Here is a 144,179-nt window from a genome sequence, read left to right as displayed (position 1 = left end):
CTGCGCACGAGATGGCAGGAAGCATTCGTCGAGCTTGCTTTTCGAACGAACGTCCTGCCTATCCTCTGGCCACTCAATAGAAAGTCTGTCAACTGCTCTAGTGATTACATCGAGCAGTTCCTCAAACGCGTGAGACTGAGGTGGCGAATCCTCAGACTCAGCGTCAATACTCACAACATCCAACTCCTCAGAGCTGGATAGTTGCAGTACTGGTGCCTCCATCGGGGGGGAAGAAACCGCAGCGCGTGCTTCCACACCCTGATGAGAGGCACTGGATCTGTCAGAAAGAGGCTGAGATAAGGCAGAGCCCGTCTCAACATCCACTGACAGATCCATTTGCGAACCCCAGGTCTGAGATCGCCGCCGAGCCTCAGCCGCGGCGGGACCCGAGCCCTGGGGAACGTGGTCGGGATTGAACCGAGCCAAGCGGGATCGGAGCGAACGCAATGGAAGCGCACAGCAATGCACACAGTCACCACCCTCGAGTGCTGACCGGGCATGCTCCTCTCCCAAACAAACAACACAAAGAGTGTGAGTATCACCTCCCGTTAAATAACGCGGGCAGGGATGGACACACACTCTAAACTGCTGCTTGCTCGCCATACTGAATATATATATATAGACAGACAACACCAAATAACACGGACAGATTTCAACACAGAGCGCAACTGAAGACTCAGAAAGCTTTTGTTTTCTGTTTCGGGCCGGCTTTTATAGCTTCCTGGTATGTGACGTCACCCGCCTCTGACGTTCCGCCACACCATTGGACTGATTTTACATGTGCTTCAAGACGTCATCACGCAAAGCGTTCCCATAGCGTCAAACTCGACGCAACGCGAGTTCCCTTTAAAGGGAACTAGAACCCACCCCTGGTAGACTTCAAGAAAATAAAATACAAACATAGAATGTAGACCCCCCTACAGGGCTTAGCATAAAGGCTTGAGCATAAAGTCTAAAATTAGGGAAAGACAGACCTCCATGTAATCTGCCACGCTGTAAGGTAGTCAGCTTGATTCGAGGACGTTTCCCATCCCATATATAATGAGAAACGCATGCATCGAGTAAATTCCAGAAGCCAGCAGGTGGAGAAAGAGGGATCATAGATGAAAAGAAATTAATACATGCAAGAACATTAATTTTAATTACAGATATACGAGCATGAAAATAAGTAGGGAGACGAAACCAATTTTTTAAGTCTGAGGATATTTTTGCTAAAATACTATTCAGGTTTTTCGAGATAATTTCCTGCAGGGATGGAAAGATATCTATCCCCAAGCACTTAAAAGATTGAACCACTGGAATAGATATGGATAGGGGTGTGGAGTCAATTTAAAAGTTGAGGGGGAGTAAACATGACTTGCTCCAATTAATTTTAAACCCAGAGAGGGATCCAAAATTGTCAAATAAATTCAACACCTGAGGGATAGAATGTGACGGTTTCTCCAAAAACAATAAGATGTCATCAGCAAACAATGAAATATGATGGTGTGTGTTCCTTATAATTATTATCCATCAGCAAACAACAACCCTGATGAGTACCTCGCTGTATAAAGAATGGATTTGAACAAACTGAACCTGTAAGAACAGCAGCTGCTGGATTGGTATACAGAATTTTAATCATGTTTATAAAACTTGATCCTAAACCCAGATGTTGTAGAACCAACCACAAATAGTTCCATTCTAGCTGGTCGAAAGCTTTCATCGCATCCAGAGATAATACTGCGCAAGGAGAAGTCAACATACTCGCTGAATTAACAATATGACATAGCCTGCGCAAGTTATCCGAGGCGGAACGAAATTTAATAAACCTTGTCTGGTCATAATAAACTAATCTATTCATAGATCTCTCTAAACGTAGGGCCATCACTTTAGCATACAATTTAACATCCGTCCCTATCAAAGAAAGTGGCCGATAGCTAGAACAGGAAGTCGGATCTTTGTCTTTTTTTAAAAGGAGAGAAATAAAAGCTATATTAATCGATGAGTGAAATGAACCTTGAGAAACTGAAAAATGTATCATATCCAACATCAAAGGACCTAAGTCAGACCAAAAAGTTGTATATAATTCGATTGGAATACCATCTGTGCCAGGGGATTTACCCTTGTTTCTAGATTTAGCTGCTAACTCCAGCTCCTCAAGAGTAATCGGTTCAGCCAGATATTCAGAATCTGAATCCGACAGCCGAGGTAAATCAAGATTGGATAGAAAGGATGCAGAAGAATCAGGGTCACCACTAAGAGGTATAAAGGTTAGAATAAAAAGAGCGAAAAGTGGTATTAAAATCTTTAGGATCTGTCATAATGTCCCCAGATTGGGATTTCACCGCAGGAATATTAGCATACTTTTCACTGTTGTGTAATCTCAAAGATAAAAGGTGACTTGGTCTTCTCCCCTGAAAACAGTAATTCTGCCTGGATCTTTGAATCAAAAATTCTGCCCTGGATCTCTGTAATGAGTTGAGTTCAGTCCTAACCGCCATTATTTTGCTGAGTGTATTGTCCGGAAAAAATCGTTGATTATCTCTTGTCAAGTTCTGAAGCTACAATTCCAGTTCAATTATCTTTTTATGTCGATTTTTCTGGAGGAAAGAGGCATATGAAATTGAGTTATTTCTTATAAAGCCTTTAACCGCATTCCAAAGTGTTCGCGGATCGTCCACCGAGCCTCGGTTAATTTCAATAAACTCAGCAAACCTTTTTCTGAACTGACTGCAAAAGTTTCCGTCCTGTAACAGCTTAGAGTTAAATCGCCATCTAGGGGCCCGAGATGGCCAAGGAACCAAAGATAAACTGCACAAATTACCATCATGATCAGACAGAGATAGGGAGCAAATATCTGCATTTTGAGCAGCTGAAGATAAAGAAGTAGAAATAAAAATATAGTTGATTCGTGAAGAGGTTTTATGAGGGCCAGAGAAGAAAGTGAATGACCTAGCAGAAGGGTTTAGTAATCGCCAAATATCCACCAGTGAGGATGGGGTTGCACATTGGCGTAATTTATCAGAACAAAGAGCTTGAGAGTGTGATTCCTTTGACCCAGATCTATCTAAAGTATGGGACATTACAGAATTCATATCTGCACCCATTACCATTTCAAAGTCAGAGAATTTCAAGAGATAAACTGAGAGTAAAGAGAAGAAAGCAGAGTCAGGAGTACATGGAGCGTAAACTGAAAGAAATACAATATTCCTATTCTCCACAGCTGTTTTTATGTGCATTACTCTACCATCCAAGTCACAGCCTTTATCCAAAATAGTGATATTTAAAGTCCTCCGCACCAAAATTAGGACACCTTTAGTTTTAGTATCCATAGATGAATGAGATACCACTTCATAAAACTTACTATTGCACCTGTGTACATATTCCTCTTTCAAATGGGATTCCTGAACTAACGCTATATCAATCTTTCTTCTTCGCAAAAAATCTAAAAAACTTTAGAGCCATTTAGGCCATTTATATTGCAACTCAGAATATTAAGCTCAGTCATAAGTATCCAATTGAAATGCTGCTTGATAAAACAAAGTACAACTTAGAAAATGAAACCATTTGAGTCTACCATCAAACCACCCCCCACCCTTCCCATCACGATTTGGAGAAACATAACCATATTCCCATAAACTATGGCGGATCAAACCAAGAACAAACCTTGATTCGCCAACCCCCCTTAATATGATCTGTGGCGTCAACAGAAACCTGCACATTACTGAAGCACCAATACTGGCCCAGTGCTAACATAATGGCTAGCAAGTACATAAAATAAAAAAATAAAAAAATATACATATAATAAAATAATAATAATAATTGTATATATATATATATATATATATACATGTATAATATATATACATTTAGCTACACGTAAAAAAAAAAAAAAAAAAAAACACCTTGACACACAACCCGATAAAAAATACAATATATTGAGAGCTCAGCCTTTCAATAAATATGGTGTACAAAATAAAGTGAGGTGAACTCTATAAAATAACAGGGGGGGTTAGTGGCTAACTGGCAACCGAGAAAGTGTCTTGCTTCCTCTGGGGAATACAGCATTTTTGGCTCGCCTTGATTGAGAATGACCTTCAGTGTTGCAGGATAAAGGAGGAAATTCTGGATGCCAGCTTCCTTCATTTCCCTCTGAATTGGTGAAAACGCACTTCTTCTTTTTGCAGTCATAGGAGAAAAGTCTGGAAAGAAGGACAGCGCTGCTCCGTCGCTTGTTTTCACCGGGGCATGCAGTCTAGCAGCCCGCAGAATGAGCTCCCTGTCCGTGTACCACAGAAGTTTAAAGAGAAAGACCTGTGGTTTAGTGCAATCTGAGGTAGCCTTTGTATACACGCGATGTGCTCGTTCCACTTCAATCTCTCTTCCCGCCAGAGAAGGCAACCACGTCGACAGCGATCTTTTCAAAAAGCCCATGGGGTCGTCTTTTTCGGATCCTTCAGGCAATCCAACCACATGCAGATTGCTGCGCCTATTGCGGTCTTGTAAATCCACCACCTGTTGTTCAAGCGCGGCTAATCGCACATCATGATCTGCAACTACTTTCTTTTGTTCATGCATCTCGCCTGTGAGAAGATTAGAGCATAGCGACTGGACAACTGACATGTGAGAGGCAAATTCACTCCGCATCGCTGTCAACTCGGTTTTTAAAATGTCCTTAAAGCGTGCAACAGTGTTAGCCATTTTGTCAACCGTATCACTCGTGGTCGGTGCCTTAGATCTCTTTTTAATTGGAGAAGATGACGGCAACAAATCTTGCTGTTTTCAGCTGTTTTTTTTCTTACATCGGAATGTGATCACGTGTGTGGGCGTGTTCAAGGAATTTGGCTGCTGAAAATACTAAATTTTAATTAAACTCGGACCTTTTAAGTTTAACTTAAATTACTAAATTTGCTGAATGCTGATCCGATCTTGTAGCACTCAAAGATATTTGTATACATTTAATACATATAATCAATGTTATAACCACCAATATATTACCCAACTCTAGAAATAATGCTTGTAATGTATTTTTTTTATATATATATTTGCATTTGAAGAGTGAATTGTTCAGTTTCTATTTGTGTTTCTAATATGTTATATTTGTGTGCTTATCTAGAGTTATACATTTATTTTGCAGGATCAGTTCATATTTGTTATTGGAGATACAGTGCAAGCTGTGTGGAATCACAGACCCGTATTGATGAGGTGATGTCACAAGATTTGTCATGAATTGTTGCACAGACTGCTGTTACGGGTTGAGGTAATGGTTGAAGTGAGGACTCAAGGATGCAGAGGAATATGGGCTTTTATTAATATAAAAGTAAAAAAAAAAAACTACCCCGTGGGGGAAAACACTAAAGGCTAGACTTGACTAGGCAGAAAACATACACGACAGGAATCATCAGACAGGCATGGTAACAACAGCATGCAACAACGATCTGGCAGAGGACATCAAATAACAAGATGGGCAGGGTCAGACAATAGACAAGAGAGCACATGGAGCAGGGAAGCAAAATGAGACAAGCCATGTGCTCACATCAAACATAATTCACACACAAGCACATGACCAGCAATAACCAATCGCTAGCCATGAGCTAACACAGACCGAGACATGGACACACAGCTACGAGGGATTCTCATAAGCCAAGTGTTCACACAGAACAAGATAACATGAACACACACAGCCAGTGAGAAACACTAGCTGCATGTGACGCTTCACAAGACAGAAACACAACAGTAAAGCACGTGGCCGTGGAAACACGCACCGTGTACAGAACAGAACACTACAAGACACAAACAAAGACAGGAGAAAACGGGAGTGTCAGGGCTCTGTCACAAAACCAAGAAACACACTAGACCAAGGTGATAGAACCCTGACACTATTCCCCCTAAAAAGGGACGCCCCAGGTGCAAAACACAAGACAGGAGAACAAAACAGACAAAAGCAGGGAGGATGGGGAGCCAAGTCAACACAGAAAAAGAATATATATAAAAAGAATCAAGTCTCTAGAAGGGACCAGAGAGGGGCGGGTGGGTGAAGCCAGGAAGGCTCAGGCAGGTCAGAAGTCCTGACAAAGGACCAGGGAGGATTAGACGGGTCTGGATACCTGGCTGAAGGCCAGGGGGGTCAGGATGCTTGACTGGGGGCGGCAGCCTGAGTGGGAACTTGAGTGGGCTGGTAACCTGCCTTGTTTGCTGTCCTGTTTATTCCCCTTGCTGTCCTGTGCCAGATCGTTCTCGCACATTGTTACATGCTGTTGTTACCCTGCCTGTCTGATGATTCCTGTCGTGTATGTTTCCTGCCTAGTCAACTCTAGCCTGTAGTGTTTTCCCCCACGGGGTAGTTTCTGTTTGTGTTTTACTTTTATATTAATAAAGTCCATATTCTTCTGCATCCTTGAGTCCTCACTTCAACCCATAACATAGCGATCTGGCCACAAGAGGACTCAGCGGACAATGGGCACCTTCCTCTTCCCGTCTCCTGCCTATTTGAGCTCTGTTAAACAACAGATGCTTAATTTATGCTGCTGCTTTTTGAAGATTGAAGATTACTTTTCTCAATTTGCATGCGTCTTTGGTTATTTATCTGTATTTCTGTAATTGATAAAGTTATGTTTAATTCCCTGTAAAGTAGGAATACAAATGTTCTCTTTTTTAAAGCCCAGTGTCAGTGAAGATGTGGTCAAAGGAATCCTGGTGTTTGAGGAAAATGTGAAGGAACCTTTCCCAGCATTCTACTATGATGTGGCCCTGATGACTGAGGTAATTCATCACTTTGGGGTGATGCAGTAGCAGTCAAAAGTTTACGTACACCTTGCAGAATAAACTGCTTCATCAGGGCAGTACTGCACATGCACATTTTTGTGATCCCTATTATTGCTAAAATTATTAACATTAAATGTATTATAAATTATTAAATCAAATGTAATTTGTGATGCATGTTGTGAAAGGAAACGAACGAAAAGAGACATTGTAAAAAAAAAGTTTAATTAGTAAATGTTGTTTAGAACAGCTTTGGGTTTGAGCGAGATAGAGACCACAGAACTGAGAGTGTGTTAATTAATTCCTGTCCTGTCTTTAATGAACTGCAGACTGCAGACGTGGTTCCCCGAAGAGCCTGGTGTCGGTGGTTTATTTGTGGTGCTGGGTGAAATCCACTACATAAGTACATTTTAGAGCACTTTTTTTCACAAGGGTAGGCTTATAGAGATCTTAACAGAGAAATTTGAATGCTTCTCACTAGATCTCGCAGAGAATTTATTACTTATGTGGCGAATTCAAATTATTTCTTTACTGGATCTCTTAGCACTGTGTAGTAACAGTGTCACTTGATCAAGATCTGCTTGCGCTGCACTGATATTGGTCAAAACTGAAAGCACAAATGAGAAGCGCAGTTTCGTTCCGCTTTCATTACGTTTGCCATTTGATGTAATACGGACTGAACCAAAAGCCTCGTAGCGAACGGTTTAATACGAATACGTGTATCGTTACACCCCTAATGTCTGTGTGTGTGTGTGTGTGTGTGTGTGTGTGTGTATGTATATATATATGAACGGGGATACCGTTCAGAGATGGCAGAGACACAGGCTCGCCGCAGGAAGCTGTACCGTGGAAGAATACACAAATGGGATCACCGTAGGGATCACAACATATGGGACCCAGCCTAAGACAGGTTCCACCAATGCATACGAGTGTTAGGCCTGGCGTCCGACTGCCAGAGGGTGTGGAAGAACTCAAGAGGGTTCGCTTAGATGAGGAACGCACCTGGAGTAGAAATGGTGCATGTATCCAGCCCATTGGAGGGGAATGACATAACCTTCTTTTTTTTTACCTAGTGGACTGGGCTCGCAACCTGAGGGGGCATGGTGCATCTTGGGTTTGGTACGCCAAGACTAAGGCATCCACTATCCAGTGGGCCAAACTCTGCTTAGAGACAGCCGTTCCCTTCTGCTGGCCTCCGTAACAGATGAAGAGCTGATCTGGGGTCCTGAGGCTTTTTGTTCTGTCCACGTATAGGCGCATAGCACTAACGGGACAGAGAAAAACCAGGTCTTGGTCTGCCTCCTCCAGGGGCAGCACTTGCAAGTTTTACTACCTAGTCCCGGAAGGGAGTGGTAGGAACCTTGGGCACATATCTGGGCACCTTACGATGCAGCAATCGACATCTGGTCGGCAGGAGGAGCTCCAAATGAAATGACTGGCCGGTCATGAGAGTGCCCAGCATGATCAAACGGAAGCTCCATGGCTTGCGGTGTTAGAGAGGAGTGAGGACCAAACAGGGATTGGTTACCAGGCAGGGAAGCCCTCACTATAATCCTCAGATCACCCTGGCTAGTTGTCGAAGTAGCTCTCTTCTGGTTTTGGCCAGAAGAGACACTAGATCAAGGCATAGGTAAGGGGACTCCACCTCGTTGAAGGTATGAGAGTCTCAATTTTAATGGAGAGATGGTCATGTTCCCGCAATGAGAACATGAGTCATCCACAAAAGCTGCTTCAGCATGCTGCATGCCCAGACACATGATGCAGCGATTGTGACCGTCAGCTGGTGCCAGGTAACGACTGCATCCAGAAATGCATGGGTGGAATGACATCTTGAAAAAGAAACAGTCACACCCGCGTTCACTCTTTCAGGAATTAGCTCTCTGTGCTGAAGCACACAGGGGAAATGGCCACAGCGACACTGGCAGTTATTAAAGAAGACGCCCTTGAACCAACCGATGCTGTGAAAACAGCAGTTGAGAGCTGTGAGCTCTCAACCACCGCTGCATATGCCGTAACACCAACACTGCTATAGAGGCTTCTTCCTCAAGAACACTCGACATAGTGGTTGACTGTATTTATACCACTCTCAGAGACAGCATACAGAATGATCTGTTCGACTCCGAAGTGAAAGACAACTGGTGCTTGCATCTGCTTCCTATTTATACCCGCGCTTCGGGGTGAGCGCGAGATGCAAATCTTGCCTGCCAATATGCATTGGCTCGTTCTGTTTACACTCGAAGATAATTGGGGCTCTCTGACGCGATCCCAATACATCAGCACGTAGACGTATGTTTAACATGACCAACTAAAAGGGAAAGCAGCAATTGCATCCCATGTGTTCAAGAGAACAAAATTGTCACTTCCTGGGATACTGGCACAAAATATTAGTACAAAAAATTTAAGTTTCTTCAATCAGCTCTTTTTCCCTCTATCATAAATGAGTTGTGTCTCAGAGTGTCAGATGAAACCCAATAAACGCTGTCATATTCTCTTATGAACGCAACCGTGTGAGACGGTTCTGAGGGAATTAAACCAAATCATTCTGGTGACAGACTTGTCACAGACAGACTGGTGACTCAGACGTTTCAGAGGTCCACCAAACCAACATTTGTGATGCTGCAATGCCATTGGTCTGCAATTGCCATTATCCAATCACAGTCTCTGCTGAACCAAAGTCACCAGGGGCCAGTTGTTCAAAAGTAATCTGACCAGATCGGATTGGATCAAATCTTAACCCCCTGGGGTCGGCGCTATCGCCGGCGATACCAGCTCGCTTTTTTTTTATCAGTGTAAAAGAGACTCAAAAATACTCTGTTGACTTTGATTTTCCATAGGAGTTTCATACATCAATCGATCCTGTTAAGTGTGTATTATTTTTGTGTATACTCACAATAAAAACAAAGTGTTGTGCTTTTTGCCAAATAAAGAAAAATAAACATGAAGCGAGTTCTGCCTTCTCTCTGTCAGTTAAGTCCATTCTGAAACGCGTCCGAAAATGAACCATAACTCAGCGAATACTCAGTCAAACAGTCACACAGGCATGAAGCTTGAATTCTCTTCTTTTAAATGAAGTAATTTTTATAAAAAACAAATATTCTCAGTTTATGCAATCTGTATGAAAAGAGCGAGATGTCAGTCGTTCTCATCTCAGCTCATTATTTTTAATGTGACCCCGCCCACGGAGAGCGCGCGCTATTCAAACGCAAATGACTGAGGCAATCCATGTAAACTGTGAACGCCCCCATATCAGCTCGAGAAAACACATCAAGCTTATTCAGATCATTGTACTTGTTTACACAGTCTCGCAGCGCTGTGAGGAATAATACTATAATGGAAAATATACCTCAGAAGTGCTGATATTTCGAGGAGCAACAGATCCTGAGCTATGGAATACTGTAGTAAGTTTTTTTCATTCTCAAGTGAATCGCGTTTCTGTGTGTGAATGAATGAACGTCAGAGATGCGCGCTGTTTACCACAGCTGGCAAAAGACGGTTTAAATTTGAATCGCGTTTCTGTGTGTGAATGAATGTTTCGCTTTTAGCAAACTGTATTGCTATACTGAGTAAAAATCGACTGAAATATGTAGAAATAAAATGTATTTGTATAAGCAACGTATTAAACTGCAAATTAACATTTATATTTCTTATAATAAAAACGAAAGACCTATGTTACAGACATATGAAAGACAACATTTCGTTGATTAGTTTTGGATAGATTATACATTTTTACTGTAAAATATCTGCCACCTCAAATAAGCTTTTGTTTGCCAATTTTTGCTCATATGTTAAATATAGTATGTTTTGTCAAAAATAATCAAATAATATGTTATAGTGTTTATTCCAATGTAGCCTAGGCTATATTCAAGTAATGAATCCTTAACTTTGAAATATGTATGATAAAATGTATACTTTAGTTTTTACAAAGAAAGATTACACTTGAATTGTTGTTGTAATTGTAACCTTTTTAATAAAAAAATAAATATTTACAAGGTAGATGTAAACAAACTATTAAAAGGTAAATATAAGCCTTTTCTTTAAATAATTTTTATTGTGTTTTATTAGTGACAAATTTGGGGAGAGGATAAATATTCCAAAACTGAAAATACTGTATGAGAATTAACTGCACAATTACTAGACATGTTTTCCTTGGATATTAAAGGCCAATTTGCAAGCACAATTTGTGAAAAAAATTATAATAAATTGAGCTGCTTCCAACTTTTGCTCTTGCATTCTTTCTTGTGACACACCTGAATGAATGGCTCATTAAGTATGCGGGCCCCATTGTCTCCTTAGGTGCGAACCACTAAATATGCATGATGGTGTTGGACCCCAAAAACACCTTAGACCCCAGAGGGTTAAAGATGGGTTGTTCTTTTCTAAAAGATAATGCAAAACCATCCAACCATATTTTTTTCATCACCATGTCCCTATGTAGAGATTCAGATTTGGTCATCTGAAAAAGTGTGTATCTGGATAATGGTGATCCAATCCAATTTTGCTTTGAAAAACCGGCCCAAAAATAAGATGGTTGACCTGATCCTGGAAAGCAGAACATGGGATTTTCAAATCCAGATCATTCTGATCCAGATTAAACTTTTTGAACAACTGGCCCGAGTTTATTGTTGCACATCGATGGATTTATTCTGTAAAAGTGTTTCCATTGCAGTTTTAGTCACATATGTTCTTTTCAGATAAAACAATTGTTTGCCTAAATTGAGCGCATGTTTTTTATGTGCATTTGTAAAAATGTTAAAATGTATGCACATTTCCATCCAGCGTTTTTTTAATGCCAAATCCCAAAATTTGCATATAATTAGGTGGATGGAAAAAATGCCACTACACACAGTTAACATGTTTAATGTATCTGTCCACAAAGATGTAGAAGCAAATGACACTTCAGTTCATAGAATTTCCCACTACTGACTTCTGCCCACTATGACAACTTTTGGCGACATTTCCTTCGATGAGACAGCAGAGCGCTGGATGTGACGAAACTCCTTCCACACGGCGGGCAGCGGTGCGGCTTCTCTCCGGTATGAACTCGCTCATGTATTTTCAGGTTCCCTGACTGACTGAAGCTCTTGGCACAATGTGAGCACTTGTAGGGTTTCTCTCCCGTATGGACCTTTCGATGCTCTTTCAGATATTTGGCTCTAGAGAAGCTATTCCCACACACTGAGCACATGTGAGCTTTCTCGCCGGTGTGTATTTTCTGGTGCTCTTTCAGGTAGCCCAGCTGCGAGAACATCTTTCCACAGAAAGAGCACAAGAAAACCTTCTGGTGAATTTTCTGGTGTATCTTCAGGTGCTTGGCTGAAATGAAACTCTTCCCGCACTGGCCGCAGCCGAACGGTCTCTCTCCCGAGTGCGAGTGCTGGTGGTTTTTGAGGATGGTGGCCTGCGTGAAGCTCTTCCCACACTCGTGGCACGTGAACGGTCTCTCTCCGGAGTGAACGCGCATGTGGTTCTTGAAGTGTCCTTTGCGTATGAAGCTCTTGGCACACAGCAGGCAGGTGAAAGGCTTCTCTCCGGTGTGGATTCGGATGTGATTCTCCAGGCTCTCTTTGCGTGTGAAGCTCTTCCCGCAGTGGGGGCAGCTGAACGGCTTCTCCCCGCTGTGCGTTTGCAGGTGCCTCTTCAGATCTGCATTTTTGAAGAAGCTCCTGCCGCACTGTGGGCATCTGAAATCACGCTCTCCGGTGTGGATTTTGATGTGGCTTTTAAGATTCACTTTGAGTGTGAAACACTTCCCACACTGAGGGCAGATGAATGGTGGTTTATTGGCTCCTGTTCTTTTCTGGGAGAAATCGCTTTCGGTCTGTAAACGACTCAATGATTTTTCTCCTGTTATGACCTTCTGAGGTCTCTGATACTGATGATCCTCCTCCACTTCATTCAGTTCTTCACACTCCACCTTCACTTCCGTCAGGTCTAAAATCAGTTCAGACAAATAAAAAACACAAGTGACTCACAGTTTCATGGCAGAAAGCAAGAGGTCAAACAACAGGGCTCCAGATGAACACATAAATTAGTCCAGTGAAAATTACAATAGTCATATTATTATTGTACTGCACCAATACAATCAGTTCAGTCACTAATAATGTTTACTAGGGATGCTTCGCTAATCGATTATCGGCAGATCGGTATATGCCTATAATAAAATTCTATGACTAGATCGATTGTCACTAAATTTTGTCAATCTCACAAACTGTTTACAATTTTTAATGACGTAAAACCATAAAAAGTCGCCGCTAACGCACATGTAAACTGTATACAGATAAGGCTTTTGCTCCATGGTATGATTTGTAACTTCACAAAGCATTAGAAGTAACTCCATAGTAAATCACACATCTTTATTTAGCGCAGGTTGTCTCTGTTCAAACAAGCCACACACAACATGATGATGAGATCTTGAAAAAATCGTCATAGTTTGACATTGACATGCTGATTAGCTAAAGCTATAGGACTTCCGGGATCACGTCACGGCGCGGCGTTTTCCAACATCATTTAAAAGTTCAACCAATGTAAACTTGATCATGGGCACTGTTTTACAGCTGGAGCGCCAGTTTTTCTCAGCAGTGTTGTAACATAAGAGCCTCCAAACATGATCAAAGTTTAAAAAGGTCTTCAACCAAATGAGTCCATGCACTTAACGATACCTTTTTTTTTTTTTTTTTTTGTGCTATAAGTAGGACTGTGAATCTTTGGGTAGACAGAGAATCGATTTGATTCATGATTGATAGGTTTAGGGCTGCAACAACGAATCGATTAAATTCGATTATTAAAAGCATAGATTACGAATTTCATCATCGTTTCGTTGTGTCGCGTGACTACAATAAGCCGCAGAGATTTTTGAGTTTTGATTTTTGAGTGAAAAGAAGTTGAGTTGAGCGCGGAGCGTAGCAGAGCTATGAGGCGCCGGACTGGACAAAAGCGAAGCAAACTCCGCGAGCGACACTGTGCGAGAGAGACCGAGTGTGTCCGAGAGTCCGCGAGCGACAGTACGCGAGAGAAACCGAGTGTGTCAAGAAACAGAGGGGTCCAGAGACGAAAGCAGGTACAGTCTTTTAATGAGAAAATTAGGCAACGCCGCTCAGGCTGATAAACAGAAAATCTCTTCACCAACGGTAACCAAGGGGTACTTCGCTGCTTTTTCTAAAAACAGTAAATGATGATATCAGCCGTAGATCCGGGCGGCTCTTGAGCAGCGAGGACTGGACAACAGGTGAGATGAGGAGCCCTCTGCTACACTCCACGGAGGTAACTGGATACAGCACAGAAGTGGTAAAACACAGCAGCAGATAACGGTAGCTCAAATAGACAATCAGGACTAGACAGGACAGGACAGGACAAAACAGGACAGGACAAAACAGGACAAGACAAGACAGGGAAAAAAACTTCTGAGAAGTCACGGTAGCAGTCTTCAACGTGCATCAAGGTCGAACAATAATCCGACAACACAGACACGAAAGAGAGAGCTAGATATAGCGTAGACAAAAGAGGAAGATAGAGAACAGGTGTGATGAGAAGAGAATGAGAGCCAGCTGATGGTAATGAGAGGAAGAGATAATGGGTGTGTGCGTAAGTGTGTAAGAAAAGAGAAGGTAGGACGTAAAACAACCAGCAGAGGGAGGCAAAGAAAAGAAAAAGAGAAAGAAAGAACCAGGATCATGACAGAGTGTATCTGCGCGCGAGAGAGACTGAGTGTGTCTGAGCATTAGTAAATTGGTACATAGTAATATATAATTACTATATAAGAGGCATGGAAGTTCCATAAGTGGACAACAATATAAATAAAAACAACAATTAAATTCTTACCACTGAATTAGCAGACTGTGATTTGAATCAGATAGACAGAAGATGAAAACACTTTCTTGTCTGTCCCAAGTACCACTACAAAGGGAATATTTTTTCCACAATTTGCAGCACTGAATTTTTCCGTCTTTACTCTAAATGACTCAGAGAAACTTCACTATATGCTCGGAAAGGATGAGCTGCAAAATACCTTACACACCATACCAGGGGCCTGTACCATGAAGGTAGCTGTACAAACTCGGGGTTACAGGATTAGTTTTGAGTTGACAAAACCAAACCGATGCAATCAGGCTTTATTGGTACCATGATGCAGCTCATCGACTTTCTCTGTCAACTCAGGCTTTGATCTTTAAGCTATGATTACTCCACGCGCGCGTGCACATAAAAGAGTGACGTCGACACTGAACAACCAATCGCGGGTAGAGCGAGAGCGATATATTTTTCCGCGGAGGAGCAAGAGATAATCATTCAGAATTACGATGAATTTAAATATGTATTTCAAGCTCGAAACAATACGGTCTCTGCTGCCAAAGCAAGAGAAGACTGTTGAAGAAAGATTGCTGATTGTTAATGTGTAAGTTAAACAAATACGTTCTATATTTATGTAAAATTATGTATATATGTATGTGTAGCCTATACGTGTAATATAGCCTATAGCCTATTTTTATAATATATAAAAATGTGCATGTACTAAGAAAGATTAATATTCATTGATTTTTAGATGCAACCCCAACTCCAAATGTTCTTGGCAGCAGATAAAGACAAAATATAAAAATATAATTCAAAGTGGTGAGTATTTACCACAACCTTTTATTATTTTTGTGAACATTTTATCACAAACACTTGTTTGCAGCAAACAGAAATAAAGAGTTAAATTCAGAAAACCAGAATACACTGGCGGAGGAGTTGGCTCTGAGTAGGCAATAAGGGACGGCCGATTATGGATGGGATTACAGGTGCTGTACAATCTGACCCTGGTGCTGGCTCCTCTAAGCAAGTAACACTGGGTACGTGTGCAATACATTACTACTTTTTTAAGTTTTAAATATGGCCAGGCTGACTGTATGTTCTGCAGTAGAGGGAAATACAATGTCCCTGTTGAAGCCAGCACACATACACACAGTCTCCCACACAGAGGTCAGTATGCAGCAGACAGAACACCAAATATAACCTGCTTTACATTGGCCTATTTTTATTTATTAGGGTGGAGGAAATGAAGACACTCTGTCTGTGTGTTCTCAGACAGTTGCTGATGTGAATGCATTGGGCTTTTTATTATGGCAAATATTTGAATGTGTGGCATAAAAAAGGGACTGGCCCTTACACATCTCTTTTATTGTAGGATTTTTCACAACCTGCCCCAGAAACTGAGGCCTCTGCCTCAATGGCCTTCAGAAGAAATGTGTAAGGATTTAAAACCCTTGACATAAATTACAGTCAGTCCTGTGTTTGTAGGAAGTCCAGGGACTTTTTGTGATTTGATGAGCCTCCAGAAAACTTGTAATGATCATGTTTGTGGTGGAATTATGTTTCAGGTGGAAACAGACTCAGTCAGGGCCCTGTACAAAAGGAGTCTTGAACTAGACTGCACAATAAAGGAGACTTGAACTAGACTGCACAATAAAGGAGTCTTGAACTAGACTGTTCACTAAAGGAGCTGGACTGAGCTGAGGAGGCTAAAAAAAAAAAAAAAAAAAAAAAAAAAAAAAAAAGGAGATCAAACAGCTGGATAAAACTGATCTCAGTATGTGAACTTATTTAACCAAGTACAGATGGTGGACAACCAGAATGAGACTTTTACCGCCGCCGTTCCCGCGGCGGCAAAATTGGGATGTGTATTTGCTGCCTTTTACCGCTGAGTGGCGCTGTAATCACAGACTTTGAAAAGTGTCAGTTTATTCTCTTTATGCCGTAATCTGCCGCGGCAGTAATCTGAGTTGAGGTCACAGATAAATTCAAGATAAATATTGTAGTTAAACGAATTAAAAGTCATTAAATTTAAACAAAGCAGACACACATTAACATTGTGTGCCCAGTTTTTCTATAATTTAGAAAGGGTATGTCAATAGGTTAGGCTACTTTCGTGTTATTTTAATTTGTAGATTTATTAACTGAAACATAACAGTGAAATAAATTAAAATAATTTACCGTAAAATTAAAACATTTTCAGGACTTGCAGTTACTAACCGATGTTAGTCGGTTTAAGCATTCTTTGTTATATTCAGAATTAAATAGGCTTACATGTTGTTATGATTATCAATTGAATTCTTTAATAAATAATCAACCACAATGCCTATTAGGCCTACTGCCGCAGCAAAAATAAACCAGTCGAATTTCAAAGTCGTTCGCGAAATGACTAGGCTATACCGGGTGGCGCAAGTGACAGGGCAAAACAGCAGCAACTGCGGCATTTTAAAAGGTAAGTTTCCTATCTGTTTATTTAAAAAATAATAATAATAAATAAAAAAAACGTGGCGCAAAAAACTTTTTTCATTATTTGAACAAAAATGAGACTGATTGAATATGTAAAAATATAAACAAACAAAGCAGAGAATAAAACAAACTTTTAGGGAAAAAATATAGGCCTATTATGCTACTACAGAATTGGTTAACATTAACGAAAGCAGAACATGTAAAAATCCATTTCAAACAAAATAAAACAAAACAAATTCGTGACCGAGTGGTAGGCTATAACTATTCAACTATTCTATTCAGACGATAGCTCTGTGGTCAATGCATTAACAATAGCCTTTCGGAGCTTCAAACGATCTGAGATCGAATCTCAGTGTAGCCGAGAGTGTTTATGTTTTTCCGTTCTTGACGCTTAAATATGCATCTGTTTATTACATTTACATTTACATTTCATTTAGCTGACGCTTTAATCCAAAGCGACTTACAATTGCTATATATGTCAGAGGTCGCACGCCTCTGGAGCAACTAGGGGTTAAGTGTCTTGCTCAGGGACACATTGGTGTCTCACAGTGGATTCGAACCCGGGTCTCTCACACCAAAGGCATGTGTCTTATCCATTGCGCCACACCACCACCATTATTAAAGTCAATCATCTTGTTTAATTATCAATTGTACATTACAACATAAATTTGCTACATTCCAATTGAGCCGCTTTTTTGTGTGTGTGTGAATCATTCACGAGATTGAGATGACTGACAGTGATACCCGGCCATAGCAACGGTAGACATTTTTCAAAACAGATCGAACAAATCAGAAAAATACTTTCAATACAGTATTGCTTTCAATTAAAAAATAAACAATGAAAATGTAAAAGAAAAAGAAAATTAATTAAGTTTGAAAACCCATCGCACATTTCAAGGTACGAATAAAGTGTCAGTTTATTTATTTAAACAGGGTTGCATCGATAGAGTTTATTCCCATTGTGATGCAAAATAAGAAACACAGAATCTTATTCTTGCAACATTTTAAATTTCTATTGTCAAAGAAATTGCAGCTAAATAAAAAAATTAAAACGGTACAAAACGAAAAAAGTGCAAAGCAACATAAATTAAGAACAGGCATTTTCCTTTGCCCCTCTCGCGCTGGATATTTTTTTAGTAAGTTTGGTCTCCCTCACTGAGCGCGGCGGGTCTTTCTCGAAATTAAGCATTTCAGCGTAAAAAAACACCATACAGCTGATAATACTGTATATGTCGCTGTGTGTCATCCACACAAATCACAAAAGAAAAAAATGTAACAAATAGCTTTTGTTCCTTCAAAGATAAAGCATGCCTTGCTGAATTCACCTTACAATAAAACGAGGTGGGTCGCGAATTAAAGAGCTCTGTATCTGCTAAATTGAAATTGTGTGTGGAAAACCTTTAAATACAATCAATAAAACTACAATATTTATAATTTAATAAGATATAGGGCCTACATATGGACTTTTGGAGATTTTGAGATTAATCCTTAGAAGAATTTAGCCTTTGCCTGCTCATCAGGCTGGCTCCGACACTCTCCATATGAAAGACGGAACATTAACACCTCTGTCCTGCACCCCCACGATAAAGCAACTATTGCCTTCTCCAACCCCCCCCCACAGGCTAGCTGAGTTTGCAAAACAAAACAAAGAGTTTGCCACTCGTCGTGGTGTGCCAAAACACTTAATTATAAACTTAAATATTTCAAAACAATCTCAAAACGCTTTGTGACATTTTGAAAAGCCGTGGATGCATTACTGCCACTGGAACCAACGGCACTTGGTGTTTTAAGCCCCCAACGGCGCCTTCCAGGCAGCGAGGGGATGGGTAGGTTTTAGGTTGGGGGTAGGGTTAGTTGCCTCTAAGGAGCCATTGGGGGCTTAAAACACCATCGAGCCCCATGAACGCAACAGAATACTGGGTCTGATTTTATTGTTTGTCGTTTAAACGTCATATATATATACAAATTTTAACAGAACTGCTTTTGAAATTACGATTGGAATTATTATAGGCTACAGAAGTAAAGTCATTGCATAATATTTGTTCCTTAGTGTAAAATGGAAATGCATGGTGATTTTATTTTGTAAATAGCTATAAGCAAAAAACTATGTTTTAGAACTAGACAAATCTCTCTGCATCAACAATAGACTATAAAATGCATTAATAGGCTAATATAAAAATATCAATAGTCTAAGTTAGTTCGGGATTCGAACCCGTGTCATCTAAATGATCGTAACGTAAGTTCAACCACTCGGCCACGATTCACTCGTTGCGACCTGGCCTAATGTTCCAGTGTCTGTTCGCTCACACGAGCGAGAAGCGCTCTTCATTCAAATGAACGCGCCGCCGCGTTTGTCGAACACTAATTCAACATGCCAGAATAAAACCTGGCTTTAGAACAATGCATAGCGCCACTCGTCGTGGTGTGCCAAAAAATTTACAATAATTTAGTTTAATTTATTTCAGTGTTAATGTTTGAGTTAAAAAAAATTCTCTACAAATTATATTAACACAAAGTCGGCTATAAGAGTCCTTTATAGGCTACGTAAAAAAGCAAAGGGCTTACAGTCTTAACATTTAGGCTACTTTGCTTAAATTCGATACATTTATTTTCAGTAGGGCCTAATAAATTTGTAGGGATGTAATTTCAGTAGGCTATGCTTTACCAACGCTATGTATTCAATTAAAGTTCCAAGAGGTCTGGTCTCTATATTTCCTTCCCAGCTGACACTAATATGCAAGTGCACAGCAAAAATCACAACTTGTGCTTGCTGCGAACGCAAGTTTTTTAAGGTGTCTCAACAGTCTACCCTACAGTGTGAATTCGTTACAAGGTTTCATTTAATTAAATTAATGTGCAGCAATTTGTACAAATAGAGTCTATAGGCCTACTATACTGTTGTAGCCATTAAATAATCTCATTTAGTATCATATTTGTTAAAATATTTAATATTTAATAAGTAAGAGAAGCAAATATAACAGACACTAATCATGGAGGCGCCCGCGCGGTCACTTGCATTGCACGTCAGCTGGAGCGCATCTCATCCTCCTAACTTAACGAAACTCAGCGTATGCCTCACACAGACATGATAAATACATAAAATACACAGAGCTTGAAATGTCTTCAAACGAAATAATTCAAAACGAAAAGAAAAAGGCTACTCTCTGATTATGTCTTTATGTGCATTTCTCTCTAGGTGCGTTCACTACAAATATGGCGATCGTCAACTTCATCTTTGCAGTCGACACTGTCAGAAAACACTTGATTATTGATAAAAATCAATGCACGCATCACCGGATTTACAAATACACATCTTGCTTGTTGCACGCACACATATTATGTCGAAAAAACGAAATATTATGTTGAAATAACATTATTATTAATAATACATCTTTTAGAATATTTGATTAAATGCTGATTGTTGCGCTTGTTCAATTTAATAAAATTAAAACTTTAATTGTGATAATTAAAATAATTGAAAATTAAATAGCCTATTTAGTGGCCAAGTTTTGCTAATTTATTATATAGGCTATTATATGCCTATTGCCTATATTAAGTAGGTCATATTAAGACAAGGCATATATTAAGTTATTTTAGCTGTTATGAGAAAAATAAATATAACGAAATCTAAATCTAATAAATCTAAAACAATATTCAAACGCCAGTTCAACATGCCAGAATAAAACCGGATTTTTGAACAATGCGTAACGCCACTCGGCCTGGTGTGCCAAAACACTACATTTTAAACTTCAATGTTTAATTCAAAACAATCTCAAAACGCGTTGTGACATTTTTTTAAAGCAGTAGCCTAGCCTATAAGGGCATTGAAACCAGGATCTTAACTAAAACGCGTTCCGCGTAATCTCTCAAAAATTATGCCACACTACTCCATGTATTTTTTTTTTTTTAAGGACTGCTTTTGAAATCACTATAAATTACAATGCAATTGTATCGCTCACCAGAGCTCTTCATTTATCTAATTCCTCAATAGAATAGTAAAAATATTCAGCGTCATTGCTCCTAATATCGTCTCTATTTTTAACTTTTGATTCTATTTTTTTCAGTTCTAAAATTGATTCTATCTTCGGTTCTATTCTGTTGTAGCCTTATAGGCCTATTTATATATATGAAAAATATGCCTATTAGGCTTAAGGTTTTATATTTAACCCACTTACATTTTAAAATACGGCAGTTGCTGCTGTTTTGCACAATGTCCCTTTGCGCCACCTGGCGGTCATTTTGGGAACGACTTTGAAATGCGGCTGGTTTATTTTCGTCGCGGTGATTTCGCCGCGGCAGCTGGCGCGGCGGTATTAGGCATTCTGGTTGTCCACCATCTGTAACACTTTAGAATGAATATTTATTAATGCAAATTTGTCTTGCTCTCTTTCTCCTTCCCATCCCACAAAACCAATAAAACAGTTTGAGACCTATCTGCAGTTTCAATGTGCTTTTATTAAGTGTAATATTGTATGGTGATTGCATCTACATCTGCACCAGCTGGGTGGTCCGCTCTGGTGACTCTGAAGCGCCAAACACAGCTGAAATGTGCATTTAGGATGCCAAAGGTCATCTCTATCTTCACTCTGGTTTTACTGAGGGCCACACTGAAGCGGTGCTGTGGCCCTGTCTGAGGGTCATGATAGGGGGTTATTGTGTAGGTTTTTCTATCTCAGTTCAAATTAAGTGTTTTGTACTGTACCAAATTTAACTTGCTTTCCTCAATGCGCTGACACAAAGACTCATGGAAAATTCGTGAGTCAAGCACTGGAGCCAGGCCATTTGGCATCCAAACTTGTGATCATACGTTCATGACCACCACAAGTCGTCTGTAGATGAAATGTTTAGTAGATCATTGTTATATCTGTTAATGTTACTATTAATTTAAAGATTCATCTCACAGAAAATAATCATCTCACATATCCACATCATGTCTACCTGAACATTAAGGCTGTGATAGGATTTCCTATTAACATAATCTGCCTCATGTTCCCCTAGAGCAGTGGAGATTGGAGCAATAGACTGCATACATGTTGCAATGACTCTAGGGAATCATATCATAAGATTAGCAGAATAATAATAAAAAAGATTTAAAATAATTCTTAACATGTATTGTATAGTACATTTGTGAAATTTGCTTTTTGAAAAAAAAAAAAAAAAAAAATTTTGTCACCCTATCAATATATCTTACCGGCAATTTTATAGAAGCCCTCTTTTATGGACATGGTCGATAAATGTCCGGGGAACACTAATAATGAAACTATTCATGTACTCCTGCAGAGCGACCTTGCGAATGGTTCGACAAACCGTGTTTTCCCCTAGCTTCTGTGCGTCAGCCACCGTGCAAGTATGTACCACTTGCAAAAAAACGCAACGCAATATTTGCGGTACAGTAGTGCATGAATTCGATGTGTTAAATTCTTTATGTACGGCTCAAGAAGTTCGCAAAGATAAGACATTCCTTCCGCGGAAAATCTGTATCTTTCATACAAATAACTATCAGGAAAGGCAAGGGGATTTTGTCTGGCTAAAAACTCTTTCTTTACGAAGTGCTCGTCTAATAATTTGCACTGAGATGTCACAGGATTTGGAAGAAAAGGTGAAGTCATTGCAACAGACACTGGGAATAAGTTACGTCACCTATATGTTTCTTTGCTCTCAGCTGATTGGTCAAACTTCAGTCTGAGATCTCGAATCCAGAACATAACCTGCCCCGGAGCAGGTTAGCCGTGCAGCGTAAGATACCATGGCAACGAACACCGATTAAAGCCAAGCTACTTTCATAGTACCTAAAACCCAGGGTTGGCGGAAACTAAACTGAAACATAGCTGGCTAGCCACCTAAACCGGCTTCATGGTATAGGCCCCAGGTGGTCAATCCATTGTATTTGTTTTTATTGTTTTTATTTTATTTAATATTGTATTTATATTTTATATACATTGTATTTATAATTAATATTAGGATAGACCAGAGATATTATCTTCTGTTATAATTATTATTATTGCTATTATTATTACCTATTATCCGACTGCGCGAGACTTGTCTTTTGTGTGCATGTGCTTGTCAAATAATGTCAAACATTTTGTTAAAGATTATAACATCTTTAACAAAAAACAAAAAAACAAGTTTGTGAGTGTGTGCGTCTGTGAGTGTAGTGTAGAGAACAAGTTCTGACGTTCAAACAAATCCTGTTAAGTTTTCTGATTTGTATTTTTCTTAATTTTTTATGTTATTATTTATTGTTCTGACAGCTCAGGTCCCTGTAAACAAAATATACATCTTTTTGTGCACTTTATTTAAAAAAAAGCCTATATATTTGGCAGATGTAAAGCATGTGTTTGTTTGTTGTGTTTTTTTTATTACTTTAACAGCTCAGGGATGTTCAAGGAGCAACCTGTTTGTGCACTTTGCACTGTGAATCAGTTCTGTTTTTGAATAAAGGGTTGGAAATGATTTTTTTTATTTTTTTATTATCCGATTCATCGATTAATCGAAAAAATTATTGACAGATTAATCGATTATTAAAATAATCGTTAGTTGTAGCCCTACATAGGTTTTCGATTCGATTCAAGAATGATTTTTGCAAATTCAGACCGATTCTGCATTTTTATATATGCATTCATAGGATTATTGAAATGCTTCCCCCACTGTGTCTTTAGCCGCTTTCCGACCAAGTAGTTACAGGAACTTAGTTCTAGGAACTGTCCACTTCTAAACAGTTCTAAGAACTACTCTCCCCCAAACTCAGTTTTGCTGTTTGCGTTCGCACTGGCCAAGTGGCCATAGGAACTGGTAGGAGGGGTAAGGGCGTAACGCAAGCACGGCGACTTTTATTTTGACGGCGTGACGGACCTTTATTTTGGCGGCGCTGAGAACGCCAGAGCAAACAATGCTCACATTCTCTGTGTTTATTAGTTAGCGATCTGTCTAACAGTACTGTTTAATATGTTATTAGATAGAACTGTTATAGAAAGTAGACAGTATATGAAAAAAAGGTTATTAGCCTATGCCGTGTGGTTGATGTCCAGTGTTGCTAGCTGGGCAGATAAACATAATCATGTTTGGCTTGGTCCCCTCAAAGTTGTGTTGGATTTTCTCTTCAGCATAAAGGTTTAGAGACCCATCTATCACTGTTTTCCATGTTTGTATCTAGTTTCTGGAGTAAATATATAGGCTATAATCTGTGTGTTTACATATAGCTGTTTTAAAAATGGCAGGTGCTGGTGTTCCGCGTGCGTTCGGTCAATCAGCGTACACTAACGTCACGGGTAGTTCCTATAGTGCTGGTTTAGACCCTACTCTGAAGTAGGACCTAAATTAGTTCCTCCAAATGGAGTTCCTAGAACTAAAGTCGTTCCTAGTTCCTGCAGTGCGAACACGCCGACATCCGGGTACTTTAGCCAATAGTTCCAGGAACTGTGAAAAGGTTCCTCCGGTCGGAAAGCGGCTTTTGTCAGGGTGTGAATTACACAGCGGCCTTCAGGGGGGTCATAAAGTGGGGACAAAAACAAAAAATTGTCCATAGTTAATGTTAGTTCATGTTAGTTTTTAGTGATGCTATTATTATTAACTTTATTTTAATAGCCTATAAATTGGCATTTGTATAAATTTACATAAACCAAGATTTAATAAGGCTTTAAAAGTATTGTTAGTTGCTAACTATTGTGTAGGATATTGTTAAAGGATACACAACATTATTAAAGTGTTCCTGGTATTAAATATGCTTCCATGGAGAGACTACCTAAAAATATCATGCACTTTCCCAACTAAACCTAAACTATCTTTTCCTCATGGAATAGTAAGAAAAGCCCTCTTTGTTCTCTTTACACAGAACATTTCCTTATGATTCTGAAAGAAAACGCGCCGAGTGTCTACTTTTGCTATAGTAAGAACGCAACATTAATGTGCATAAGATAAACCACAGGCTCTTATTTCAGTGTTATGAATGTTGTAGTTATTTCAGCAGTTTCCTTTGTACATTCAGTTTAACGTCATTAAGTTCAATTTAATTTATCATTCATGATTCATCGGAACTGTGCGTATGCATTTTAGACACCTATTATTTGTCTGCTCTTTCCATGCAATAAATGCACTCCCTTGAATAAGTGGGGTTTTACTTCAGCTCTTCAGGGCGGGTAATGTCAATGGCATGACCCATTTCCGTAAAACTTCAGCATTTTATCTTAAAGAAAATAACGGTGACGTTTCCACGCAACGAAAGCATTTTATTTCATAGTGCCCACGCAATGACTTGGCAGCATTATCAATGGCTTGAGCGGTTTGATATTTATGCCGATTTATTGTCTGTTTTAGTGCTTTTTCATAAAAAAATGTTAATACAGTTAACACCTTTAAATATTAAAATGTATTAAATTCTGTAAATAACAATATACATACAGTATCTCACAAAAGTGAGTGCACCCCTCACATTTTAGCAAATATCTACTCAAGGGACAATACTATAGAAATGAAACTTTACTGTCCTCTGAAAATAACTGAGTACAATTCTCTCATACTGACCCCTGGATGTTCAACATGGCTCCTCATGGCAAAGAACTCTCTGAGGATTTGAGAATTAGAATAGTTGCTCTCCACAAAGATGGCCTAGGCTATAAGAAGATTGGTAACACCCTGAAACTGAGTTACAGTACAGGCCAGGGTCATACAGAGGTTTTCCAGGACGGGTTCCACTCAGAAGAGGCCTCGCAAGGGTCAATCAAAGAAGTCGAGTCCTCGTGCTGTGCGTCAGGTGCAGAAACTGGCTTCAAAAAAACAGACGCATGAGTGCTGCCAGCATTGCTTTAGAGGTTGCAGAAGCGGGAGGTCAGCTTGTCAGTGCTCAGACAAATACGCCGTACACTGCAAAAAGTCGGTTTGCATGGCCGTCGTCCCAGAAGGAAGCCTCTTCTACATTTACACTACATTTACACTACAGGCCAAAATTTTGGAAACATTACTATTTTTAATGTTTTTGAAAGAAGTTCCTTCTGCTCATCAAGCCTACATTTATTTGATCAAAAATACAGAAAAAAAATTTAATATTGTAATATATTATTACAATTTAAAATAATTGGTTTTCAATTTATTATACTTTAAATTATCATTTATTTCTGTGATGCAAAGCTGAATTTTCAGCATCATTACTCCAGTCTATCACATGATCCTTTAGAAATCATTCTAATATGAGGATTCATTATCAAAGTTGGAAACAGTTCTGCTGCTTAATATTTTTTCATAACCTGTGATACTTTTTTAGGATACTTTGATGAATAAAAAGTAAAAAAAGAAAAAAAAGAAGCAAATGTTTTAAAAATAGAAATCTTTTGTAACAACAATATTAGGGGTGTAACGCTATTCAAACCGAACCGGAAAACCGCGATACAACAGCCACGGTTCGAACCGCGATACTCTCATGTCGAACCGAACGCGCCCCGCCCCCTGCTGACCCGGCCCAACTCTACTTCACTTTGTCACAAATCTATTTTTTTCTTCCTTGACATTTGATTAAATAGTAATTAATGACTACACTTTTAACAACTAATAAGAGCTGTAGTTTTACTAAATAGTATTATAATATTATTATTTACTAAATAAAGTGCATGTCACGTGATTTGGGTGATCGATCACGCTCGGGAGTTTACATACGCACTTCAGGATGGCAACTCCGTGGCATATTGAGATTGAAGACCCTCCGGTCACATTTACGTCTCCTGTGTGGGCAAATTTTGGTTTTCCAGTGGACTACAATAATGGAAATCGTGTCATAGACAAAACGCGCGTCGTCTGTCGTAAGTGTTTCACAAAAGTTGCTCATACGACGGGAAACACTTCTAACATGCAAGCGCATCTCCGGAGACATCATCCCGACATTGATATCAGCAGCACACGTAAGAGACCTCAAAAACAGGAAACTCTTCCTACTGCCTTTAGAATTAAGCTACAGGCCGACTCAGACCGTGCTCAAGCAATTACCAAGGCAATTGGTGTTTTCATGGCGCTGGATATGTGCCCATTTTCAGTTGTTGAGAACGACGGATTCACGCATTTGCTACGTGTGTTAGAGCCCAGATATCAACTACCGAGCCGACCGCATTTTAGTCAGAATGTTTTGCCTCAACTTTACAACAAAGTGAAAGCCAAACTGGTGGAGGACCTGAGCAACGCAAAATTCATTGCTTTAACTACAGACGGGTGGACCTCCCGTGCAACTCAGTCCTTCATCACGATCACGGCGCACTATATTACCGACAACTGGGTAATTGCAAATCCCGTTTTCAGACACGCGCTGTCTATGAAAGCCATACAAGTGATCATCTGTCGGAAATACTACAGGGAGCTGTAGCTGAGTGGAAAATTGACAGCAAGCCTCTCACCTGAGAATGTGGACATGATGGTATTTTTGAAGAAGAATTTAACATTTTAATTTAACATTTTAGATGTATTATTAATTTTATTTTATTAGACCAGTTTATTTCTGACTCAGTGGAGGCATTTATTTCATTTTAGTTGACTCAGGTGTGCTAACTGCTCTAAAGAAAACGTGAAGCCAATGTATAAAGTTAAGTTAATAAAGATAAAGTTAATAAGTTAAATTATTGTTGTTGTTGTTTTTATTAAAGGGTTAGTTCACCCAAAAATGAAAATTCTGTCAGTAATTACTCACCCTCATGTTGTTCCAACCATGTAAGTCTTTCGTTCATCTTCGGAACACAAATTAAGATGCGCCAGGACGCATGCGCGAGAACTGAGCTTAAATACTCCCAAGGAGTGAGCAGTCAGTAACAAGTAGTAGTAGAAGAAGAACGCCGTAAGCTCAGTTCTCGCGCATGCGTCCTGGCGCTCCCGTGAACTCTCGTCAGAGGCCCACATTGAAGAACACTAATAGTTGGATAAAGTCGTTATTTTTGTTGTTTTTCCGCACAAAAAGTATTGTCGTCGCATGATAAACTTAATGTAGTGCCACTGTAGTTACTTGGACTATTTTAACGATGTTTTAATAACTATTCTGGGCCGGTGAGTTTCGGTCACACTGGAAGCCTATGGAGGAGTCAAAATTCTGTCAGATTTCATCAAAAATATCTTAATTTGTGTTCCGAAGATGAACGAAAGACTTACATGGTTGGAACAACATGAGGGTGAGTAATTACTGACAGAATTTTCATTTTTGGGTGAACTAACCCTTTAAGTTAAAAGTGAATCTAGTGTTATTATTGCTGGTGCCCTGCCATGAACCCTGCCCCCACAGCAAACCGAACCGAACCGAACCGTGGCTCCAAAACCGTGATATGTACCGAACCGTGGCATTGGTGTATCGTTACACCCCTAAACAATATACACTACTGGTCAGTAATTTGGGGTCAGTAATTTTTTTTCTTTCTTTTTTTTAAATAAATAAATAAATCAGAATATTATACTGATTTCTAAATGATCATGTGATAGACTGGAGTAATGATCCTGAAAATTCAGCTTTGCATCACAGACATAAATGATAATTTAAAGTATAATAAATTGAAACCAATTATTTTAAATTGTAATAATATATCACAATATTACTTCTTCTTTTTTCTGTATTTTTGATCAAATAAATTGATGAGCAGAAGAAACTTTCAAAAACATTAAAAATAGTAATGTTTCCAAACTTTTGGCCTGTACTGTACATTTAGTCATTTAGCAGACGCTTTTGTCCAAAGCGACTTACAAATTAGGACTAAATTAAAGGGATACTTCACCTCTGGAAAGATGAATGTGTATTTAAAATGGGTAATTTATGTAGAAGAAATGTGAAATTATTTTTGAATTTGGAGCTTTCTAGACTGAGAAAAGCCAGAAAAGGTATTTTTGGCTCATGTGGATGATGTCCGGGATGCCCAAAATGTCCGGGATTCGGCTTTAGCGTTCTACAGACGCCATTCATCATGTTTACTGTGGCGAGCAGGACGAGACTGAGGGGTCGCGGGAGAACGGGCCGGTGGCGTGATTACTGATGAGCGACACCTGTGAGACGCACCGGTCTTGTATCTCTCAGCGGGAATCTTCTTAGCAATGTTAAAACGCACATCAACCGATCACTTGTTTAGCGTTCATGTAAACACTACATTCAGATTCACCAATCGGAATGAATTCAGTTAGACTGAAACAAAAGGTGTGCATGTAAACGATGAATGGCGACTGCAGAAAGTAAAAGCCGAATCCCGGACATTCTGGATGATCTCGACGGCCAGACATGTCCGGGAAAAAGTGGATGGTAACCCCTACTACTCAGCTTTCTCCACAGAGCAAGAGCCTGCTAGCTTAGCTTCCAAAGAAAAGATGGCTGACACTGTGTGTACATTCGGTGAGTGAGATCCCTCTATGGGCGGGTTGAAGACATGCGGGATGAGCTCCTCCTACTGGCTGGAGTCTCTCGCCTCTGGCCAAAAAATCCTCTGATGACGCAAAATGACTTTTGCATCATCAGAGGATTTTTTCCAGGCAAAAAATACTTAAATCTCTCGTCTGGAAAGCACGGTAATTCGAAAATACTACAGGTTTCTACTAATACAAAGCTTAATGCTAAATCCTGAAGTATCCCTTTAAGCGAGTCATCGTGAAGAGGCAAGAAACAACGCAAGAAGTGCTCAAAATACGAAGTTCAGGCATTGTTCAGAGTAGCATAAGCCTGATAAGCGAGGATTTAAAGGAAAAAGGAGAATTTTTATTATTTTTTTTAGGTTAAGTGCTCACGGAAGAGATTAGTTTTCATCTGTCTTTTGAATGTTGTCAGGGATTCTGCATTCCGGATGAGGGTGGGGAGATCATTCCACCAGCATGGAACTGTGAATGAGAATGTTCTGGAAAGTCATTTTGTGGCTCTCTGTGATGGAACCACGAGTCGTCACTCATGGACTGATCGTAGGCGTCTGGTAGGGATGTAGACTCATAGGAGTGAGTGAAAGTAGGAGGGAGCTGAACCTGTGACAGATCTGTAAGCAAGCGTCAATGCCTGGAACTTGATGCGAGCAGCGAGAGGTAGCCAGTGCAGAGAGATTAACAGAGGAGTGACGTGGGCCCTCTTGGGCTCGTTGAAGACAAGACGAGCTGTAGCGTTCTGGATCATTTGTAGAGGTTTAGTTGCACATGATGGAAGTCCAGCCAGAAGAGCATTGCAGTAGTCAAGCCTAGAGATGACCAGGGCCTGGACGAGAAGTTGTGTTGCATGCTCAGTTAGGAAAGGCCTGATCTTCCTGATGTTGTGCAGTGCAAACCTGCATGATCGAGCTGTCTTTGAAATGTGATCTGTGAAGGTCAGCTGGTCATCCAGTATTACTCCAAGATTTCAAGGAGAAGCTGTCGTGCTGCCAGTTGTGCTCTCTAACCCTTATAGCGAGACTTAGGAGTCTCTGCTACCGTTTGCACTCATCTTGCAGATCAACACTGAGAAGCGGGATGGTTGCCTCTTTTTTTTTTTTTTTTAGCATGTAGGCCTATGTTTGCATTAAAAGTACCATTTTGGCAACGAGAACGTTTCTGAGCCAAATGAAGATAAAGATGTGTTCTGTTGATTGGCGTGTTTATTGAACCAATCAGATAAGAGTAAATCAAGAGTCAGCGAGAAGCTCATTTGATTGGCTACATTAAGAAGGTGGACCCGCTCTCCTCTTCGCACTTGCAAAACTCAGTGAGTGAGAGAATCGTGCCAAAACTGGAAGCGCAGGTTAAAGAAAGACGCAACTGTACAAATCGGGTTATTTCGGGATCTTTTTTGCCTCAGGCACAAAAGAAGTAATTTAGACATTTGCAACAGTTTCTTTTTTTACACAAAGTTTGATTTTACACAATTCATTTTTTTAAGTTTTGCAGTTCCTGACTCGCTTGCAAATTGCTGTTCACAGGCTTGCAATGCTTTTGGCCGTATTTGTGTGCAAAAAACGTGCCAAAAGTGTAAGTGCGGAAAAATACAAGTCAGAAGAATACAGATCCTATTTATTTTGCGTTAGCATGAAGCTGCAGTTTCACAATACATGAATTACACTTACGAATAACAGTAAAATGCTGCAAATATTTTTTTTCTTACACATGAAAGGCGATTTACACCTTTACAAATCTTCGGTTGCGCATGCAAATTTAATTTACGCTTGCAATCTTATGTACACTTTCACAAATCACGCATGCGATTCTTTATGACATTATATTACCTTCACACAAGTCTCTACTGCTCACCAAGGCTGCATTTATTTGATCCAAATTACAGCAAAAACAGTGATATTGTGAAATATTTGTACAATTTAAAATAAATGCTTTCCATTTATATATAATTTAAAATGCAGTTTATTCCTGTAATCAAAGCTGAATTTTCAGCATCATTACTCAAGTCTACAGTGTGACATGATCCTTCAGAAATCACTCTAATATGATGATTTGATGCTCAAGAAACATTTATGATTATTATCAATGTTAAAAACAGTTGTGTAAAAAAAAAAAAAAAATCAGGATTCTTTGATTAAAAGTTCAAAAGAACAACATTTATCTGAAATAGAAAGATTTCGTAACATTATAAATGTCTTCTTTACTGTCACTATTGATCAATATAAGTCATCCTCGTTGAATAAAGTATTAAAAAAAACAGTTCTTACTGAACCCAAACTTTTGAACGGTAGAGAATTATGTTACAATAGATTTCTATTTCAGATAAATGCTGTTGTTTTGAACTTTCTATTCATCAAAAAATCCTGAAAAAAATGGTAAAACTCAAAAAACTGTTATCAACATTCATAATAATAATGTTTTTTGAGCATCAAATGAGCATATTAGAATTATTTCTGAAGGATTATGTGAAACTGAAGACTGGAGTAATGATTTACATCAATAAATTGCATTTAAAAATATATATCCAAATAGAAGTCTGTAAATAGTCCAATGAATAAATAAAAACGTTCTCTTTAAGTTTTCCAAATTGGCAAAAAAAATTAAGTAACCTTCTTGTGTGCAGATAATGTACAATAATGTCTAAATCAAATGTGCGAGTGACGCTATACATCATTTCTGGGCTCGTTTTATAATGATCATCTGCTTTAAAATAAAGATATGCCATTTGTTTAAGCACCAGAACACAACAAGATGCAAAGAGATAATTCTGAAAGAGCGACACGAGATGCTAAAAAACATTGTATTCATTGTATTGAGGGTTTTTAAAGACAAACACTCACTATACATAAAGAGTGAAACAAATGTGATTATAAGTAATTGAAAGAAAAATGCTCCAGTGATTTTCATCAAACAGTCATTAATGAAGAGTGAAGAATGATCACCGACCTCTCTGTTCCTCAGTTTCTTCATCTTTCTCTCGGCATGTTTCTGCATCACTCGTGTCTTCACTCTCCTCTTTAATAAACTCCATCTTTACAATCGTGTCACTCGTTCTTCTTTTACACCTGGAAACTGTTGGAGCAGAAAGTCATTATTAGTATTTAGCGCTGAATTCATCATACGATGTTCACATGGCCCTCATGAACATTAAAAAGGTGTGTGACGTGAGAGGATATGAACCATAAACTCACAGCATGATTGTGTGAAATAACACTGAACCTCTCTGAAAACCTTTAGAAAGCTGTTCAAAGCACTGATGCCACTGTATTAAGACTTGCAGTGTTTCTATTATGACATGTGGTTACATATTCAGTATTGTTAGTTTTGTATATGAATGATAAAACTCTTTTTTTTTATACAATTTTTTAAGTTATACAAACATATCCAATAAAAAAAATCATCTACTATCACTGTAATGTCATGTTTCTCTCTTGATTTCCACTATTGTCAGCGTTACACATATGTGTCCTTGGAATTAATAATAACAAAGATCTATATATTACATTTACAGAACAAATACAATGACTGAATGAATTTTAAATGAAATCTTATTTCTAAACTCAGTATTGTACTCTCGTGTTTATGGACGACTTTATTTATGCTGAAAATAAACATTCCGATATCAGACAGCACGGTTCAGTATTTTGGCACTTTCTATATCTATATTCAGCACACATACTGCCGCCATAAAGAGATATTTTAGCGGAGAAACCACGACAATCAGATCAGGCTAGCACTCACTGGCTTTACCAGAGCTGTCATAACTACTGTCGGATCATTAGTATAGCAGAGTGTTTAAACTACTGTAAATCATACACAGTTACCGTTACTCCCGCTTTCCTCTCGCAGTCTATGATCATAATATCTGGAGAGTCTGAGCTCATTCATCAATGGCCGTTGCTCCGCTGGCGCGTGACACCCGGAAGTGCACAATCTGCTCACAGGCGCGCGCTTCTACTGTCAGCTTGATTTGAGCCAATCAGACAAACCCGCTTTGTTTAAGATGCACCAAGTGCTACTTGCTACTGCAAAAGGTTTTATTTTTTACATTAAAACAGTTAATCACATGGAATAACTCTATAGACACTTTAGTTTTATAGAAATAATTGTATTCTACATAAGTGCAGTCACATAGGCTATGACTAAACGAGTGACTGATGATGATGATAATAGCGATGTAGGAACAACACATACACTATCTTAAAAAAAAAAAAAAAGATTTGTACGCTCACGAGGCTGCATTTATATATTCAAAAAGCAGCAAAACCAGTAAATAGTCTTACATTATAAATAAAGGATTCTATTGTAATATATTGCAAACTGTAATTTAGTTATTCCTGTGATGAAAGCTGAGTTGTCAGCATCGTTACCCCAGTCTTTAGTGTCACTTGTATGACAGTTTGGCCAGAAATGATATCTGAGTTTTCCATGTGGAAATCGTGATGCTACATTCAAAAGTTTGGATTTATATTTTTAAATACTTTTCAGTAAGGAGGCATTAATAATCAAATGTGAAAGTAAAGACAGTGTTACAAAATATTTATATTTAAAGCTTAAATAATAACAGATAATAACTGAGCACCAAATCAGCGTATTAGAATGATTGGTAACACTTTACAATAAGGTTAATCAGTTAACATTAGTTAATGTGTTTACTAACATGAACTAACAATGCTATTATTCTTTTTTTATTATTATTATTCTGCTATATATCATTCTTATTATTCATCTAAAAAAAATGTGGTCCTATGTTTTTTTGACCACTTGACTCTCTCTGGCGTTTCTAAACTATACAAAGACAGTTGGTGAATCATTATAATATTAAAGGTTCAAATTAACTGATTTGTAGCCTTCTCACATTTAAATTACACATAAGGAAGTTACAATAATGTTATAATAATATTTTTTTTAATGACATAATTATGTTTTAATCACATAACAATGTAAAAATAAAAAAAGTCAAAAAAATGTAAATGAAAATGTAAAAAAATATATATATATAAACCTTAAAATGGTGTGTGGCGAGCAGGACGAGGCTGTGGGCCGTCAACATTCCGTTGTCAACATTAAGTCATTGAATCAACATCGAACTCTGATGTTGATTCTACATCATTTTGCACCCTGTTTTAATATTGAAACAACATTGAAATCCTGCCCATAGATCAACGGAATTTCAATGGTATTTCAATTATCAGGAATATTGAAACAATGTTAAAATTTCAACTGAACTAAGGATCAACGTGATTTCAATGGAATTTCAATCGTTATTAAAGGGTTAGTTCACCCAAAAATGAAAATTCTGTCAGTAATTACTCACCCTCATGTTGTCCCAACCCCGTCAGACCTTCGTTCATCTTCGGAACACAAATTAATATATTTTTGATTAAATCTGAGAGCTGGATCACTCCTCCATAGGCTTCTAAGGGAATGAAACTTGCTGGCCCAGAAAATGTATTAAAGACATCGTTAATATAGTCCAAGTGACTCCAGTGGCTCAATCTTAAGTTTATAAAGCGACGAGAATACTTTTTGTGCGCAAAAACAAACAAAAATAACGACTTTATTCCACTTTTCATTTCCTTCTCTCTGGGCCTCGAGTCTTTTCACGTAGTGTTTAAGCATAGCGCATCTGTGCACGCTAAAAAATTAAATTTTAATTTTTGGGTGAACTAACCCTTTAAAGGGCCCCTATTATGGATTTTTGAAAATGACCTTTCACATAGCTCTAAGTGAATGAAAACATCCTGCAAAGTTTTAAATCTGAAAGTGCACCGTATATAAAGATATTGTCTTCAAAAGTAAGAGTCGACTCTGAGTCAATGAAATGAATCGTTTTTCAAACGAGTCATAAGCCGCTTCGTCGTGACGTCAAGACGAAACATTAGCATATTGCCCGCCCACTTATTGCACTTATGCCCCAAGCATATATGCATGAAATCCTATGATAGCCTTAGAACATAACTGTACTAGCCTTTTAATGCCAGCCTGGCAGTGTCTGTAGAATCTGTAACAAGTATGAAAAGAGAAATTAAACCAACTGACTGGATATACTGCATTTGGTTTGACTTTTGACTGTTTGAATTGATATGAATTACTTCTTTTTGAAAACATACCTTCAGGAGATGGCCTCTGGAGTAGATGCATTGGAGAGAAGGCCAATTCATCTCCAGGTAACGACGCTGGGACATTGGGGTAAAACAGCTTGGAGGTGATGGTTGGTGTTTGGTGTTTTAAGCCCCCAACGGCGCCTTCCAGGCAGCGAGGGGATGGGTAGGTTTAAGGTTGAGGGTAGGGTTAGCTGCCTCTAAGGAGCCAATAGCCGCGTTTCCACTGACGGGCCAGGGCCGGGCCGTGCTAGTGCGTGCCAGGGCCAGTCGCGTTTCCACTGTCACTTCCGGGGCTTGATCGGGGCTTACTCGGGGCCAACGGCCAGGATTTCTGGCCCGTCGAATACCTTGGGCCAAAGCGGGCCAGCTCGGGCTAGAGGAGTGGTTACCAACAGAGGAGGAGTTTACCGTTGGGAGACGGCAGCGCCGGTTGATTCTGTCAGCATTTAAGACTTAAAAATAAAATAATTTAAATCGCGTTCATGTTTGAATGCCTTCTGTTTGTGATGCAAAAGACTATGCGCGCTAGCCGTTACCATAGTAAACATAGTAAACGCTTGAAGATACGCATAGTAAAAAAAAAAACATAGCGAACGCTTGAAGAAATCAGACCAATCTTAAAGGCTATCACAGTCATGTTTTTATTTTATCTGTCATAGCCTATGTCTCGTCTCTTTAAACCGGACTATCAAAAAATAAAGTAACTTTTTCGGGAGCTTCCTCTGTTTCTCTGACTGAAAATATCTTGTATGGGAGTCGAGAGAGTGCTAAAGCTCCTCAGGTCGTATGGCATATATTTGTAGAAATGATAATTTTTTCTAAATGTGATGTAAATATGTCCTGTAAGTTACCAGATAAAGAAACAGACGCGACTGAAAAAGTAAGTGTGTCCTCTTTCTTTTGTGAAATAGACCTAACGGTAATTTATTTCTGAGTGACTAATGTGCAATTTTTACATAAATTAATTCATTATGATCAATGTATCACTTTTTATTGTAAACCTGTGGTAAAACATCGATGCTTGGGTTTTAAATATTCAAGTAGGTGCTAAACAAACTAACAAAAAAAAGCTAGCAAATGGCTGCTTTTATCGTGTTTGTTTTCAACGCTGTTTCCAGTGATTTCTGATTAGTTTTCTGATAAAACTACCATTTGTTGGTGAAATGATGGGTTAGTGTGACGTTGTCCCAGAGAGGCGTGTTACGGGCGTGTTTTAGTGAAGCGCTGTGGAGCTTCTGGCCCGACAGTGGAAACGCATGCCCGGTGCTATTGGCCCGAGGCTATTAGCCCGGCACGGCCCGTTTAAAGCCCTGGCCCGGCCCTGGCCCGACAGTGGAAACGCGGCTATTGGGGGCTTAAAACACCATCGAGCGTGATGGTTGGCTGTCCTGACTGGCTTGTTGGGTTGCTGGTTTGTTTTAAGAAAAAAGGCGGGAAAGGTGGTTAGGGGCAGATGTGTGTAATGCGTAATTAGATTCTCTATTCTCTGCAAAAGCTTACTTTATGTACACACACACACACACACACACACACTGATTAGTGACCATTCCTAACTTGTTTTGTCCAAACCACATTGAACATCACCATTAAACAGTAATCATTCTTGTTTAGCAGCACTGCAGCATCTGGTCTAACTCCCCCTCATTGTTCACTGTGTGAAGTGTGATTCAGTGAACATTAAAGCATCTGCTGATGTGAAGCGTTAACAGCCTCGTTACGACAGACCCGGCGACTCCGTCCTGCTCAAGAGGAAACAGTCAGGTGTGTGGATTGTGTGACATTAACATCTAACCTATTGATCAAGCAGTACTGACCCGTGTAGAGGTGTGGACACACACACACACTGTTCTATAGACACTGAAAGAAAGAATCTGCACAGACACAACAGCCTTTTCTCCCAGAAAGTCAGGAAGAGACAGATGAAGGAAGGAAGATTTCAGCCTAGATCCCACAATAATGAACCTTGAGAGGCATCATTTCCATCCTGATTATCATCTGAGTCCTGAGAACATTTAGCATCCTGACTAACTTTTTAATGCATGTTTGATACTTCCAGTCAGGATAACAAACCAAACAAACACACAACACCACAGCCAACAGACAGGAGGAGCCGATGTGAGTCTGAAAACAGCTTCATTCAGCTTCATTACGATATACTATTTTATCAACGGTGCTTCATTTATCAACAGTGCTTCTTATTTGTTAAACTCTTGTTGTCATGTCTTTCCCTTTTTACTTATAATGCAGAGGACACTAAAGAAGAGTCAGAAATACCAATCCAGGAACAAAATAATGTGCGTCCTACTCCTAACTAACACTAACTACATGACTCCACCCATTGCTTATGTATTAAAGTAACAATCATTATTTTAGTCATACATAACACTCCTCCCCCCCAAAACAGATATCCACTTTGTTTCTTCTTCTTTTACAGGAACAAATGTCAACACAAAATAGTTCAGAAATTACTGAACTGAATTCAAATGAAGAACTAAAGGCCCTTTCACACCGGATGCATAACGAAAAAGCAAAACGAAAAAGCGAATAGTTTGTGTGCGAATCAGCCGCGACGCGAATTTGCGACGTCTGGGATGTTCAGAGCTTCAACATTCCAAAACCTTCGCGCCGACAGCTGAGAAAACATGGACACTTCATCATCATCATCATCCAGTGAAGACGAGCTTGTCATTTTCTTTAAAAGACAGAAAAGAAGGTGTTGGGTGCGCCCGATCTTAAAGAACAGAGAGTCTGAAGGGGAGTATGAGCTAATGTCCACTTTTAGTTTCCTTTTCCTCTCTCCTCTTCCTCACATAGGTGTCCCTGAGAGGTTTCCACAGTTTTTTTGCGTCTTCAACTAAACACAGTGCGTTTTGTAATGTCAATACACATTACATGTAACACACGAAGTAACAAGTTAAAATCATTCGACTAGAAACTGTAGATATCGCACAAAGAATGTATAGTATACTAAAAGCAGCCCTAAATAGTCTCACTACATTTTGTTACATGTTCAAAGTAAACACGGTCTCTGTCTCTATCTTTGACGATAATAGTGTTAGCTTTCTATCCCAGATGTAGTTTAGCCTGCTAGCCTACACAGCACAGGACTATACAACGACTAAAACAGAGATGCCCAAACTAGGGCCCGCGGGGGGTGATACCTTCGACACAGATCGTCATTTCTAATTTGACATTTGTTTTATTGTTGAACTACAACAGAGTAAACTGAAATTAAATGTTTAAATTAAATGTAAATTAGATTTTTTCCTGTAAATGCGCAATTCAAGGTGCAGCACCGCGTTCTTTGCGACACTTGACGTCAATTAACGTCAACAAATTAAACGCAATAATGGAGAAATCAAGGCAGTGGCACACAGACAAAGTTTGGCAAGATGAGTTTTTATTCACTGAAGTCAAATCAAAGGCAGTATGTCTAGTTTGCAAACAGTCTGTTGCTGTTTTAAAAGAGTACAATATCCGTCGTCATTATGAAACAAAACATTCTGCAGCTTTCTCAAAGTACAGCGGCGAGGCGCGAAAACAGAAGGCTAACGAGCTGCTTGCTGAACTTCGAGCTGCTACGTCCTTCATCAGCACAAGAAAGCGCCACACGGGCCAGTTATCAGATTTCCGCTCTAATTGCTAAAAGTGGAAGAGCCTTCGCTACTGGAGAGTTCGTCAAGGAATGTCTTGCAGTGGCTGCAGAAGCAGTTTGTCCTTCTCAGGTACGAATGTTCTCACAAATTAGCCTGTCAAGAAATACTGTTACCCGACGCATAGAGGACATGGCTCAAGACATCGGCGAGCAAATCAAGACAAAGGCAAGTGCGTTCTCTGCCTATTCAATAGCCTGCGACGAGAGCACCGACATATCCGATTCCGCACAGCTGTTGGTATTTTTGCGTGGAGTAAATGAAACTTTTTTGTATGTGACACAAGAGCTGGCTGGCATGGAGACCCTTTCTGGTACTACTAAAGGAGAATATCTCTTTTTTGCTGTTGAGAGAGTGTTGGAAAAAAAATGAATTAAAGTGGGAGAAGATGGCCGGCATTACAACTGACGGAGCACCGGCAATGGTAGGGAGGAAATCTGGCCTTGCTACATTTGTGTCTCAGAAAGTCAGTGAATGTGGAGGAAAAGTTGTGAAGTACCACTGCATTTTACATCAAGAACAACTATGTGCTAAATCTGTCGGGCTTGTGGATGTGATGCGTGACGTCATCAAAATTGTCAACAATACACGCTCCAAGGCGCTTTCTCACCGACAGTTCAAGACACTGATGGATGAGATGGATGCGCAATATGGTGATGTGTTGTACCACCAGGAGGTCAGATGGCTCAGCCGTGGAAAAGTTCTCAGGAGATTTCTTGATCTGCGTGATGAGATCAGAGTTTTTCAGGAAAGCAAGGATGGTAATATGCAAGTGCCCACTGATAAGAAATGGCTCTCTGACCTGGCTTTCCTTGTGGATGTAACAGAGATGCTCAATATTTTGAATGTTCAGCTCCAGGGAAAGGACCAGATTATCACCCAGCTTTTTTATCACGTCAGAGCCTTCAAACAAAAACTACTGCTGCTCAGAAGACATCTCTCAGCAGGTAACAGTAACATTTACAGTTATAATATTCAGGATATTTTGTGCAATTATAATTATATTATTATTAATTATATTTAGAATTATATGTGGAGTTTACATTTATATTCAGTCATGTCAGCATTTGTATTTTTGTTGTACATCAAGCTGATAAAATTAGCTAGTTTCTTAAATTGTCATGAAATAATCATTTCCTTCTTTTTTCTATTTTTTCTCCCTCTGTTTTACATGCCTGTCCCAGTCTCACACTGTTCTTTCTGTTTCTCATCCCACATGCAGGAAATTTAGCCCATTTCCCCTGTCTTGGAGAGGTAGGCATGGTGAAAGAGAAGGTCCATGAGTATGATGCTGTTCTCAGCAACCTTATCCAGGAGTTTGACAGTCGCTTTGAGGACTTCAGACACAACACTGCTGACTTTGAGTTGTTTGCTCAACCCTTCACCATCAGTGTGGATTCAGTCAGAGATGATCTTCAGATGGAACTAATTGAGCTTCAGTGTGATTCAGAACTGAAACACAAGTTCACATCCCTTCCCTTGACAGACTTCTACAAATGTGTCCCAGCAAACAGGTACCCAAAGATGTGTAAGCAGGCACAAGTGATGCTGTCTCTGTTTGGCAGTACCTACCTCTGCGAGCAGACTTTCAGTCTGATAAACTTGAACAAGAGTAAACTCAGAAGCAGAATAACTGACTCTCACCTACATAATATCTTGTCTTTGTCTGTAAGTCAGCTACAGCCCAATCTTGAAAAACGTCTGAAAAATAAGGACCAGCTTCATATCTCTCATTAGGTCACTGACATTGCAACCACATGTTTTTTTATTATTGCTTGTGTATTTGGCATTGAACTGTATTGTACATTGAACACTTGGGGATTGTTGGTTTTATTGTAATAAGTTCATTAAAATGCAAAACTTTACAAATAAAACTGCAATAGTTAATCAGATTAAAGTTGTTTTATATTTATTTTAAATATTATGAAATAAATAAACCCATAGCAACTTTAATGTAATACAGTTTGATTTATGATGCAAATTTTACTTTTGGCCCACGGCCCTCAATCAAGTTTGATTTTTGGCCCTTCATAGGAAAAAATTTGGGCACCCCTGGACTAAAACTATCACACAACACACTCACAGTCGAGATAACCGAGTTGGTTGGCAATGCTACGCCACACATTGTCTTTCAAATCGTTGTCCTTGTAGTATGTGAGTGGCTGAAGCCTTTTCTGTCGCCGCAAAAGTAAAAAAAATCGACATCGAAGCGGAAAAAATAAAAGTCGTTTTTTCGCCGCAGCACATCCGCGTTCGGTGTGGAAGCACAAAAAATAAAACCATCGCACGAATTATTCGTGCATCAAAATCGCGTCCAGTGTGAAAGGACATTAAAACGGTCAGATTTCGTATTTATACATTTCTTTCTTGTTTTTGTTTTTTTACTGCCTATAAATCAAGTCTTTTTGGTGGGTGTATTTCCCTAGTGGGATAACGGCGTTCTGTGTTTGACATGGACTCTGAAATGGAAGTGCTGGAGCCTGATTTAGTTTTTCTAGGTTTTGCAGCTGAGGAATGTTTTCAGTCTCTTGTGGTGCAGAACATTTTGTCCTGGATGGAACAGACAGCTTTTAGCCTTCATGTCTCTCCAGTGAACTTCTGTTGCTGACGAACGACCACCTCTTTGACAGCAGAAGGTCTCAGTAAGTCAAATCCCAACCCTTCAACATCAGAGAAACCACTGTTGTCCCATGGCTGGTGTTTTGGTATGACAACAGGAAATCTTTCAGGCGGACCGAACCAACAATCCCAGTCGCGTGCCGGCAGTGTCCTTATATTGGTGTCAGAAGTGGGACAACCAATGATGATCATACACAACATCACTGGACAACCTATCAGAAATCAGACAGAATGAGAAGGAACAGAGAGAGAAAGAGAACACAGAGATGCAAGAAACTCAGGCCGTAACATTGGCGTTTCCCCATAGGTGGCGAGAGCTAAATGATTACACGTCATTAATCACGGAGCTCGCACTGTCCTACAGTGGCAGTCACTTCTAACTGTTCTCCACCGAATGCTCTGTCAGCGATCCCAGTGGAATCAGTGCCCTTACTGGGGTGCCTGGACACCCATCTGCACAGTAGAGTTGTCCTCGGCTGTCGCAACATCTCCTGCACAGTGTGCAACAATATAATGTCCAAAGATCAATCCAGAAATCCTGTCATATCCAGATTTCAGAAGCTACGTCCCATGCCCTGCCATCACTTCAGGTAGTTCAGAGTAGCTCATTTATTTTTCAGGCCAACAGGTTTGTAAAATTTAAATGATGTAAAATTTACTAGGTAGCTTCATGTCTTTAATTACTGAGGCCGTGATTACACCCGCTCCATATGTCCTGTCTTGAAAGATGACAAAAATAAAGATTTTGAAAAACATCTTTCTACTCCTGTCAGTATTCCTTATCTTGCTGTGGAATTATCTAATCACTCTGACAACCACTTTACTAAATATTTGCTATCTGTATGGAAGTAAAATAATGCCAAATGTTTTTGAAACAAAAAAGCCTGTTGAATTGCACTACTTGAAAAAAAAAGAGGCATTGCATTAACCATGCTTGCATTTTAATGCATTGTATTTTTAGGGCTTACATTTTTATGGGCTGAAATTCAACATGGTTGAATATTTAAGCTGTGAATATTTCAATTCAAAACATTTCAAACACATTTTCATTATTAAAAATTCGATAATCCATATTCACTTTTCATATTTCACTTCCCAAATAGTCAAACTGTATAAAAATACAACCTATAATATTCATATATTTCGGTCCATTTTATTTCGCTTTGCAAATTCACTTCCACAAATTCAGTGGTTCAAATTCGACAGTAAATTCAACATTGACATCCAGGAACTGCAGGAAAAGCAGTAGATTGCCGAGCATACTCTCCATCTGCTGTTAGTCAACCTCACCAGCAGGGGGTGCAAAAGCACGTGTTGTTGACGAAGACCAGAGCAACAGTTAGAACAACATCTTTCATTCGATTAGGACATTGTTCATTCCAAAGCCGGTGATAAACAGCAAGCGTGCGTGCGACAGTAGGCGGCGAAATTATTTATAATATTTATTATAAAAGTTCCTTAGTGTTGCTTTAATAATCTAAATCCTGCTAACACAACACACTGTTTTTTTCAATTTGCATGTGTTTTCTTCAGTTGCTGCGCGTTGAGCTCTCTCAGCCACCGTAGTAATGAGACTTTAGACATTAATATGTTTATAAGTAACTGAAAAAAGCAAAAAATGTCAGAGCATGTCAAAAATTCTCCAGGGCCCAAAAACACCCTCAGACCCTAGATGGTTAATAAACTAAAAAAACACAATCTGTGTCATTAAACCATTTTAATAATCTAAATCCTGCTCACACCACACTCCAATTCATTGTCTATGCCAATATCTAGACTCCATTCAAATATTACAAGAACACACAAACTCATGAAATGGAGTTTATAATGCAGATTCGGGAGGAATATGTTCATTTAATTAAGCCACTCAGCATCAGAGGATATACATATCTCAATCCTGTGACAGTTTTCCAGCATCAGTACTTCGGGTTAAGTCTTAAGCTCAAGCGCTCCACCAAGGACAGCAAGCCAAATATGTTTATTAATGTAGTGGAGTGGGAAATCCCCCTATAACTCCCCCTGGTGGAGAACTGGAATTATCTGCCGATTCTGCCCAGTAGATTTAGCGGTGTCAGGTAACCGGCTGGTGACTAATTACCATGATTGCGCTCTAATGCATTCAGATGGTTGGGGATGTGTTACTCTTTGCATCCTGGTTGCCTGTTCTTAGTGGAGTCATGTGGTTCGGGGCATTTATTCTGTTCATTGATTGATCAGGTATGTGAATGAGTGGAACGTGATTTTATAATATAGTGTATAATTTCAAGCCTGTGTCCTGCAGTCACTACACAATTCGAGTGCAGCGAGAACCTGTACAGTCGTGTTAGAATCATTGTGAACGCAGTGAGTATGATCTCTTTTCTGGTGGACCGTTTCATGTTTATAAAAAACGTAAATTTCTCTGCTGTGTGTGTATGTGCAGGTCGGAGGGACGTGCATAACAGGCTTGCTTCCAGCTCTGAGCGGTGTAAGCTTATCTTTAATGGCTAGACGCACGGCCCCGGATTACGCTGCTGTTTTGTTTCTATTTTGAATAGTTTTATTTTCATTAATGTTCTTGTTTTGTGGTATTTTCTTTTATTAGTAATTGTTATAATCTGTGTGATTTGATTCTTTCTTTGTTTATATTTTGTAGACGAAGTGCTTCCCATTGATGACGTTTACTGAAGAACAAGCAACTGTTGATTTATAAAGTTTTCTTTTTTTCTGTTATTTGTAATGTAAGCGCTAGGGTCTCCTGTGGCCAATGGTAAAAAGGGTACTTTGCCCACCTCTCTTTTTGGGGTGTAGTGTTTAACACTTGAGTGTGAGTTTCTCATTCCCTTTCTAGTGTGCAACACCAGTGTGTGTGGTTGGTTGTAGTGAGTGATTACTGTTTGAGGTGGGGCAGGATTCTCTTTCGCTGTTAGTGTCTTTTGACAACCCAAGTGCTGCCCGTAGTGTTTAAATCTTTATTTTAAGTACACTTTTCTTAGTCACTGTCATATTAATTATATTTTAATAAAATAAAAACTGCTTTAATTGGCAGAACTGTCTCAGTCCTCTCTGGAAAGAATGAACCTGGGGTTTTGATTTTCGAGTACTAGTATATCCTGGGGTGAAAGTCCCTAGGTGGTGTAGTTGGCTACAGTTAAGACTTTGAGTATCTTCATGTGAGTTTTGCTTATCTTAATTATCATCTTGCTCTTCACCTTACCATCGTGCCACATTAACTAGCCTACTCCATTCAACGATTACTTGAACATGTTTAAATGACGTAAATACCTGCAGGATCCATCAATAGCGGCAGACATCCATGTTTCATTCATCCTGCTGTCTGTTATTTAACTATTAAAGTTGTTAAAATCAAGACACTAAGTCACCTTTATTTATATAGCGGTTTATACAGTACAGCTTGTTTCTAAGCAACTTTACAGTAATAAATGGGAAAATAATGATCAATGACGCAAACAGAACTCAATTGTGCTGTACAGCAGCTCTAAAAAGACAACAGTGTCATTGTTCAGCTAAAGTCAGTGTTGGTTCGGTTTGGTTCAAGAACTGTGTACATTATGAAGTGAGTTCAATTAATCTATAAAGCAGTTCTGCACAAAACCGCGACGTCATCGTCCAGTTCTCATCCGATAGTGCCAGTGCAGGAAAATCAATAATATTGCTGAATATAAAGCGTCCCCAATTAAGCAAGCCAAAAGAACACAACCCCCATCAGGTAACAGAAATGGAGAAACAACCTTGGGAGAATCCAGGCGGAACAGGAACCAAACGAACGGACACAGTGTGATTATGATTCAGGCTGCATCACATGTCAGATTGTGGATTGATATTAAGTTCATTTCATTCAGCTCCTTCTTCTTGAAGATTGGGATACATCAGGCTGACATATGGTGGGAGGAGTTGAAGCTGGTCATAGGGTGTCATAGGTTCCTCCTGTGCAGAAGATTTGTCTGGTTCTCGTGGCTTTCGCTGAGGATCTGTGCTGATGGCTGTTGAGTAGACATGGTCTTCACAGGCAGTCTGTCTCTAGGGCTCGTCTTGTCATGGTCTCTGCTGATATTCAGGGCTGTTGTGGTTATCTCAGTGTGCAGGTCCTTAATTTGGTCTGGATATGGACCGGATCCGTCTGACTACGGGAACCTCGGAATAAGAATTAGACAGACAGAATAATATAAACATAGATGCCATTCCACTTATGATGTATACAAGTGAATCGTGTGTTATATGGGAAGTATTCCTGGTTCAGGTTGACCTAATTTATGCAGCCTAACATTCCTTTGCGGGATTTACGGGAACTATAGAAATGTAATAGCGTGTTATGTGTATGCTAGGTTGGGTCTTTAATCTAGATTTAAACTGGCAGATTGTGTCAAAGTGCCTGGCAATGTTAGGAAGACTGTTCCAGAGTTTTGGTGCTAAATAGGAGAAGGATCTACCGCCAGCAGTGGATTTTGATATTCTAGGTATTATCAACTGGCCGGAATTTTGAGATCGCAACAGACGTGAAGGACTATAATGCGTTAAGAGCTCGCTCAAGTACTGCGGAGCTAAACCATTTAGTGCTTTGTAAGTAGGCAGCCAATGCAGTGTCGACAGAACCGGGCTAACATGGTCATACTTCCTGGTTCTGGTAAGAACTCGAGCTGCTGCGTTTTGGACCAGCTATAGTTTGTTTATTAAGCGTGCAGGGCCCTTTGTAGCTTCCGTGTATGCCGTCACACGCTACGTCATCACCGAACGCCAATAGGATTGGATAAGTTTCATTCATACTTCAGACACACTTCGCTGAGAGGCGTTCCCCATATTGTCGTTGATTGGTCATAGCACTTGCATATTGCTGCCCTATTGTTGGTTTGATTGCTTTCCTCATTTGTAAGTCGCTTTAGATAAAAGCGGCTGCTAAATGATCAGTGTTGCTTTCAATCAGAATTGCAGCTTCAGTTTCTACTATAAAGCAGATTATCAGTGTGTTCATATAATCTGACTTCAATGAACTGAACTGAAGAAATGAGCCAAAGAAAATGTTGATCACCTATTACATCATCACCACAGACTAACCCTTAAAAACTTTGCATGAGTAAACTCTTCTGAACTCAAGAAACTCCAAATGAACTTAGTTTGGCCTGATTTTGTTCAAAATTACGTCACACCAGTTTGTTCTTCGATTTCACCTGAAGTATATTAGTATTGCATATTTAATCAGATCATCTTGGCTTAAATTCAGAGTGGGAATGTTTATATTTTAAAAACTATTTGCAGGTAAATAAGGTTTTTTGTCCTGAATCTCAATAATCAGTGTTATCCAGATTATACAACAACAATAAACAATATAGAAATGACACTAAACATTCTCAGCCCAAAGTGTTTTTACAGAACAGTTCTGTGCAATCTGTACAATCTCTAACATTTTATTGAACCAAACTTTTGAGGAAATATACAGTATATTACATGTATATACAATAAAACAATAGTTTCAGAATAAATACAGCAGCACATTAAATATTCAGGGAGTCCATAAAGACGTTGTGTCTAATGTGAGGTAGACATCTGTTTTAAATACATAGTGAAATGAAATAAAACCATTAAAATTTAGCTTACATAATATAAACGGTCTTACAGGCTAAAACGGTTTACAGACTATATGCTTACAGTGTCCAACAAGATAATCCTGGATACTTGCTGTGCAAACATGGTTATAATGAATTAAACCACAGTGAACAAAGACTGAGGCAGAATTACAGACTTGTCATATGACCAACTTATAATACTAGCTAATATAAAACTAGTTAATAAATATTAAGACCATGTAAGAGCTATACATAAGAATAAATAGGTGTTGATATGGTATGGAAGGAAACATAAGTTAAGGGTATGGTCCTCTAGTGAAGGCTTCAGTGCATGAGCTCCTGATGACACTGGGAATCAGCCGCTAAACCATCAGTGCCGGAGATTCTCTTTCCACTCCAGGACGACACACACCAGCAGTGTGGAGGCTGGCCGACGAGAGACGTGTCACACTGACCGAGAGAGAAAACAAGAGCATTTTAGGGCTAGCGTGCCTCTGTAGGGTCAGATGTCATTAGGATAGAGAAGAAAAGATACCTGTTTGGCCTTGTAGAATCCATGCTTATCACAGTTGGGGAGGTAAAAGCTTGTGAACTTCTCTCCTAACGTCTGCTGTGATTGTGCGATGACGTCCAGAGAGGCGTGAAGCTCAGTGTGACACGGACCCTAGACCAGCGAAAGAAGCATCACAGAAACATTCAACAGTAAACGGGGTGGTTCATCCAAAAATACAAGCTTGGGAACGACAAACCAAATCAGGCCTAAAAAAAATGTAAGATTTGAGGATTTAAATTGCATGTGAAATTTTCACTCATTTGGATTACAAAGTTTTAACAAAGTAATACAATTAATTTGATGCATATTTGTCCGTCAACGGGTTAGATTTCTGGTAACCAGGTTTATATATTTATCATCAATAAATCAAATTTGTTTCAATCTCATATATTTTAAATGACTAAATATGGCTTGGTCCACAGCTAGCCCTATTTAAACAGTGTTCATACCTTTTAACTGAATACATTTGTTTAGTCAATGAAGAGAATGATCTGACTCAAAGCCATTTGAATAAATGCATTTTGAAAATATGATTACTTTATTTGTTAAAAAAGATGCAAAATCTTACCCATTACATTTTTTTATGACTAACAAAAATGTATCACATTTTATTAGTTGGTTTATGTTAAAACGGTGTAATCCAAGTAGATGGAAATTTTATATGCAATCAAATAAATAAATCTTTTGGTCGAAATGTTCTCTCAAATACAAAGCAAACTGTTTTAAATGTGTAGAAACTCAATGGCTTCAGCCAGTAAATGTCTTGTAAATGTAATGGTTGGCGCTCGGTTCAGTACCTGTTGGATCAGTTTCTTTCGGATGGCGTTGACTTTGGCCTTGATGCTCTCCTGTGCCTCGGCCGCGTCCTGCGGGTCGAGTGGCCTGTTGAGTCCCAGCAGGTACTGCAGCGAGCCCTGATCAGACGTGATGTCCGTGTCCTCTAGAAAGGCAATTTAGACACAGACATGAGTTTCTCTCCAGTGAAAACTGACCTGGGCTCTGGAAAGCAGGTGTTCACTGAAACGTACCTTCCGTCGGCTCGTGCTCGGTGCAGACGGCTTGGCCGCGGGTCAAAGCGTGGAGCGGCCGCGGGTCGCCGGGCCTCGGGACGCACCGCAAGCCGGTGCCGCAGTGAGCCGTGTAGACGCCACAGGAGTCTCCCGTCTTCAGCGCGCAGGACGAGCAGCATCCACAGCCCGGCTCTCGCAGGACCTCGGGACAGTCCGGGGACACGGCGGGACAGGCGGCGAGCTGCTCCGGTGAGCATGGAGCGCAGCGGATGGGTTCAGGCCCGACCACGGGGGAAAGATCCGCCGGACGGACCAGGACGCTCACCAACATTACAAATACACACGGACCTCTCATAGCAGAACAACAAGCTGCGTGCCGCACTGAAACTAATATCTGCAGCTGTGTGTGTCAGATCTGGTTCTCTGGGGATGTGCGCCGTGTTTTTATGCTGTGACATGATGACCTAAGAGCAGTTAATCATTGACACACTCGTCATCTGTATTAATGCTGCTGTTTTTTTCAGCATAGGTTTACTCCGGTTGCGTAGATGTCAATATTTACTCTAGAACGAAGTGTGCTGAACCCATTCCTCCGCAATACGGATTGACACAATTTGTGCCCCGCTCCACCAATTACAGGCTCATTATGCTGCTGTTTACTATGCATTATTCATATAACAGATTCAGTCCACTACTTTGCCCATTACACAATAACACTTATGTGAGCACATCTCAAAGACGTGTTTTTGACCAACACAGTTTGAGTTAGGTCACAAAAACAAGGTCATGAGGCCGTTGCATAACAGGACGGGTTACTGTGAGCTCTTCAGCAATCATAACATGTTTGTCATGAGGTGCCGCACAGTAATTAACAGATCCTAGTGTAGTATTAGTCCAACTTTGGACATCACAAGATCTCTTGCAGGAGCTCAACCAATAGGTCAAACTAGTTTGAAGACAACAGACACTACAGGTTTAAAACATGGCTTGAACATTTTAGTTTATTCCAGTAAGCCTTAAATGACGAGCACATGAGTTCAAGTGTTGTTTGTCAGGTTGATGTTCTTCAGGATCACTGTAGGCTCATGGGTGCCTATACGCACACACACACCATGAGCAAATCATTTACATCCCACCCACACACACACATTTCACCCATAGATTGTGCAAGAAGAACGAAAACAGTGGACCGGAGAAGGAAAATTAAACTTTGCTAACTAGCAAGAAAAATACCCAAAGAATGACAAATGACAAAAGAATTCCCTATTGTAAAGCAGGGCGTCTCTTTATTCGACGGTGAGCTCATGTGTCGTGGCCTCCTCGATGTCACGCATCAGATTCACCAGCCACTGCGGCAGATTCCCCTGCAGAAACACACCTCAGTTTGAGCACATCCGTGTCATCTGGAAACTAGGTTCTTCACGCTCAACAGAGTCTGCAATATTCCCTCAATAGGATTTATGCTTTCACTTATTAATTGGCTGATTTCAGATATCATATTTTATGTTGTGCCTAAAGTAGGGCTGATGGTGCATGTCCAGCACAACTTCGGTTTCATGCCAACTATGGCAATTTAAATCCGGCCGTTTCACAAGGGTGGAAAAAAAAAATCTCATATTTTAAACTAGGGAGTTAGCTTTAAAGTATGTTTTTTTGTATGTGTAAATATCAAGGACATTTTGATTTACCATGACCGCTTTAACCTACTGTAGAAACCTCAGTGCTCTTGAAACTATGGTAAGTGTGTTGCTATATGAACACTAGTTGTAAAGTCACCTTAGACCTGTGCAGGACCGGACGATCCGCGGGCTCAGACGGTGACAGGCTCGTTGGGTCTGGAGCAGTCGGTGCAGTCGTCAGTCTTGTCTGCGCCTGGCGCTCTTTACTGGTCAGACATTTACGCCGAACTCCAGAGTCGAGCTCCAGAGACTCGTCCGGCTCCGCATGCTCTGAGATGGTGTGCAGGGAACTCATGAACTCCAGTGGGAAGCGACTGTCCTTAGATCAGAATGAAGAAAAAAGAAAGAATTAAAAATACATTTCCTGAAAATAATGTTTCCCAGCTAACAGGGAATGTTCTCAGAACTTTGTCTAACGTTGTGGCAAGGTTCTCCCAATGTTATGAACAAACATTCTTCCCGTAAAATTGATAGAGTAATCTTTAGTAATGTTCTCAAAACGTTAGCACAAAAACATTATTATTATTAGTTCATGGAATGTTTTTTTCTTCTGAAACATTTTAGGTCCCGTAACATTTTTTTAAATATTACTACTTGTTTCAGGACATTTAGGGAACATTCAAAAGTAACGTTCCCATAATGTCTAAACGTGATGAAATGGAATGTTCCCTTAATATTCGGATAACTAAGAATTATAAAAAAAATGGATGTTTTGAACATTCAGTAATAACTTTTTCAGAATTTAATGTTTAGAATTTTTCAGAATATAGTTAGCAAAAAGCTCTTGAAACATCTCTTTGTTAGCTGTGATGACATAATCTTACATTATTATGTCACACATTTACATTTATGCATTTGGCAGACGCTTTTATCCACAGTGACTTAAATTGCAGTTCATGGTACACATTACATTCTTATCAGTTCTTGTTTTCCCTGGGAATCGAACCCACGACCTTGGCGTTGCAAGCACCAACGCTCTACTGTTTGAGCTAGAAAACAATAACAAAATTGCTTATTAATATTGGATATTAATTATTCAAAGTTATGTGCTGCACCTGCAGAAACACAGAAAATAACACATGAACTGCAATCATAGAGAGAATTGTGTGAGACTTTAATTATCAGATGATTTGAGCTTCATGCCTGGGCAATGTTCGTTCGCTTCAGACTGTAAAATGCCTTGTGGTGCAACTCTTCAAAAAGTCACTAATGATAATAAATCTAAACTTTTCTTGAAAATAAAATATTTTGAAAGCACATGAAGCTATCATGAACACAAACAATGCATTTAAGAACTTGGCACAGTAAAAAGAAAATATTTTCCTTTGTCGTCTTACAAGTCATTGACCCGTTTGCTCTTCTTTTAATCTTAGTTCTGTCTAGGAGAAACAGTTGAACTAACAGATAATATACAGAGAGACTTTTCTTTCCATCAGCAACAGTGCTTTAGCCTAACCTCAGTTTTACCATCGTAAAGCAGCATTAAGCTTGTATTGTGATGTTTGTGAAAACGATTAACCCTGACATACACTTCTCAGTTATTCTTACTGTAACTGTGTGTGAGCCGCACAGATCCTTCACCAGTGTCCCGTCGGTTACCTGTCTCACCGGTTACCTGTCTCACCTGCCACAAACACACGGATCCCTCCTGAGGTCAGCTGATGATTGAGCTCACCTGTGCAGGTTAACAAGCCATTCTCCAATGACAGAAGAAACTGCACAGTATTAAGGCCTGTTCACACCAACAATGATAAATATATAGATAACTGTATGGAAAACTATATTGGCGCCCATACCAGCAGACGAAATCTTTCCGTTTATTCTAAGCACACTGTTTATCACTTTAAATGCTCACGCTCTTTAAAGATGGATGGATTCTGATTGGTTGTCAGTGTTTTTATCGTTCATCAGCTGGATAAAACATGAAAGTGATTGCAACAATATCGTTTCTCTGTGCCGTTATCGTTATAGCTCCTAGTCCTATATATTTCATTTGAAGAAGACGTGCGCATAAGCGGCGCTGGTTCATGTTCAGAGCACTAGAGTAGCTATATGAAACATGTCCATAAAAAATTGAAACGCGCTCGCTCCGGTCTGTATCTGATCCACGTGGTAAAACGTTGTTAAACTGTTTACTGCTTCTGCGCAGAAACCACTCTCATGTGCGCGGAGCATGTTATTGAATTCTCCGCTGTGATGCGATGATCTCATGAGTAATCCAGCGCAGTGATTAGATTGAACGAGCTCTTTCTCATGAATAAATGCAGAGAGTACCTCGGGGCCAGCTGACGTAGAATCGTGCCTGCAACCAATCACACACTCTGAAGAGGCGCTTCTGCACATTCACTGACATTGCCTCGACTTTGCTTTTCAACAACGAAATTGCTCGGGAAAACGCAAAAAAAAGTTTTCAGTGATGTGCAACCTCATCTGTTCTCATCTACAAAAATGTGTTTTGGGGTTTCATGACCCTTTAACATTGAGAATGATTTTTAGAACTATATCTTATAGTTATCATCCTTGGTGTGAACGGTTCTTTAGATTTTTTTTTTATAAATGATAGATTCATAAACAGCCTTTTCCTCTTGTTTATTTAAGTCAGGTCATCTTCATTTATAAAGCGCTTTTTGCAGACTGTTTCAAAACAGCTTTACAGTGATAACAGGAAATTGAATGAACAGAGATTGTTTTGGCTTTACAGCAGCTCTAGAATAAAGTTATATTGTCCAGTTTAAGTACGTTTTTGATTTATTCATTTCCATTGTAAAATAATTTGGTATTAACTAAGGGGCTGTTTTCAACTGAAAACAGAAAACTTTTCATGCGCTCTGGCCGTTCATTTACACAGCTTTGGTGGCCTGAGAACTCAAACTTTGAAATAGGGTTCAAAGTGCAAGTTTTGAAAACAATACCATTATACCACAATACACCTCTGTGTAAATGTCAAAAACATGAATCTGTGAAAACAGTGACAGCATTCACATATTACAAGTTTAGTCTATAGGCATGTGCATTTGAATGCGGGTGCATAGTCTTTCTTTACAAAGTGACATCGCCAAATTACTTGTCTGGCCTGCATAATATAGTGTTTTTAGTCGTTTCCACGGATCCATGTGAACGGGAATCATTTTGATAACATTGTCATCTGTACAGGGGGAAAGGGAAGGGGAGGAGGCCGAGGAGGAAGAGTCTAGTTGACACAATCTCTGCTTGACACTTTAGGGCTGCGTTGTCGTCGTGTCCAGGCGCAGGTCCACCATCGGATCTGAATACAGCCTGGATCCGGCAGACTACGGTAAACCTCGGGATAAACAGAGAGACTAATATTAGCGTAGATGCCATTCTTCTTATGATGTAACGAGTTCATGAGGATTTATGGGAAGTGTTCCCAGTTCCGGCTGACCTAATCTATGCAGCCTAACATTGAATTATAGAAGTCTAGAATGTGTTATGTGAATGCTAGGTCAAAGAGATGTATTTTTAGTCTAGCTTTGAACTGACAGAGTGTGTCTGCTTCCCGGACAATGTTAGGAAGACTGTTCCAAAGTTTTGGTGCTAAATAGGAGAAGGATCTACCGCCAGCAGTTGATTTTGATATTCTAGGTATTATCAACTGGCCAGAATTTTGAGATCGCAATAGACGTGAAGGACTATAATGCGTTAAGAGCTCGCTCAAGTACTGGGGAGCTAAACCATTTAGTGCTTTGTAAGTAATCAGCAATATTAAAAAATGTATACGATGTTTAATAGGGAGCCAGTGCAGTGTTGACAGAACCGGGCTAATATGGATGTGGCGAGGGGGGCGTGGTTCAGCGAGGTCTGCAACGGGAGAGAGAGAGACAGGAGATGAGCGGTACGTAAGTGGGTCAAGTACAAAATGACATAAACCTGTGTCTCGTTCGATAATTGTCGTGAAGGGAGCAGATAAAAGCCACCTGGAAACAGGAAGCAAGGAGAGAGAGAAGCTGAGGACTCGTGTGGATGCTGAATACTCGGGAGAGCTGCGTGTGAACTGTGTTTGAGTTTGTGTGAGCGCGACTATTGTTTGGTACTTTGAATTATCGAAATAAAACACGAGTCCTCAGCTTCACAGCAGCTCTTAAGCAGATCTTATATCAGAAGATATATAGTATATAGTTTTTAAGGCCTTTCTTTACGCAATCTTGCTCTTTTTCCACGAAATGTGAAAAATGTCTAGTTTTGTTTTCTGGCTGCTCTCTTAAGGGCCTTAACGAGAGTGTGCTCGTTATAACACGGCAGTAGACTATTTTCTTTAATCTTCTTTAAGCGCAATGGAGCAACTGTGTCTAAAGTGCTGGAAAAGAGAGAGTTAAAAGTTTGTCGGAATTTCGAGTTCTTCTAAGCTATCTGGGATGCTGAGATGATGAAACTGATCAGAAAGATCATTAATAAAGCAATCTTTAGTGGCAGAAGTGATAGGTCTCACATATTTGTAACACGGAGTCGGCTTTGCAGCCTTGGCTAAATGAAGTTTACACAAGACTAGATAATGATCTGAGATGTCATCGCTCTGCTGCAAAATTTCAACGTCATCAACATTTATTCCATGTGACAAGATTCTATCTAAAGTATGATTACAACATTGAGTAGGTCCTGACACGTGTTGTCTAACTCCAATAGAGTTCAGAATGTCTCTAAATGCCAATCCCAATGCATCTTTTTTATTATCTACATGGATCTTAAAATCACCAACAATTATGACTTTATCTGCAGCCAATACTAACTCTGATAGAAAGTCAGCAAATTATTTGATAAAGTCTGTATGGTGCCCTGGTGGCCTGTATACAGTAGCCAGCACACATCTCAAACGTGATTTATCATTTACACTAGATAGTGTTACATTAAGCACCAACACTTCAAAAGAATTATATTTGAAACTAGAGACCTCAGTAATTCTGAAGATATAAATTACAGCAACACCTCCCCCTTTGCCTTTCAGACGAGGTTCATGTTTATAATAGTAATCTTGGGGGGTGGACTCATTTAAAGTAATGTAATCGTTAGGTTTTAGCCAGGTTTCTGTCAAACACAGCACATCTATGATCTGTAATCATATAATTTACAATAAGTGCTTTTGAAGTAAGGGATCGAATATTCAGCAACCCAAGCTTTATCATTTGTTCATCTGTATTATATGTTTTTTATCTGTTGAACATAAATTACATTTTTAAACTGAAATGGGTTTGAGAGTTTTTTGTTTTCACTGATTCAGGGAACAGACACAGTCTCTATGTGATGATATCTAGGTGAAAGAGTCTCTATGTGTTGGGACTTATCTGACTACTATGACGTGAGACAGCTAGCAGACGGTCGGTTTAGCCAGTCTGTCTGCTTTCTGACCTGGGCCCCAGTTTGTCAAGGTTCAACCCTAAAGCTAGGTTTATACTCGCTGTGATCGCACAAGCGTGAAGCTGCGCGCGGCAAAAATGACGTCACCGGCAGTCGTGTGCAAGGCCCCATTCCGCTTGTTGCTGAACGACTTCGAGGCGAATCTAGCCGAGCGTGTCTCATCACACCGGCACCTAGTTTGCACATCTAAATTAGTTGCTTATATTTACAAAATGAGCATACAATAGCATAATAAGCCCTTTTAATTAACATAAAGGTCCTTGTTTAATAAAAATGTTCACAAAACTTAATTAAATATTTAGTGAAATTTAGAAAATATTTAAGAGATTGTTAATTTAGTTGTGTACATGCATGTTCTCATATCCATATTTTGTTCTCAATGTCACAAGTTATAATCTCAGGGTTTACTGGATTTTACACGATTTGTTTGTAGTGTGGTATTGGTGGTGGTGTACTAGAGTAAACATTGCCACTTGTAAACCTTTCTTCTTCTCACCACTGAATTCCTGATGGTTTAGAGGACAATTACTCAAGTCGCCCCCTGTCGTTTCAAAGAATAGTACAACGGCATGCGCGTAGAGTATAAATGCCTCATCCGTTTGGGGAGGCTCACGCTGCGGAGCCAGGCGAAAGTATAAACAAGCCTGTGTGCATTATTACTAGAGAGAAGAGCAGCACCATCCCAGGAGGGATGAATACCATCTCTTTTCAACAGGTCAGGTCTGCCCCAAAAACTTTTCCAATTGTCTATGAACCAGACAATTGTCTAGTAGACAGCCAGCCATTGAGTGAGCATAGTCTACTAACCATCTCATCACTCCAGCGAACAGGAAGGGGGCCAGAGCAAATTACAGTGCCTGACATCGTACTTGCGAGTTCAAGTCAAATATCATTAGCGCCGACGTGAATAATAATCTTAGAGAATTTACGATTAGCATTAGCCAGCTTTTTTTAAATTTGCTTTGATGTCAGGCACTCTGGCTCCTGGCAAACATGTGACTGTGATGGCTGGTGTCTCTATTTTCACGTTCCGTGTAATAGAATCGCCAATAACATTCAACAGGATTCACAGTGGGTGTTTTACTGAGTGGGTAGAAACTATTTGAAGTTGTAATTGGAACGGAACAGCGGTGTTTTGTCCCGCGACTACAGCGCCTCATCGTCACCCAGTTGCCCTGCTGCACGGGCTCTGCGGCCGGAACCGAACCATGTACAGAGTTCACTAAGCTAGTCGCATCCAGAGCAGTATCTAAAGCCCTTGCACTCTTACTCTCCTCGATTAAAGCTTGGATGTGTGTCTCTAGTTCTGAAATCTTCTCCGTCAGCCTGACTATCTCCCTGCATTTATCACATGTGAAGCCCTCAGTGCTGACAGAGAAGGCTATGCTATACATGTGGCAGGCAGTGTAAGTGACAATAACAGGAGAAGTCATGACTCACCGTGTTTGTTGACTGATCCTACTCACCACAGTTGTTTGATGGCGCAAGAGAAAAAAGACGGCATGTACGGATACCAGGTTAACAGGCTAGGGCTAGCAAAATGTTTGCACGTTGTGTCAGCGATAACGAGCTAGCAATGTAAGGTTAATGTGACAGATAAATATTAGATAATATCAGATATAGTGTGATGATTAAGTTATACTAATCAATATAAACAGCAAGGAAAGATAGGGAATAGAGATTAAAACAAAGCTATACGGAGCAACAAACACAATCCACTCTGCAACAGTGAAAACTGTACGGTTTGTGCCAAATCTAATAATGCATCTAGAATCTAATTAAATATCTGCAACATCCCAGTGAATCCATTTACTGTGATCATGTTCTCATTATGAATGTGGACGGATGAGTCACAATGACTTGAGTCAGAAGAAAATCCCATAATGAATCACTGCATCTCATTTAAAATCATACAAATAAAGGCCAGGTAAATGTAAGGCATGTACGACAGCGAGTATGAATTTATATGACAGCTGGAGTGTGTAAAGGGGTTTGAGCTTGTCATGCTTATGTGAACTCGGACAACAAGGAAGAGAGGATACAAATGCAGATATATATGTTTATAATAATGACCAAAAGATATCAAACATGGAAAACAGAACTAAACAAACCATCACAGAAGCAGAAACACAGAGGAAACACGAGGGCTTATACACACGAGTAATAAGACTGACAAGACACACCAGCAAACAATCAAGGGGAAACAAAGCAAAACTACAAACTAACAGACTACAACACAAAAGCACAAAGAACACAAACAGGAGATCCATAACATGACACGTCTCATGGCCATCAAACAGGAAAACACAGTCGTTGTACTTCAATACTCTCTTTATTACAAAATCTTATATTGCTGAGGTTTACACTGTACAAAGGACAGTATATCATACATCGCTGTATTTACAAAATACACTTCTGTATATCAGAGCTAAAAGGCAAACGACTTCAACCACCGCAAGCATCAAATAAGGCAAGAATACTGTATCGACAGTACAGAGATGCATTTGAAAGAGCGATTCATACCCTGAAGAAAAGCGTCATGACTCAAAAACATCAGCATGAAAATAGACATTTGCCATAGAAATATTGACAGAATCATTGTTTCTCCTTCTTCAATGACTCACAAACAGTCTCATAAATGTACAGAATCTGAGAATGGGTTTTGTGCTTGTAAACACGCACCAGTCGACAGAGATCTATAGTGTGTGTGTGTGTGTGTGTGTGTGTGTGCGTGTGTGTGCGTGTGTGTGAGAGACAGCGCTCGTCATGGACAGGTTGTTGACCTCCATGTCAACAGATGTTCACTGCACCCTTGTGTCCCCATAGACCTCTCTATCTGACCTCATTCCCATCAAAGCATCTGCCGCTCTCAGGTAAACACCACGGTAACAATCCGAATACTGTAGAAAACGTATAGTATCTAATAGCTTCAGTCTTTTAACAGAGCTGTTGACATTATTAAAGTGAATGCTGATGACAGAATCGTGTCCAATCATTAACACTTCAGATTAAGATTTCATAAAATTGGCACATATTCAGCATGTTGAGGTTTGTCCCTGCTAATCACACACTATATCACTGTTTATATACAGTGGGGTCCAAAGGTCTGACGATCTGGGACTCGAAATACAGTTTAAACCTGGAGAGAAAAGGAAAGTTTTAAGTTTCTTTATTCAGAGCTGCTGAAAGACTGACGCATGCATCTTCATTTCTACACTGATAACAGAATTTGTAATGAAAACTAAAATTAAATGATAAAAAAAATGAAGTCTTTTCAATATTGCATCAGACTTTTTGGACCCAACTGTATGAATATAAATGTCATATTGTAGTTTATAGTGTTAGAACAGTCTGTCAGTGTGACTGCAGCCGATGATGATGATGATGAAGATGATGAAGCTTTCTTTAGACTGCTATTAAACTCCCTGATTTCTCTTGTTCTATAAACACACACTGCTTTGAAACAATGCGTACTTTACATATAAACTCTCTGTATCCTGATGTAAGGCTTTGGAAGCATCAGAAATATCTGTATTGTATTATTATTAAATCAGAGTGCAGCTATAAATGTGTTATTAACATTGGAGAGCTCTGGTTTGTATTCCTCCAGTGTTGTAAGCAGAATCAACCTTTAGAAAAATGTGAAGCATGTGATGAAGAGAAAATGAATTAAAAAACAAAACCCAGTGCACTGTGTGTTTGGATGCAGAGCGTGTGCTTGTTCTATTGCCGTCTATCTGGTATAAATGTGTCTCATGCACACACTATCACATTCATTCAAATGCACTGGAGAGTTTCATACAAAATAATGCACAAACTCTAACTGTAAGAACATCTAGTATGTACAGTTCATATAAGATGTTGGCTTAGGATGCATAAAAAAATGACGCCTTGCAAAAGATCACTTGAGGCTTTGAACGTTTCCGCAGCGCCACAGAATCCTTCATGTTTCAAAGACCGTGGACATTCACAACCCATTTGCTTCAATGACTTGAGTGGGAAAGCAATGCAGGACGGCACCTGAACTTCTCCAGGAGGAAGTGATGTGATGGTGAGAAGTCTTTAAAAGAGCGTGAAGTGAGCAAGGGCAGGAATGTGTAATGAAAAGGTAAATCAGTCTGTCAGATGAGAATCGTAATGCTTAGCGAACAGGGAACGTTCTGGCGAGGTTCTCTCAGAGTTACCAACAAACGTTCTTCCAGTAACGTTTACAGAACGTTCCTTCAAAGTTATCTGGTCTTTAATAACGTTCGTTATTTATACATCGTTCATGGAACGTTTTTTTACCTGAAACGTTTAGTTGGACGTTCGTCTAACGTTTTTTAAATGTTACTGCTATTTTCAGAACGTTCAGAGAACAGTTAAAAGTAACGTTCCCATAATGTTTGCAAAATGATCAAACGGATCGACCCATTAACATTCGCATGACCACGAAAAATAAATAAATAATGTTTTTAAAACATTTTTCAAAAATGGACATTTTGAACTATAAGGGAAATAACGTTAGCAAAACGTTCTCAGAATGTATTATTGGGTATAAAGGGAAGACACGGCTGATTCTGTCCACCTGCAGACGTGGTTCCTACACCTCCTCCTCTTTGGTCTCCTCCTCTTCTCCGACTGAAGGCACATTGGAGCTGTGAGCGTGCGTCCCCGCAGTGCTGCTCATGCCGAGCCTGGCCGCGAAGCCCGAGGCCACGGACGAGTTGCTGTCCGCCTTGGTCTGCGTGCTGCTGCTGCGGGCGATGGCGTGGACCCTGCGCTCCAGGCCGCTGGTGTGATGGGGCGCTCTGATGCCGGCGTCCTGCGCTTTGCCCTCCAGGAAGTACGTGAGCATCTGACCTTTGCCCTTCACGCTGACATTGCCACGGCACACCAGATCATAGTCGGTCTGAAGCTGACGGTAGACGTCATCCGTCACCTGGAGGAGCATTTATGTTCAAATCAATATACGTACATGCGTATTTATATCTGCGTGCGTGTGTAAAGATGTACAGTATGTTCCTCGTCCACAGTTATTTTGCATGCAGAAAAATCAATTCAGGACCTTGAAGATGTTTGCAGTGACATTATTTAATATTATGACTCATTAAGCAGCGCTAAAGGTGCGTCCCAATTTGTATATGTATGCACTATTCGCTCCGTGCACGGCGACCGTTGACGTTCGAACTTGAGTGTGTGGGCCAGTACTTCCTGTGATCTGACAGCGAGAGCGAGAGACAACAGCGACCGACTTCCATTACCACAGAGATATTTTTTCACAATGAGTGTTTTTAGGATTCAAGAGAGGCGACTTGCCTTTCAGAGGGTGACAGCCTCAGCACTTCATCGTTGTGTGCCGTTATGTACCAGTTCGTCACGTTACAACAGTTAAGTCAGCTTTCATGCATTCCCCGTTGCCGCTGCGGTACGGGCTGAGTGGATACAGGAGATCCGGAGGGAGGAATTCAACCCGACCAAATGTTTAAATGCATATAATTTTCAGTGTATTTCTCCTGTGCGTTTCTGTGCTTTCTATTACTGCATTTATTTTGTGCAAGTGAGATGAGTAAAGATCATGAATCATTATCTGTCTGGTGTTTTTAAGCAGCACATATACAGTATTGTACTACGTGTAAAATATACACAAACTTACCCATGTTAAATTGTTTGTGGTACCTACAGTTAAAAATGTAAATGTAAAATATGTGATGATAATATTGATCGAGCGATTGATGCAAGTAAATAAAAATATATGCTCAGAATTGAGAAAATAGTATTAACAGAGATCAGTTGTAGCCTATCACAGGGCAAACATGTGAATGTTCACGGTGCATTTTATGCAAACAACTCTAATCGTAGTTGTAACTCTATATTTACAGTAGGCATAATTGTCATTGCGTATGCAGCATGAGTCAAATACAATCTTCTGTTCGTGAACAGTTGTATTTCATTCTGACTATGCATCCGTGCATTTAATTGCCATTGGCTCCTGTGATAGTAATATGGATCTTAGTAGTATTTTAAGTGATAATTGATTCTATAAACAACTATAAAAGATCATTTTCGGCTTTCTCCGGCTCCCTGCACCGGGCGTAATGCGAAACCGGAAGTGTCTACGCGTACACTCGCTGATCCGAAATTCAAAATGGCGGCCACGTGCAACTAGTCCATTCTATGATGTTTTTAAGTATAAATAGTGTGAGTAGTGTGTTCACACTGAAAATTACAAAAAGAAAAAGTGCACTTTAAATACCCGGATGATGCACTAAATTAACAGAAAAAATGAAGTGTGGAACATCATGCACTTTTTGCTGTCGCAGCTTTAATAACGTGGGGGGGGGGGGGGGGGGGGGGGGCATCAGACTTTTTTGTAGTGATGGGAAGTTCAGATCATTTTACTGACTCTCTCGTTCATCAAAATGAACAAATCTTTATTTAAGTCTTTTGTTCATTTAAGTGGCTTTAAATGTTATACTTTTAACAGCCAAATTCCCTGAACACACCTGCGCAACCTTGATCATATTTTGAATTAAGAAATCATTATAATTCAGCCAAAGATAATTCACAGGGAACATAAATAATTTACTTTACCTTCCGAGTCTTGGTTCATCTGTCACGTGACAGACGCAATGACTAGTTTTTTGATTCTCTGCCTGTTTTCTGGACTGACCTATTGCCTGTGTTTTCTGCCCTACTGCTCATTTGGATTGTTTGCCCATTTCTTTGACCTTTTGCCTGTTGTATGGATTACGATTCTGGATTGTCCCAATAAATCTGCCTTTGGATCTTCAACCCTAGACTTAAAGCAGTTTGTGACAATGCTAACATTAAAAATAAAGACATTTTATAAAAAAAATATTTTATTTGCATTACACTAATAGTTTATTGCTATGAAAATAATGTCACAAATGAACTGTAACTGCAGGTTTTTATTTATTTATCAAATTTAAGGCTTTTAAAGACCTGCACAAATAAAATGAATACTGTGTGTCTGGGTAGGGCAATGTCTATGATAACATCCGAACCATAAAATGACTAAAAATGCAGATTTAAACAACTTTACAGTTCAAATTGCCTAATTCACTGCAAAAAGATGCTTTTCTAACTTAGTATGTTGGTCTTGTCTCCAGTCCAAATCACTAAAAGTGAGTTTTTTTTGCCTAAAACAAGCAAAATGATCTGCCAATGTGGTAAGAAAAATAATCTTGTTTTCCATTTGAATTAAGATTATTTTTCTTTTCCATTTGATAATTTCCAGATCATTTAGCTTGTTTTAGCAAAATTATCTGCCAATGGGGTAGGAAAAATAATTCTTGTTTTAAGCAAAAACTCACGAAATTTAGTTTTTTTTTATTTATTTTTTTTAGAAAACAAGATATAATTTCTTATGTCATTTTACTTATCTAGTAAATGCTTCTTGATTTAAGAATTTGTAGGTATTTGACCTGGAAACAAGACAAAAATATTTATTAAAAAATGATTTTTTTTGCAGTGTACATGATTTGATAAAAAAAAAATGTAAAAGTTTAAAATGACAAACTTTCCATTTCAGCCTGTAGACATTTTGTAAAAGAAAAGGGATGAGTAAAAATGATTTTTTTGTATAAAATGTTAAGGATCCTAAAAGTAGGTCTTACTTTCTTTATGCAAAATGTGTGTTTTTTTTCTTTAAATTTGACATGCGACCTGAACATGTTTGTTGTGCAATTCCTCCATAAAGACATAAATCACATGCATCACCGTGTCTGGCACATACGAGTACCTGGATCTTCCCCGGGACCCCAGTGCTGTCCATTCGGCTGGCCACGTTCACCGTGTTCCCCCAGATGTCATACTGTGGCCGTCGAGCCCCGATCACCCCCGCTACCACTGGACCCACGTTAATACCTGCGCATTCAGAGAATCAAACATCAGAACACATCCTCAACCGCGTCTGCATTACCTGACAACGGGGACATGAGGGCACTTGAACAAATGATTGATAAATAAATAATGATAGATAATGTCCCAAAATATGATTCCAGAAATTAGGTTTTGATTTTGAGGTTGTTGCATTGCCGTGTCTTTAATAGTATTGTAGAAGAAGTATAGTAAAACTTTATTCAATATTTTCAATATTTTTATATGATTTAAATATTTAAAGAGTTAGTTTTTACAAATTAACATTCTGTCATTACTTTCTCATTTATGCAATCGCCAGATCCTTTTATCCAAAGCAACTTGTATTGCATTGAAGTTATACTGTACATTTGACATGTTTTACATCAGTTCATGATAGAAAATGTCATTCCAAACCTCGTTTATTAAATGTTTAATGTTTCAACAGTTTTTGCTCACACAATGAAAGTCAGTGGTGTCCAGAACAGCAAACACAAACCACACTGACCTTCACTGAACGCAAAATAAAGCACTGAAAGCTTTGTACGTGCACAACATGAGGGAGAGGAAATGATTGTCATTTTTTTCTCACATATTTCAAAAGAGGTATATTCTAAAATGTAATTCTTGCTTCTCTTCACAAATGGTAGGAAAAGTGCAGATTTGGCGGAGGGACTGAGGCGAACACAGCAGTAAAGGTTGATCAAAGCTTACCCACTCTCAAGACAAAGTCATTATATGACTGATAGTTGATTTCATCAAGAACGTCAAACATTTCAATGGCATAGTCTGCTATGGTGCTCAAGTGGGCAACACTGGATTTCTTTGCCTATGAAGGAGAAAAAACAAATAATGTTCACAGATGTTCTGTAGGTATTTCTGCATGTTTAAATATGCGTCTGGTTTAGTGACCTTGGTCCCGATGGTGGGCACCAGCCCCACCGCTGCCATGTATGTGCTGCCGATGGTCTTGATCTTCTCGATGTCCTTGTAGCACTCTTTGTCCATGAGCTGCAAAACAGGGGAAACAGGCCTTGAATAGATCAGGAGTGCCAGCATGATCACAGGAATGTTTGACGGTGTCCTGTAAAAGTAGGAGAATGACCTCGTCGAAGTCAGCAATGATCTCGTTGAGCAGTCGCAGGCACTCGACGCCCATGTTGTTTCCATCCAGCTCGATGTAGAAGTCGTTGAAGTTGGGAATGGAGGCAAACAGCACTCCCACCTGAGCATAGGACTGGTAGTAAAGATCCTGCCACACGAGAAGCAGACAGTCAGCTCAGCGATCTCTTACATTAGTGTGCTCGTGACATTGATTTGAAGGCCTCTCACCATGTTTCTGGGGTTGGACAGAAGGAAGTGTTGTGCCACGTGAGCGGGCAGCAGGTTGAAGAGAATCCTCTTGTTGTCCAGCTTGACTTTCTCCATGCCGTCTCTCTCCTCCTCGGCCTGAACACACACACACACACACACACACACGTTCAGTGGGATAATCCCAGCGGACAGGGAACGTTCTGTCAAAGATATGAACAAACGTTCTTCCTGTAACATTAATAGAACGTTCAAAGGTATCTGGTCTTTAATAATGTTCTCTAAATGTTCGCACAAAAGCATTATTTATACATCATTCATGGAGCATTTTTTTTTTCTGAAACGTTTTAGTTGGATGTTCTTCTAACATTTTTTAAATGTTACTTGTTTCAGTTCGTTCAGAGAACATTATATTTACATGATGGGGGTTGAACTTCTGCGTTCCTGAGAAACGTTTCGTTCACTTGCAGGAAATAATATGAGGTGGGAGGAAAAACTACATCTCAGTGCTTTTGCAACTAAACACAAAAATTATTTACGAATCTTTTATTGTTAATCAGTGGTTCGGTATTAAACTGTCAAAGTCACGTGATTTCAGTAAACGAGGCTTCATTATGTCATAACTGTTTCCAAACGTTTGGAAATGTCACTGGTTCACCACTGGGGGGCGATGATCTCTGTGAACCCATGAATCATGCAGATTCACTGAGACTGAACAAGTGTTTGTGGGTTTTACCTGATCTCTGATCATATTTATACATTTGTAGATGTTTTAATTGGGTATTTGTATAATTAAAAGAAATAATAGTAGTTAATAGTCTCTGTTTAGCTGAGCCATCCATAGAACAAACAAAACAAGCCCTGAAAATCTATAAAATAATCTATATTATACAGACACTTAATATTTAATAGTATTAGATGACTCATTAATTGCATCTGATAGGTTATACTTTCACTTGACATTTGTAATGGGTTTGTAGAAGCTGTTTTATGCATTTACACTGTTCTGCCCAGCGTGTGTCGCTTTGAACACTTCGAAAAAGTGAATCATTTTGCAAAGCAATTGGTTCAATTGATTCGAAGGTTTGAAAAGCTTTGTTTCTCCCATCACTATCAGACATCAGTCCAAGGGGATCCATCAGAGCAAACGTGAAAACAGGCAAAAAGCCCAAATAATCCAAATAAGGGAAAATCAAGTCCAATACACATGTAAGGTCAAGCACAGGTAAATCCAGTCCAAATAATAATCCAAAACAATAAGAGATGTTTGCGAGGCAAGACCTTAAAATAGGTCACCGGTCATTAGCCTGATGCAATACAGGTGCAATGTCAAAACTCAGGGAAAGAGACCTCTGGTGGCGCTCAAGTAACTTTGCAACTGCATGTTCACTAACTCTCATTAGAGTATCAGTAGACTGCTGTGCTGTTAGGTTAGGGTTGATAAAAATGCGGTCTCGGTGCGGTTTCCCAAAAAAAATAAAAAAACACTTACATAAAACCCAATGGGGAAAAAATGCTGTTAATGTTCTTTCACAGCATCTTTTATAAATATTTTTTTTTTTTATAAAAAATGTAAACTTAGGGCCATTAATTTCAAAACTCAGAGTGGAATATCGAAATAAGGTGTTACCCACAATACTTTTGCCAAGAGAACTTATTTAATTTAAAAATAATAATAATAATTCTCCTATCTCATATTTTTCCATCACCATGTCCCTCCCTGCTGTGTTCCACAGGAGATAAGACAATCCTGTTAAAGTTTTATCACAGCACCTTTTATAAATAAAACAGTGTTTAAAAAATGTAAACTTAGGGCCAGTACACTAGCGTAACTTCACTGATATTATTATGACTACTTTCTGTTGAAATGCTGCTTGTTCTGCTCATTTAATACATTTAAATAATGTAAAAATATGTATTCAAGAATCTTGATCTGTGACAGACATCGGCTCAGAAGGGATAGGACAGTGAGATTATGGTGTTGGTGTTGGCAGGGTTTCTTGTTCCTCTGAGTGCGTCAGCAGCTGATCCGAGCACAGGCTGGGGTTCTCCACGTACCTGAGTGGCCCAGAGGAAGTCGAGCCGGAGTTTGAGGTCCATCTGTCTGGAGTGAAGGGCCAGAGCGGTGGAGAAGAGCAGCAGGGACACCACGGGCTCCAGACCACGAACACTCAGCCAGCCCCAACTGCTCTCCAAAACACACATCAGCAGAGAGTCAACACACTGATCCATACTGCAGAAAAGTTTTAGCTGAAAGCGCTGTCGTGTAAACGGCCCCTGAGAGAACCTTCCCAGAATGCTGAAGTTCTGAGAACGCTCCATGTTAGCTGGGTAATGAGTCGTACATTCTGCAGTCTTGTTTTCGAGTGGACTTTAGTTTAGTTCAGTTTAACTTTATTGTTCATTCTGTTTGTCGCAGAGCGGACATTTGACACTTGTATCATCCGTATCTCCGAAAATAGGAGATATGTCTCCTACAAAATATCCCAAGGCACTCACGTGGTTAAGCGTAAAAAGGCCTTTAATAAATTGGGCTAATTAATTGAAACATTGTTGGGAAGGCTGTGTCAAAGCTGAAACACATTTTTTAAATGGTTTAATCAATCAATCATTTATTTATAGAGCACGTTTAAGACACAACCGAAGTTGACCAAAGTGCTTTACAAGGAATAAAAGAAACTCAAAAATAAAACCAATATACATAAATACCAGACAAGCCAAAAAGCACTCAATAGAATAGGTTGCCCATCATTATGGGCACTAAGGTTTTGGTTTAATTATTTAGGCAACTTTATTAAAGTTTTTGGTAACACTTTATTTTGATGGTCCCTTTTGAACATTCTGTTAACTATAAGTAACTTTGCAACTACATGTCAACTAGCTCTCATTAGAGCATTAGTAGACTGTCTGCTTAATATCTGCTAACACTTCATTGTGTTGGTCCTCCAACAGACTTTCTACTGACTATAAGTAACTTTACAAGTTCGTGTCAACTTATTCTAACCCGAACCCTACCAGTCTACTAATACTCCACTAACACCCTAATGAGTTAGTAGACATCTTATCGTCACTTATCATCAACAGAATGTGTTAAAGGGACCATCAAAATAAAGTGAGACCAAAGCCGCTTTTCCACCGAAATTACCCGGAACAATTTGTCCCAGGAACTTTTTTCCCAGGAACCTTTTTTGCCCCAGACCGGTTGCTTTCTGCGTTTACACCGCGGTCTAAAGTACCGGGAAGGTAAACTGCGCGCAACTGCTCCTCCCAGTCTGCGACGGACAGTAAGTTAATCAGTTTTGAGCGCCACATTTATAAGTTTGGAGGAGATTCAAACTGTGCTGCAGTTATTGGTTTACTAACGAGGTAATTAACATAACAAAATAGACGAGCACTGATACTAAAGCGTGTTCAGAAAGCTCGTATGCGTATAAAATTAGACAAGGCATGTTGTGAGATGACTGGGACGAACGCGCAAAAATGTCCTTTTGCGCAAATACGCTTAAAAAAAGCCTGAACCCCGTCTATCAATCATAAATAGTGACAGTCTTGTAAATAGTTGTTTGTTACCAACCTCAAAGCGCTATTCCAATCCTGTTATAGTAAATTTGTAACATGGTTTGCCTTGCAATAGATGACAATGTGTAAACATAATGACTTAATATTAAAAGCTGTGGCAGAAAAGAGACGAGCACTGATAAAGCGTGTTCAGAGCTCGTAATGCTAACGTTAGATGGCTGTGACGAACGCGCAGAAAGTTTCCTCTTCCACAAATACCCAAATAATAAAGCCTGAAACTCGTCGCCAGTCCCCCAGTTTTTTTTATTAAATTCCATATTTGCAGACAGACAACTTTACTGCATGAAGCCACTTTTTAAAAGGGAGGTTAAAAATAAAGAAAATGCTGCGTGGAGTCATCCAACCAAAATGCGGCGTGAACACAACCAATCAGCTTGTGCAGCGCACAAGTCCCACCCCTGAAAGTTCCTGAACTTTGAAAAAGTACTACCTCGTGAGCAGGGACTATCGGAGGGGGAAATATTTACCCGGAACTTCATTTAGACCCTGGTTCCTGCGGTGTAAACACATCGAGTACCAGCCCAAAGTTCCTAGTTCCTGGGGAAAGTTCCTGCGGTGGAAACGCGGCTCAAGTTTTTTTTCACGTTTGACCAAAGTCATTTCACTCGGCGGCCATCTTTGAAATGCCTCTCGGACAAGCACATGCCAAAACTGTTCGCCAAGTTTACGATTAAATTTCATATTTGAAATCACCAATGAAATCTGACAAACGTCTCATAAATTTTGTTTCTTCACGCTCAAATCATGACAGAAAACGACATTTTTCAGCTGGATCAAGCTAAAGCGCATGCACAGTGGAAGCGTGTCTGACTGTTGACATGTGCTTACACCTCTGTAGAACACACACACACACATACTGTATATATATAGATATTTCTTCTAGCCATAGGAACTTTGAGTGTGTGCCCAGATGAGAGGATTTCAGAAGTAGAGGTTAGGGGATGGGTATATCCCAGACAGCAACATAGTGTCGGCCCAGATGCGGCCCACATCTGGCACCTGTGGATTCAACGCGTACCAGATGTGGGCCGGATCTGGGCCGACACTATGTTGCTGTCTGAGTATCTTTAAATATCACAATTGCCTGTTATTTTAAAGATATTAAAGATTGATATTTAGATCTTCCTTGTCTCCAGCGCTCGCTGCAACCATCACACGACACAGGGATCTATATAAAACCATGTTTTTGAGAGCTCAGTGCCCTGTGTCAGCCGTCTCTCACCCTGAAGAGTGTCTCAGTCCGCTGAGCTCCAGAACGGTGATGTACAGCACCACCAGCAGCAGTAACAGGATCATTTTGGGCAGCCAGGACACTCGCAGGAACAGCGCCATGGTCAGCGTGCCCACTATGCAGGATAGGAAGGCGTACTGGGCGCCTTCACACGGGAGCTCGGCCATGGTGCGGTTCAGCCCTCCGGCCGGGTCAATGATCACGATGGAGCGCGTGGAGTTAGCGGGCCAAAGCCATGGCAAACAACTTACCTGAGGGAGAGAGAGAGAGAGAGAGACTGATGATACTACACATGGCTTCTTTACAGTATTGAAATGGTGGGACTATTGGTGAGATGCTCAGAATGATTTTAAGGTGATTTACCACACTGGCCTGAGCCACAGCGTATATTAAGAGCACTATGAACACACATAGAATGGTCCGGATCTGTATGGTGAGGCACCCTGGAAAACACTGAGACAGACAGACAGAGATTAGAGAAGACTTGCATTGTGGAAGATCAGTTGTCGAAATATGAACAAGTAAATCTACTTAATTCTATGGTCAAATATCTTCATCTGTGTTAAAGATTAACAGCAGTTCTTATAGGTTTATGAGTAAGTTATGACAGAATTTAGATGTTTGGGTGAACTAACCCTTTAATGCAATTTTATATAGCAAATATATATTTGAAAAGCTTATGCCAGTCTTGAAGCTGAACATGAAACTAGTACGATATAGCTGGCCCGGGCGAGTGAGTTTCTTACCTGAACTCTCGTGATGTGCAGGTACATGATACACACGACTAGAAAACATATGCAGAAGACCAGCAACACCAGCACAACAGTCCCCCTGAGAGCCACAGACACAACAAAACATGAAAAATAATAATACTAGTCAATGCACAGAAGAACTGACAGTGTTATTTATATCAAGTTCAGCACAGATACTTCTTCTAATGACACCAACCTCAGTTTACAGTCATTAGTTAAGTATTGTGAAACAGAGAAAAATGGTATTGTGATATTCCGACGCATATATCGTGATTTAAAGGGGAGCGTGCAAACCCTACTGTCTGAGTCTGATCACTTCATTTCATTACAGAGCTGCAAGAATACAATACAAACAACAGATCACATTAAAGTGCAGCTTAAAATATTAATTATGACTAAAGTCTGTTTGGGGGGAAACTTATTGTATTAAACATTACAAATATTTAGAGCCCGACCGATATGGATTTTTGGGGGCCGATGCCGATGCCGATATTAACTCGAAAAGAGCCGATTTATAAGCCGATATTTAGATTTTGAAAATAAACTGGATATTAGACCCATTTCCTATAAACTGCACTTACACAACATTCAAAATATCTGCCTGTTCTATGTATGTGGGCTGTATAAATACAAACTTAAGATATGAAACGTAAAGTCCTTTGAACAAAAAAACAACAACAACAACCAAATCAAAGTTACCAGTTTTAAAAGACTTGGTTCATAAATATAACTTTGAATAGGACTGGAGACAAATTCTGTTAAGTTCTGATAAATAACAACAACAATCTCTCTCTCTCTCTGCGTCTCACGCACGCACGCACCTCTCTCTCTCTCTCTCTCTCTCTCTCTCAGCGTCTCGCGCGCGCACCTCTCTCTCTCTCTCTCTTTCTCTCTCTCAGCGTCTCGCGCGCGCACCTCTCTCTCTCTCTCTTTCTCTCTCTCAGCGTCTCGCGCGCGCACCTCTCTCTCTCTCTCTCTCTCTGCGTCTCGCGCGCGCACCTCTCTCTCTCTCTCTTTCTCTTTCTCTCTCTTTCTCTCTCTCAGCGTCTCGCGCGCGCACCTCTCTCTCTCTCTCTCTCTCTCGCTCGGCGTCTCAAATTGTAAAAAAAAAAAAAAAAATCACTTGTTACAGTGCGTAAATCAGACCTTTCAGGCTATAGCGAACGCAAATAAGCCTTATGCCAACATTATTATTAGCCTACAACTAAATTGTCGTCATTAAATAAGAAAACTAAATAATTGTGTAGATGATTTGCTTTGTGTAACCCGACATTAGGCCGAAGTATTTTTTGCACACAGTGCCGCGACCAATTCTGTTTCCTCACTCCTTTATGACTGCCTGCACATTCACTGTCCTCGCGGCGGCTGCAACTTGCGCTCTCTAAAATTAGCTTATCAATGCATATCTAAATTCGCGCCTTTCTGTATCTTTGAAAAAAGAAACAAAAAAGATGCCGCAGCCAATGAGAAGCCGGCGGGGGCTGGCTGCAGCACGACTCAATCTCCACGGACAGTTTTTAATATTTTATCAGACAATATGTACTCAATATTTTGCTTAAGTGTCATTTTCGGGACAATTAAGGCCGGATTCGGGACAACAGCTCAGATTTCGGGACTGTCCCGAATCTTTCGGGACTTCTGGTCACCCTACCATGAACTCACTTAACCGTTGTTCTCTCTGCGTGACTCTGGCTGGATCAGCCACGCGATGTGTGGCGCGTTATACAGGAGTGTTGTCAATTGGGACGTTGTAAAGCGCCCTCTGGACTCTGGACGACAAACTATATATCGCAAACACGCATAACATGGTTGAAGGCTGTTTCGTCCGTTTTTTTTTTTTTTTTTTTTTTTTTTAAATCGGCCGTAATAAATGCCGATACCGATAGATTGGAAAATGCCTAATATCGGCCGATAATATCGGCCTGCCGATATATCGGTCGGGCTATACAAATATTGCATGTCAGATATTTATGGAATATAGTACATGCATGTCTGACATTTTTTGATCACCGATTGGATCATTTTGCATGTGATGTCTCACACGATGAAAGAACATTTAGAAGTTGTGAAGAGTTTGACAGTTTCACTGAGAATCATCAGTTTTGATCATCAAGCCATGTGCGTTTCGTTATTGTGTAAATTGTAGACAATTACTCTTTTATACACATGCCCCAAAACACATGCAATTTGCTTAAATAATACATTCAAATCTGATGTGAACAAGAAACTAATTGTTCAGAGATCTGAATAACTCTTTAAAGAAAAAGACTGAGCATTGAGCCAAAGCGATTGAGAGAAACTAATGTCTAAAACAATGCATTCTCTAGATTGTCACTGTACGTGTAGCGCTGAGATTGGTTTTCACTGGAATAACAACCCTGTCAGCCTGAAGGGGGCGTCCTCATACTACTGACCATGGAGAGTATTTCTCTGTCACAACAATAACTCGTGTGGCTGAGTGAAACCCTGCTGTACGTACTGTGGTATGATGAGAAGGTAGAGGACGCCGAACAGAGCAGCAAGGACGAGAGACAGAACGACAGCGCCGGTGAAGTACTCGTCATTCAGCTGATGATACTAAAGACACACATCACACTGTCAATGCCATATTCACAGAGCACTTGCTTACACATGGTCAGAAAGAGAAGAGAAATGCTGAGCAGTTACAGCAGCTCAAATTCACGTAATTCAACCGAAATCCACGTTCATGGCTGAGTTTACACCATGTCCTAGCCAGACACAGCACTGCGAAGTGATAAAAGGCATATTTTTTTTTAAAGTTTTTGTTTTGTCTTAAACCATTTGTTTTTGTCTTAACCAGCCACAACAGTGATATGTGACGATTCTATTTTAGAAATGGTTTCTATTTCTGTAACTTCACGGCTGGCACAACAACATACAAAGTATGATAATGATAATCTCAGGTACAGATTGTGTGCTTTATTTAATGTTAACAGTGTCTAATGTGAGTTTGAATATCATTTATGGCCATACTGAAAGCGATAATGGATAATTCACCTCAGATCTTGAGAATAAATTAAAGGAAACAAGAACACTCGAACTGTGACAAGTGTATTCAAGAGTACTCTAAGACAAAGATGGTTTCGGTCTCTTAGTATGTATTTTTAATCATGTGAAAATGCTGTAATATTTATGAATTTTATAACGTGCCTATCCATTTGGTTGTGAGTCCAGTGTGCCTGCAGAGAAACTCCACCCACACACTCTTCTGATTGGCTGTGATTTGTGATTGATTACAGTGGACAGACAAACTCCTTGTTGTTGGAATCATATCGCTTTGTGTCTGGTTTGGACACAGTGGTACGGTCAAATTAGTGACATTTTTGCGAAATGTCACGGGCAATAAAGGTCCATTGTCTATTTTCAATAGTGTAGCGATGCATGAAGCACAGCTCACACTGAAGTCACTTTCAAACCAATCAGCTTTCTGTTGGTCAGTGCTGTGAATCCTCGACAACTTCAATCAGTTGTGAAACCTGCGAGTTCACACTTACATATAATTAAATAGAGTAAAGGTTATGCGTACTGCTCGAGGGGAGGACTCCAAGCTCGGAATTTTGGCCCGAACCCAGAATACCCCCCCATCCCAGGTTGGGATAGGAATAGTGTGAGGAGTGAGGAGATGGGGTGGTGGAAGGATGCTGGAAAACTGTTGTAGAACTGAGGTAAGTCTGCTGTATACAGGTGCTGGTCATACAATTAGAATATCATCAAAAAGTTGATTTATTTCAAGAATTCAACTTAACAGGTGAAACTAATATATTATATAGACTCATTACATGCAAAGTGAGATATTTCAATCCTTTATTTGTTATAATTTTGATGATTATGGCTTTGATGTATTAATCAAAGGTATTTGATGATACCTGCCCACACTGCCAAAAGAACCAAAACCTGGTTCAATGACCATGGTATTACTGTGTTATTACTGTGTGATTTCATGTAATATTCTAATTTTCTGGGATTTTGATTTTGTGGGTTTCATAAGCTGTAAGCCATAATCATCAAAATTATAACAAATAAAGGCTTGAAATATCTCACTTTGCATGTAATGAGTCTATATAATATATTAGTTTCACCTGTTAAGTTGAATTCTTGAAATAAATCAACTTTTTGATGATATTCTAATTTTATGACCAGCACCTGTATATACCTCCTGATGCTAATTGAGTTGACTGGATGAGCTCCTCCCATGTTAATTAGGTTAATTATATGAACGTGCTCTTCCCGAACTTTGTTAATAAAAAATTATTTGGGAAATCTTTCACTCTCACACAAAATTCCAGATTACATTTATTTCTACTGAAATAACTGGATTCCACCAGTAAAAATGTGCACATCCAACCGTGCGTCTGCAGCAGACTTCATTTAGTCCACCAGAACTGTTTAACCTCAGTACACGACACAGTGATGACTGATGACACGTGTTAATGAAGTGTTTATGGCTCTCACCCGGTGCTCTCTTTCAGAGTCTCTGTACATGAGCGTGAGGTAGTTCAGGTCAGCCGTGTCGGACTCCGTCTGCCGGGCCTCGATCAGACGGCTGATGTAGCGGTTGACGCGTGTCCCCGGGCTGCTCTGCGCGGCGTTGGCCGCCGTCGATGTGCGGTTCCTTAGCTTCTCCGGTGCAGAGCGGAGAACCCTCCTCTGCCAACGGACGATCACATCATGAAGCTGTGAAGCCTTTATCAGACTGTCAGTCCAAATCTGATTTTTGTGCATATCCGATTGGAATCCAATCATATATATGTGGCAAAAAAAATCACATTTTGGGCCAGATTAACTAAACAGGGCAAATAAGCGTAATGATGGGATGGGAGAGGAAACTTCTGCGGGTGAATCTACTGACAAGGCGCAAATTAAAGAACACAGTCGCAGCAGCTCATTTCCATAATGGCCAATGCAATCTAGAGCAACTAGTGATCTACTAACAACACAGTCACAGCGAATTAAAAATAACGTGGCTTGGCAAATTATATATTCAGATAGCGTCTTCCTCTGGCATTCCAAATAAATGAAGACGAGTGGAGAAGATTCTCTCCCTTCAATCACACGCTGTCTGTTCCCTGTGGTTCCCCCGCCTACAACAACTATCACAGCATGTCAAGCACTAAATGGGTTAACGCATGCTTTTTCTGGGCATTAAATAATGATGCAAAAAATTACGCAAATGCCAGTAAGTTGACTAGCGAGCGCAAACCTTGCATGATTCATACTCCTCCCATAAATTTTGCATCTGAAAGGGAATTTCCTACAAATGCAAATGAAATAAGGTCAGCCGCAAAAATAACTGTGTCCATGCCTTTTCATCGCTCATTTTTCACTGCGTGTCTTTAGTAAATCCTGACAGTAGTTTTTTAATACCAAAAGAGGTGCTGCATTGACGCTTTTTGTTAGTAAATCTGGCCCTAAATACAATTTTTACAAATCCATTTCAACCTACATTCATATGTGGTTTGAAATCTTTTTCACATTCATTCCACATTAATGGGCATCCAATTCAGTCCTGACTGCTTTAATCTGATTTTGCGTAGCTTATGTGCCAATTTATGACACCAAGTAAAATTTAAACATGACAGGTGTTGTAGGAAACATGCTGAAAGGCATTGCAGAATGTCTCAGGTTATGACTGTAACCCTGGTTACAGAAGGGGAAATGGGATGCTATGGGGAATGCCTTCAGTGTGACCGGTGTCTGAACCAAAGATGCCAATCTATTGGTCAAAAGCAGTCTATGACATGAGCAGAGTGCCTGCAAGTATAAGAGGGCGCCTGCAAAATATGTCATCAACTCTTTTGTCTGAAGGAGACGTACAGGCAACCTGATGCATAGCAATGATATGCAGCGTCTCGTTCCCTTTCTCTGGGAAGCAGGGTTATAGTCGTAACCTGAGACGTTCCCTTTTGAAGTGGAACTTCGACACGCTATGGGAAACAAATACACAATCCACCATGCTGAGGAGGTGCCTGCCTTACTATGCTGAGTATGTAAACCATAGTAGCAATAAAATAACCTGATTCTACAGGTCAATCAGATTCAAGGCACGTCAACCCCCAGGCACAAAATTGCGAGCCACACACTTCTTAGTGGAGCCACTCCCTAAGCTTTAATTTCTCTAATAGCAAGAGAAATTTTAGCTTCAATGCTCTATTGCAAGGGAAGTCCTGGCCTTATAACCTTCCACCCACCCTCGCAGGGCAGGTAAAACCTAAAGGCCACAAGAGCAAGTTTCTGACGCTAGCTATTGTCAGTATATTGACAAAGCCCTCAGGGAGTAGCTTGTCCAAAAGGAGTACTCAACTACAACCTTTGATTCACCACTACTTCTCAGGAGGTGAAAAGGCTCTCGCTTCATTAAAAAAGTAGATGAAAATACACAAGGAGCATAGCAGAAGGACTATTACCACTTCAACTCTCACTTCAATGCTCTCCCTGACTACCTGAGGACACCACAGACTTTGGATGCTTTAAAACGAGGCCTTAAAACCCACCTTTTTAAGAGAGCTTTTGATTAAACCCCCTTTTTTTTGTTTTATCCTTTTTATCATGTAGCACTTTGAGATTTTCTTAAATATAAAGTGCATTACAAATTAAATGTATTATTATTATTATAACTCAATGCCTAAGTAAACTGCAGGGGAGCTAAAGCTCTACTTATCTAACCTAAATCCATAGGGGAGAGATCTCAACCCTATCCAACCCTTCGTCTCTGGGACTGAGACCTACAAGCACTAATTGAGCCAGTGCTGTTAAAAAAATCCGGGAGGCCATAGTCCGACCGTCATAACTTGCCAGGTCCCCTAAGTATAGGTCGACCAGTGTTGTGAGCGATACCCGCTATAGGGGAGTATAAAGTCCTAATTTAGGACCCAACCATTGTTGGGAAGGAACAGACCGATTCAGATTAATTACAATTTCGTCTACTCTGCTCCACCCTAAAGGAAAGACAGGGAGCATGTCTTTAAGATGCTTTCCACCCATAGTAATAGTTTTTAACTCTTATAATGCCGCTCAGCCAAGGGGGAGCCAATCCCTACTTCAATTTAGGGAAGGTAGAACATGAGAGTTACTAATTATTCTAACTACCTGGGCTCTATACTCCAAGGAGATCGCAGGGAGCCATGCCCTACTTAAAGAACACAGATAATTAGGGGAGAGCAACTCATACACTACCTAGAAAGTATGCCTAAAACTCTATCACCCAGACTCAAAAAACCTGAGGGGAACACCCCTGCATCCTCGCTAAGGGGATCTAACCCAACTAAAGTCAAGAAGAGAGAAAACCAAGGTGGAGAATAATAATAACTCCAACCCTGTTCACCCTGATTCGACCCTAGAGTGCAGGAGCACTTGTCGCATTTAGCGCATTAGCCACCCTTGCGAAAAAGAGGGGAGCTTCCTAATAACATATGTACTCAACTCAAGAAATGTTTCAGAGGACTGAGCATGACAGCTGGCCTTGGTGACAGGAGTATTATGTATATCATCACTGTCATCCATGTTATAATCAAGAACAAATGAGACTGAACATAGAACATGATCAGTCATCAGTTTGTGAACTGGTAGTTTACATCAACCTATATCAGTAGCTGATAGGGTTGATGCAACAATGCCTCAGCTTCACTACTCAATCTTAAAAATAGCGACAGGTGCTACACATACTGGCAAGGAATTAAATTGCATCCAGAAGCAGTAATCACCCAATTAGAAAGTGAGGGTCATAGGGATATACCGTGACCAATTGCCAGGTTGAGCCAGTAGCCGATTGAGGGACACTGAATTAATGTGAGATCACATCAGTTCACTTCGACAGTGAATCAACACATTAGCCAGTTACCTTCAGTAACTCTAACTCCTAGGACTGTCTATCAACCAATGTTAGCAACATGCACCTTATAATTAGTTCATGACAGAGCCAGGTGTCAACGCTCACAGGACCTCACACACCCCAAAGAAATCCTCCTCGGAGAAGTCGTGGGTGAGGGGAGGGTGGAAGAATGAATAATGAGCTGCTTTTCAGAGCGCCTTTTAGTAATCACTTCCATGAGGTCCTGCCTCCTCTTCTTAGCAGCGCAGCGCAACGCTTCTGCCCCCTGTTCCTTGGAGGTGAGGGGATATGAGCAGCCATGCTAACCTTCTGTTCCTGTCTCCAGGAATCTCCCGGAGATGGGCCAGAAGGCTTAGAGGAGGCAGAGGGTCTGGACTCAGCTTTATGTGGGATTAATCACCTAAAGGCGGCAGACCTCAGCCTCGCCTCCTTGAAACTCTTGACAACCATCTCAATGAAGCTGCCAAAGAGACCCAAATGTGAGATTTTAGGTGTCCTTAATCCCCAAGAGGTTTAACCAGAGGTACCTCTCTGTAACCACCAAGGCCGCCACAGAACGGGTAATGGCCGTGGCAGTCTGTTTGGTGGCTTTGAGTGTCAGTTCCATGGTCCAGCGCAGTTCGGCCACCGCCTCAGGAGACAACCTATGTCCCTGATTCAAGTCCGTGAGCAGGTCAGCCTGGTATGCCTGCAACAACGCCATGGTGTGCAGAGCACCACCGGCCTGGCCCACTGCCACATACGCCTTCTCAACAAGCTGCGAGATGGTTTGGCACAGCTTTGAAGGCAAGGCCTTAAGTGAAGACGCCTCACCCTGTGAAAGATAAACCGCTAGTGGTTCCTTCATGGGGGGCATCTTCACATATCATGCTCTAGGCTCATGGGGGAAGGACATTCATGGCCCACTAGGAAGCACTTGTCCAAATGACCCCGAACAACTTCCTGTTTCTCTTGTGACCAGGGCAGACATAACCTGTGAGTGGTGTGGACCATTCTATCCAATAGTTCCCCATTTGCAGGGCTGGTGGGTGAACCAGACTCTGTCGAAACATCATCACGTGGTTCTCCAATCACGCATTTCTGCAAACTGCAAGCGCGCTCAAATCAAGTAGATCGCTTGAACTTGCCTGAGGATATATTTAAATATTTACTACTTTCCCTGAATTCCTCAGCCATCTCAACTTACAAACCCCCATGATTGTAGCCGCCGCGCTGCCTTAGCAAACCCACGAGGCACAGGCCAAATATTGTCCCTCCCCCCTCGAAAAGAGAGACAAACACGATCAGAGCTTCCTTAACATAAACTTTTCACAGTGGGCACATCCAGCTCCCTCTGGAGCTGCACATGTATGCTCCAGGTTGAGACAGATAATGCAGAGCTCTCCTCTGACGTAAAGAAGCACCTACATGGAGGCAGACACTGATGAATAACTCTTAGATCCACTCATGATGTCATAGACTGGCGTCAGCCAATAGATTGGCATGTTTGGTACACGTGTTCAGACACCTGGCACTCTGAGGGCATTCCCCACAACGACAACTCCAGACACTGTGTCGACGTTCCACTTCAAAAGGGAAACAAGGTTTTGGGTCCCACTTTATAATAGGTGTCTTTAACTACTAATTGTTTTGAACTTATGTACTTATATTGTTGATGTTGCATTGAAAACACTTGTGCTGCTATTGAGGTGGGATACGAGTAAGGTTAAGAGGTTTGGTGGTATGGGTAGGTTTAAGGGTGGATTAAGGCTACATCTACATTAATCCGGATACATTTGAAAACAGCGATTTCGTTTAAAAAACGCTCTCCGTCCACAATAGCGTTTTCCAAAAGTTTCTCATCCACACTGAAACGTCGGAAAATGCTAAATTCACCTTACTGTGCATAAATAAACCCTCACAAAAGCTCACTGAGATGATTTGGACGGAAAAATAAATAATAAAGTTATGGCGCTCTGGCAGGATCATTTTACTTAGCAAAATACTGTGTCTCAGCATTCACTGATGCGTCCAGGTCGCACTCAACTGCTCTCAAGTTTTGCCGCAGGACAGCAAATGCGAGAACATTTTCAGTCATATTTGCAGGACTGTGATATGAAAAGTGTGCAAAGTAACATATTTTAGCAACTGTGTAAAAGTGAATAGCACATAACAGGCACAATACCGGTATAAACATGAATATCTATTGGTACACTATGCGTCACATGATTAAACATGCATCATCGTTTTCAAATACCTCCATTTTGACAGTCCACACTACAATGTGAAAACGCCATTTTCAAATTTAGTATGGATGGTATGGCCAAAACGGAGAGAAAAAGATGCGTTTTCAAACGTATTAGTGTGGACAAGGCCTAAAAGAACAATAGTGTAATTATAGATGCAATTAAAGAAATTAATTACAGCTGTAATTATTTGCAAGTATTTTTAAATATAAGTACAATGTAAAGCATGCATGTACAATATAAGTGCATTGTATCAAATGATTCATTCAAATGTTTGTACATAGTAGTTAAGGGATAGTTCACCTATAAAAGGAAAATTCTGTCATCCTTTACTCACCCTCAATTTGTTCCAAACCTTTAAGAATTTCTTTCTGCTACTGATCACAAAAGAAGATATTCTGAAGAATGTAAGTAACCAAACACTTGATGGGACCCATTGACTTCCCTAGTATTTATAAAAAAAAATCATTCTATGGAAGTCAGTGGGGCCCTGGGTCTGTTTGGTTACCCATATTCTTCAAAATATCTTCTCTTTCAGCAGAAACTTGAGGGCGAGTAAATGACAGAATTGTCATTTTTTCGTTGAACTATCCATTTAAAGACACTTCACACTGTATAAAATGGGTCCAGTTATGTTGTTGCGAGTGAAAAGGTCGAGTGAAATAATACAATATACTGCTAGTCAGCCTGGTCTACACGTGCTGGTGTTGTTTTTGGCATAGACATACCAACGCAATGTCATTATCATGTGCCACAGGACACACAAATCAGATCAGAACAGTTGTGATACACAGCGTGGACAGTCAATAATTTAGATCATATTACAAATGTATGAACAAATAATGGGATTTGGACTGAAAGTGTGAACGTAGCTGGAGATTGACAGCAGCTGGGATGATCTGAACAGCTGTGTGATGTCCAGATCAAGACAACACACACCAGCTGCTTTACATCATTATCATCAGACACTGTTTGTCTTGGGAAAAAAATACATTCATTTTACATTCATCACACACAAAGAGCAGTGTGTCCTCCTTTAAACAGACATACCTTGTCCCCGTCCTCACAGTTCATGACGTTGGAGAAGGGAATCTCAGCCTTGAACATCTTGCGGCAGTGCATGAGCTGCACTAGTAAGTAACACACGGTCTTGAACTTCATCTTTTTGGCAGGTTTGATGTCTGATAGGATCAGACCAGGAAAAATCTGAAAAAACACACACACAAATAGTAGTGAGTAGATCCCATCCCATATTCAGACTGAATATGAAAACGCTAATACATGTGATATGAAAATCAACAGATATAGGCCTCAGGGACTAAATGTAATGCTACGCCTGGTGTGAAAAGTATAAAAAGTGTAAAAAAGTTACAGAAGTAAATAGTTTTTTTTAAACTAAAATTGCTATAAAACCAAAGCCTTATGTTTAGCCAAGTTGTGTTCCAAATTTGAAGTTAAAATCACAAAAATTGAGGTTACTGTAAGATTTTGTGTAGGCGCAGTACCAAACTATTTTATTATTTTACTATTTTTTCATCATAAATATGCATTTTACACATAATGTCACCATAATATCACAAAACAGTGGCCAAATATGGAACCTTGAGTATCAGACTTTTCTAATAATATGTTTTGAAAGACTAGAAATTAGAAAAAGACATTTTGTAAATTTTGTCAAATATGAAACATGACTCCGCCTACAAGGGGGAGGAGCCTGCTCAAAGTTTTTTTAAGTACCGTTTCTATGGTAACACAATTCCCAATTTTTAAAACGGGTTTCACAGGATGAATTTTTAGTGTTTCAGCTTTTGAATGATACCTAATTTATGAAGATTACTAAAATATGTGACGGGCAAAAAGGCAATAGAAAAGCAGGACACTGATCGTTGTTTGTTGAGGATTGAGATCATATTCTATGGTATGAATAAGCGCACACACACCTTCCTGCGGTGAGATGGCACTATGAAGAAGGTCTCGATGTCGTGTTTGAGCAGGAACTCGTGTCTCTCGCGGCCGTTCCCCGGCTCCACCTCATAATCTCCATTCAGACACTCCAGTGTAGAGCGTGTGATGTGCACCTTCCTGCGAACCAATCACACGAGAGGACAACAGTCCTAAAACTGTCCAAAGCAACACATCAGGCCTGACTCTGGGAGACGGGAGCTGGTTGAGATGCTCACCCCGGCAGTCCGCCAGCCTCCATCATGTTGGCCAGCGTCACGTCATTGGACCACACGTCGTACTGCCACTTCCTGAGGCCCAGCACGCCACAGAGCACGCGTCCCGTGTGCAGACCCACACGCATGTTCAGATCCACCTCTGTGGCCTCAGCCACCGACCTGACGGCACAATCACAGTCTTAGGGCCCTATTTTAACGATCTGAAACGCAAGTGTCAAAGCGCAAAGCGCAAGTAACTTTGTGGGCGGGTCTCTGCGCTGTTGCTATTTTCCCGGCGGGATAAATGACTCTTGCGCCCGACGCAAATCTAAAAGGGGTTGGTCTGAAGTAGCTTCATTATTCATAGGTGTGGTTTGGGCGTAACGTGAAATAAACCAATCAGAGCGACATCTCACATTCCCTTTAAGAGCAGGCGCGCTTGTTCTAAAGCGGATTCCTAATATAACGGCGGATTTGCCAGGCGCACGCCAGGAGCGGATCACAGCCGAGGAGACCGACGTCCTCGTCACGGCCGTAAAACACAGAGAAGTGACATTGGGGATGGAGAAACAAACACACCCAAATTAGCTTCGTTTAAACAGGCGTATGATAATTTGGGCGTATGATTAAATGTGTAAGCTAGATTTATGCCTATTTTATTTTCACATCTTCATGGACACAACAATGATTTCCCTCGTGTATTAATATGAATAAATGAATGAAATCTTTATTTCGAACAATTAAAAAATAAATTAAACCAAAGACAGCAACACATTAAATATCCATCAAGAAAAATAAAACAAAATCAAGAAAAACAAAACCTTATTATTTTTTATTTTTTTTGCATACTAATCACACTGTTCGAAAAGGGATATGCGCCCTTAAAATAGCATGAATAACATGCGCAACGCGCCACTGACTTTAAACTAGGTTTTTCCTGGTCTGTGGCGGAATTGTTTTCTAAACCTGCAAAATAGCATGAGGGAACGTTTGCGCCGGAACACGCCTCCTCTTTGCGCTGAACCGCCCCGGGGAGCGCAAGTGTATTTGCTAGTTAACCGACGTGCTTCTGTGGAGGGAAAAGTCCGCTTTGCGCGGGTGCAAAATAGGAATGATACATGCGTCAGTGTACAAAGTCAATTGCGCTGGGTGCAAGATAGGGCCCTTAATGTCTTAATGTCAACAGTCTTAACAAACGTGTTGGTTTGGAGCATTGATCAGCGGTTTGCAGAAGCAACAATGGCATCCAGCGATTTCTGAAACATGAAAGTGAGTGGTACTTACACACACTCGAGCGATTTGTTTGCTAAACTAAAGAAGCCATTGAGCATCGAGAGGTTACAAGGAATTGGATTGGATTAAACCCGCCAATAGCGCGTCAGGTGGATAAGCCAGTTTGTGATTGGTCCCCGCAGATTTGTAAGGGAAGCAGGATAGAAGAATGAACAGGTTTCCAGCCTGAGCTGCAGGGCGAGATCACATCGGGCTGGGTTTACCGTGAAAACGGTAATATTGTGAAATATTATTACAATTTAAAATAACTTGTTTTCTATGTAAAAATTTATTTTAAAGAGCCCCTATTATGCTTTTTCGGATATTAACGTCACAGTAGGCAGAGATGAGATAGTGCAGGATCTATTTGCAGCAGTTATGATTTATTAACAAACTGGTTCTCAGGATACTTGGCTTTCAACAACTTTGTTATTCCCTTTTTGATTCAATTATTACAGCCTTTGTGAGCAGAAGAAACTTCTCTTTATATATATTGTTGTGTGTGTGTGTGTGTGTGTGTGTGTGTGTGTGTCTAACTGTTGACCAGCAGGTGGTGCTGTCATCAAACTGATGGTGCGGACACTCACAGAAGCACATGCTGTATAAAGGCTCGTGTGAAGTTGCAGAGATTCAGATCAGATCATTTTTGTCTCCTTGCCATCACATTAGTTGTGGTTTAGATGAGAATAGTTCAGTATATCAGAACAGTTCTGAATAAGGCATGCAAAGAGCAAAGCTGGAGGATAAAGTACCACCTACTTCGGCCAAGGGATGTTTAATTTATTACAAGGCACTTACAGTTTTCTAAAAAGCCTTTATTAAACCAGATTCTTCAGATAAGCTTTTTTTTCTGTTTCACAGAAGAAAGAAAATCATACAGGTTTGAAATGACATGCGTAAGTTTCCAGCTGATGTTCATAGTTTTGAATGTTCTCTGAATGTTCAAAATGTCCAGTTTTTCAAATGTTTTAAAAATGTTTTTTCTTAATTAAATGAACGTTAATGGAACATTCCATTTATCATTTATCATTCTTCAAACATTAAGGCAGCATTTCTTTTGAATGTCCTCTGAACATTCTGAAAGTAGAAACATTTAAATACTAAAAGTAACATTTAAATACTAAAATGTTTCAGATTTATTTATTTTTTCATGAACAATGTATACATTTTTTGTTTTCAATATATACATTTGCTAATGTTTTGAGAACGTTATTAAAGACCAGTTAACTTTCTATTACTGTTACTGGAAGAACGTTTGTTCATAACTTTGAGAGAACCTGTCCAGAACGTTCCCTGTCAGCTGGTAATTGATGACGATTTTTGAGTTATGCGGCAAAAAACCTCAAATCCAAGCGGGTGCCAGTGTTCCCATGATGCTCATGTCATGATGCTGAAGCTTTATTTTAAAAACTCAGAGGGTTTCAAAGATCAGCCTCACGTCGCATCTGATGTGCTCGTCAAAACACACAAGGACAGTTTGATGTGTCAAAAAGCTCTTTGTCCACCCTGCATGATCTGATGATGATAATGATGATGATATGAGCCAAATTTGATGAAGATTCAATCATCATAACTACGTAGCAGAAAATTCATAATCATAATTGAAACTGTACCAGTAAGATATGAGTAACTCTAAACAATCCTCTGGAGACTGACTGTGCGAGCAGGAGCACAGTGTGTTCTGAGCGCCGGGTGTTTGATTTATGGCCCTGCTGCCCTTGAACAGGAGGCTTCAGCACACACACACACACACACACACACTCACGTGATGGTGTCGATCATGTCCAGGCCCATCTCCACGCAGCAGTGAGCGTGGTCAGTTTTGGGCTGAGTCAGTCCAGACACACAGTAGTAGCAGTCGCCCAGAATCTTGATGCGCCGGCAGTGGTTCTCCTGCAGATCAACACAGGGAAGCAGAACCGTGAGGCTGGAGCTCAACATGGGCCCGTTTCACAGCACACGCCTCAGACAACATGACAAACGGATGATTTTACTGCGACTGATTTCAGGATAAATGTATATTCACTCTGACAGGGAACGTTCTCAGAGCTTTAGCTAACGTTCTGGCAAGGTTCTCTCAAAGTAACATTAATAAAACGTTCATTCAAAGTTATCTGGTCTTTAATAATGTTCTGAAAATATCAGCATATAAACATCATTCATTGTGCATTTTTTTTTTAATGTATCAGTTGGATGATCATCTAATGTTTTTTTTTAAATGTATCTACTTGTTTCAGAACGTTCAGAGAACATTCCAAAGTAACGTTCCGATAATGTTTGAAGGCTGATGAAGGTTCCCTTAACGATCATGGAGTCGAGTGGGCATCTGCTCTGCTGGCACTCCAGTCCTGGGTTTCTTGTCCAGGGTTCATCTAAATGTAGTAGTTTGACACAGTTCCAGGTGACCGTGAATCAGTGAAGCTGTTTCTCTCATTCACACCATGTCTGGAGCTTGTTGATTATAACGGAAGTGTTCTGGCGCTGTTGTTTCTAACTCTAATTGTGTTTTTCAGGTGTTACACATTAAAATCAAGTCCAAATTAAGTGTTTTTCACTTTGATTCTACAGCTCTATGTGTTCCCATTTTCAGACTTGCATTTTATATTAGGCGTCTTTATAGTTACATTAAAAAAATAGTTATGTAGGATGTAGTTGTTGTGTTGTAATGTAAAACACTTGTGCTGCTACTGAGGTGGATACGGGCGAGTTTAGGACATGGTTATGGTTATTAGTTTGCTGGTATGGGAAGGTTTAAGGGTGGACTCCAGGGTAATGGAATTACAGAAATGAATCACAGCTGTAATTACATGAAGGTATTTTTAAATATAAGTAAAATTGCTGTGTCCCAACTCACCAACTCACATGCGGAATGGAAATTTAACAATGAGACAGAAGAATAAATTAATACGAGTAATTAACGAAGCTAATAAGATTACCGACCAAAAACAGAGTACACTGAAGGAGTGTTAAAGATGAATTTCTGTCCAGTAAATCTGAACAGACAATAAAGTCAAACAAACAAAACTATCCGTCCAAAATGGCATTCGTAAAATAGAATAAGAGCGTCCCAAATCGTAGTGTTGAAATGAGAATCCCAAAGATACCCGGATTGTCTATTTTTCCGATTAGAATCCGAAGTGCAGATCCCTGAACACGCTAACGGCTAATATTACCCACAACCCATTGTGCGTTGGACGAGGATTCAATTAGATTCATATTGATTTAGATTTATTAGATTTATTTTAATGTTTATATTAATGTTTGTGATTTTAACTTTATTTTCATTAGATTTATATTGATTCAATGTTATCCACATTATATTTCATCTGCAGCAGCATTATGAACTTTTGTAATGATACGTGTGGCCATTAACTTTTAAATGCATCATTATGCAAATTGCAAACACATGAGGAGAGTCTCCGCATGAAAGACCCGCGACTGCAGATCAGGGATGGAAATTAGCACCCGCCACCAGCCAAATGCGGGTGATTTTGTGTTGTGGCGGGTAAACTCGCTTCACCTACCGGCCACCGTGGCGGGTAAATAAAATATACTGTTTCACACAGACGGTGGACACTTTTAGAGGACATAAGTGTACGCTGAAATAAAGTCTTTCACCTCAGAAAAACGGACTTTCTTGTCCTGTCACGTCAGCCGTTATCCTGTTCTCGTAGCGAACACTCTTCAATTGCACGCGCAAATGTGGCGGCGCGCGCTGTGTATCGCCTCACTGTATATAAAGTCAAGTGCAAAATAAACTACGAGCATGCAACGCCGTTACGTTGTAAATTACACAAAATAAAAGTAATGCAGGGATGATTTTTATACTATTCACCAGGAGCAGTTTCCATGGTTCATTAACAGTTATTGTTAATATTGTGTATTCACCATGGCAACTGTCGTTTCCATATTAACCCCAAAATGCCACTTTATTTTTCTTTGTGTTATTTTTTATATTTTTAAATGACTCTAGTGGCTCATACCAACATTGTATTAACAAAAACTAGTTTGGGACTGCTATTTAATAGCTTTAGCATAGGCCTAATGTTTATTTATTAGTACTAGTCTTTACTATTAGTCATATTCTTACAATTTATGTTAAGTAAAGGGGGACAGTACTTGTGTGTGTGGAAATAGCTGGTTTCAATAAAACTACTTGTGACGTCATATTTGGCTTTGACTTTGACTGAACATTTGCTCTCACTTTGCTGAAAAAATATCGGGATATATATCGTATATCGATATTCAGCCTAAATAATCGGGATATGACTTTTGGTCCATATCGCCCAGCCCTAGTTTCATTGTTGGGACTAAAAACCTAAAACTGGAAGCCATAAAAGACCACGAATCATTCAAATGCCACATCCAGGTAAAAAAGAGAAATATATATAAGAGAGAAAGAGAAAATGTCAGTATTTTATTGAGACTTGAGATTAAATAAACTGCTTAAGTATTGTAGATCTTGTAGTATTAATTTTCACATGCAGTTACACATTGTCGGTTAAAAACAAGAAAGTGGCTGGTAAAAACATTGAGTGGCTGGTAGATTTTGAAATCCATCCGCCACAGTGGCCGGTGGACAAAAAAGTTAATTTCCATCCCTGCTGCAGATCAACATGTGCAACATTTCTCTCCGAAACGGTAGGAAATGAACGTGGAGGATTTTAACGGTGGCGATGATTGACGGGATGCACGTAACTAAACAACGGAGCTGTCCGTTAAAGTAGTTCGACCCAAAGCTTGCCTACTCTTCTGCTTCACACTCGAAAAGTATGGACTTTTTCTTCACAAAAGCAGTACATACTTTTAGGGCGTAGTATAAGTAGGCGAATTGGATGCAGCAAATATAAAAGCATATTCACAAATCAGTGCTAGTTTCAACAATCAAAACCTCTAAAATATAAATCAAATGGAGGGAAACACCTAGAAACAGCTTAACAACTACAGTGATTCAAACCACAAAGCAACGCAACTGGATAGGCTATGTGTCCTTCTATGACTGACAGACCTACACCTGCCGCTCAACTAGTACAGACACACACACAAGGATCAGTAACACACGTCGTGTGTGTTGTATGTATGGTGACTCCGTCAAGCAGGAATTGGATCCCTAGTTTGCCGGATTAACATGTCTCATTGCACAACCTCCACACAGTGGGAAAAAGATCACATCTTTAGCTTTCATCTTCCTCAGATCAGACCAATGTACCGAGACATTTCAAATCACACCAAACAGAAATGTGAAGGTCACTGCATGGATGAATAAACTAAGTGACTGTGCAAAAAGATTTCAAATATAAATGCCGTTATATAAAACAAAAAGAACCGCTTATCCACAGTTTTACAGACAGAAAAACAGTTTAAAAAAACATAAAGTGTGTTCAGGTCGAATGTTCTGCAGGAACAAGTTACTATCGGAATCAAACACAGTAAAAATCATATTAATAAAGTATACTATGAACAAAAAAATCTGATGAGCCCAGAATATGAACTTTAATTACACGTTAAGCATTGGCGAATACACACAAATGAGATCGACTCAGAAAAGACGTCAGTAAATGCATGCGTCTATACTATACTACACAAAATCAGATGAGTCCAGAATATGAACACGTTTAATTTCACGTTTAGCATTTTCCTCCCATAGAAAACCATTCTAAGAACGCTAATGTAGCTTAATGCATATTAGAATGTCCTCTTATTATGTCGAAATAACGAGATATTTATGTCGAAATAACAAGATATTTATGTCGAAATAACGAGATATTTATGTCGAAATAACGATATATTTATGTCGAAAAAACTAGATATTTATGTCGAAATAACAAGATATTTATGTCGAAATAACGAGATATTTATGTCGAAATAACGATATATTTATGTCGAAATAATGAGATATTTATGTCGAAATAAGATATGTATGTCGAAATAATGAGATATTATGTCGAAATAACGAGATATGTCGAAATAACAACTTAATATCTCAAAATAATGAGATAAGTTTTGTTTTGTTTTTTTCACCTTGCGGTTCAGGGCTTCCGTAGAAATGAAACTGCAAACACATACACAACATAGACAATAACCGACAGTGAACAGATCAAACTCAGGAGTATAAATGCATGGGATAATGATCAACTCAATGAGACACAGGTGAGGAACATAATCAGTAACGGTGCGTGTCCACTGGCACGGTGCGAGCGAAGCGTTTTCAATTAATTCCTATGGAAGTCGAGCTTCACGCTCGCGCATTGCATTTTGGGATTGACAGCGGACCGGAGAAAGCTTTGAGAGCGACCGAGAGCGTCAAAAGGTTGGGCAGTGCTCGACTTTATGCAAATATCAAGCGAAAAACGCGGTCGGCAGCCAATTGTTGTGAGGTTCGGGATGTGACGTCTGTTTTGAGAGTTTGGGTGAGGCAAAGGTGAGGAACATAATCAGTAAGGGGCCGATCACACCTGACGCGTTTTTTGCAGTGAGAGGCGCCTATTTTCAATTGGTTTCCTATGGCAGTGAGCGTTCTGCGCGCTGTTTATGCGCCTGCTGCACCTCGCGTTTTTGAAGTTGAAAAAAAAGCAACTCCGAGCGGAAAAAGCGCCTGACGTCATCGCGTTTTTTTCCACTGTCCAATCGAATGAATGGAGAGGCGGGTCTTCCGTTTTAGTGATGAAAGCTACAGTTGCTTGAATGCCCGGAGAGTGCGATGATGGAGGATAAACTTGTGGTGCTCTCGCGGGTAACTAGGAGCTTAACAACTTCACGAACCGTAACTACCACAATGTTAACATAAAGTAAATAAAGTTAATAAAAGGCTGATTTGACGTTTACTTGACTGACAGGACAGCTGTTTCAGTGGTTGCCTAGCAACATATAAAACGCAGCGCACTGCTCGTTCTGTGTGATGGTGAGTGCTGTGCACCTCGCGTTTTCGAACCTGAAAAACGCGTCAGGTGTAATCGGCCCCTAACCAAGGAAACAAATGAGAACATGATGAGGCTTCGTCCGAAATCGCATACTTCCCTACTATATACAGTAGTAGGCGAAAAACAATATATGGCAAAAGAAGTGTCTGAATTCACAGTACTCATAAAAGAGTCAGCAAACAGTACTCCGATGAGCTTCTTCTTCCAGTGAGATTCTGAAGTGTGCATCTGATGGACACTTTACTATCCCATGAGGCCACGGGAGAGGAGATAAGAATGACAGTGAAGCAACGCAACTGTCAACGCAAGACAGTGAAGCAACTGGTCAAATCATAATGGTGGATGTTGTACGTCCAGATTACATTCAGACTACATAGACCATACTTGCTTACAGGTCGTGAAGTAATTACTTTCTCAAACTTAGTGTCTAAGAGAGTATGTGATTTCAGACGCAGCCTTAGAAACCATGAGCACAAAGGAGACAGGAACATGTCTAAATGTGTTAAACCATCTGTCACAGCACTTGACAGGGCGAGCCATGTTAAACTGCACTCTTGTGCATTTGTTTGAAAGCACTCTGAAGTGTCTGTGACTGTATAAAGAGTGTTATCAAGTTAATGAGGCGAGCACTGTTGAGTTTATGATGGGCTTTTACATTCTCACGCTGTCCCTCTTCTGGAGCGGAGTTTCATGAATCAGGGTTTAGAAAGATAATAACCCACAGTGTGAAAATCCCTGTAATGGCAGGATTCAGGTTTGGAACGACAAGTACATTTTCATCTTTCACGTTACTACCTCTTTAATGGCAATTTACATATTTGTTACAGAACATTTCAAAGCATTTGTCCTTCAAGACGGGTGGTTTTCAAACCCCTGGTTATGTTCCCCACATACTATCCTGCCCTGGGTTTCAACAAGACCAAATATGGTGGGAAAATTATAGATAAGATGATGAATTAAAACATGTAATGTGCTTTTGAATAGCGATAAGTGATAATAATGAAATATAATAATAATGTAAATGTGTCAGTAGAGCATTATTTGTTTGTTCAGTTCATTTCAATGTTGATTCTTTGGTAAACCAGCAATTTGAGAGGCTTAGCAAACAGACTTTTACGGAAAAACATGGAACGCCAGAAAGGCTGTAAAGTAAGCGTGTCCATAAAATGTGATCAGTGACTGTTTTGATATGTAATGAATCATGTACAGCCAGAAATGGCAAAAATGGTTTATCAGTGTTTATGAGTCAGTAAATCAAGTCAGTGACTAAATGGTTAACTTCACACTGTATTTCTTAATAGCTAGGGAATCAACTGTTATTTAAATTGGGATTAAATAAAAAGAAAACAATTAAAGAACACTCCGTTTATAATCGCTGGAGCTGTCAATCACTTTAAGTTGTAATTTGAGTTCTTCACTTTAGCCAAAACTACCGTTATAATCAATAAGACTGTCTTCACTGCTCAGAGAATCTCTTACTTACACTGTGTTAGATGTAAGAGTTGCAGTGGTGAGATCATTACATCTGTGCTCAACAACTGCAATCAGAAGATGTTAGCCAATCACAGAAGTGGGCGTTCACATTAAAGTCTTAAAGGAGACACGCCGCTTTAAATCATAGGGCCAATATAAGGGAAGAAAATGGTACTTTATGTCTAAATGATGACAGTTTGTTACTGTAGAAAAATTCTATCAACATTATAAGTGCACCTCAGGAAACATTATATTTAACGACACATTTGCTCCTGAGCACATGAGGGAACGACACTCTCTGAACCCGGAGGACTTCACGATCCAGCACTTTGTCTCACGCTCACGCTCAACATGTATTTCTTCTCTTCTCATCTAGATAATCCTCCACTGAGGTGCATGACACACTGAATATCTCTGCGTCCTGCGTGTACCGTAAGACAGCGGATAAATGCAAAGCCACGGATCAATATGTGTCAGCAGTGTAACGGATGAGACCTGCTTACTAGATTGATTTCCTGATGTCTCCAGCTAACAGGGAACGTTCTCCGCACTGTAGCTAACGTTCTGATAAGCTTCTCTCAAAATTATGAACTATCATACTTCCAGTAACGTTAATAGAACATTCATCGGTCTTTAATACTGTTCTCAAAATGTCAGCACAGAAACGTTATTTATGAATTATACAGCATTCATTGAGCATTTTTTCCCTGAAATTGTTAGTTGGACGTTTGTCTAACGTTTTTAAATGTATCTGCTTGTTTCGGGACATTCAAAGAACATTCAAAAGTAACATTGATAATAACATCTTTTAGATTAAAAAGTTCGTCGAGACAAACTTTACGTTGGCTTGAGAAAGCCGGACCAGATAGTTTGAAGAAGTTTGAAGAAGTTTTAAAAGCTTTAAGTTTAAAGTAGTATGAAGTTTAAAGTTTGAAGTTTAAAGTGATAGATAGATAGATAGATAGATAGATAGATAGATAGATAGATAGATAGATAGATAGATAGATAGATAGATAGATAGATAGATAGATGTTGATATGCGGTTGCTAAGGTACTCAGGGTGGTTCTTATGGTGTTTTGGGTGGTTGCTATGCTGTTGCTAGGGTGTTATGTGTGGTTTCTAGGTGGTTGCTAGGGTACTCTGGGTGGTTGCTATGCTGTTTCTAGGGTACTCTGGGTGGTTGCTAGGGTGTTGCTATGTGGTTGCTAAGGTACTCAGGGTGGTTGCTATGGTGTTTTGGGTGGTTGCTATGCTGTTGCTAGGGTGTTCTGTGTGGTTGCTAGGTGGTTGCTAAGGTACTCAGTGTGGTTGCTATGCTGTTGTGGGGTGTTATGTGTGGTAGCTAGGTGGTTGCTATGGTGTTCGGGGGTTGCTATGCAGTTGCTAGGGTACTCTGGGTGGTTGCTAGAGTGTTGCTATGCGGATGCCAGGATACTCTGGGTGGTTGCGATAGATAGATAGATAGATAGATAGATAGATAGATAGATAGATAGATAGATAGATAGATAGATAGATAGATAGATAGATAGATAGATAGATAGATAGATAGATAGATAGATAGATAGATAGAAAGAAAGAAAGAAAGAAAGAAAGAAAGAAAGAAAGAAAGAAAGAAAGAAAGAAAGAAAGAAAGAAAGAAAGATTAGTTAGAAAGAAAGAAAGAAAACATCACAATAATGTTTGAAGAATGATGAAATGGAATGTTCACTTAACGATCATGTAACCAAGAAACTGGACGTTTTTAAGGTTTAGAGATCCGTCAGAAATAATGTTGTCATACTTGAACAGGACGGATAGCAGGGACGAGGCTTGAGCAGAGTATTCCTGACAGACCGCTGACCTACATGACTCCGCACAATGGCCTGATCATGTAATCATGTCTTCAAAAGAGAATTTCCTTCAGTCATTAGACCAATAAAGGCTGATTATCTAATCTGGCAGCCTGAGCCAAAGAAAACAAATCTCAAGTGTGGCTCTTTCACAGTTAGGGTTCGTTTCTCTCAGATGCGTCTCGAAGGGAAAGTGGAGCGAGTCGAACACTGAAGCTCGAGCAGGCAGAGTGTTTAGGTGAAACACAAGCGTAAGAGTGTGTGAATCTGCCATGGAAACAGGAGAGCATAAAAAGCACAGTAAGATTAAAGTATATCACCGTCATCACAGACACTGCATACATTTGCATCATTCAGACGAGAGCCCTTCAGGAGCCAAAGCGCTTCAACTGAGCGTCTGTTCTTTAGCCTTCAGGAGAGAGAGATTATTAGATTGCACACGGACAAATCTGTGTCAATTTGGCCTCTTAATTTAAATCTAAATGAGGAGAAATGAGAGCGAAATAAAGCAGTAAGCCGTGTGAGGCTGTGAATAGAGCCGCTCAGAATACACTATATATACAGAACACCAATGCCCTACAGGTGTTGACACTCACACTGCTTTTTATTTATGAGTAAAATAAGCTCTTCAGTTAACATTACTTTCACGTTTGTCTCTGACGGTTTTACTACGCCATGATTTTCCTGCTTGGCAGCTGCTGGTTTTAGAAGCATGACATGACTGCGAAATGCAACAACTGATTTGACTGCAGCAGCAATATGACGAGATACACCAATGTCACTCAACTGAAGCGGAAATGTATTAAAGATGACGCATTATGCCCTTTTTCACAGTCTTGATTTTGTTTTGGGCTCTGCTGGAATAGGGTTTCATGCTTGAATGGTCAAAAAGCACATTATTTTCCCCATATTTGACATTACTGCAGCTCCTCTCACAGATAACACATTTAGGTAATATAAACGTTGTGGGAACAGGGTTCTGAAATGTTCTTAAAATGTTCAAATGTATAGGTTACCAGACCATTTCTTGAAATGTATAAATGAACTTGAACTTTTATTTCTAATATTTTAAGAACGTTACATTTTTTTAAAAATGTTTTAACGTTTTTTCTTGGTTATGCAAAAATCCTGGTGGAAACCCAGTGTACGTGTTTGAAATGATCCAGGTTTTCATGTAAACGCCTGGCCGGAGAGCACGCAATTACAGTTGATGAGACACAAATTGAGCGAAAACAGTATCATAATCTCCAACGGATCAACAAATGCACGTGGAATCCAGAAATATATGCAACAGATCCATACATGCACACATCAGTTCACAAATGCAGGCAACAAATCCGCATGCATTCAGTTCACAAATACAGTTTCTTTGCTTTCAATCCAGAAGTCCACAAAAGTATTTGTAATTTAATAAATGCACAAATAAATACTGAGGCGTTTGTGTTGGTCTTCTTCCTCGAGATGTCTGTCTGAAGAAAGCATCATTTAGTTGACACCCACATATGATGAACCTCTTGCAAACGATTAGCTTCCTAAAATAAAAGACCATTTATAAAGTGTGCGAAAAATAGTAAATGTGATTTTACGAAGACAACATGAATGAAAATAATTGCCATTTTTATGTTGTCATTGTACTAAAATATTATCTGGAAAATATCAATACTAATTAAAAATAATGATTAATAATTAAAATAATTTGTATTGCGCCATTCATAATGAATATTGGTCCAAGCAAGTTTTTTCTCCCCCTAAAATGTTGTGTGGATCTCCTAGAACTCCCTTGTAAAACCTTCAAAACTGTCAATTTAAGTGTAATGTCCTTATATACACTCACCTAAAGGATTGTTAGGAACACCTGTTCAATTTCTCATTAACGCAATTATCTAATCAACCAATCACATGGCAGTTGCTTCAATGCATTTAGGGGTGTGGTCCTGGTCAAGACAATCTCCTGAACTCCAAACTGAATGTCAGAATGGGAAAGAAAGGTGATTTAAGCAATTTTGAGCGTGGCATGGTTGTTGGTGCCAGACGGGCCGGTCTGAGTATTTCACAATCTGCTCAGTTACTGGGATTTTCACGCACAACCATTTCTAGGGTTTACAAAGAATGGTGTGAAAAGGGAAAAACATCCAGTATGCGGCAGTCCTGTGGGCGAAAATGCCTTGTTGATGCTAGAGGTCAGAGGAGAATGGGCCGACTGATTCAAGCTGATAGAAGAGCAACTTTGACTGAAATAACCACTCGTTACAACCGAGGTATGCAGCAAAGCATTTGTGAAGCCACAACACGCACAACCTTGAGGCGGATGGGCTACAACAGCAGAAGACCCCACCGGGTACCACTCATCTCCACTACATATAGGAAAAACAGGCTACAATTTGCACAAGTGGTGGAACGGGAGCTTCGTGCCCTGGATGTGCATCCCACAAATCTCCATCAACTGCAAGATGCTATCCTATCAATATGGGCCAACATTTCTAAAGAATGCTTTCAGCACCTTGTTGAATCAAAGCCACGTAGAATTAAGGCAGTTCTGAAGGCAAAAGGGGGTCAAACACAGTATTAGTATGGTGTTCCTAATAATCCTTTAGGTGAGTGTATAATAGAGGTTTTTATACCCCCACCAAAACATAGGGTCCCACCCGGTGAATCTCTGCCATGTTCATCACACATTCTTGTTCTGTACCTAATCTTCCCAGTTACTCTCTCCACAATCTACTGCTGCTGTTATATGAATATCATCATCATTTTCATCATTTTCAAGCACCTTCACTCCAGCACTGAACTGTATTACAGAGCAGAACAACCTCAGCGGGAAGGAGTATAAGCCTTCACAGGTGATTGAGTCTTCTCTATGGGTCATACAGGAGTCGTAAAAGCCTGTGTGAATACACTACAGTATTGTAAACCCATTTGGACTCCAGTTACTGGCATAGCATGACCAATCAGGAAAACATTTACATCTTTATAAATAGTCTACTCACAGGCCTTGTGCATACTAACTAAACCAGTCTCATGAAATTTATCCTCACTGTATAATCCCAAATCATCATCATGATGATTAAACCATAACTGATCCCGGGTCAGCTACAGTCACAGCTACTTTCCTGTAACGACAAGCCAGTGAGCCTGCACGTCACACCACGTAAACACTTAATTGGATCAAACTGAACCTCCTGAAGTGGGTTTGCTCAAGGAAAACCATTCCACTCCACAATCCTCTTACATCTCTTGTTATTACTGGCATCTTTTCCATCACTTCTATATAGACTTGGTTAACCTAACAGCTTGAAAATACAATACTTAACCCTACAGTAATAGAAACTGTCCCTCTCTCCTGTCAAAATTGTGTCCGATCAGCTCTCTTCTTTCACAGAACATTCAGCTTTAAAAGTGGAGAATCAGGAGATCTGTCTTTAAATGAAACTCTGAAATCATTCAGAGATTGAAACTGCCTAAATAGTCAAACTAGACCTGTCCACCTCCTTCGACAGAGGGAATACTCAGATCCTGCTGCCTGTCACGGGACCTGCACTTCACTGGCACGCGCAGGTCCTTCAAGGTGTCCCGAGGAGGAGGGTAAACACTGGAGTGCCTCAGGGTTCGGTGCTTGGTCCGCTGCTATTGTCCGTATAAACATCTCCTGGTTCGTCATGGAAATACATTGTGGTTCTTTTAAGTGTCTTGACACCTTAATAAAAAATAAACAGCTTCTGCTTTTCATCATTTGTAAGTGTTTGTTTCTCTCACTTTAGATAAAAGCATCTGTTTAAGACACACTCAGCTAATTTTTCCTCATTAAAAAAGTTTTACACTTTATATTTAGACTAAATAGCACAGTGGCACAGTTTCTTTACAGTTTACATAAAATGATTTCTGAAGTGTTATGAAACACTAAAACACATTTTAAAATGTTAATAAATATGTATTGCACTTGATGGAAGACAATGATAGCACACAATGTATTAACTGCAAGGGGAAAGATGTTCAATATCGCGGATGTGATGTATATGTTTTATTTTTGACCTGACTATCAACACGTACATGTCTAGGGTACCTCTCCACATTATTCATGAGTAGGTGTGGCTATTTCCCTTTCACATTTTCAGAACTGTGGTGAGGATGAAGGATTTCATGACAAATCAATATATATTTTCACACTCATTAAACAACATAAACAAAACAAGCAATCCGAACAATATAATCACAAACACAATCACACAGTTCAAACACAGCATAAGAACAGAGTCTAGAGCAATGGTGTGGACCAGCATGTGTGTGATCCAACAGACAGTCCAACAGAAGGAGCATGAGTGGATCGAATGAAACGTGCGAACAAACCGACCATGTACCGAAACAATTCACACCACAGAACGAGAATCCTGCTGCAACATCGAGCACAGACGTGCTGAAGATTTTTTAAGCTGGACAGAAAACATGTTGGTGTAATCCTTGGATTAAAGGATTGCACAGGCACATGTGAATGTAAGTAATTGTGCCTAGATTACATTGAGATACATCTACATGTTTATTTGCGTAGAGACACATGGCCTTCACATTAAAGCACCTTTACCTTCAGTAACTGAGACAGACAGGGAGAGAATTAACCGGTGGGGGTGTGAGTGCAGGAGACTCAAAACAACTTTGCTTTAACCTTTCCATGGGTAAACTGAAAATGCTCACACGGTGATTCACTGGCTGTCAAATATTCACCTAAAATGTAACTAAATAGCAATAAAAAACATCAAGTTAGAAAATACCTGACATTCCAATATTCCGTACTATATTTTAATAAACAATCACGCTATTCAATGCTGTCTTGGTTCTGTGTGTTTGGATCCTCTACACCACACCTCACAATTTGGTCAAGAAACATGCAAGAGAACTGAAAGTGAGCAAGTGTCGTTCCTCAGTGATCGACGGCCAAAACCAGGGAGTCTTCTTGACTCAAACAAGTCACATGACACTACTACAACACCAATGTCTACAATCAAAATACAAAAGAATAACCACATTTACATAAGTGCAATATAACAATATCATATTAAGATTTGTCTTACTTTAAAAAAGAATAATTGTTCTTTTTACAGTAATAATGATATAAATCAGTAACCTGTCTGGACACAAAAGGTAAAAGACAGCAGGATAGATAGAGCCAGTGTTATTTTAGTATTATTGATATACTATTATGAGTTGTGTTAATATTTTTAATTCATTAATTCGTTTTCATTAAAATTTTTGTCAAAGTTATAGTAATTTTGTTGTGTATTTATTTAATCTTTTCTGAATCTGTTCAAATCTAACCACTTCATATTAGTGATGCACGGGTCGGCTTTTTTTCCAACCCGCGGGTCCCGCTTTTATGAAATTTTTTAGCCAGGATACAGAGAATTATTTTTGACACCTTGGCAAGCACAGGAAAGGTGTTTTTGTTGTCGTGGCTGGCGGTGAGAGCTGCTTGGCGCGCCTCGTTCGTGACGTGTCACGTGACGCCAAAGGTTTGGGGACATCACGGAAGTTACGTTGCTACGGCCTTTGTATGAAAATAGATATTCCCAAATATTTAATATAGGCTGGAAATTGCACGCAACATACATACACGGCCTGCAAATAAAGTGACAATTTCTTTCCCCGCCCCAACCGCCGGGGTTACCCGCGGGGTCCGTGGGTCATGAGACGACCCGCGCATCACTACTTCATATCTCTGTGTGGTTTGCGTTTGAAACAAATTGTAAAACAAAACAAAAACATTTGCGCATTATATGCCCCCCTATTCATTTTAAGGGGAATTTCTAGGTGTGTGTGTGTGTGTGTGTGTGTGTGTGTGTGTGTGTGTGTGTGTGTGTGTGTGTGTGTGTGTGTGTCTGTGTGTGTGTGTGTGTGTAAATAAAACAGCCACCATCAGTGGCCAATTTTCCACTCCACAAACTGACACAAACATCATCATAGCAAACACACACATACACCCCCATCCTTCTCTCTGCTCTCCAAACTCATCCTTTCCAAATCACCCTGCTACCTGTCCGCTTGATCATATCCTCACTCACCTCCTTCAGGCTATTTCTTCTTCAGTTGTGCCTGCACTCACTCATATTATCAACACCTCTCTTCACACTGGTGCCTTTCCCACAGCATTTAAGAGGCTCTGATAAAGAAACCCACTGCTTAAGAAACCCACTCTAAACCCTTCTTCCATTCATTGCTTAAACACTTTTCTTACAACAACCAGGCTGGCTTCAGAAGCTTCACTCAACTTAGAATGAACTTCTCTCAGTTATTGAGGCTCTGAGACTGGCAAGAACAGCTTCCAAATCCTCAGTTCTCATCCTGCTGGATCTGTCTGCTGCGTTTGACACCGTTAACCACCAGATCCTCCTCCTCAAGATGAAGGACATCTCGGGAACCGCACTCCAGTGGATCAGGCCTTACCTCTCAGTAGGTCCTTTAGGGTGTCGTGGAGGGGTGTCGTGTCTGGAGTGCCTCAGGGCTCAGTGCTGGGACCGCTTCTCTTCTCCATCTACATGTCATCACTAGGGTCTGTCATTCAGAAACATGTTTTTCCCCATCACTGCTACGCTGATGACACACAACTCTACCTCTCATTATAGCCGGATAATCCGACGGCGGATGATCCGGCGGTAGCCGCTCGCATCTCAGCCTGCCTGACAGACATTTCTTGCTGGATGAAGACCCATCACCTTCAACTCAACCTTGCAAAGACAGAGCTGCTTGCGGTCTCAGCCAACCTAACACTTCAGCTTAACTTCTCCATTCAGCTAGGCTGGTCAAAACAAACTACTGGTTTTCCTACAGAACAACCACTGGCTCTGCTCCCCTATACCTAAACTCATTACTCCAGACCTATGAGTCCTCCAGAAGCTTGTGTTCTGCATGTGAACGGCGTGCCATCATCTCAAAGAGGCACAACATCACTTTCACTGACCTTCACCTGGACCCAACTCAACCAAGCAGAGTCTTTAGCCATTTTCAAGAAACTGCTGAAGACACATCTTTTTTGTCAACACTTGACACATTAATACTCGAGGTTACTATTCTATATCTATTTTAAAAAAAAAACTAAAAAAAACTTGCTTATGTGTATTGTGCTGGACTAACTGGGACTGGTCACAGGACTTGCATATTGTTGGTCATCTATTATCACCTATTGTTGGTGTGATGATTTCAACCTTTGTGCCCCTGTCTTGTGCGTTCCTGGATTTTTATGTTATTACCTGTCATGCTCCATGTTTTGTAGCCCTTTGTAGGTTTTCTTGTTGATTAGTTCCTTATTGTTCCCAGTTGTGTCTTGTTTGCCAATCTCCCCTTGAGTGTATATATACCCAAGTGTTTCAGTATTTGTTTTTTTGGTTGTTGTCTTTGCATGTTGTGTGAAGCTGTTGTGTTCTTGCTCTTTTATTATGTTTCATGTTCCTGCTCCTGGTTTTGACCCTCTAGTTGGATTACCTTTGTTTTCGTTTTCAATAAATATTCCTGCAATTGGATTCACACCTCTCTTCGTCCCTGCTTACACGTTACAGTTGGTTTGATTGCATCTATTGCTCATAAAAGTACAACACTCATTTGTATGTCACCTTGGATAAAAGCATCTGCTAAATGATTAAATGTAAATGTAAGAGTGTGTGTGTGTGTTCTGCATTGGACATGTTCTATGGTCGCGTCCCTTCATTTGATTTATCTGGCGCCAGATTTATTTATTTATTTTGACAATTTAAAAAAATACCCATTTTATCCAATTTCCCATTTATTCCAATGGGGATCAAATTGACCAGGGCTGGGTTTCCCGAAACCTCCTTAACGCTACGTCGTTCTTAAGTAACACCTTAAGCTGTACCTTATCGTTAATACGTGTTTCCCGAAACGTTCTTAGTTAAGTATACCTTCTGTAAGTCATACGTTCGTAAGGTTGGTCTGGACCACTCTTAGCTTTACCTCATCACTGTTGCAGGTCTATACGAATATAATCCTGAAGTTTTAATACACTCAGACAGTGCTCATTTAGGCTAATTCAAGTGTTTTCATGCAAAGAATAAAATTGTCATTACACTGATTGTTGTTAGATTTTTAATTATATTATTATACAATATTATTAATTTAATTAAAGAGTGCTTTTAAAGGCCAGTGAAAGCATAGGCTACTGTCAGAAGTCCAATTCGGACGCTAATATTGTTTCTCATGGGCTCGTATGGTATTTTAAACATTTACAGGGGTGAGTCGGTGATTTTAGTGCCGTCCGAATCCATAATATCAGTGTTTTTTTTCACCCAACCTGTGTAAAAATCCCTGGCCAAATTAGTACCTTCTGTTTTTTGACAAACAGGTCGTGTGGGAATTTAACTGCCGTCTGAATCCACATCTCTGAGTTTACAAGAAGAGATTCAAAATCCACTGTTTAAATCCTTTTTGATCACTGCCGAGCACCGTACGTAAGATGTACACTTATTACTGAAATGCTGGAAAGTATTTCCAAGAACAATATTTCATCGCAGCTCCACCTCAGCGAACAAAAATGGGAAAGAGAAGAAAGCACTTCTTGAAATGGTTATTATGGCAGCAATATATGATACAATGTTAAAAATATGTAGGCTTGACTATTATAGGCTATTATAATTTGGATAATTTTTTTATAATATCCATTAGTCCTAATAAATGCTGAAGTATTTCTGAAGTGGTTATTTTATAAAGAACAGCACTTTCTCACATAACGCAGTGAAGCAGCCCCTGCACGAGAGAATAACTGATTCTCCAGCCGTCGATATCAGCAGATTCAGCAGCATCGCCACGGACAGCACCGGGTAACGTCGCACGTAAGAAGGCATATCTTAAGCAGCTTCCTAAGGTATGGTTCGGAGAACACGCCAAGCAATGGTACACCTTTAGTTAAGTTATACCTTAAGAGTCTTGGTAGCGCTAAAAGACAACGTTATCGGGAAACCCAGTCCAGGTCTTGTACCACTCCAATGAACACACAAAAAAAATTTAATTAAAAAGGAAATTAATTTCGGGTCAAAATGACAAGAGGAGAGGATGTGAAATATGTCTATAAAGTTTTTATTTAGGTTTAGTTATTTTAGTACTTCAACTTAAACTAAATCAAGCTGGCAACTGGCTGAAATAAAATAAGTTTAAGGGGTTTTTTTTTCTGGTTTTATTTTTAGTTAACAATAAAAACCCTGTTTAGAGTTCTTTCACTGGTACACAGTCCATACAATAAATCTAAGTTTATAGAATTATTTAATAAAGATCACATTATCCTCAGTAAGACAGGTCAGTAATTACTGTTATGTGCGCAGTTATGTTGATTAGCATAGCAATGCAGTGTGTGGAAGAGCCACTGAGAGCAAAGATATTTCTAACCCAGTTCGTCCATGCGTAGAGACTGAAGAATGAGAGTGACTGGAAAACTAGGAGAAAGATATCTGCTTCCGTACTGCAACCAATGAAGCGTCACATTTTAATGTCTGTCTTCTATCCTATTATTACTGTGAATATTTGACTGTTTCTCACCAACACATACAGATACTGTGTGCTTTAAGAAAAGGATTTGTGAAGCTCTTTCACACACACAGACACACATGACATCAGCTCTTGACTCTCAGATCACACAAGTTTGATCAAACTCCTCAGGGAACAGCCTGACATGATCACACCGCTTCTGTCATTTTCAGGAGCATATAACTCTTTGATTATGCAGACCTGTCTTCCAGATGCTGTTGCATGAAATCACAAAAAATATATATTTTAGAAAAAGAAGAAAACAAAGAAAAAGAAAAAGGAGGGCAGTTGTGGCATGGTTAGAGAGTCGGACTTGCAACCCAAAGGTTGTGGGTTCGAGTCTCAGTAGCAAGACACCGAACCCCCAATCACTCCCCGGGCGCCGCAGCACTAGCTGCCACTGCACTGGGTGTGTGTGTGTGTGTGTGTGTGTGTTCAATACTTAGGAGTGCGGGGGAAAATCGATGCATATATGAATAGCAATTCTATCTTCTACTGATCTGCGTCGATTCACAGATTTCAAAAATCGATTTTCTAAAGTGTTACACTTCTTTAACTGCGCAGTTCCTTAAAGTTACTGACGTTAATCACACAGCTGAAGCACGAGCACAGATGCCGACTCTCACATGCATACAATCTCGAATTCAGTTCTCTTTCTCAGCTACACACACACACTTGTGTCATGTGGACTTTAGAGTATTCACTGTAAACAGTCTGTTCTGTCTTACGCAAACGAAAACAAATGGGAGAACGTCGGATGTGTAACAGATCCGTGCATTCATTCTTAAAGGGACAGCAGCCTCATAAACTGTTGCCATCCATTTTATTAATGTTAATTAAAAATGTATATTTAATTCATACAGTGAAGACTATACAGTGTTTTATTTTAACATTTGATTATTGTTAACATTTGACATGTTAAATAAACCCATGCTACTGTACCCAGAACAATATTCTATTGTATTTGTCCTATTGTTTGTAATTTGCTTCTTTGTTCCTATTTTTAATATCAAAAGTTAAATAAAAATGCCTGCCTTGCTGTATTACAGAAGACTGTGTGTAATGATTGTAGTCAGCTTAAAGGGCATTTGTTTTATAATATTGTGTTGACTAAAATGAGAAGAAAAACTAAATTAATTTCAAGGTTTGCATGTAATTCAGTAGGATTGTTCTTCTTCTAGATCTATTAAACTGTCTACTGCAGTCAAATAAGAAAAGTAACACAAAAAAAAGTAAACTACAATCAGATCTATGCACATATCGAATCGAAATTTGATTCAAAATCGAGAATTGTGACCTCAAGTATCGATGTGAATCGATTCGCGAGGTACCAAAAGATTCCCACCCCTCTGCAATACTCACTGCCGTGTGTGTGTGTGTGTGTGTGCACTTGGATGGGTGAAATTCCGAGCGTGGGACACCGTACTTGGCTACACATCACTTTCTCACTTTCATAGCAACAGGAATGAGCCAATGAGAGGAGAGAGCAGCAGAGACTCACCGTGGCCAGCTCGTCGAACTTCCCGAAGAGCTCGTTGAGCAGTTTGACCAGCTCCTGTGCGGTGCACTGCGACGCCAGACTCGTGAAGCCCACGATATCCGCAAACAAGATGCTGGAGGAACAGAGAGCAGGGGAAAGGGTTTTAGACGTGTCTTTACATCAAAAGGATCTCAATAAGGAAGAAAAATGCATAATAATAATAGTAATATGTTTGTTTATATTTCCGTTGCAGTACTGAGCAGTTTAATATGGGTGTCACAATTTTATTGAATGTTTCATCTGATTCAGATTAAATTATTCAGTGTAAGATGACAACTGTCAGAGAACATCATCTGTAGTCTGAGCTCCGGCACAGAGGCGCTGGCCTGTATCTGTCTGTCCACCTTCAGTGTAATAATGAATGGAGAGAGACGAGTCCGCTGGGGTTAATCTAGCAAAGGCCGAGCTGAAGCCCTGAATGTTCTTTGTGATGAAAATAAATCTGTCCGTGCTCAAGTTCATAAGACATGAGAGGAAGCGCTCTGCGTTCTCTCTCAGAGGAGCAACTTCTCTGTCGTCAAAGACAATGAGATTTTATACGCAAGCATAAGGCTATTTCTAAATGTGTCATCTATAAGCATAATATAAAGTAAAAAGACATATAACTCTGTCTATTTTTACACGTTTAGGGTTGGCATTGATCTCTTGCATAATGAGCATCTGTCATTCTTGCTTTGATCCTCTACATTTCAGTGGTGTGTTTATAATTGTAGTTTGGCAGGCAGAGTGTTCATTTTTTTAAAGATGGTTGGACGAAATCTTCTGTCCCTTCTGCAGTGAGTCCAGACGAATCTGAATGTCATAAGCCAATAAAACAGGTGAGCGAGAGCTCAAGGTCTAAGTGGAGAACCAGGCGACCTATAGATTACAAATGGAGCACAACAACAAACCCTGTGTGTGTGTGTGTGTGTGTGTGTGTGTGTGTGTGTGTGTGTGTGTGTGTGTGTGTGTGTGTGTAAACTAATGATTGTCTCCTGCATATAGCCTATTAAAGACTGGAACATCCCTCATCAGATGTGTCATATGACCACAATGCCTAGTTTTTGTAAAGCTCATACATTTCTGTAACTGTGTTCTCACTTAAAGGGGACCTCTACCAGAACAGGTTTTCCTTCTTGAATGTTGATTATTCTCCTCATATTCTCTATTGTTGCGGCTCCTCTCTTCCCAGTCTGTCAGTCACGCTCTGTTTACTTCCTGTCTCTATGAAGCCCCTCCTTCTGAAAAGCACACTGTGCTCTGATTGGTCGGCTGGAGCAGTGTGTTGTGATTGGTGTGTTTGGGAAATGTCCCTCCCCTTACCATAACCGCCAGTTTAACACACTACTAACTAACTCAACCAGGCCCCGCCCCTTTATTCTGCGCATGAATTATTATAATGAGGAATATTGTGACGTGTTCGTTCCCGGAAGAAACTCAAGACTACAGTGGAGGCGTTTCAGGAGTTCAGAAACACTGACACTGATATAGAGAATAAGCTTTTTCACTCTCAAACAGCAACAGTACACACTAAAGACAGATGAACACGGAGAAAAGCAGAATAGGTGCTTTTTAAACTACATCTGTTTATTGATATTTCTTCAGTATTATTCTCAATTCTATGCTTTCACTCAAATAGAATGTCTCCTCCTGACTGAATCGTTTATTTTCTGTTGTTTTCCCACGAATATGTTCCAGCATTCAGCACTCACTTCCTCATCCAATCAACAACCCATGATAAAACCAATTCCGGCACTACGTGTTTCCTGTTTGAAAAGCTGTTTCACTTAGAAATATATCACAGGACAGGAGGGAAGCTGATCACGACCTCTGTTTCAATCTCCGTCCACATATTTTCTTTCTTGTTTTATGTATAAACTCTGTCAACAAGACGTCTTATGTGCATGTCTTTGTTCATCTCAAGCAAATGTTCAGCTATTTGAATTTAGATATTTGTACTGTTAAACAAGTTAAAAATAAACAAGTCAGAAATACCAAAAGGAAGAACATTTTTCCAGGGCAGTAAACAGTTGATGAAATATGAGTCAGATCTGAAGCTCACACCACAGTAACTGAGATAAAGGCTTCAGTCTCTCTGGTTCTCATGAGAGTGTTAATAAACCAGGTCTGATGACGGTTTGGCCACCTGTCATTAGACTGCCTCCCACTGTCATAGTGATATGATGAAGATGACGATGATACACACACACACACACACCTTGAAGGTCCAGAAACACATGAACACTGACGTCCAGCTCCATCTGAGCTGTGAAGCGACACACACATGAGAGCGAGGCGTTCGAGGCGTCCCGCGGAGTGTGTGCGGAGGCGCAGGAACACTGAGCCGCTCAAATGCCGCTCTGTCAGATCACAGATGCCTCCGTAACACTGGTGCCATAAATTCAGTTTGCTGTGAGTATCTTAATGCGCGTCCATCTGTGACAGAGTTCATGCTGTTGACGAGCAATCAGATGAGCATGAGTGACAGAATCTTTCAATCAATGAAGATAATGAGTGACAGATCAGGACAGAGACGAGCACGAGTTACACATCATTTAATCAGCCTTTACGAGTAATGACACATGATGAACTGAAGACTACTGTTACTAAGTGGTTGCTAGGGTGTTCTTAGTGATTGTGGTTGCTGGGACATTATGGGCAGTAATTATTGGTGTGTCTTATCACTTGGTGTAAAATTTCAATTGTCTGAAAAAAGGCATGCCTTGTAAGAGAGACTGCACAATCACAACAGACTGACCAATCAGAGCAGAGTAGACCAATCACAACAGATTTGGCCATCTGACCGATCAGAACAGAGTAGACTAATCACAACAGACTGGGTCATCTGACCAATCAGAGCAGAGTAGACCAATCACAACAGACTGGGCCATTTGACCAATCATAGCAGAGTAGACCAATCACAACAGACTGACCAATCAGAGCAGAGTAGACCAATCACAACAGACTGGGCCATCTGACCAATCAGAGCAGAGTAGACCAATCACAACAGATTTGGCCATCTGACCAATCAGAGCAGAGTAGACCAGTCACAACAGACTGGACCATCTGACCAATCAGAGCAGAGTAGACCAATCACAACAGATTTGGCCATCTGACCAATCAGAACAGAGTAGACTAATCACAACATAACACTGGGTCATCTGACCAATCAGAGCAGAGTAGACCAATCACAACAGACTGGGCCATTTGACCAATCATAGCAGAGTAGACCAATCACAACAGACTGACCAATCAGAGCAGAGTAGACCAATCACAACAGACTGGGCCATTTGACCAATCATAGCAGAGTAGACCAATCACAACAGACTGACCAATCATAGCAGAGTAGACCAATCACAACAGACTGACCAATCATAGCAGAGTAGACCAATCACAACAGACTGACCAATCAGAGCAGAGTAGACTAATCACAACAGACTGGGTCATCTGACCAATCAGAGCAGAGAAGACTCTCAGAAAGGTAAAGAGCTGATGCTGCGATGTATATTATAAGAAAATGAGTGTTTTTGACCTTGGATGCATGTAAACCTGTTGTAGGAGACGCAAAAACAACATCAACAATCTTTAAAATAGCATAGCAGGGGCACTTTAAAGTGTGTGAGTTCTGTGAGGTATTTGATCTGGAAGTTCAAAGTCAAACTGCCTTCTCTGTTGATGACTGTTCAGTTAAATGATGCTTCCTCTCACTGACACATGAATCACCCTTTAAAGTAAATACTGAAATATTGAAATATATACATATGCATATCACTGTTAGAAATACTGAAAAATATTTGGCATTAATATATTTCAGTGATGTCATTCAGAGTCAACAGGGCAGGAGGAGGAATGGCGCATATTCCCTCCCTCTGATCTGGACAGAAATACTCTTGAGCATGAGCAGATCTCTGTCAGTGTGTGTGTGTGTGTGTGTGTGTGTCTTTAAGCACTGCCAGCGTTACGCAACAGTCTTTAGTGTCCGTTGCAGCAAATCCCTGCAGAGGTTTAATCTGCAGACCAGCGAAGTGTCTCAGAAACACCGCAGGACAAGGACCTTCACTGATCACGGGATCCTGTTCTCCACGAGAACCAACACTTACAGTAATTCACCCTATAGTGAACACTGACTGGAGATCAGCAGAGAAAGTCAGGACATTCTCATGAAAGATTATGACAAACATGCATGTATTTGCTTAGAAGAATGTCATTCACAATGAGACTGAACATGCGCTGTAGTAAAGTGAAGAGTAGAGAACGACCACTAGCGGGAACTAGGGTGGAAAAATGGGGTTTGAAAACTTTCCATTCAATTAAAAAAAAATATATATATATGAAGAGCATCTGAAGTGCCATCTGAAATTTTCTTCTAGAATGATCATTTTTATCAAGCTTGTATGTTTATGTTCAGTTATTTCACTTTAATGGCAATGAAAATTACCTACTAATTGTCAAGTCAAGTCAAGTATATTTGTATAGCGCTTTTCACAATACAGATTGTATCAAAGCAGCTTCACAGTATTAAATTAAAATAATACAACAAGGTTTGTTTCTAGTGGAATTTATTGATTGATAAAATCTAATTAAATATCCCCATAATATCCCCAACTGAGCAAGCCAAAGGCAACTAAAGGCAATTTGTTTCTGAGAGTCTTTAATTATCATTAAAGTGAAATTACTGAACCTAAATATACGAGCTTGATAAAAATGATCATTCTAGAAGAAAATTTCAGATGGCACTTAGAGGCTTTTATATATATATATATATATATATATATATATATATATACACAAATATATAATAAAAAAATCACAATAATGACTAAACCATGAGAATGCATTGTTATTATTGAATCAAATTAATAAAAACTATAACAAACTATCAGCCACTGATCGTTGCTGATGGAGCCAGTAGTAAACTAATAAAGCAACTATCAGCACTGTAAAATCAATGTGTCAGTCAACCTGAATTCATGCTGACTCAAGGTCCGTCAGTCAGTCAAGGGTGTAAACAAAGGAAACAAAGTCTCGAGCTGGTAAATCAAGTCGTTATCAAGTTGACGTCAGTAACCTTTACATTTACTCAAACCATCTGAGTCCGCGTTACCTGACGTTGTCGTGCCGCTGGATGTAAATCTTGTGGAAGATCCTCTCGGGTGGTTTGAGGAAGTCCTCCTTCATCTCCATGGCCACGTTCCTGGGCAGAAGACTCATCAACAGACGCTCCTGCATGAGTGGACGTTCACATGACAAATCAAGAACAAAACAGCACAAGCATCTCTGAAGAATCGAGGAATCACATGAAGTTTGACCTGCTTCTCGTTCTCGTCCTCCATGCGCAGTCGCTCCTCGATGCAGTTCCGGGCCTGGAGAAAGGCTTTCCGCTGTGCTCGCTCCGTCAGGATGCGTACGAACAGACCGGACAGATTCACACTGGTGAAGAGCAGTGTGTTCGCCACCAGCTGCCGACATACAGACCAGATCAATCATTACAAGACATGGGGACACGACACAAGCTTCAATATGAGAGCTTTAAAGAGCAGCTATTCTGCTTTTCTCCATGTTCATCTGTCTTTAGTGTGTAGTGTTGCTGTCTGAAGAAGCTCTTTCTATATCAGTCTCACTATTTCTGAACTCCTGAAACGTCTTGAGTTTCTTCCGGGAACGAACACGTCACAAAATATTCCTCATTATAATAATTAATACGCAGAATAAAGGGGCGGGGCCTGGTTGAGTTAGTCAGTAGTAGAGGAGCAGTTAGTCGACCAACAGTGGATTTTACCGATAACGATAGCTAGGTTGGGCCATACTTGCCGATAACCGATTAATCAACCGATAGTTTTTAAAATTGATACTGGATAAAAACAAACATAACACTCCAAGTAAATATTATAAAAATTATTATAAAAATAATAAAACTGTATTGAACCATGAAAACATGCTAAATGAAATAAATATATAATATGAATAAATATTGAAGTCAATAAAAGACATTCATTCAAACTGAAACAAAAAGTAATACTCTAAATAACAAATAAAACCAGTAACATTTAAATGTATCTGTTTAACTGTTCTTTTTCAAGCCAACTTAATGAATACAAAAGTAGCAAAGTTTGATCTGTATAATATTTGAGCAATACAATTGCACCTTGATCATTCATGTTAGTTTGATAGTGCATTAACTATGGTTAACAAATAAAAACCTTAATTTAAAAATGTATTAGTACATGTTAATTAACAAATAATGAACAATCCTTATACTGCAGTTATTAACCTTAGTTAATGTTACATATGGAATTTTATTGTGTTATCATTTCATATAAACCCAAACAGTCATGCTTAAATATCTACAATGCCAGAGCATTGAAATGACATAAATATTAAATGTAGGCTATAGTCTCACACTTTTGCTTCTATTTTATAAACACTTGATGATTATCTAATCAAAGTGATGATGAAAAAATAACCGAAATCTAATGCTTTTCTGATTTGTTTATATGTTTCTGTCGGCTGTATGAACATATCAGTTTGCTATCTTACGTCTCTAGCTTAAAATATGCAACTTCTCTGCATATTCAATGCATAAAAGTGACCAGCTGGATATAAACTAATGCAAATAGAGGTAACAATTGTGACATTAAACATTCGGGTCGGACGTTTATTTTTGTCAGTGTTTTAACCGCTTGAGGTACTACTAATGTTAGCGTCCTCTCAGCCTCGAAGGCAAACAAACATACTGTTGTGCTGTTCTTTCTCTACTAATGCAGCATTTAGTCAACAAATTAATCACTTTATAATGATATGACAAAATGTACTGTATACATACCTTTTAGCTGTCGGTGCTTTAAACGCGCATCTAATATCAGCGCCGTGTGCTCTCAGTGCAGCACGCAGCATCACGTGTCGAAATAAACAACACGAGGCATCAGTGATAGTTTTTATTACACCTCTAGAGGCCGCTCTTGTACTGCATGATGCCAGCAGACCCTTCTCAGCTCTCTCTTGTGTAATGAATGACAGCGCCGCTCTAGCAACGGACACAACCAGGAAAAACTATTTGCCGATAACGATAGTTCCACCAATCAACTATCGGTGCCGATTAATCGGCAAAACCGATGAACGTGTGCGGTGTCTGCGGCGCATTACGGCTGCGACACGGTTACCGGAGCTGATCGCGCCCATTCTAGTCAATGCTTGTGTTTACACCGGCCGCAACGCGGCGCGTTTCAGAAGCTTCCCAGAAGCGGCTCTCCGCGCCGCTTCGCTAAATATAGGCGCCTAGTCTATTTTTGACGGACGCGCGTCCAAGTCGCACCGGAAATACAAAATAAAAGTTAAAAAAACATAGTCAAATTCAAAATAAACACCCTGTGCAAACTCCCAAACGTATTACACACCAATATCCTTGGTAGAAACCATAGACTGTATGGTAGAAACCCAAAAATCAAGAAAAACCACGTCGGACAGGCAAATCACGTGGTTTCGCGCATCCAGTCGCTCCGCTTCTGAAATGCTCCTGGTGTGAGTTGGCACCGCGTGGAGGACGGAATAAAACCTTGTCGCAGACGTAATGCACCGCACACGTGTGCAGTGTAAATGAGGGGTAAATGAGGGGTAAATGAGGGGTTACGCCGGTTTCACACTGCACGCGTTAGCAGAGCGGCGCAGCAGCGCATAGCAGGAGCAGCAGTGCCGCGATAGTTTCGGCACCCAGTCTATTTTTGCTGCGCCGCTTACGCTGAATTAAAGTGACAATGCATTGATCATGCCCAAAATACACCGCAGTTTTACCCAAAAAGCACATTGATGATATCTATTGTGCTTTAAACAGTCGATCAAATGACCAACAGCAATTTAAAAAGAAAACAAATGTCCAAAAAACAAACTTGTTGCCCGAACAATAAAAACAAAGATGAAGCAAAAGTTATATAAATGAAATGATTAATAAAATAAGCTTCTTGACAAGTCTTTTCTCTTAAATGTATTTGAAAACGAAATAAAGCAATGCCAACTTATCCATTATAGAGTAGCCTACTCTGTCTGTACAAAACCCGCAGTTCAGCCGCGCGTGACAAACGCTGCCAGTGTGAAAGCAAAACGCGCGTGTCCTGCTCCCGCTCACCATACACACTGCTCCTGCGCTGCTTACGCTCTGCTAATGCATGCAGTGAGAAACCGGCGTAATGAATGACAGCGCGCCCTTCTCAGCCGCTCTAGCAACGGACACAACCAGGAAAAACTATTGGTATGTATTTTTGCCGATAACAATAGTTCCACAAATCTACTATCGGTGCCGATTAATCGGCAAAACCGATCAATCGGTCGACCTCTAGTTAGTAGTGTGTTAAACTGGCGGTTATGGTAAGGGGCGGGACATTTCCCAAACACACTCGAAGCGCTCGACCAATCACAACACACTGATCCAGCCGACCAATCAGAGCACAGAGTGCTTTTCAGAAGGAGGGGCTTCATAGAGACAGGAACTAAACAGAGCGTTACTGACAGACTGGGAAGAGAGGAGCCGCAATAATGGAGAATATGAGGAAAATAATCAACATTCAAGCAGGAAAACCTGTTCTAGTAGAGCCTGAAAACTACATCAAGACTTTATAAAAGAGCACTATAACAGTTTGTGTCAGTGGAGCAATGTGAACAACAGCATTAAGTGTGGTTGTAGAATCGTTTGGACGTGTGTTTGTCCTCATCAGTGCGGTCAGTGCTGGTTTTCTGCTCATATTCAGGTCGTAGAGTTAAGGGACGTGAGTCTATCTCCTCTTTATTGGATTAGATTCGTCAGAGGACACACGCACAGCACCTTTATTTAGCCGGCCTTACTCTGCACAAGCACATGCTGAAAACTCAGTGATTTACACACAGACCAACATGAGTAAAAGGTTCAGTGGGGTTCTATATAAAACTCTAGGGTTCTTGACCCAGTTTCAAAGAACCTTCTTTGCCAAAAAGCTTCTATATAAGGAGAAATGTCTTAAATGATTGCAAAATACTTTTATGTTTATGTTATTTCAATGTTTTCTGCTGATGAAGTATGTTTACACGCTGTTTAATTTTTAAAGGAAAAAAAAAAGTAAACAAAAATGATTAATTCAAACTAAATTCACGGTTCGATATAGAAGCTTTTCTTCTAAGAGTGTGTGACTCTTACAGTATAAAGTGCAGCATGTTTCTGTCTTTTTTCTAAAGGCATCAGGATGAGGCCAGAAACATTCGTCACGCAAGTACGCAAATACAGTCATGAAGACTCTGCAACACACTACAGTAAATGCACAGTCCCACATACTGAATCTGTTTATGAAAATTATAAATTATAAATTATGAAAACTACCCATTAACAATGATTTTCGTAAAGCTCAAATGTTAAGGGGTTGATAGAGTAATTATACCAGATGTGTTATTGTTCAGGTATTGTTCATGTAAACATGTCAACTAGCTTTAACTAAGTTGCTCAGCATGACTCTTTTGACCATCATTATGTAGTTGTAGTTATGTATCTGAGAGAGGAAAGTGTATCCGCAGAAGGAGACAGTGTGAGTTCATGTCTACTAGAGTCTCTCGTGGCAGCAAAAAAATGTCTGTTGTCTACTGTCACTAGTACTAGTGTAGTGTATGAACAACTCACACAGAGCAGCTTTCTGTCACTCAGTACAGTGAGTCACATCTGCTTGTGGAAATCTTTGGCCCTCACACAAAATTCACTCCTCAATGCATGCCTTACATTATGAACTGTGCACTAAAACCTTTCAGTAAGCAACGTGTGTTTCAGGCCTAGAGGGAAATGAAACATTCATGTGAGTGACACTCTGTTCACATGTTTTTCCACTGCACTGCTTTCCCATAAACAAGTAAACAAGAGCTAGACTGACGTGTTTGACTGTTGTTCTCGCGTCTCGCATCTTTTGCAGTGTCTCGCACATGACACGGCAATCTAAAAACAAAAAGAAGTTAAACTTTAAAAACGTGTCTGTAGACCTTGCTTGATTTTCCTTGCACTGACTTGCGTCTCACATTTTTAACCACAAAAAAAAATACACTTTCAGGGTGTCGTGGAGGGGTGAGGTGTCTACGACCCAACATCTAGCTACTGGAGTGCCTCAGGGCTCAGTGCTGGGACCACTTCTCTTCTCCATCTACATGTCATCACTAGGATCTGTGATTCAGAAACATGTTTTTTCCCATCACTGCTACGCTGACGACACACAACTCTACCTCTCATTCCAGCCTGAGGATTAGACGGTAGCCGCTCGCATCTCAGCCTGCCTGACAGACATTTACTGCTGGATGAAGAACCATCCCCTTCAACACAACCTTATAAAGAAAGAAATGCTTGCGTACTCGGCCTTCCCAACACTTCAGCACAAATTCTCCATTCAGTCACGTCAAGTTAAGTCACCTTTATTTACAGTATATAGCGCTTTTTAAAATACAGAGTGTTTCAAAGCAGCTTTACAGTGATAACAGGAAAATAATGCAACAGAGTTTGTTTCTGCTGTACAGCAGATCTAGAAGTAAGTTCACTGATGGTTTATTTTTGTTGTAAAAAAGTTATTAATTTAGTTCATTTATATATATATATAGCCGCTTTGGAGAAAAGAGTGCAGTCATTGTCCAGCTTAGTTCAGTTCTCATATAATGGTGTCAATGCAGGCAGATCAATAATATTGTTGAATATTAAATCTCCATTCAGCTAGGCTTATCAACCATAACTCCAGGACAGACAGGTCAGACAGGAACCTTGGAGTTGTGATTGACGATCAGTTGGACCTCACAGACCACATTGCTCGAACTGCCCAGTCCTGCAGATTTGCCTTATACAACATTAGGAGGATCAGGCCCTTCCTATCAGAGCTACACAACTCCTCGTCCAAGCTCTTGTTCTATTCAGACTGGACTACTGTAATGCCCTCTTGGCAGGCCTTCCGACATACACTCCAAAATACACAACAGTGGTGCCAACCATTCCTGACATCATTTCCATGCGTTATTTTAGTGATATGTCTGTATGCGTCAGTCCCGCAGGAGACCAGCGCTGATCACTAACCCTAACTTCACAGTCACATCTACAGACGTCTGTGGATCCGGTATGGATCATCTGAAGCCTCATTGCCCATTTCTGTGCTAAAATAGCTTTCAGAAGTGTGTCTGGTCTCTGTTCAGAGCCGTCCTACTTCGAGCCGCTCGTCCTCTGGGTGAATCTGGACCCAACTAACATAGTTTCTGAGAACTACACTGCTAAACACTGAACTTTTGATTACACCTTGAATAGTCATGTTTCAACTGCACTAATCATAATTACAGTTAGGGTCACTTTGTGACAACTATGTGCAATATCTTTACTGAAACTGTCAAGTTTCTGTACTGTAGTGTGTTTCATTTATGGTGTCTTTGTTGTTGTGTTGTCATGTGTGGATGCACAGCAAGGTTTGCTAATTCATTTCATTGTATAATACATTCATGAATTGAATTGAACTGAATTAAATGAATTTTCTATTTGTCCCAAAAGATCAAATCCATGATATTGTTTCTGACTTTCCATAAGAGGACAGAAATATGAAGAGATTGATTACGTTGATCAGAAGAGAGAAAGATGTCAAACAGCAAGGCAGTTTAACGTCTTAAATTATTGCAAAATGCTTTTATGTTTATGTTATTTCAATGTTTTCTACTGATGAAGTATGCTAATGAACTGTTTAATTAAATTAAAAATGTAAACAAAATGAATGAATTAGAAGTAAATCTATAAAATGATCCCATGAAGGTTCTGTAGCCTATATGAAGCGCCTGACAGAACCCTTTATGGTTCGATATTGAAGACTCTTACAGTATAAAGTACAGCATGTTTCTCTCTTTTTTCTAAAGTCATCAGGATAAAGCCAGAAACATTCGGCACACAAGTACGCAAATGAAGGCTCTGCAACATACTGCAATACTGAATCTGTGTTCTCATCTGAAAACAAAACGATAAAAGCTACCCATTAACCAAGAGTAGCATTAACTAGTTTACTGTAATAATGCAGTGGATGTAACACAAAGTATAGTGTAATAAACATACATACATTTGTTAAATAGATTTGTGATGTTAATAACCGGAAACACGTCATCGCAGTCTTTACCTCCACGCTCTTTCTAAATCAACAGATATGATTAAAGTGTTAACCTTTCAGAAAAGTGAATGATATTCACAATCTGTACAATGGCAGCTAATTTGAGATAATTAGTTAACATATTTCAACTTAATAAACTCAGAGATTAGGTTAGTAGAACTTCTGATTCAGATTTTCCCACTATAAAAAAATCATTTTGAAGATTGCTGGAGTGCATTTACAATTAAATACTATTTCAGTCTTTCTCCTTTAAAATGTCACGTGTAATGGCATGTGTGCCGTTTCTTCCTAATTAACCTATTGGTGAATTTTTCTGAGTGAAAATATTTCCCTCCTCGAGCATGCACTTAACTTGAGAAACAGAGTAAGCAGTAAATCACACAGCTTGATTGCATGGCAGGAGTGTTTGAAACATCCGAACAAACAGATTGACGCAGAGCTTCTCAAACATAATCTTGATTATGCGTGATGATCAAATAGATGAGCTTTAGAAAAGCCTGTTGATCAGTCAGCTTATGTATTGTATTTCCCTGCATTGTATAGCAATTATTGCGTTTAACATGGAAACCGAATCGGAACGGCATCTTTGGTGCCGGTGTCTGAGCGCGCGCGCTCGCTGTCCAGTGCTGAACTCATGAACTATATTACGCGTGTGTGTGTGTGTGTGAAGAAGCAGAGGCTCACCGCTCTCCACAAGCGTTGCGTCTTCACCGTCACCGACGCGGCCGCGACGACCGTGTGCGACACGGACACCAGCAGCCCGAAGAGCAGCGCGAGCAGCGTCCGCACGGGCAGCAACGCGTACGCCACGAACGTCAGCAGCAGCAGCGGCCACACGCCCTGCTCCGGACCCGCGGCGCCCGACGCGCCCGACGCGTGCGGGAACGGGCAGCACAGCAGCGCGAAGGTGAGGCTGAAGAACAGGCTCAGGTGCGCTATCTGCTGCAGCTGGGGCACCTGCAGGTACTTGACGTTGCTGACGATAAAGAGCGCGATGAAGACGACGCAGTGCACGGGGTAGGAGCCCTTGGCGACGCTGAGGCCGGCGCCGGACAGCAGCAGCTCCAGCAGACTGAGCCCGGAGGACAGCAGGAGGAGCACGCACAGCGCCTTCAGCGTGGACGCCTGCTCCAGCTTCAGGTTGTAGTTGTGGAAGAGCGACTCGAGCTCTTTGCAGTCGAACTCGTCCTCGCACGCGATGACCCCGGGCGGGCAGTGGCTCCTCCGGCGCCGGGTCTTGACTTTCTGGAACGGCAATTCGTCCATGGCGCGAGGGCCATTCACGCGCCGGAGAGACGCGCGATCCGCAGGTGGTGCAGAGGCATGTCTGGCGGGAGAGATGGAGCTGGTTCGCTCGAGAGAGAGAGAGAGAGAGAGAGAGAGAGAGAGAGAGAGAGAGAGAGAGAGAGAGAGAGAGAGAGAGGCTGGCCTCGAGCTCGCGCGGCTCAGACTGGATCACGCCTGCGCAACGCGAGCCGCGATAATTCTGCTGATTGACAAGAGCGCGGATCTCCGAGGAGCAGCGCGAGCGAGCGAGGCACACACGACCCACACACGGTGTTCAATACACGGGCTGCAAGTTGATGTTTTTACAGGGGGGGGGAAAGAAAAGAAAAAAGGAAACTGGAAAACAGTAAACATAAAATATAAACATCTACAGAACAACCTGTAAAATGTTACATTTGAAAGGCCACGTTGCTATTAAAATTTGTTTCAGATCTTTAAACGTATTCTGACATCCACCATAATAACACTGATGAAGAGAAAGTCATGATGAATCGAAGTTCATCACAAGCAGCAGAGATAAATGCACACTGTGTCACACACACACACACACACACACACACACACACACACACACACACACACACACCTCTCAACACAAAACAAGACACTAAACTAATGCAGTAAACATTCATTTCACAACATGAGAACATAAAAGCCTAATGTATATAACTGATAACAAATACTAAGAAGAAACATTATTAAAAATCGTTAGCCTCATAGCATAATTGCCTAAGTCATATTTCAATGTTTTTGGAAAACAAGACAAGTTTTGCAGCAGTGGTAGGACAGTAAAGTTAGGCAGATATCACAATTTGGCCAAAAAATGACTATAGGCAATTATGCTATGAGGCTAACGAAATGAAAAACCATCTAATGGCCGGTGCTTGACCCCACACAGACTGTTTTACTTAAAATGTGCGTTCCTGATATTTCACTCATCATTACCATTTTGGTAAATTGCAGTTTAGAATCTGCACATCCTTAATAAATCTGGCCTGGATCATTTGAATATGAACAACAGGCCAATCTCTGACTTACCCTTTCTGGCAAAAAGAACTAAGAAAGTAGTAGCCTCTCAAATATGGTCCTACTTAACAGTAAATGGTGTTTTTGAACTATTTCAGTCTGGATTTTGCAAAAATCACAAAGTACTGAAATGGCTTTATTCGTGTGGTTGATGATATGGATTCTGGGTTTATACACATCCTAATTCTCCTCGATCTAAGATCAGTGTTTGATACTATCTGTCATGATGTCCTCATTTCCCGTCTTCCTGATATCGGAATCAGTTGTTCTGCTCTTTCCTGGTCCATTTCTTATCTCACTGAAAGAGAGAACTACACTCTAAAAAACACTGGGTTTTCACCCTAAGGGCTGGGTGACATCATAGGACAGAAAACATAATTTTACCAGGCATATACTGGGTTGATTCATTTTAGTACTAGATTTTTTTTCCGTCATGAATTAATGTTTATGGATTAACTTAATCCACTAAAGAAAATATAAAAACTTCACACAACCACTGGTTTGCATTGTAATTCCTTTTTTTTTAATCATATTTTACAGTATAGCATATTATAGTTTTGAATACATATTGCCTACATTTAAGCTCGTTTAACAAATCTTAAAAGTACAAATCCCATCACGCCTCTGTATGTTGCTGTGCATAAAATTAAACGATATACTAATGATGAATAGATTAAATAAAATGTACACAAACCTGTATTTTTGACGGAGCTGCGCTGCTCTGTCCTGAAGAGGTCGCAAAAAGCCCGTGATAAATAACTCAACCCCTGTGTTACATCTGACCCAGGATCTGGGTAACACAAAAACTACCCAAACACTGGGTTGTTACATCTGACCCAGGATCTGGGTTACACACAAACTACCCAAACACTGGGCTGTTACATCTGACCCAGGATCTGGGTAACACAAAAACTACCCAAACACTGGGCTGTTACATCTGACCCAGGATCTGGGTAACACAAAAACTACCCAAACACTGGGTTACACAAAAACTACCCAAACACTGGGTTACACAAAAACTACCCAAACACTGGGCTGTTACGTCTGACCCAGGATCTGGGTTACACAAAAACTACCCAAACACTGGGTTGTTACATCTGACCCAGGATCTGGGTTACACACAAACTACCCAAACACTGGGCTGTTACATCTGACCCAGGATCTGGGTAACACAAAAACTACCCAAACACTGGGCTGTTACATCTGACCCAGGATCTGGGTTACACACAAACTACCCAAACACTGGGCTGTTACATCTGACCCAGGATCTGGGTTACACAAAAACTACCCAAACACTGGGCTGTTACATCTGACCCAGGATCTGGGTTACACAAAAACTACCCAAACACTGAAAAAATAACCCAAAAAATTGACCCAAAAACCTCAACCCAGGATTTGGGTAGAAAAAAATAACCCAATATTTTTAGAGTGTATATCAGCATGCAAGGGTATAAGTGCACCACCTCTCCACACACAGGGTGTTCCACAGGGCTCCGTTCTTGGTCCGTTGCTTTTTATCATCTACATGCAGACACTTGATGATATCATACGCAAGTATGGACTTCGTTTTCATGGTTATACAGATGACGTCCAAATATATCTTACCACCTCCTATATTTCATGTCTGCCCGACTCACTCACCGCATGTATTAGAGAAATCAAACACTCGATGTTTCTGAACTTTCTTCAATTAAATGACAGCAAAACTGAAATAATGCTGATTGGCTCCACCAAACCTGTAAATATAATGGACCAGTCCTTTGACTATAGATGGGGTTCTTGTTAAACTCTTCTCCCCTGTATGTAATATTGGTGTTTTATATGATTCCTCTCTTTCATTTGTTTCTCATATTACTTCAGTTGTTAAAAACTCTTTTTATCACCTGCATAATATCAGTTGTTTCCGCTCCTCAATCTGACTAATATAGACACTCTCATTCATGCACTAATAACGTCTCGTTTTGGCAACTGCAATGCCTTGTTAATTGGCCTGCAAAACACACACGCACACACACACACACACACACACACACACACACACACACACACACACACACACACACATTAAAAGGCTACAGTATGTACAACCTGCAGCTGCAAGAATGCTCAGCTCGACTTTTGTAATATCTTCATAATATTTCTTCTCTATCTGCCTTTACGTCTCAACTTAAAACGTACTTGTTTTCAATTAATTGTATTTGATATTTTTGTGTTTATTATGTTCCTCAAGATTTATTACAGTTTTTCATATATATTGTTCTGGACTTATTTGTGTAATTACACTGTAACAGTGTAACCCTTTAGTTTAAGGTGTCCGTGTTACAGTGTAATTATGCATTTAAGTACTGAGTAATAATAATTTACTACGTGCACTTACTATAGAGTTAGGGTTAGGATTGTGGTTTGGTTTGGGGTCAGTTGCATGTAATTATGCATAATTTATAGTTATTACAACAGACATGTAACGTGTAACAAGGACACTGTAAAATAAAGAGTTTGCTCTTTGTTTTATTTAGAACTTTCAACTTTCTCTCTCTCATATGAATGTTATTATAGAGAGCTATTACAGATCATATGATCTGACCTGCATGACACACACTTTCATGTTGATTTATCGTCGTCCTTCGGCTCTCAGATGGAAAAGATGCTCCTATCCTCTAAACGTCAAAAAGAGTCCATGTGCGGACAGGTCTTAATGCAGATCTCGTTCGTTTTTCAGGATGACCTGCATTTACACTTGACTTCGTTTAAGAAAATACTGTAAAAATGCTACAGTAAAACCTGTTCAGTGTTTGTTCCTGTACATGTAGGATTAAGGTTAGGGTTTGGGTTTAAGTTGATAACAAATAGCCATTTTCACTCATAAATTGCCAGTAAATTTCACAAAAAGGATAAAGAATCAGCAAGTAACATTGAATTAAACATGAAATTTTGAGGAAGAAAGACAGAAAAACATTTTTAGTGTAGTGCTTAATAATTTACTTTGTAACCTTCAAACAAAGTGTGATCTCAGCCTATTTCTAAACATTTAACATTTAAATAACATTTGTGAGATAAATCAAGATGACTTACTTTGTTTCACATATTCCATTGTGTGTTGGAGCTTCTCCCTACATAACGTTCAACAAATGAATGAACAAATATCTCAATGAATGATTCTTCAGCCAAGAACTGCAGGCACCTGTCAAACATTTGGATTTATTGTGTATTATTTACGACTCTTTCCCACATATTAGAATAATAGTACAGAATACAAACCCAGTGTTCAGAAGCCTGTAGATCAGAAGTTTATAGGACCTTGAGAAGCATAAAGGATCCAGAAGTGTTGATTTCTCACAGCAGACGCTGGTATGAATGCTAGTGTGTGTGCAGGTGTGTTACTCTGGGATTTGTCACCTGTTCTCACACCTGTCTCATCTCACCTGAAAAATCACCTCAACAGGTACTTTAGGGATGCTAAAAATAGTCCCGTTTCTGACAGCGCTGTGAAATACACGGCCTGAGTGCAAAGCGGTGTGTTTTATTTGCTCTGTTATGCATGTTTGTATTGCTGAACAGAAGATGGAGAATGATCAGATGACAGAGCAACATAAATCCATCAGTCTTACATTCAGTCTTACATTCATTTATTTTAAGATACAGGGACAGAAACAGAAACTCTGGCCATGTTTAGCATGAGAATCCAACTCTTTAAAAATGCATGAAATTGCATTAGACTTCCCTTGTCTTTTCTCCTCTATTGTGACGTATATCTCAGTGAAACGCTTCTGGAACAAGAACAAATGTGGGCGGGGCTTGATTGTGTCTGTGAGGAATTGATTGGATGGTTGTGGTTTGCTATTGGCTGATCTTATGTGAGTGACAGGTTATAGCCCCGCCCTCGTCATCAGAGAAGAGAAGAGATGCTGCTGTTGTTCTGATTCAAGATTACCAGGAACATCAATTTAAAACACGGATAAATCATTTATGACAACCACTGCAATATTCCATAAAAAAAAAACGTAGAATTGTCAGTTCTGATTTCATGGTGACTTTAAGATGTTAATATGAGCTAATAAGAAGTCTAAAAGCGATAGTTCACCCATAAATCATCATTTACTTGCCCTGGATGAAAAATGGATGAATACATTAAATCAAATTATGAATGACGAAGCAATATGTTTAAAAAAAGACAGAAATTGTGTAAAGTGTAATGAGTTTCCTGAATGAGAAATGAATGCAGAAAGCTGATGTGTTTGTTCTGCTGCGTCTCACGGTCTCTCCTCTTCTGAGTGAGTGATAGTGTGCAGAGAAGAGCCGTACAGCATCTGTCGCTGTGCTGAGGTTCATCACGCAGCGCTGCAGTGAATCTCTTCATCCGCTGTCCTTGAGCCGGAGACATCGAGGAGGAGGAATATAGTGTTTACACTGTACACTGAGACTGTATGAGCAAGACACGCACTGTTGCAGTGAGCAACATCTCAAACACATGATCATCATCTGTGTTCGACCAGCAAAAACTACAGCATTACAGCTGTAGGCCTACTCGTTTTGGTGACACTTTACAATAAGGTTCATTAGTTAATGTATTAACTAACATGAACTAACAATGAGCGACACATTTGTTACAGTATTTATTCATCTTTGTTAATGTTAGTTAATAAAAATACAGCTGTAGTTCGTTGTTTGTTCATGTTAGTTCACAGTGCATTAACTAATGTTAACACATAATAAAGCATAATAAAGTATTAGTGAATGTTGAAATTATTATTAACTAAGATTAATAAATGCTGTGCAAGTATTGTTCATTCTTAGTTCATGTTATGAACCTTATTGTAAAGTGTTACCCTCGTTTTTTACACTTCTTATCAGAACACATTTTATGAGATGCATTTATTTGTTTACCAACAAAATATGGCAAATATATAAATCCTGTTTTCCATGATTAATGGCTGAAGACAAGGAGAGCTTTTGTTACAAATATTTAAGCATAAGTACAGTGTAAAAACATGTATGTACTGTACACAATAAGTGCATTGTATCAAATTATTCATCTAAATGTTAGTGCATACAGTGCAGGTCAAAAGTTTGGAAACATTAAGATTTTTTTTATATTTTTAAAGAAGTCTCGAATGCTCATCAAGGCTGCGTTTATTTGATCAAAAATACAGAAAAAAAAACAGTAATATTGTGAAATATTATTACAACTTAAAATAATAGTTTTCTATTTGAATATACTTTAAAAGATAATTTATTCCTGTGATCAAAGCTGAATTTTCAGGATCATTACTCCAGTCTTCAGTGTCACATGATCCTTCAGAAATCATTCTAATATTCTGATTTATTATGAGTGTTGGCCACAGTTCTGCTGCCTGATATATTTGATGAATAAAAGGTTAAAAAGACCTGCATTTATTCAAAATAAAAAAAATATTTTTTCTAATAATATAAATCTTCTTTACTATCACTTTTTATCAATTTAACACATCCTTGCTGAATAAAAGTATTGATTTATTTTTAAAAAAGAAAGAAAAAAAGACTGACCCCAAATTACTGACCAGTAGTGTATATTCTTGTTACAAAAGATTTCTATTTTTTAAAAATGTGCTTCTTTTTTTTTACTTTTTATTCATCAAAGTATCCTAAAAAAGTATCACAGGTTATGAAAACATTAAGCAGCAGAACTGTTCCCAACTTTGATAATGAATCATCATATTATACTGATTTCTAAAGGATCATGTGATAGACTGGAGTAATGATCCTGAAAATTCAGCTTTGCATCACAGAAATAAACGATCATTTAAAGTATAATAAATTGAAAACCAATTATTTTAAATTATAATAATATATCACAATATTAAAAAATGTTCTGTATTTTTGATATATAAATGCAGGCTTGATGAGCAGAAGAAACTTCTTTCAAAAACATTAAAAATAGTAATGTGTCCAAACTTTTGGCCTGTACTGTACAGCTAAAGACACTTGATAAACAGGTCTATTCAACTTGAATTTTCATACATGCATTTAGTTGATTATTTGTTTCTCAGCAAACAAACCTTCGAACAAACCCATGAAACATGTCAGCTGAAACACGGCGTTCCTCGTCGCTCACTTCAGATGTCATTCCCAGGCAAATCCTCGGTGTGACTGTCCTCAGCTCCGGCGTTCACACGAGTGTGTTCTGCTGCTTTATTTGACAGCAGTGTTCGCGATCTGCTGCACACACTGACACACTACGCAGCTTATTGTTGCTAAAAATAGCTTAAGCTTTACTCCTCTAAACCATTTGTGCGGTTTCCTCTGAACAGCTGAGCATTAGTGATTCCCTCGAGTGCTCACAGACAGGACTCAAACACTCGCTCATCTGATGGGCTTGCTTTAATTCTGCACTAAAACCCACTGATCAGCTGACCAACTGTACGGACAGATACAGAGACCAATGCTGCGTAAGGCCAGTCCAGATGAAGATGAGGATGAGGATGAGGATCAGACAGAGTCAGCACGTCTAGTCACATAAACAGTCCAGCATTTTAAACAACAGTTCACCCTAAAATGAAAGTCCTGTCATTATTTGCTCATTCCAAAGCCAAACGCTGCTTGTGTTTCTGTGGGAGCTAGGCCGAAGGAGAAGGTCTACATCTGCTCTTCTCCAACAGCGAGGATCATACAGGGATCACGGCACTACAAAACATGTGCAAAAATGATATCTTTAGTGGTTCAACAGCTCGCCACTGAAGCAGAACCCTCAAAACTACAAGTTACTATTATTCACAATATAAAGGTTCATAGTAATACCTTAAGGTTTCATATTACTAGACTGTTTTTCCCAGGAGAACCCTATTTTAACATCCCAAATCCTTAACGCAGTCCAATATCTCCCCCTATTTAAACAATTAATTCTGTTCACTTCACCATCCATCAACAAGTTTAATCAACGCTAAATATAAACCATGTTTGATATCTAAAATCTCAATTGAGTATTGTTCATCAACAATTAACCATATCCAGTATAACCTTAATTACATCCACCAACAAACTAAAACAATTTTATTTATATAGGACATAATGTTACACTAAAAACAACAATGAAAAGTTCAACAATAAAAAAAAATAATAATAGAGAAGTTGAACATAAATCTTCACATTTTAAAATCTTGAGGTATTTATACAACATTTGTTAGATTGTCAGAAATCAGGAATTAATCAGAATGTATTCACATCTAATTCCTCATTCATCCCATTGGGAGCCAGTGGTTTAAGTCTCTAAATCCAAAATGCTTCTCGTTTCAACAATTCTTCATTAATATTATCAGCTCCCCGTGAACGTAAGTCTTCCTCTATCCCGATACATTCCAGTTGTTTCATATTACGTCCCAGCTGGTTAAAGTGTATCTACTGGTGAAGTTACAGGGATGTCTGCCATCTACTGTTTGATTTATGTTCATTGATCTGTAACTTTAATTGTCCTGATGATTTTCCAATCTCTATCTTTCGGCAAGGACGCTGCAGTGATCAGTCGCTCATTTAAAGAGACATTGTTTTTGAGGAGGTAAAAGTGTTGTTGTTTTTTACACAACCATTGAGGAATTTAAGTATGTGACAAACTTTACATGAAGACCCTAAAGAATCACACCAACTTATGGGAGATGTGCATCTGATGACCCCTTTAAGCAGACTTCTCCTTCTAACAACATCCGATCAACATATCTCTAAAATATAAATATTGGGCGATATTGAAATTTATCGTTTAATTATTCATAAGATGATAATATATCCAATGTTTTTGAATAATAGATTTAATTAATTACAGGTCTTATACATTTTTTGTTTAGGGATGGGGTTTTTTTTCTTAATTTTTTTTTTGTACTCGAGAGATCATTTCTGTCTAATTTATTAACATTTTCTAACCAAACTTCTGGATATCCTCTGTTATAAAATAATAATAATAATAATTGGTCTGTTCATCAGATTCATAGTGCTACAAATACGTTTTAGTCTGTAAAGTTGACTAATCTGCATTTGAGAGGGGTTGGATGACGAGCTATTCCTAATATCGTGTTTTCATCCATAGGTTTTCGATACTTGGAAGTTTGCAATAAACCATCTATCTTAGTCATCTTAACATCCAAAAATTAATTTTACAAATCAAACATGTTTAATATTTAGCATTGATCAAACTTGTTGATTGACGGTGACAGAGAATTAATTGTTTAAATAGTAGTTGGAGATGTTGGCTAGCCTCACACACTGAAGAAAGCCTGAGAGATGTGTAAAATAAAAATAAATAAATAAAAATATCACAGTTGAATTTTTAAAACCTCACATTTCAGCCTTTAAAGGGATACTCCACTTTTTTCGGAAATATGCTCATTTTACATCTCCCCCAGAGTTAAACAGTTGAGTTTTACCGTTTTAGAATCCATTCAGCCGAACTCCGGGTCTGACGGTACCACTTTTAGCATAGCTTAGCACAGATCATTGATTCTGATGAGTCCAGTAGCATTTCTTTCAAAATGACCAAAGAGTTTCAATATTTTTCCTATTTAAAACTTGACTCTTCTGTAGTTAAACCGTGTACTAAGATCGACGGAAAATGAAAAGTTGCGATTTTCTAAGCCTATATGGCTAGGAACTACTCTCATTCCAGCGTAATAATCAAGGAACTGTGCGGCCGTACCATGGGTGCAGCAGGCGTAATGATATGACGCAGCGCCTGAAAATAGGTCTAATAGGTTAGACAAACTTAGTCCCGGTCACGTTGGAAGAACTTACCGAGCTGGGGACTATTTTCAGGCGCTGCGTCATATCACTACGCCTGCTGCACTCATGGTACAGCCGCACAGTTCCTTGATTATTACGCTGGAATGAGAGTAGTTCCTAGCCATATAGGCTTAGAAAATCGCAACTTTTCATTTTCCGTCGATCTTAGTACACGGTTTAACTACAGAAGAGTCAAGTTTTAAATAGGAAAAATATTGAAACTCTTTGGTCATTTTGAAAGAAATGCTACTGGACTCATCAGAATCAATGATCTGTGCTAAGCTATGCTAAAAGTGGTACCGCCAGACCCGGAGTTCGGCTGAATGGATTCTAAAACGGTAAAACTCAACTGTTTAACTCTGGGGGAGATGTAAAATGAGCATATTTCCGAAAAAAGTGGAGTATCCCGGTCTGGAGTATCCTGTTTCATTTTTAAGAAACAGGATGAGTCAAAACGATAAATTATTATTTATTTCATCTTTTATTTTAAAAGACTGACTTGCAAGAATTGCGAGTTTATATCTCATAATTCTTTATGACACACAATTGCGACTTTATATCATGCAATTCTGACTTAATATCTCACAGTTGCGTGTTATAAAGTCAGAATTGCGAGATATAAACATGCAATTCTTGAACTCTGTCATGGAAACTATCTATAAACCTTGATTAAACCATTTAATAATCAAGTTAAAAGGAATGTATGATATTACGCTGTACCCACATTGAACCAGCGGATTGGAAAACGGATGGATGGAGGATTCAGCTGCGGCGCCATCTTCTGGTCAAACACGGGAATTCATTCGGCGCGACTCTCGCGGTGCATTATGGGTATTCTCTAGCCGTTTAGGCGTACATCAGTTGTACAATCGTTATTGCGGTGCATCGTGGGATTGAATGAGTGCACTCGATATCGTCCACTTTGGTTTAGGACACCACTACTAATGGCTATTCCCTCAAATAGTGCAATATTTAATGGTATAGGGGGCGATTTTGAACGTTTTCTAAAGTTTCCTAAAGGCAGTCAGTTCTCTTTAGACACATTCATACATTCATTCAATAATTTCCTTAAGCACTCGCTTGTAAAGGTTGTAAACCTCTCACTTCTTTCAGCCATATTTCCATATTTTCACACAAAACTAAACGCATGTTACAAAAGTAGCTGTGGTTCCATGACTAAGTGGAAGAGGCAGTGCTGAAAGACCCCTCACGCTGGCGCTTGACCGACAACTGAATAATAAAGTTGTCACCAAGTGACTCATGACATGTCTTCACAAATAAAAACACCCTAACATGTCATCTCAATCTCTGGATCATTCTCACATTACCGTGTCCAGAGACTCTGGCAGTCTTCCACTTAGTCATAGAACCACAGTTACTTTTGTTACAAGCACCCTATTTCTTCTCATGGCAGACCGCCAGAGGCAGTGCTGAAAGCACTAGGGGAAGATAAATACCTACGCAGTCATCAGGAATCCCCTTGCGAAGCATCCGGGCAGGCAGAGAGCACTGCAGCACACACCGCTGGAGAGAGAGTCACATTCAATCTGTAGAAACAAGAAAACATGCAGCCTAAACCCCAAGTTGGTGCAGCACAAATCTCACAGGAAATGACCTGCATCACCCAGTGCGCCAGTCTCGCACAGAACCTATGCGTGCATCACTAAAGCAAACAATCAATTGGTCCATCTTACGCAAAGCTGCAATCTTATCAATGTCAGCCCTCAAAGACCTAACTGGACATAGATTAGATTAGGCTACATTGTGTACAAAGTAAAAGCAATGAAAAATAACAAAAATGTACAGTGCCCTTTGATATAGCCTACAAATGGCGCCAGTAAAACTATTCATCGCCTGTGATCCGTCGCAGCACACAGATTTATGTTACAAGGAAAACAATCCTTTTTCATCACTGACGCGAGGAAAAGTATCCTAGACGTCGTTCTAGCGTTATGCACAACCATGCTATAGTTAGCCAAGCAACTATAAAACTTGGAATTTACACAAATAGGCTGAATTACCTGTCGAGAAGAAAGCAGACGACTTCGGCGTCCGTTTTAAAATCCTTGCTCCTCATGAGCTCTTTCCATCTTAATAATAATAATAATAATTCGTTATATTTATATAGCGCTTTTTCTGAGACCTCAAAGCGCTTTACATAGAAGGGGGGAATCTCCTCAACCACCACCAGTGTGCAGCTCCACTTGGATGATGCGACGGCAGCCATATTGCGCCAGAACGCCCACCACACACCAGCTTACTGGTGGAGAGGAGACAGTGATGAAGCCAATCAGCATATGGGGATGATTAGGAGGCAATGATAGACAGAGGCCAAGGGGCAGATTTGGCCAGGATGCCGGGGTTACACCCCTACTCTTTTTCGAAGGACATCCTGGGATTTTTAATGACCACAGAGAGTCAGGACCTCGGTTTAACGTCTCATCCGAAGGACGGTGCTCTTTTGGCAGTATTCACCTTATTTTCGAACGCGGAAGTAAACATGGGTCCAGTATCCGGTTTTTGTGCGGCACTTCCGTTTCCTCGCTTCCCTGGGCTAACTAACGATATCAATCGCAAAGGATTATGCAGAATTGACAGAAAAATGTTACACATAACGTAACAGATGAATACAACAAAGATCTAAAGCCCCGCCTCACCCAGTTCGGGTACCGGACCTGGTTGAAAACATCCACTGTAAAAAATAAAATCGTAAAAAAACAGTCATTGACTGTCAGCTGCGGCTGCCAAACAAAAACCGTAAAAATAAAGTAAAATATCCTAATTTAAATAAGTGGAAAATACTTTTACAGAAATCTTCATTCATCTTTTTTAACAGAAACACACAGTTAAAACACAGTTAATTCACATTTTTTCTGATTTTTTACTGAAAAACATGCAGTTAATTATATGCATGATTTGCTGTGACTATACGTCACTACATCAGTAACTACACAGTTACTGTCAGTTAAATAAAGCAACATGCAGCATTTCATCAGTGTTTCTGTGCTCATCCTGGACTGAAGCTCAGGCTCTACTCTTCAACACAATGGTGACACACAAAACACACCATACAGAAACACTTTAAACCCAAACAGAACATTAAAAACTATCAGGATCTCAGCATCTTCACTTATTACAATCCAGACTTTATTTCTTTCATACTAACATTCTTATTGAGAATTAACAGAGGTTTAGAAGTTGAAGTTTTATTGAAAAGAATAAAGTTTGATGTCACCATGATGGAGATTAGTGTTTGCTTTAGTTGGGCTCTTGAACTTTTAGTGTTTGACTTTAAAGTTTCTCTGGCTGCTTTAACTGTGTGTCTTTAATGCATATTTGTTATGGTAGGAATCCAAGAGAAACTCAGATCAGATGACGTTGGTCTCTTTTTAGTGACAATAGTCATCATGTAGTGTCCTGCTTTATTAATACCACCTGAAGTGTAATATCTGATTAAGTAATTAAATATTAGTTGTTAATTTTTGCATGATAAAACTGCTATATAAGATCCTGCAGTGCTGTGATACTCAGATTTTATGATGTCATTTTACAGAAAATGTTTTGACAGGATTATATAGACTCACTCAGACATCAATAATCAGCGTATGAATCACAACAATGGTGACAACGAAAAATAATCTATCTAGTTAATCTAAACTACTATAAAGTCACAAAAAGGCTTTGTTGGTTGTCACCATTGTTGAGATTCATATGTTGATTCTTGATGTCTATACTACAAAAAAAAAAAAAAAATTAACCAGCTCAAAACTTTTTCCATATAATACATATCTTTTTAAATTTCAGATTATTACAATACTGTTGCCAAAGATCATGTGAGAAATTATGATATTATAGACTTTGTATAAAGCTAAATACAATCTACATATTATGTAATCTAAACTAATATATTCAGAGATTTGGCTGTCATACCAGTGAATCAGATCATCACGATGACTGTAACATCACTGATGAATGACCAAGATCATCTGATATTTCTCCTGCATTTATTGCTATAACAAAGGTGTATTTAATACACAGTTAAAGCAGCATGAGAAAACTAATGTTAAAAACTCACGGGTCATGAGCCCAACTAAAGCAGACACTGATCTCAATCATGGTGATATCAAATTTATTTTAAAGCTGTCAGCTGCGGCTGTCAAACAAAAACCGTAAAAATAAAGTAAAATATCCTATTTTAGAAGTGCAAAAAACTTTTACAGAAATTTTCCTTAAATATTTTACAGAAAAACACTGTTATTTTACAGCTATTTCCTGAATATTACGATTTTAAAAAATGATATGCATGTGAGAAATTATGACATTATAGACTTTGTATAAAGCTAAATTCCATCTACATGTAATCTAAGCTAATATATTCATATTTTTGACTGTCATATCAGAGAATCAAGCCATCATATGATGACATCATCACCAAAATCATCTGAAATTTTCTCCAGCATTTATTGCTATAAAAAATGTGCATGAAATACACAGTTAAAGCAGCCAAAGAAAAACGTAAGTTAAAAATTGAAGTCATGAGCCCAACTAAAGCAGACACTAATCTCAATCATGGTGACATCAAATTTATTTTAAAGTTTTTTACAATTTATTTAAATTAGCATATTTTACTTTAATTGTTTGGCAGCCGCAGCTGCCAGTCATTTGACCCTTTTTTTTACGATTTTTTTACAATGAAGGTATTTGATTATAATAATGCAGGAAATACCTGTGAAATAACAGTGCTTTTTCGGTTTATTTAAATTACCATATTTGACTTTAATTTTAAGGTTTTTGTTTGGCAGCCGCAGCTGCCAGTCATTTGACCCTTTTTTTAAGATTTTTTTTACAATGAAGGTTTTTGATCGTGATTAATCAGGAAATACCTGTGAAATAACAGTGTTTTTCAGTTTATTTAATTTAGGATGTTTTACAGTTTTTTGGGGAGCTGACAGTCATTTGACCATTTTATCATTTAACTGTTTTCTTTCTGTTAAATTACAGATTATATTTGTAATTTTACATACATTTTTATGTAATTTAAGAAAACAGAAAAAATACTGTATGAAAAATACAACAAATGTTCTGTATAAAAAGTGTGAATTACTGTAATTTGTCATTAATGTCACAATACCTAAAATAACAGCTGAATTTTTATTTTACAGATATGTTTTGTAATTTTACAGTGTTTTGAGTACAATTTAAAATGAAAGAAAATGATCGTAAAAAAATCAGTTATTTTCTGTAAAATTAGGATTTTTTTTTACAGTGCACTCATGCATCTAGCTGGCAGAGTGCCAACTTCGCCGGCGCCTTCAGCACCGCCCTAAACACGGCCGAGCCAACGCTGGACTAATATATCTATGGAGGTATTTTTGTCATGTCAAATGTATTAATAATGCCATCAGAATGCAACCAAAGCCCAGGATAGCAATAAGTAGATGGCTATAAATAATTGTAAATCATACAAAATAAACGCCATGATCATGCCATGATGACTAGATTTTATACAGGGGTTACTATGATTTTGTTTCTCCTTAGAGTTTTTTATTGAGACTTCATAGCCCAGCCACTTTTCTGGTATCGGGTGGTCTTCTGTAGGTCTTGTGTTCACAAAATGAAAAGAACAAACATACGGTCGTTTCGGTGGTTTCTTCAAATGTAAAGCTTTTAACCACAGGCGAAGGGTGCGGTAAAGTAGGTTTTATGTTGGACATTCGTTAGACATTCGCCAAGCAAATTAAGGGACTGTCTCAAAACTGCACACACACACACACACACACAAATAAGCATTCCAAGGTGCGAAACCACGCAAAGCATACTAATAAAATGTAAAGATGTGAATTAAGTGGACAACCTATTTTGCGTCAATACTGCCGACGTTGTCTTTGCTGCTATATATTTATGTTTAACATAGGCCTTCCACAACTCTCTCCCCATATGTCGAATATATCACCAATGAGGCTTATCATATGTCACCAAGCAGCAGCAGCGCCGCGTCAGACACGTTTCTGGTGTGCAGAGATATAGAAAACGCCACGCAACAGAAACACCAAGTAAATCTTTCTTTTGTACCAGTTATTATGACAAACAATCCCGGTCTTCCTTGAAGCCATAACGATGAGTTAGTTGTTATGAATACTTGTTTGATTAACCGCTACGGTGAGCTCGCCAGTGACCGGAAGTGCCTGACCGGAAGTCTCGCACAAAATACCGTCAACTGGCTGCGTCCGTATTTCCGTTAAAAATAAGGTGAATAGTGTCCCCGTCACTATACTGGGGCATTAGGACCCACACAGATCACAGGGTGAGCACCCCCTGCTGGCCTCACTAACACCTCTTCCAGCAGCAACCTGGTTTTCTCAGGAGGTCTCCCATCCAGGTACTAACCAGGCTCAGCCCTGCTTAGCTTCAGTGGGCGACCAGTCTTGGGCTACAGGGTGATATGGCTGCTGGTCATCTTGGAAAAGCCACTCCAATATTGACTTTGGTCATCTTGGAAAAGCCACTCCAATATTGACTTTGGTCTTGTTGATTTGCCTGTCATGTCGTCGTTTTAATTCTCTCTTTCCCTTGGCGACTCTGTTACATGTCCTAGAGAATTGGCGTGATCCTCCATCTTCAACAGGCTTTCAAATCTGCCGGCAGTCGTGAGTAATCTCCCCCTCGCGTTCGTCACGGTGACACTGAGTGTAAATGCGCGAAAGGCGAAGCTTGAATTTCCAGGTATGTCCCTCTTTGGCGAATGTATTTTCAAGATGGAGGCGCAACATCTCGCTCGTATGTATTCTGAATGGCAGATTCTATGCTTACGAGAATACTTGATTAGTTGGTGGAAGTAATTACACATGAATAAGCACATATAATTTTGAACGAAAAAAATGTTTTTTTGCTAAGAATCAACTTTAAAAATTACACAGTGTAGCTTTAAGGCAGTCCTTGTAACATTTGAGTTGCCCTGTTTGAGAGTGTCTGCTCTGGAGCTGGCCATAGAAAACCTGCTTCGGCACACACTTCGCCGTTACAATGGCCAAGATTAATGCGGTCTTAAATGACAGCCATTTAATATGTGCATTCAAAATTAACGGAATGCATAGCTGATATTAAAAACTGGATGACTAGTAATTTCCTACTACTAAATTCTGAAAAAACAGAGATTCTAATTATTGGACAAAAAACTTCCTCACGTAATAATCTAGAATACTGTCTAACACTCGATGGCTGCTCTGTCAAGTCTTCGTCGTCGGTTAGGAACCTGTGTGTGCTCTTTGATACCGATCTTTCATTTGAAAGTCACGTGTCTAGTATCTGTAAAACTGCATTTTTCCATCTTAAAAATATATCTAAATTACGCCATATGCTCTCATTGACAAATGCAGAACAATTAGTCCATGCGTTCATGACCTCAAGGCTAGATTATTGTAATGCTCTACTGGGTGGTTGCCCTGCACGCTTAATAAACAAACTACAGCTGGTTCAAAACGCAGCAGCTCGAGTTCTTACCAGAACCAGGAAGTATGACCATATTAGCCCGGTTCTGTCAACACTGCAGTGGCTCCCTATTAAACATTGTATAAATTTTAAATATTGCTGATTACTTACAAAGCACTAAATGGTTTAGCTCCGCAGTACTTGAGCGAGCTCTTAACACATTATAGTCCTTCACATCTATTGCGATCTCAAAATTCCGGCCAGTTGATAATACCTAGAATATCAAAATCGACTGCTGGCGGTAGATCCTTCTCCTATTTAGCACCAAAACTCTGGAACAGTCTTCCAACCATTGTCCGGGAAGCAGACACACTCTGTCAGTTCAAATCTAGACTAAAAACACACATATTTTGCCTATTGTACACATAACACATTATAGACTTCTATAATTCAATGTTAGGCTGCATAGTTTAGGTCAGCCGGAACTGGGAACACTTCCCATAAATGCACTGATAACATTGCCCAGCAACATTGCTCAGAAAGTTGCCTTGTGTATCATCACCTTTACTGTTGACTGTATGTCAACATTTATGTGCGCTGTGTGCAGGGCCCCTCTCCAAGTGCCATTCACTCCTCTCTTGTGCCAGACACAACACCATCCAAAAAGACTGGCATCTGTCCTGATGACCTCCCACCAACATGTGGAAGTCCCAGTGGAGCTCCTCTGAGGAGAATCTGCTTCTGCAACCAAGGTGTTAGAGTCTCACATTCAACGATGTGTGACTATGACCTTTGTGTATTGGTCTCGTAATGGGCACAGATCCTTTTGAATGTGCCATCGTTGGAATGGCCTCAGCCATAGCAGTCCCTGTGGTACTACTGTATGTACTACAGTGTACTGCATAATAACCTGCAACACATCTGCTGCTGCTGCAACATCCGGAACAGTAGAAACTTTAAGAAAGATTTAAATATCTCAAATCTAAGACAGTCCGAAACCCGCCGTTTTGGTCTTGGTGTCCAGAAAATGTATGGAAAAAATCCCCCAGGATGAGCTTGAGGGTCGACTAATTCTATAGCACCTTTGCATAGCAACAGCTGAACTTCGTGCGCAAGTGCCTCTGCGGGGCGTAGATCGTGAACTATTTTCTGTCTCATGCCAGCACACAGCAAAACTGTATATGGTTCTCTATAGACTGCATATGCTTTTTTTCCATTTTGAAATACTTGTTTACGCTTATGATTAACTGCATTGACACTAGAAGAAAGTAACAAACCTTCCGATCCTGATTCCAGACCCGCTAGACCAGTGGTTCTCAACCTTTTTCGGGCCAGCGCCCCCTATCCAATATCCAAATCCCTGAACCCACCCGTAAACTAATGAGCGCCCAGGTACGAGTGACAGTTAACAGATGAAATAAGTGCAAAATTGTCTTTTATTAATACAATTGAACTGTACTACACAGTGATTCATTAAAAAAAAAAAAAAAGCTATAAACTGCACTGGCATAGCAATACCAGTGTTTCTCACAGGATTTTTGGTAAATCTGTGGTGAGTGGACCTCGGGCCTTCTAGGTGGGTTCGGGGGCATGCCCCCCCGTAAGAAAATGTTGTGCATTTTAATGTTAAATTCAATAAATCTGGTGCACTTTGAGAGCTCAAAATTAAAAGTGCCAACCCATATTCAATTCAATTCAAACCTATTTTGGCTGTGTAAAACAAATGCACTGAAAAATAAAGGATGGTCATTAAAGCGGTAATGTTTGCACTTAGGTTTAATTACGCATTTAGGAGAGTATTGCAAGAAGCTCCTTTCATTAACCTTACTTTCGAAAAATAAATAAATACAGTCATGATTTTTCATGAAAAATTATGTTAGAATTGTAGGCCTAAAATACCTTGGTATCAGCTTGTTTTCATCAATGGTATAATTAATACAATAACATTACCAAAATGTGATTGCAGAATATATTTAAATTAGGCCTCTATCCATCAAATTGTCATTTTCTCCTTACTGTCTTGCCAGATAACAATAATGCCTGACCAGTAAATTACTCGGTGAACAAGAAAACATTTTGGCATTAGGGATTGGAATTAGTTAATGCCTAAAAATGTAAAAGTTTTACCTTATAAATATAGTTTAATTAATTTTAAAATTCGTCGCCAGAGGGAATGGGAACATTATTTATTGAAAATATTTGAAAAAATCTAAGTGTTTCTTAAGTCAATAATTTTTAATGGCTTGTCAACTTTCCATTCCTCTGCTGTGTGATTCTGGGCCCCACCGGATTGTTGTCAGCGCGAAACGCATTTTTGAGCACGTGCACGTGAATGTTGATTCGTGTCAGCGCTGGATTATAGTCAGTGCTTGAGCGCTATGACTGGAAAAATAATAGAGTCGTTGCAAAAGTAACGATAGGCTACATGTCGCTTTAAACTGTAATATTTTAGAATGTTAGACATTAAGACATTTAGAATGTTAGACATTCTAAACTTTTGAATAAGAAATAATATCAAGTCGTCAAAATACAACTCGTCAAAACTCCGCGAATCACAACAAGCGCGCGCGGTGAGAACACTCACAGCAAACACATACCCGAACTTGACTGCACATCATATTTTTGACATTATTGATACTGCTTTCAATCGTAATGCAATAGAAATGAACACAAAAAAACCTGCCTAGTGCCTACCTACAACACTGACGGTGGACGTGCGGTCAGGAGTAGAGCGGGTGCGGACGGATGTTTTTTTTTAGCGCTGCTGACGTATTCTTTCACGCACACCATAGATGCGCGTGCACACACAATATGATATCACACTCTGCACATATGTTTTACAACACAATTGAACAAAAACATAGTCCTAACACTTTTTAAATAGCCCACTTAAAGTGTTTATTACAACTAAATTACTAAATGCTTAAAATGAATAAAAGTAAATGAACAAAAATTTGCGTTACATATTTAAACTCGTGAACGCCCCCCCATTAACACCTGAACGCCCCCCTTTCAAAAACCTTGCTACCAACGCCCCCGTTGTTCTCTGAACGCCCCGTTGAGAACCACTACCCTAGACACACTGGATACACTTCAAGCAACATAATGTTGCATTACGGACACGGGTCAGACAGTCCTTAACTTTATGGGTGCACTGTGCTGCAGTAGCCTACTAGTGTTTCCCTCAATACGTCATTCCCCTGCCAGGTTCAGTGGGGTTCGATATAGAACTGTAGGGTTTGTAACTGAAAGAACCATTTATTCCAAAAAGATTCCATAATAAGGAGGAGTGTCCTAAATTATTGCATAATACTTTCATGTTTAAGGGTTATTTCAATTTTTCTAATGTTGAAGCATGTTTACGAGCTGCTTAATTAGTCAAATTTAATTGAAATGAAAAAAAAAAACACGAAATTTATTAAAACTACATCTATAAAATGATCCCATGATGGATCCCCTAAAAGGTGGTTCCATATAGAACCTTCATCATTGATTTGTACAGTCCTTCATATTTTAATGATGTATCTGTGAATGTGTTTACAATAAATCAGAGTTTCTTGAGCAATGTATTGTGGTATTTTATGACTCCAGTATCTTCTGAATGACCCCCTGACCCCTGATCACATGCAGTGAAGCTCATCAGCTAACGAGCGGATCGTGTGTGTGTGCATGAGTGTGTGAGGCTGCTCTGTCTGTGTGAACAGAGAGACAGACAGTGTTTGTAATTATCAGGGATTTAACGGAGATTAACTCACTTCAATCTGACAAACAAGAACTGCCACAGACACACACACACTCAAACTCGGGCACACTCTCAAAAACTCACTCATACACACACAGTCACACACACACAATCACAAACTCACACACACTCACACAAACTCACACGCACAGACACACACACTCACACACACAGACACACACACTCACACAAACAAGCACAAATCAGGAGAATGTCAAGCATTACGCATTTGCATTTACATTATGCATTTACTGATCTAGTTTCCTGATTTATAATATTATCAAATAAATTAATACACAATCTACATTATGAAAACTGGTCACATTCAAAAGCTTCTCGCAACAGCTGAAACCTAATAGTAATTCCAATAATTCTCTTTTTTTTTATTTAAAACAACAATTTTTAAAAATACTGTATTGTCACACAGAGGTTGTGTAATTGTATTTATTCAGTGAACACAATTGCTAAACAATCTAGTTGAGATTATGTTTGTATTTATTACAGTTCATCACTCAAGGTTTAATGGCAGACTGAGTCGCAGTAAACAGCACAAGTGAAGGAACACAGACTGACTCTATAGTGTGTATGCGTGTGACGTCACCGTAGGCCGGAGTGTAAAAATTAGAAACACAGAAACACTGAGAAACACTGAGAGACACTGAGAGACAGAGACACTGAGAGACACTGAGAGACACTGAGAGACAGAAACACTGAGAGACAGAGACACAGAGACAGAAACACTGAGAGACAGAGACACTGAGAGACACTGAGAGACAGAGACACTGAGAGACAGAGACACTGAGAGACAGAGACACTGAGAGACAGAGACACTGAGAGACAGAGACACTGAGAGACAGAAACACTGAGAGACACTGAGAGACACTGAGAGACAGAGACACTGAGAGACACAGAGAGACACTGAGAGACACTGAGAGACACTGAGAGACAGAGACACTGAGAGACACTGAGAGACACTGAGAGACAGAGACACTGAGAGACACTGAGAGACAGAGACACTGAGAGACACTGAGAGACAGAGACACTGAGAGACACTGAGAGACACTGAGAGACACTGAGAGACACTGAGAGACACTGAGAGACAGAGACACTGAGAGACACTGAGAGACAGAGACACTGAGAGACACTGAGAGACACTGAGAGACACTGAGAGACACTGAGAGACAGAGACACTGAGAGACACTGAGAGACAGAGACACTGAGAGACACTGAGAGACACTGAGAGACACTGAGAGACAGAGACACTGAGAGACAGAAACACTGAGAGACACTGAGAGACACTGAGAGACAGAAACACTGAGAGACAGAGACACTGAGAGACAGAAACACTGAGAGACACTGAGAGACACTGAGAGACACTGAGAGACACTGAGAGACAGAGACACTGAGAGACACTGAGAGACACTGAGAGACAGAGACACTGAGAGACACTGAGAGACACTGAGAGACACTGAGAGACACTGAGAGACACTGAGAGACAGAGACACTGAGAGACAGAAACACTGAGAGACACTGAGAGACAGAGACACTGAGAGACACTGAGAGACACTGAGAGACACTGAGAGACACTGAGAGACACTGAGAGACAGAGACACTGAGAGACAGAGACACTGAGAGACAGAGACACTGAGAGACAGAAACACTGAGAGACACTGAGAGACAGAGACACTGAGAGACAGAGACACTGAGAGACACTGAGAGACAGAGACACTGAGAGACACTGAGAGACAGAAACACTGAGAGACAGAAACACTGAGAGACAGAGACACTGAGAGACACTGAGAGACACTGAGAGACACTGAGAGACAGAGACACTGAGAGACAGAGACACTGAGAGACAGAGACACTGAGAGACACTGAGAGACACTGAGAGACACTGAGAGACAGAGACACTGAGAGACAGAGACACTGAGAGACAGAAACACTGAGAGACACTGAGAGACAGAGACACTGAGAGACAGAGACACTGAGAGACACTGAGAGACAGAGACACTGAGAGACACTGAGAGACAGAAACACTGAGAGACACTGAGAGACAGAGACACTGAGAGACACTGAGAGACACTGAGAGACACTGAGAGACAGAGACACTGAGAGACACTGAGAGACAGAGACACTGAGAGACAGAAACACTGAGAGACAGAAACACTGAGAGACACTGAGAGACACTGAGAGACAGAGACACTGAGAGACAGAGACACTGAGAGACAGAAACACTGAGAGACAGAAACACTGAGAGACACTGAGAGACAGAGACACTGAGAGACAGAGACACTGAGAGACACTGAGAGACAGAGACACTGAGAGACAGAGACACTGAGAGACAGAGACACTGAGAGACAGAGACACTGAGAGACAGAAACACTGAGAGACACTGAGAGACACTGAGAGACAGAGACACTGAGAGACACAGAGAGACACTGAGAGACACTGAGAGACACTGAGAGACAGAGACACTGAGAGACACTGAGAGACACTGAGAGACAGAGACACTGAGAGACACTGAGAGACAGAGACACTGAGAGACACTGAGAGACAGAGACACTGAGAGACACTGAGAGACACTGAGAGACACTGAGAGACACTGAGAGACAGAGACACTGAGAGACACTGAGAGACAGAGACACTGAGAGACACTGAGAGACACTGAGAGACACTGAGAGACACTGAGAGACAGAGACACTGAGAGACACTGAGAGACAGAGACACTGAGAGACACTGAGAGACACTGAGAGACACTGAGAGACAGAGACACTGAGAGACAGAAACACTGAGAGACACTGAGAGACACTGAGAGACAGAAACACTGAGAGACAGAGACACTGAGAGACAGAAACACTGAGAGACACTGAGAGACACTGAGAGACACTGAGAGACACTGAGAGACAGAGACACTGAGAGACACTGAGAGACACTGAGAGACAGAGACACTGAGAGACACTGAGAGACACTGAGAGACACTGAGAGACACTGAGAGACACTGAGAGACAGAGACACTGAGAGACAGAAACACTGAGAGACACTGAGAGACAGAGACACTGAGAGACACTGAGAGACACTGAGAGACACTGAGAGACAGAGACACTGAGAGACAGAGACACTGAGAGACAGAGACACTGAGAGACAGAAACACTGAGAGACACTGAGAGACAGAGACACTGAGAGACAGAGACACTGAGAGACACTGAGAGACAGAGACACTGAGAGACACTGAGAGACAGAAACACTGAGAGACAGAAACACTGAGAGACAGAGACACTGAGAGACACTGAGAGACACTGAGAGACACTGAGAGACAGAGACACTGAGAGACAGAGACACTGAGAGACAGAGACACTGAGAGACACTGAGAGACACTGAGAGACACTGAGAGACAGAGACACTGAGAGACAGAGACACTGAGAGACAGAAACACTGAGAGACACTGAGAGACAGAGACACTGAGAGACAGAGACACTGAGAGACACTGAGAGACAGAGACACTGAGAGACACTGAGAGACAGAAACACTGAGAGACACTGAGAGACAGAGACACTGAGAGACACTGAGAGACACTGAGAGACACTGAGAGACAGAGACACTGAGAGACACTGAGAGACAGAGACACTGAGAGACAGAAACACTGAGAGACAGAAACACTGAGAGACACTGAGAGACACTGAGAGACAGAGACACTGAGAGACAGAGACACTGAGAGACAGAAACACTGAGAGACAGAAACACTGAGAGACACTGAGAGACAGAGACACTGAGAGACAGAGACACTGAGAGACAGAGACACTGAGAGACACTGAGAGACACTGAGAGACAGAGACACTGAGAGACACTGAGAGACAGAGACACTGAGAGACACTGAGAGACAGAGACACTGAGAGACAGAGACACTGAGAGACAGAGACACTGAGAGACAGAGACACTGAGAGACACTGAGAGACAGAAACACTGAGAGACAGAAACACTGAGAGACACTGAGAGACAGAAACACTGAGAGACACTGAGAGACAGAAACACTGAGAGACAGAGACACTGAGAGACAGAGACACTGAGAGACAGAAACACTGAGAGACAGAAACACTGAGAGACAGAAACACTGAGAGACACTGAGAGACACTGAGAGACACTGAGAGACAGAGACACTGAGAGACACTGAGAGACACTGAGAGACAGAGACACTGAGAGACAGAAACACTGAGAGACACTGAGAGACAGAAACACTGAGAGACAGAAACACTGAGAGACACTGAGAGACAGAAACACTGAGAGACACTGAGAGACAGAAACACTGAGAGACAGAGACACTGAGAGACAGAGACACTGAGAGACAGAAACACTGAGAGACAGAAACACTGAGAGACAGAGACACTGAGAGACACTGAGAGACAGAAACACTGAGAAATACTGAGAGACAGAGACACTGAGAGACACTGAGAGACAGAGACAC

At 39.9% G+C, this 144,179-nt stretch overlaps 4 protein-coding genes across 9 annotated transcripts; all 4 read right to left on the bottom strand.

Annotated features, from left to right (window-relative positions):
- Positions 1 to 10,801: 10,801 nt before the first annotated feature.
- LOC311292546 (uncharacterized protein) lies at positions 10,802 to 33,270 on the bottom strand. Its single transcript, XM_084412270.1, has 3 exons — positions 33,159 to 33,270; positions 32,281 to 32,406; positions 10,802 to 12,672 (listed from the first exon to the last, which is right to left on the bottom strand). The coding sequence occupies exons 1-3, from the start codon at positions 33,220 to 33,222 to the stop codon at positions 11,675 to 11,677; spliced, it is 1,188 nt and encodes a 395-aa protein (XP_084268396.1). The 5' UTR covers positions 33,223 to 33,270; the 3' UTR covers positions 10,802 to 11,674.
- A 13,829-nt stretch (positions 33,271 to 47,099) lies between these two features.
- On the bottom strand, positions 47,100 to 49,259 carry igfbp1b (insulin-like growth factor binding protein 1b). The gene is made up of 4 exons (XM_084411778.1): positions 48,856 to 49,259; positions 48,625 to 48,767; positions 47,810 to 47,938; positions 47,100 to 47,724 (listed from the first exon to the last, which is right to left on the bottom strand). Exons 1-4 carry the CDS (start codon positions 49,190 to 49,192, stop codon positions 47,599 to 47,601), a joined length of 735 nt encoding a protein of 244 aa, XP_084267904.1. The 5' UTR covers positions 49,193 to 49,259; the 3' UTR covers positions 47,100 to 47,598.
- A 555-nt stretch (positions 49,260 to 49,814) lies between these two features.
- Positions 49,815 to 52,666, bottom strand: LOC311292723 (uncharacterized protein). Of its 6 annotated transcripts, XM_084412512.1 has the most exons (4): positions 52,065 to 52,145; positions 51,427 to 51,505; positions 50,614 to 50,835; positions 49,822 to 50,201 (listed from the first exon to the last, which is right to left on the bottom strand). In XM_084412512.1, exons 3-4 carry the CDS (start codon positions 50,809 to 50,811, stop codon positions 50,124 to 50,126), a joined length of 276 nt encoding a protein of 91 aa, XP_084268638.1. In that variant the 5' UTR covers positions 50,812 to 50,835; positions 51,427 to 51,505; positions 52,065 to 52,145; the 3' UTR covers positions 49,822 to 50,123. The 6 variants fall into 6 exon arrangements, with proteins under 6 accessions (XP_084268635.1, XP_084268639.1, XP_084268638.1 ...); XM_084412509.1 differs by lacking the exon at positions 51,427 to 51,505 and having other exon boundaries at positions 49,815 to 50,201; positions 52,065 to 52,217; XM_084412513.1 differs by lacking the exon at positions 51,427 to 51,505 and having other exon boundaries at positions 49,819 to 50,201; positions 52,046 to 52,145.
- A 5,535-nt stretch (positions 52,667 to 58,201) lies between these two features.
- adcy1b (adenylate cyclase 1b) lies at positions 58,202 to 118,773 on the bottom strand. Its single transcript, XM_084410412.1, has 20 exons — positions 118,183 to 118,773; positions 110,692 to 110,841; positions 110,487 to 110,605; positions 105,365 to 105,476; positions 85,890 to 86,017; positions 82,874 to 83,032; positions 82,634 to 82,775; positions 81,744 to 81,899; positions 75,093 to 75,287; positions 73,099 to 73,196; positions 70,614 to 70,698; positions 70,231 to 70,320; positions 69,859 to 70,118; positions 67,116 to 67,242; positions 65,079 to 65,195; positions 64,852 to 64,998; positions 64,659 to 64,757; positions 64,461 to 64,575; positions 63,631 to 63,755; positions 58,202 to 60,807 (listed from the first exon to the last, which is right to left on the bottom strand). The coding sequence occupies exons 1-20, from the start codon at positions 118,762 to 118,764 to the stop codon at positions 60,469 to 60,471; spliced, it is 3,345 nt and encodes a 1,114-aa protein (XP_084266538.1). The 5' UTR covers positions 118,765 to 118,773; the 3' UTR covers positions 58,202 to 60,468.
- Between the last annotated feature and the right edge of the window lie 25,406 nt (positions 118,774 to 144,179).

The sequence above is a fragment of the Rutilus rutilus genome (assembly GCF_951802725.1).
Source record: "Rutilus rutilus genome assembly, chromosome: 6".
NCBI classification, from domain to species: Eukaryota; Metazoa; Chordata; class Actinopteri; order Cypriniformes; family Leuciscidae; genus Rutilus; species Rutilus rutilus.
Note: the sequence above shows the minus strand (reverse complement) of the source record. Positions and strands in the feature narration are given on the sequence as shown.

What these genes read in the sequence shown, in the direction of transcription:
- LOC311292546 (XM_084412270.1), bottom strand. Translation starts at nt 33,222, where the DNA reads ATGAATGAGCTCAGACTCTCCAGATATTATGATCATAGACTGCGAGAG. An exon ending in AGAGGAAAGCGGGAGTAACG is followed by an intron (nt 32,407 to 33,158) that starts GTAACTGTGTAT and finishes CTGCTCCAACAG; the next exon opens with TTTCCAGGTGTAAAAGAAGA. An exon ending in AGAAACTGAGGAACAGAGAG is followed by an intron (nt 12,673 to 32,280) that starts GTCGGTGATCAT and finishes AACTGATTTTAG; the next exon opens with ACCTGACGGAAGTGAAGGTG.
- igfbp1b (XM_084411778.1), bottom strand. Translation starts at nt 49,192, where the DNA reads ATGAGAGGTCCGTGTGTATTTGTAATGTTGGTGAGCGTCCTGGTCCGT. An exon ending in GAAAGAAACTGATCCAACAG is followed by an intron (nt 47,939 to 48,624) that starts GTACTGAACCGA and finishes TCGCTGGTCTAG; the next exon opens with GGTCCGTGTCACACTGAGCT. An exon ending in GATTCTACAAGGCCAAACAG is followed by an intron (nt 47,725 to 47,809) that starts GTATCTTTTCTT and finishes TCTCTCGGTCAG; the next exon opens with TGTGACACGTCTCTCGTCGG.
- LOC311292723 (XM_084412508.1), bottom strand. Translation starts at nt 51,999, where the DNA reads ATGCTGCTTTACGATGGTAAAACTGAG. An exon ending in TTTACGATGGTAAAACTGAG is followed by an intron (nt 50,836 to 51,972) that starts GTTAGGCTAAAG and finishes TTCTGATCTAAG; the next exon opens with GACAGTCGCTTCCCACTGGA. An exon ending in CGGTCCTGCACAGGTCTAAG is followed by an intron (nt 50,202 to 50,613) that starts GTGACTTTACAA and finishes GTGTTTCTGCAG; the next exon opens with GGGAATCTGCCGCAGTGGCT.
- adcy1b (XM_084410412.1), bottom strand. Translation starts at nt 118,764, where the DNA reads ATGGACGAATTGCCGTTCCAGAAAGTCAAGACCCGGCGCCGGAGGAGC. An exon ending in TGCCCACCATCGGGACCAAG is followed by an intron (nt 64,576 to 64,658) that starts GTCACTAAACCA and finishes TCTCCTTCATAG; the next exon opens with GCAAAGAAATCCAGTGTTGC. An exon ending in GGGTCCCGGGGAAGATCCAG is followed by an intron (nt 60,808 to 63,630) that starts GTACTCGTATGT and finishes ATGCTCCTCCAG; the next exon opens with GTGACGGATGACGTCTACCG.